This window comes from Lissotriton vulgaris, chromosome 5, assembly GCF_964263255.1.
Source record: "Lissotriton vulgaris chromosome 5, aLisVul1.2, whole genome shotgun sequence".
Lineage (NCBI taxonomy): Eukaryota > Metazoa > Chordata > Amphibia > Caudata > Salamandridae > Lissotriton > Lissotriton vulgaris.
Window position 1 is genome coordinate 1,735,276,050 of NC_141693.1, and position 144,179 is coordinate 1,735,420,228.

Consider the following 144,179-nt stretch of genomic DNA (forward strand, 5'->3'; position numbering starts at 1 on the left):
ACATTAGTGTGAAAGGGATTTGTAAGCTGTTGGCTCCGGTTTGGCAGAATGTGGGAATACCTAGATGTGCAGAGAATTTGGTCAAGAATTGCATGGTGTGTTTGATGCATAAACTTGCTTCAAACAAGGGTTCCCTGTCTACACAAATGAAACAAACCCCTAGGTCAGGGAAATTGCACAATGGAAAAAACAACCTAGGCGGAAGTCTTAAAATGCCTACACAATGGTTACAGGACACAACCAAGAAGGTGGGGGAGGGGGGGGGTTGAAAAGGTTAGGGCCGCAGTTTCCAATAAAAATTATACTAATTGTATATATACTCTAAATAGATTTTATTTTTAGACAAACAGTATAAAACCACATATATTTCAATACAAAGTAAAAATGCAATTCATGAACAAAACAACTTAATAAAAAACACATATAGATTTCTTTTGTAAATTCCAAAAGGTGGTGTGTCAAGTTGAGTGTCAACGCGTTTCGGCGTCCTGCGCCTTTATCAAGACAGAGAAACACTCCCTGAAAATAAAAACACATTTTAGTACATAAATTTAAACCAGGCTTTAGCTAATTCCTGTTACATGTGTCAAGTCATTACATCAAATATAGTACAAATAAAACCTGTGGAAACTGCGCAGGAATTAGGAGGGTTTTTGTCCTGTTATTTCAGGCAATAAAGGCGCCCTAAGGATGAGAGCAACGGTTGATAGTAGCCTCTACTGTGGCATCACGAACCCAATGGTTCGCAAGACAATGATGAACAGAGGTATGCAGTGTACATACTTTACATCAAACATTTTGAGAGTTCATATTAAGATGTATCTAGGTTGATAGAATAGCAAACAGAAGCATGAGAGGCACATAATTTACTTCAAACATACTACTGTAACATGTTGGAGCGGATAAAAGTGATGGAAACATGATACTATATCGTTTATATAGTATCATGTTTCCATCACTTTTATTCAGATTATCACAAGATGAGAATTGCTAGAGGTGTCTTTAGCCAAGAAGACACTGCAGGACAAGAATTGGGTGATTTCTTCAAGGGTTTTCTGCCGTTTTGGGGACCTATGGCTAACAGTAGGAATATTCGTCAGCTTACGAAAGTGGTTGAGTCCACCATAGTTGAGACTGCCGGCGCCCTTGGTAATTTGACTGCTGAGCTCCAGTCGGATAGACTTATGACACTTCAGAATAGAGTTGCCCTAGACGTTATTCTAGCAGATCGAGGGGGAGTTTGAAAGATTGATTCAATCGAGCTGCTGCGTTTTTATTCCGGATAATGCTCCGTCAGTCTTCCAAGCCATTTCCAAATTGCATAAGATCTCCGATTCTGTCCATCTGGACAAAGGGGATTGGTCTTTGATGGGATGGTTATGGGGATTGATATCCACTTGGGGTTGGAAGATTTTGATGGTCATTGGTATGGTCTTAGCGATTCTGTTCATGTTCTGGCTCTGTGTACAGTGTGCTCCGGCTATTTGTGGCCTTTGTGCTACTCTATGCGAACGGAAGCCTGTCCGGAGGGAGATTCATAGTAATAAGATAATGCTACAGCAGCATATCGATGATCTGATGAATATAGATCCGGATTTAGATTAAATTGAGTCTGGGTTTGTTGCCTATGATAGGGCAAAAGGAGGGTCTGTGGTTCCGTGATTCCGAAATGGGTTCGATAGTGCTGAAACCCGATTTATAAAGATCGTCGGAAATGGACGATTTTGGTCTCTACAGACCGCAAATGACGAGTGTAGCGTGTCTGAGTGTTTTCATATGAACCGATATAGGAGAACACTTTGTATTTGAGGATTTAGTTTGAACCCTTGGGTTCCATTTTGTAATGTGGCAGCCATCTTGTATGGTTGCCCTAACATAGGCCCTGTGATTGTGGCCGATCGAGTCCTTGACACGTACGCCTTAGCTGACTTCTGGTTGACCTGGCCGAACTGACTCTTCGCCTGGGGCGAATCCTGCTGAGCCAGTTCCTTGGTTAGCAGCTGCACTGATAAAGATCAAAGAGCAGGACGTGGTCCGACTTTATGGCCCACCATTCCCACTCCTCTATCTCCTTTCCATCTGTTTCTGCCTTTCCTTTACGACATGTTCATCGATCTGAGTTGAAGGTTTTATGATGGGTTTGTCCTGATCGAACAGGAAACTAACATATGTGCGATCGTTTTGGTGGGCTGGACAACGGAAAGTGGGATTAGCTTTGACTGTTGTGATTCGTTACTTTTTGAAATGCTACTTGTTCATTGGTTCATTTTGTATGCACCAAATGTAAATTGTGAAGTTGTCAGAAGCGTAATTTTCGGCATAAAAGACCGAGTTTCGTTCATTGAGGTGGTGCAGTCTCTTTCGAACTACCCGTGTGTACTTCGTAGACCTCTGTCCCTGGTTGCAACCATTAAACTTTGGTCTTTGACATCATCGAGAAGTATCCCGTGTCTCTGTTTGCCAAGACTGGGGAATCCGGGGTCTTTGGGTGTTGCCCTGACACCGCTGGGTTTTTGTATTAGTATTGGTTCCGAGAAAACCCAGTACCTCAACTTGATGAAAATTTCCCATTCCCTTTTCCCATTCTCCGTCATCACAGTCTCCAACATCTCACTCCCATTTCGTCTTGAGTGCAGTAAGGGTTTTGGATGGTTCGCAAGATATGAGTAAATAGGGTAAGTGTCACGGGGGTTAGTTACATAAATTAGAATGTCATCTGCATAAAGAGATTTATTTATTTGAAGGTTTTATATAGCACGGACAAGACCCTTGCAGGTATCAGAGCGCCTAATAAGGTAGATATAGAAGAGACTTAGGCATATGTTAAATAACATAAAGATCCACACAAATCAAGCATAGTATAATCACAATATCGAAGATACATAGGTAAGTTCTAAGTAATATATAGTTCCATAAAGATCAACAATAGGAGCGTATAATATACAACATACGTTCTTCTCATGATTCCCCCCAGGTAATGCCTCTCATGAGTGGGTCTTGTCGGACTCACGCCTCCAAAGGCTCTAGGGCAAGAGCAAATATCAACTTGGAGAGTAAGTGCCTTAGTCTGGTCCCCCTACCGAGTGTCAAATTGCAGCACATGATGCCATTAACTTTGACATGGGCTATCCGGTCTTTATATAATAAGCGCATCCAACCCAGAAAGTTGGGTCTAAATCCCATGCGTTCAAGCACTTCAAACATGTTGGTCCATTCCAGGGTGTCGAATGCCATAGAGGTACCTCGTCGTTTCTTGAACCCACCATTTCCCCATACAGCCTGCGCAGGTGGAGGCGTGTTCATCGTTCAGCATGAAGCCGGATTGGTCAGGATGGACCAAGGAGGTAATTGTCAGAATCAACCCGTTCGGGACGCTGTCCGCGCAATGCGTGGGGTCCTGCAGCCTGCTACACTGGACTACAATCCCCATGGGGCAATGGGTGACGTAGCGTGAGAAGTTAATGCGCAAGCCCGGAAATATAAGTCAAACGCAAAGCACAAACTGAGCCGATAATTCTGGTGAGCCGATGTTTTGTGGGAGGTGGTGCTTTGCAGAGAAACCGTGAGTAACGAGTTTGGGTGTTTCCGGCTGGGAACATTCTACGCAGAAGAAACAGTGGAACCGCTGTTTGATCTTGGAGGGTATTCCGGGAGAGACGGACACGGCTGTGTACGTCAGTTTCCTCTCTCGGTAAAACCGTGCCGGAGGATAAGAGTTTGATTCTCCAAGTTATAGAGAAACGCGGCGGCGTTTTTTCTTCTGGATGTTCTTTGTTTGTGTTGGATAAACGAACGTAATCACTTTCAGTATCAGAAGGGTTACGGAACGAACTGAGACTCTTAGTTTCCCTGAGAGACACAAGACTGTGATACAAAAAATGAAGAAAGGTTTAGCGTGTTACCTTGATTGCAAAACGTAACACTTTTGTGTGCTGAACTGAATATTTTATCTTAAAGGTGCCATTAACCTTCAGCTCATTCTCAGTTGATTTTTCATGTTTATTTTCGACAACTTGTTTGTGCTTTCTTTCTGAACTGCAGGAGAGGAAAACAGGGGGGTACCTAGCAAAACAGTGGAACACGATAACCTATGGTCAAACATTGGTATGTGAGGCGTAAGAACCTATCTATGGTGTGTGGTACAATTGTGGTATAATACATGTACATTTGTGTTCTTTCTTTGCCAGATTATAGCCACTGCTAGGACCTTCTATCTCCCTCCTGCATATAAAGCCTTAGAATTTTCCTTTACAGGTAGACTTAACGAGCAGTGGGGGAATAGGGGACTTTTAACCTATAGAGTGTCCTTTGTGTATCCTGGAATAGTTAGGGAGGGGTGTGAAACTAAATCCCTTGTTCTTTATCATTTCAGATCTCCCTCCCCGCTGTCCCCTTCCTTTCCCGCGGTTGCGGAACCCTCCTATTGGTCTGTGATTTCTGCCGGGTCACGGGTGGGTTGCGTGAGCGCGTGTTTGGAACTTTCAACACAGCCCCGAGGAGAAGAGTGTCGGACCTTGACAGTAATCACCTGATGAAGCCTATTTGTGAGAAGCTTGGCAAGGACTTTGATTTCAATGTAGTGGGGGTAAATGGGACGATATGAGCTGCTGCGCTCCAGTGGCTTTCCAACCTTATGTATTACGACTATTGTCGCAAGTCATTGATCCTCAAGGAGCACACGCACCTTCCACATTTACTTTCACATTTTAAGCATCTGAGGTGTCAGTTTGGAGGCGAGACATTTATAGAGTTCAATAGGGAGGCCATTGGGTATATATATATATATATATATATATATATATATATATATATATATATATATATATATATATATATATATATATCCGCTCCAAAGTCCACCTAATGGCAATGCACACTTGCGGACGGGTGCAGTAATAGGGAAGTGGGTCCCTATAAATGTCAACGCTCCTGTTCCATAAAAGAAACACACTGCTCTCGCCGGGACTCTTGAAGGTGCTTTAATACAAGGACGCGTTTCGACGTTCTGCCTTCCTCAGCTTGTTTCCAAATACAGCGCAACCTGTCATGATGGCTTTTTAAACAGGTGAGTATTCTCCCATTGGATAGTGCAGCTTCAAATCAAAAGAGGACTAAATGTCTCAGAACAAATGTTCTCTTTACCATCCAGATGCATTCTGAGATATCGAGTTCGAGAGTACTTTTCCCCATCCTCTTTGAAGTGTGCCGCTTGTTGGATACATAATCCCGGATAGGGCTGTTAACCATCACCCTCAGGGGGGCCACCTCGTCCAGCCATGGGTCCTCAAAGCACTCGGCGCGGGAGCAGGTCAAATGGCCGGTACTCCCACAGCAGTGATGGCTGTCAACATTAGTCAGCGACGGTGGCTGGAATCCTCATAGGCGGTGCAATTGCCACAAAATGCCCGCTCCAAAGTCCACCTAACAGCAATGCACACTTGCGGACGGGTGCAGTAATAGGGAGGTGGGTCCCTATGAATTTCAACGCTCCTGTTCCATAAAAGAAACACACTGCTCTTGCGGGGACTCTTGAAGGTGCTTTAATACAAGGACGCGTTTCGGCGTTCTGCCTTCCTTAGCTTGTTTCCAAATACAGCGCAACCTGTCATGATGGCTTATTAAACAGGTGAGTATTCTCCCATTGGATAGTGCAGCTTAAAATCAAAAGAGGACTAAATGTCTCAGAACGAATGTTCTCTTTACCATCCAGATGTATTCTGGGATATCGAGTTCGAGAGTACTCTTCCCCATCCTCTTTGAAGTGTGATGCTTGTTGGATACAAATTCCTGTTTAGTGCTGTTAACCATCACCCTCAGGGGGGCCCCCTCGTCCCGCCATGGGGCCTCGAAGCACTCGGCGCGGGAGCCGGTCAAATGGCCAGAACTCCCACAGCAGTGATGGCTGTCAACATTAGTCAGCGACGGTGCCTGGAATCCTCATAGGCGGTGCAATTGCCACAAAATGTCCTCTCCAAAGTCCACCTAACGGCAATGCACACTTGCGGACAGGTGCAATAATAGGGAGGTGGGTCCCTATAGATTTCAACGCTCCTGTTCCATAAAAAAAAAAAATATATATATATATATATATATATATATATATATACTTCACAACTCTTCCGTGGTCAGTAAGAACGGAACAACAATACTCGTAGTCTTCCTTCAAAGTTTATTCATACAGCGAATTTCACGCAGATGAACAGGAGGAATATATATGCATGTATATATATATATTTTTTTTTAACAGCCTTTGCTTGCTGTGGCGTACATTTATTCGGTACTTTTCGAGAAATAAGCATTAAAAAATAGTTTCATCTTGACATGAAGAAGTTACAATATGGAGCTAATGTGTCAGCTGAAATGTGCATTCTCGGTTTGCCTAAACCTTTAGGGTGTTTTGATGAAGTTGCACAAAATTTGGTAGATACTTACCATGTTTAGCTTACTCATGGGGGCCCATTAGGATGTCGGGCCTGGCGGGGGCAATCCGCCCGACATCCTTTCTTGAATTCCCCCTCCAAATTAGAATGGCGGGGGGGACGGCGGGGGACCACTTTTCCGCCCCGGTCGCCTTGCGGCTCAGGAGGAAAAGGATTAATATGGTGGCGGTGTCTTTCAGACACCGCCAGCCATATTACAATGGGCTTCTGGTGATGCCCGTCATCCTAATGAGCCCCATAGTATTTGTAAATTTGTGCAGATTCATGAAGGTGGAGGCAAAGTTAAAAGGGGCGGTGAAAAAAAGTGTTTATTTGCTAGTAACTTAATAACTGTAGTATCATTTGTCAAATTCAAGTGATATTTGGCAGACATCTAGCATATTTACTTTTCAATTGGTAAAACAAATTAAGTACAGATCGACTGGGGCGTGGGGGGTACAACAGGGCGGGGCAAAAATGTTTTGCAAGTATTAATAACTTGGTACTCTTAATAAATCTACAATACATTTTTCAAGCTGTTAGCAAATTACATCCAGTGCAGGAATTTCAAGCTTCAAACAGATCCAACATGAGAGGGCAAAGTTAGATGGGGAAGGGGATTAAAAATTATTTATTTCTTAATAAACCTGGCATAGGTTTGTGATCTTCCCAAAACTTGGCAAACACTTAGCATGTTTAGCTTACTCTCGATAGTTTGAGTTTCATACAAATAAATCAAGGAGGGACGCTTAATGTAGCAGTCCGTTTTTAGGTCTCGTAGCGAAAACACAGCGCGTCAGCGCTGTGTCTCGCTAGAGATCTATTGTTAGCGACTGTGCTTCCCAGGAGACAGTCCCGGCCGCGCGCATTGCCTTGGAGCGGATTTGAAACTGGAACGCGCACTGTGGCCAGGCGCTGTCTCCTGGAAAGATCAAGCACCACACACGCATGCGCATACACACACACACAAGCGCCCATGCACGCACGCACATACATACATACAGAGACACCCCCCCTGACACATACACACACGCGCACGCGCACACACACACACAAGTGCACCGAGGCCCCCCTCCCCCGCCATCACCGTCGCACACATACGTACACACACGAGCATACACGCGCACACACACACACAAGTGCACCAAGCCCCCCCAGCCTTTTGGAACTTACCTGGCCAATGTCGGGGACTCTTCTCTCAGCACGCGGTGCCCAACCTCCTGCTAGCGCGGCCCCGGGGCTCCACACTGCTCACAGGAGCCCCGGGCCGCGAGACACATTGACTCTGCCTGCCTCCTCTTCCGGTCTGGACGTGGCCCCGCCCCCGTCACAGGCGACCGTGCCTGACTTCCAGGGCGGACGCGGCGGGATTCCGGGATGCAACCTGGGAACGGCGGAGGCGATGCCATATCCTGGTAATTTTTATTTATTTATTATTTTTAATTTAATTCAGTCTCCCCTCCCCCGCGTGTACCCCCTCCCTCCGTCATGCCTGCCGTGACTGCTTCCCCACCCCCGGGCGTGCACCCCCTCGCCCTTCATTCTCATTCCTGCCACGACTGCTCCCCTCTGTCACACACTAAAGACGTGCAGCGGTCGGAATTTGCACGTGTGGATGTTCTTGTGGGAAATAATACTTGTTCAAATAATGCAGAAGGTGACATGCTGCTGCTCAGTCTGAACTACCGCGAAATGAAATAAGTTTTACAGCTACTTTACAACGCCAAAGAGAGTGAATGTGTCTGATAGGCTTGTGGATTTGGGCTGCGTTATAGCAGTCAGTGCCTGATTTTTTTTTTTTACATGGAGTGTTCTGTGGCGTGTTTGCTGCACAGTGTGGTTTTTGGCGGTTCGAATCGAAGTGGTGATGCTGTTATAATTTTCAACTTCAGAAGCCCTTTGATTCTTCATTTTTCAGACTGGTGGAATATGTGGGTCATTACTGAATGCCGGATGTTCAGTCTTTTAGTATGTGAGCACGAGCACGTGTCTGTGTGCTTATCTTTAATTATATCTGGCGCTGGAGCTACAGATCAGTTAGTTTGGTTAACAGAAAACACGACCTCAAGGTGTCTTTAGCAGATTAATTAGAACAAGAGGTAACGGGATCCCCAAAGCGTCTGTTTGTCATTCTAATGCAGAAACAATGCCGCCTGCAGTGCAGTGTCGGTCGAGTTTGCGCTATTAATTAAAACTGCAAAAAAACAACTCAAGAGCGGTAGGGTAGGGTCAGCCCAGACGTGTGTCAGACTAGCAGGAGGGCGGAGGGACTTCACAAAAGGGCATTCGGGGAGGAGGGAGGTTTACAAACAGCATAGACCTCGCAGGCAAAGGGTTGGTAACTAAAGTGCAGCAACAGGAAAGCACTGAAGTAAGGCCCTATATTGTTACTGTTTTCAAAGCTTGCCGGGTGCATCGAGGGGTACCGGTATACACGTGCCGTCAAAGAACGGTGGTTTCAAAAAGAAGCATTATCATTTTGTTTTTATGTAGCACACATATCGTTTCTGGGCGCTATATATAAGAGACGGTGCTATTTCTGTAGGTTCGTGTGTGTCCTGATACATTTGTGACACGAGGACCCCCTTCCGTCCTAGGTTGAAGTATTGCTAATTTATTATACATTCATTTATTTACGTCACTGAGTGACACCTCAATGCATGTGTGGAAGAGGAAGACATGAAATTGTATGTAGCTTCTTGCTTCTAAAATTTGCTTGAAGATGCACGATTTGCCCACTCATTTTTCAAAATGTTCTCAAGGTAGACCCCCCCATCTTTAATTATTCGGGCTTATGATCATACACTGAAACTTTACGCCCCACCACTTTACAATCTCACCAGCCACCACTGGTTGGCACGTTCTGTTCCGGGACAGCACGTTTTTTTGTCGCTGTGAGCATATGTGCGCGGGCGTGGATCTGACCACTGGCAGTACCGGCTGAGTCCGGGCACGGGGGCTGCCGCCGGCACAGCGGTCGCCTTGGCTTTGTTCAGCTGTGAGATGCAGCGTGAGCGCCTCCTCGCTCTGTGAGGAACCCCCAGGGGAGCGGAACGCAAGATGCTTATTAGAAACATGTTCACACACGATACAATTCAAACACGCAAATCCATGCCAGCACGTGACTGTATATGCGGGGCCTGGCGTATGTGGATAATACGTATTGTTGGGGCTAAACCAACCAGTTACTGCCGGCAGCACGTGGTCAACTTCCGAGAGGAACTGAGTGTTGAGGAGTGCAGTAAGCACACGTGCACTTAAACGCTGCACCATTTACATTACATTGAATTAATGGACACAGTGACAAGGGTCACATATCTGATTGTGTAGTAAAGTAGGGGTATCTGTGGCAGTAGAGGCGCTACCCAACAAAGTGTCAAACAGCATCCATGTCATCGCTGCGACTTTCGGCCAGTCCTGTTTTTACAGCCTACGACACTAAGCATGCTGGGACTAGTAGTTTTACTCTACGTATACCACGCTATCAGCCCGCGAGTCTCGGAATGTTCATTACAGTTACTTGAAATAAGGAAGACTGAAAGTCATCCCCATTACTCGTGACGTGGGGCCATTTAACAGCCATGACTGCAGCCTAGACACGGGCTGTGCTGAGACTCAGTCGGAGCCTCAGCCGCCAATTCCCACCCTCCCTATGTATTGTTGGGGAGGGCGGTGGGGGTGCTGGTGGGGGCAGGGAGCGAGCGGAGATTCAGCGCTGAGGCATGGGTAAAGAGAGGGCACGGGCGCCGTGAGCGGGGGTATCATTGACATAAGCTTGCACTCTCACAGACTGCGGACACGGAGCCTGATGGCCTGCTGCCGCTGAATCCGGGCCATTATGTCATGGTGTTATAAAGCGATTACCGCCTCCCCAGGGGAAGGGGCGCTCGGGTCATCCAGCCATTCACACGTGTCATGTAAATACAACTCATATTGCATTACAAATGGAAAGGGGCGACCATTCGGTCCCCCCGAACGTATGGCAGAGTACCACGATCCCCCCGGGAAGCCATCATGGGCGGGAGGCGAGTCTCGGCTGGTATGCCCGAAGCGGCGTAGCCGGGGCGCGCCTTTTCCCGCCCTAGAGTGGGTTGGCCTAGACACGGACGCGGCTGGCCACGCCCTTGGGCAGGCAGGGGCGGGTTTATGCCCGCCCTGAAGACGGATAAAAGGAGAAGTAAGACCAGAAGGCATCCTCTTGTTCCTGTGCTCTGAAGCTGCACCTCCTCGCTGCACGTGAGCTCGAGACGGAACGAAGAGCCAATTTTGAGCGTTGTAATCGTTCTTGTTTGTTTTTCAGATACTCTGTCGGAGAATGCCGAAGAAGGCGGGAAAGCGAATGACTACCGACCAGATGCTGCGTGTTCTCATGAAAGAGGTGACCGACCTGAAGAGGCGAATGGATAAAGACGAGGAAGGGGGGCCGAAACGTCCTTTGGCGGGAGCAGCCCCGGGAGGAAAAGGCAAGAGGCCCAGGAGGGGAGCAGCTGGGGGAGACATCCCGGGTCCCAGTACCCCGCTCGAAGCACCCACTCCCGTGCCGGAAGAAGGGAACCCGATTCCCGTAGTGGTCACTCCCGTGTCCGGGGAAGATATGCCGCCCGAACTGGCAGCACAATTAGCAGCGTGGTTGGGTAAAGGTAGCGAGGGCGCCACGGCTGCCGACGCGCAGGTCTTGATGAAGCAACTGCGTGAAACTCGGGAAGCAGCGAAGGTATCCACGCCGGCTGCGGCAGTAGAGAAGTCACAGGGGACTGGTTCAGTCGCAGAGACAGCGTCCGGTTCAGGTAAGCGGCCATTGCCGATTGCGAGGGATGAGTCAGCACCCTCTCGAAGGGAAAAGTTGGGTCAGCATGTCCCTGTAGCTATTAAAGAAAAGATATGGGCAGGGGAGTATGTAAACATCTTCTCGTTGCTTACTGATCATTATGAGATGGAGCATGTTAAGGGCCAGAAAGACCTCATGCATCCGAGTGTTTGGCGCGCAAAGATGGCCGCCTTTAAGGTAAATGAAAACATTGGCAATTGGGGCAAAGCGTGGGGGATATTTACATCGATCTTGGGGGAACGAAGGCCCGAATTGCTACCCGAATTGCCGATTTATCAGTCACGGATCATGGGGTACTCTGTATCACACGAGGGTAATCATTGGTTCTGCTATGATAATCTGTTCAGAAAGGCAAAAGAACACGATAAGAATTTAACTTGGGATTGTTATGATTCTGTGTCCTGGTCCAAAATGGAGGATACTGGTATGTTGAAATTGCCATTGGTAGGGAGTAGCGTTGGCGAACCCTCCCGCCAATATGCGGGGACGCCCTTTCGATCAGGTACGGGTACCGACAGTCACTCGAGGCCTACCGGCAATACAGGTAAAAGGGGGGTCTGTTGGAACTTTAACAGGGGTAAATGTACTAGGCCCCAGGGGTCGTGCAAATTTAGACACGAATGTAGTGGGTGTGGGCAATCATCCCATCCTGAGTCCACGTGCAGAGCCAAAACGGGTGATAACGGGGGTAGAGGAAGCGCCAAACAGGTCTAACATAGTCCGAGGGGCGCCTTTACCTACCCCGATTGATACCTTGGCAATGATTCCCTGGCTCAGCGAATACCCGGATCGTACTTCCGCTGGGGTGTTACGAAACGGTTTTTCATATGGTTTCCGCATCCCAGTGGGGGACTTTCAAGGAATAGAGAAATGTAAAAATCAGATATCGGTCTTGCAGCATACGACCGTGGTACAGGAAAAGATCCGGAAGGAGGTTACTCGAGGTCGAGTCGCCGGTCCGTTTAGTGTACCCCCGGTGGCTAACTTTGTTTGTTCTCCTTTAGGGGTGGTCCCCAAGAAGGACCCGGGGGAGTTTCGGCTGATACATAATTTATCAGCCCCACGTGGTGCTTCCGTAAACGAAGCGATAGACCCGGAAGTGTGTTCGGTGCGGTACGCATCCTTCGATGAGGCCGTAGCCATTTTGAATCGCCTGGGGCCAGGTGCGCTGATGGCAAAATCTGATATCGAGTCAGCGTTCCGGTTGCTCCCGGTACACCCAGACGATCAGCGTCTCCTAGGTTTCATGTTTCAGGGTCATTATTACATGGATAGGTGTATGCCGATGGGGTGCTCGATATCTTGTGCCTATTTCGAGAAATTCAGTAGTTTCCTACAATGGGTCTTCACAAAGAAGACGGGTTTCCAACATGTGATGCATTATCTTGATGATTTTTTGTTCCTGGGGGCAGCCGGGGATCCGGAATGTGGGCAGGCTTTGGCTGCATTTTGTGTCTTAATGAATCAGTTTGGCGTGCCATTGGCACCAGGTAAGACTGTTGGTCCTTCGACTTGCCTCGAGTTTCTGGGGATCGAGTTGGACTCCGGAGAAGGTTGTTTCCGTTTACCAGGTGACAAAGTGTTAAGGTTCAGGTCATCCCTGCAAATGTGTATAAGTGAATCTAAGGTTAAGCTGCATCAATTACAGCAGTTAGTGGGACAGTTGAATTTTGCCCTGAGAGTTATACCAATGGCCCGTCCCTTTTCCCGCTCGATCGCTCAAGCCAAGGTCGGCCTGAAGGAGGGCCATCATCGCACAAGGCTCTCAGCAGAGGTCCGCCAGGACATGCGCATTTGGTTGGCATTTCTGGCGGATTTCAATGGTCGAGTCGTCTGGAGCAAACCGGCCGTGTCCTCTGAGGAGCTGGGGCTGTGGACAGATTCGGCAGGGAGCATAGGTTTTGGTGCCATTTTTGGCACTCGATGGTCTGCACAAAAGTGGCCGGCATGGTGGCATGACAGTGGACTGACAAGTAACATTGCTTTCCTGGAACTTTTCCCCATTTTGGTGGCCCTGAGAACATGGCCCGAAGGGTTCAGAGATCACTCTGTGGTATTCTGGTCTGACAATATGACCGTGGTTGAGTGTATCAATAGCCAGGCAGCACGATGCAAATGGATTTTGAGGCTGCTCAAGGAAATCGTATTACTGTGTATGCAATTGAATGTGCTATTCAAGGCAAGACATGTCCCTGGGGTAATGAACCAGGCGGCTGATGCCCTTTCTCGTTTTCGTATGCAGGCTTTCTGGGGTTTTCTTCCCACAGCGGACCCGGAGCCGGCACCCTTTCCCGAAGCTCTCTGGTCTCTCGGTGCCCCGAAATTCGTAACCTCGTGGGAGAGAGTTTAGCACCCATGGCAAGGAAGGCATATGAAGGGGCGTTCCGGTCCTATTTTGCCTTCTTGGGGACTGCTAGAGAGGAGCTTTGGGGTCAGGAGGAATGGGTAGTGAACTTTCTGATGTCTTTACATCTGGCTGGGAAATCGGTGGCCACGGCCCAGAGGCATCGGGCTGCCATTTCCTTTGTTGCTAGGGCTCATGGGATCCAGGACCCGACAGCGTCTTTCGTTGTACAAAAAGCGCTACGTGGGTGGCAACGCCTTGAGGGTCGCAGAGTAGATGAAAGGCGCCCGATAGGTTTGGATAGGTTGGCCCAGTTATTATCCAGACTCCCTGCAACTTGTTCATCTCAGTTTGAGACAGTGTTATTCCGAGCCGCTTTTACGCTGGCATTTCATGGGGCTATGCGGGTAAGCGAATTAGTGGCAAGGAACAAGCAGGATGTGACGGGAGGGCTGTGCGCAGAGCACGTACAGATCAGAGGGGAGACAATGACTGTCTCGTTTGTGAGGTCCAAGACCGATCAGAGTGGGATGGGTGACTGCATAATCATACGCAGGATTCCCGGGTCCTCCATGTGCCCGGTGAAGTGTTTAGAGGATTATTTAACACGAAGGGTGGAATTATGGGGGGGGACCTTGTTGAGACACGCTGACGCCACCCCACTGACAAGGTTTCAGTTTCAGCGGGTGCTTGCGATGTCGATTACAGCTGCGGGCTTGAACCCGGGCGAGTTTGGGACCCATTCCTTTCGGATAGGGGCTGCTACAGAGGCTACAGCCAGGGGTCTGAATGTGGAACAAGTTAAACGGGTGGGGCGTTGGTCCTCCAATTGTTATAAGAGGTATGTGCGTTTGCACATGTTGTGAAGCTGTAATGATGTACTCACGCTTCTTGTTTGTTTGGTTTTCAGTTACGCAAGCCTACGAGGCGGGGCGGACTATGCAGTCGACCCAACACCGGGCCAGCGGTCAGACATCACCGGCTGTGAAAAGGGAGGTGTGGGTCGTGGGCCACTCATACGTGAGGCGTGCCGCGGACGTATTCAAGACAGGTGACATGATTCACATGGCTGGGGAATACGGGTACAGTGTGTCCTTCTACGGAAGGGGCGGTCTCTGTATTGACCAGTTTCAATCGTTTTTCGAGGGTTTGCTAGGGCGGATGAGGTCACCGCCGTCTGTAGTCATAGTACATCTTGGGGGCAATGATTTGGTCACCACTGGTAGACGACTTCTCCTTGAGGCAATGCTTTCCACTGTAAGTTGGTTAGCAAGGAGAGTTCCAGGGTGCACGATTGCGTGGTCCCATATGATCCCACGAAAAGTGTGGCGGGGGGCTTTTTCTGTTTCAGCTTTGAATCATTCTGTAAGGAAAATTAATAACAAAGTGAGTAGGTTGTTCCGTTCCAGTACACTGCATTCTATTTCGCATGGTTGTATTAATGGGGACAGTATGTATTTGAGGGATGGTGTGCATTTGTCTCGGGTGGGGAATGAGTTACTCATAGGAGACTTCATAGCTTGGCTAAAGACGTTAAAACATGACCTTTAGGTAGAAGTGTTGTGGGGGGTCCGGATAGCCGGTCAACTATCCGGTCCTGTGGCGGTAAGGTCATGATCGGTGAGCACTAATTGGAAGATCCCTATGAGTGGGCGTCACCCATTACGGATGGGAGCGCGCGGGGGAGGTGGCCATTGGCCCCTCAACGGGGAGGCGGTCCCTTCTAAGGATGGGTCGCCGAAAGGAAAGGCGGTCAAGACCCCTTCCTGGGTAGGAGGGGTTACAGCCCCCTCCTGGGGAATTTCCCGGGGCCAGGACGTCTGCGACGGCAGATGTGGTAAGTTGTGTGGGGTTTGGGGGGGGGTCTACGCTACCTTCTAGATACCTCACACGAGTCCTCGTACGACCTTTAAGTGGCGTCGAGTTTTATGGGGGCCCCCGTCAAGTCAAGGGAAATTGGTAAGTTGCACTTGAGGTACGCCTCTGTGCCGCCCCTCACAAGTGAGGGGGATATTTCTGGGTTAGGGATCTTGACACCGGTTACGACCTTGCCGTTGGCCCTTAAACGTTAGGATGTACAATTTCAAAATTTCAAGTAAATGTTTTGTAGGATGTTAGTTCGGCTAGGAGGACCTTTGTATTAGAGAATATGTTAAGGTTAGCCAAACATCGCAATGTGGTTATGAAATTGTACATAATATGAAACTGTTAATTTTGTTTTAATTTTGTTTCATATTTTAATAAATACGGCCGGGAGGGTCACTCCCTCCCGTCTTCCAAAAACTTCAGAATTGTTTCCGGTTTCCCATCCTTGGGGATTTGTGTTGAGAGGGGGTGGCGGGTATCTCAGCCATATGGAAAGGGGCGACCATTCGGTCCCCCCGAACGTATGGCAGAGTACCACGATCCCCCCGGGAAGCCATCTTGGGCGGGAGGCGAGTCTCGGCTGGTATGCCCGAAGCGGCGTAGCCGGGGCGCGCCTTTTCCCGCCCTAGAGTGGGTTGGCCTAGACACGGACGCGGCTGGCCACGCCCTTGGGCAGGCAGGGGCGGGTTTACGCCCGCCCTGAAGACGGATAAAAGGAGAAGTAAGACCAGAAGGCATCCTCTTGTTCCTGTGCTCTGAAGCTGCACCTCCTCGCTGCACGTGAGCTCGAGACGGAACGAAGAGCCAATTTTGACCCACCCACCAGCCCCTGAAGACAGCGATTGGTTTTGAATAAAGTTTGATGTTAATTCTGATTTTTTCGTTTGCAGGTTGTCGTATTATCGTGATGACTTTGAGTATGCAATAAAGAATGGTCGATTGGTGTTATGTTTCGCAAATAAAGTAATTCTGCTTTAGTGTCCCTGAGTAAGCATGCATTTAATAAAGTTGTTGTTGCTACTGTCTTTTAGAATTAGTCATTTGTAATTTAGTTAGCATTGTCGTATTTATTTTGGTCGGGCGGTAAGGTCATGATCGGTGAGCACTAATTGGAAGATCCCTATGAGTGGGCGTCACCCATTACGGATGGGAGCGCGCGGGGGAGGTGGCCATTGGCCCCTCAATGGGGAGGCGGTCCCTTCTAAGGATGGGTCGCCGAAAGGAAAGGAAAGGCGGTCAAGACCCCTTCCTGGGTAGGAGGGGTTACAGCCCCCTCCTGGGGAATTTCCCGGGGCCAGGATGTCTGCGACGGCAGATGTGGTAAGTTGTGTGGGGTTTGGGGGGGGGGTCTACGCTACCTTCTAGATACCTCACACGAGTCCTCGTACGACCTTTAAGTGGCGTCGAGTTTTATGGGGGCCCCCGTCAAGTCAAGGGAAATTGGTAAGTTGCACTTGAGGTACGCCTCTGTGCCGCCCCTCACAAGTGAGGGGGATATTTCTGGGTTAGGGATCTTGACACCGGTTACGACCTTGCCGTTGGCCCTTAAACGTTAGGATGTACAATTTCAAAATTTCAAGTAAATGTTTTGTAGGATGTTAGTTCGGCTAGGAGGACCTTTGTATTAGAGAATATGTTAAGGTTAGCCAAACATCGCAATGTGGTTATGAAATTGTACATAATATGAAACTGTTAATTTTGTTTTAATTTTGTTTCATATTTTAATAAATACGGCCGGGAGGGTCACTCCCTCCCGTCTTCCAAAAACTTCAGAATTGTTTCCGGTTTCCCATCCTTGGGGATTTGTGTTGAGAGGGGGTGGCGGGTATCTCAGCCATATGCTATAGGTGTTACATTTGCAAATGTTATAGCTATTGGCATTGTCATACACAATGCCAATAACTCAAACTTTAATGCTGCGAGACCTATTGCATTGTAAATGCTTGTTCTCACTGTAACTCCCATAGGAATCTTTTCTCTCAGCTACGCAAACAAACCCTGAGCGGAACTGGACCACGAGATTGCATGGTAATTGATGACTCTTGGAACAGAGCGGGAGGGCAGTTTGCAGAATACTGTAATATCCTTAGTATGTCTACTCTGGTAAGGGCTACTAAAGAGGAAGGTCAATCTTTGCAGGAACACAGGGAATATGTAACTTTTTTCTATGTTTCCACTAAGCCTTATAGAACTGGGATGTAGAGCTGCCAATGTAATTTCATAATTATCATGGCTCTCTGTAGAAAGCACTGTTATACCATTACTATGTCTACTCTCCTAGGGCTACCTAGAAATGAAAATAATGTAATGCTTGCAGTCAATGTTCATGGGTATGTGTCTTACCTAATACATCCATCAAAATACAAATGTAATTAAACTGCCCTTGATCCTTCGGAACTGATTACTTCTCTGCTTAAGTGGGCAACACTAATATTCCACGATTGCACCACCATGTAGTAGGTACGTGCTTGAATGCCCGCTTGCATATCTGATATATTATTGCGGGCCTGACGGATTGCATGAAAGATTGTAGGATCATCTGCAGGACAGGTGCAAAGGTTATCCCTCATTTCACTACAAGCAGTGGCAAAAGATAAGAGCACAGAACAAACACTGCCCTTGTAAGGCACAACGCATAGCACTTCCACAGATTAGTGTGGTACTCTAGCCGCAAGTGCTTCAGTGCCTCGTCAGAGGTGAGAAGCAGTATATAAATCCATACTAATATAATAAAGAGAGAGCCCAAAACTTTGAGGCGGGTAATCTCAGGAACCACAGCACCAATCACAACACCCAATACAGCATTGGAAAGGGCAGTTGCAGCAGAAGGACATAGGCTATGCAGACGCCCACCATATACATTTAAAAGGTAAAAGAACCGTGCCAGCAAAGTAGTCCCTTGTGGGCGTGTCTGCGTTGTGCTGTGGGCGTGACAAACGCTGGGGGCGTGTGGTACGTTCCGCCCTTTATGCCATGTCTCATATCGTGTGCTAATCCCACCCTGCTCCCTTTAAATACCCCTGCACCCCATAATCATAACCCACCCTTACTCCTTAAAATACCCCAACACCCTTAAACACTAACCCATCTTAACCCTATAAATATACCCTGTACCCCAAAACCCAAACCTATCCCTAAACCCTAAAAATACCCCTGTACCCCAAAACCCAAACCTAGCCCTGAACCCTATAAATACCCCTGCACCTCAAAACCCAAACCTACCCCATAACCCTAAAAATACCCCTGTACCCCAAACCTAGCCCTGAACCCTAAAAATACCACTGTACCCCAAAACCCAAATGTAAATGTGTAATGTAAATGTGTGTGTCTTGTAAAGCGCACTGCTACCCGGAGGCGTCCTGGTGCTATAGGCCGCTGGGGAACCCGTCCTGGCTTTCCCTGTGAGATTTTCCCTCCTGGGTATCTCCAAGGTGAAACCAGGCATCCCCGGTATTTGTGGGGGGCCGTTGTGGAGATGAGGCAAGCTAATGCCCAGAGTTTCCGAGTGTGATCCGTGGTTAGAGTAGGCACCGATGTGAGAATTATCGAGTCCGCTGACCCTGGTTCACGACCCTGCCGCGTCGGGGATTGAACCCTGGTCCCGGGCCATCCTCTGCTTCTGGGTCTGCCACCTCTACCGGTGAGCCACACCAAACCGAAACCTACCCCTGAACCATAAAATACCCCTGTACCCCAAAACCCAAACCTAGCCCGAACCCTTAAAATACCCCTGTACCCCAAAACCCAAATCTACCCCTGAACCCTAAAAATACCCCTGTACCCCAAAACCCAAACCTAGCCCTGAACCCTAAAAATAACCCTGTACCCCAAAACCAAAACCTACCCCTGGACCCTAAAATACCCCTGTACCCCAAAACCCAAACCTAGCCCTGAACCCTTAAAATACCCCTGTACCCCGAAACCCAAAACTACCCCTGAACCCTGAAAATACCCCTATACCCCAAAACCCAAACCTAGCCCTGAACCCTAAAAATGCCCCTGTACCCCAAAACCCATACCTATCCCTAAACCCTAAAACTACCCCTGTACCCCATAACCCAAAACGATATCTGAACCCTTAAAATACCCAAACACCCGAAAACATATACCTCAGTACCCCAAAACATATACCCCTATACCCATACTTACCTTATCCAAACATTAAAAAAAACATGCTTTTACCATTCATGCATTTACAACGAATTTCGTTGTAAATGTTTGCGTGGTAAAAGCATATGAAATGTAATGCCATGCGTTATAATGGCATTGCGGAGTCATGGTACTTTCGTATTGAAAGTATGCGGAGTGATGGTATGCGGAAAAAAAGTTGCGGTATAATGGGTGTTTACCCTCCCCCGATAAGTACATTGGTGGCACGGCGGCCCACATCTCCACCCATTTGAAAAATGCACAGGTCTCCCTCATTGATGGCCAGCACCGACATACACTTTTAGACACACCTCCCTCCACACGTTCTAGAATTGCGAACGTTAGAGCTGGGGAGCTACGTTTGAATCTCTGCATCAGCTCAACATCCTGTGATTCCAGGCAAATCGCTTTGTCTCCCCGTGCCTACCACAAATGAATGTGTTCTTCTGTAATGTAAATTGTGCTCATGCCATGTTGTCGAGTTTGCGCTATATAATATTGCAAGGAAAAATAAAGTAGGGAAACTTGAGTTCACACACTACTGAACGCGCACTCTTAAGTGCATCAGCAGTGCACTGTGAATTGGAGCGTTTCACAGGCCTATCACAGATAAGAAATGCTATCAAAACGAAATCCTACAAAATAATATACTACTGGCCGGCAGCAATTCATACCCGGACAATGTCGGGACAGGCTGCTAGTGTAATTATATTACAATGCAATAAAGATAATTTACACAATTTAGAACCGTTAGAACTGTACCTCAAACTGTGGGAGCCAGATTACCTTGGGAACTGCAAGATGATGCCCAGAGAACTGTGGGAGCCACCAAGAAGCAAACCTGAGGTAAGATGGAGAACTTAGAGGACTTAGACTACATCACAAGTGTTGATAGACTGTACCACGTGTTGCTTTAAAACAAGAGCATTTTGGCAATGAACTTCTCAATAGTCGCTTTTAAAAGGAACAATTAAAAAGCAATTTAATATTTAGAATGGAAAAACATTATGTTGTGTAGAAAAAAAGGGAACACTGAATATGATTTTTGTCCAAATTCCTTTCTTGGTGGAATTTCCATCCACCCCATCGCTTCTCCCCAAAAGACCCTCGGACGGCACAGAATGTTATTTTTAAGACAACCCCCCAAACCTCCTCCAAAAAGCGTTTATTTCAATTGCAATGTTTTTTTATGGGTAAACAACCTTTACAACGAAACTTTTACAGCGCACTACCATTACGACGCAACTTTTACAACGCAAACCATTACAACGCATTGCGCTGGGGGGTGCTCTAGGATAGGGAATAGGTTTAATGTACTATACAACACCTTCCCTACTATCCACGGGGACTGGAGTGGGAATAGTAAATTAAACTATTCACTATCCAGCGCCCCAAAGCACTATGCGTTGTAAAGGCATGCGTTGTAAAAACCGCGTTGTAAAGGCATGCGTGGTAAAAGCATGCGTTGTAACGTCATACATCCTTTTTTATGACATATTTGTATTGTGTTTGTCTGCATTTCTTGGAGGTAATGTCCCAGGGACCTACTCTAATGTTAAAACTGGCTAACAATATGGGGCATTGTAAATATTAGTTGTCAGCAAACATTAGCTCACTTGTCACTTGCTGGCTCTGGGCAATCTCTGTCAGTCAAAGAGTGACTTGGCATGGGAAGTTTGAAAAAACACCCGGAATAAAATTGTAGGCAGAGGCTCAGTGGTTCAAAGAGGGCTACAATGGGGGAACCAAAGTAATCTACAGAGACAGCTTAAGTTCCTGGGGCCTCATTTATGAGAAGTGACGCATCGCTGCGTGAAAGCAGCGGTGCTTAACTTCTCAATGCGCCCTCCTTGCGACATGATTGATGCGTCATATTTATAATGACGCATCTTGTCGCAAGGAGTTACAGATACGTCTGTATTTCTGACGTATCTGTATGGCGCAAAAGTGACGCATTGCTGGAGTGTGTCACAAAAGTGACGCAACTCCAGTAATGTGTCCTTTCACATGGGGCTTGAAAGGACCTGCGCAGTCTTATGTCTGCTGTGAGGCAGGCGTAAGATATTGATGCATTTGCGTCCTAGAATTGATGCAGTGAAATCTCATAGATTTCACGGCGTCACTTCTACGACCCTTTCTTGCGTTAATACGCCCCCCTTGCATACATTATACCTGGCGCAGGTATAATGTGGTGCAAGGGTTTACAAAGTGACGCATCTACCTAGATGCGTCACTTGGTAAATATGGCGCAACAAGGCACAATTTTTACGCCACTGGTGCGTCTCAAAAAGTGACGCACCGGCGGCGTAAAAGTGACACACAGCCTCATAAATGAGGCCCCTGGTAATCAGCTGCTTGTACTCTCTACTACATCCAGTTGCACAACAGGGGCTTTTGGACATAAAAAACATCCAACAGGAAAAAGTACAAGGGACAGTAATACTTGTTGAATAGAAATACCAGCAGAGACAATTAGATCTGTTTATGAGTTGAGGGAAGCAGAATTCCTGGGTGGAATCCACTCTTCTAAACCATGAGTGAGCTGCATTGTTTCTGGATTTACAAGGTGCGTGAACAATGAACCCGATTTTAATGGCAGTGTCTGGTAAAATAGTCTTAGATTGGCAGTGCATCACAACCCAGACCCGTTCCCTGGCCCCCACTGGCCCCCCACTGGCCCTCAGACAAGGCACGGGCATGCTCCCGCCTACCAGCAAACCTTGTTGCCTTCCCTCCACCAACCTACCCATCCCAATCAGTTGAACCACGCTTCACACCTGTCCCCCAAACACATTTACCAACTGCTCAATGCAAGTGTTAAAAGTGTGCGTGAAAGCACACGGACCCAGGTCCACACAGTTATTATTCTCCATATCCTGGGATCTAACTCGTAATTGCACAGCACTGGCTGGTTGTAACCGCGCGTACATGTAATTAATGGCACGAAGATTGCACACGGCCAGTACAACGCAACTATTTAATGGGGGCCTAAAAGAGGTACCTTGCTGTTCTCCATAGGGGCAGAAAGGAAGCCAAATATAGCATCTGATAAGTGATTAATCTGATTTCAGTGCTTTACAGATTATTTTAATCTTTAAAGTATGTATTATTTCTGCATCATGGGAATTTGTGTCCGATAGCAAACGGCTAGTTTAGCTTCAAACGTTAGTAGCAGAAAAACATGCGGAAACGCTGTTTCCACATGTGATTCTCCGGTTCAAACAAAAGTTGTGGTAATATTGCGACTGCAGGCTGCAGTAATGCAATTGGAAAATCATGCGTGTCTGTAATGCTGCTGTCCTGCTGTGGGTGCGTGGGCTACAGAATTCTTTCCACAAACTTTTTTGACGACTGCTGGAGCCTCGCCACCATCCACAGTGCATCGCATTTCGTCAGCGCGTACCACCCCAGAGCTGATCCATGTGGAAACCTAAGGGTGGGTCTTCGTTATGTATCACGCATTTTTGGAGACACCCATACTTCAGGATCTAAAAATATCCATTTCCAAAATGAAAAGCAAACTCAGTCAAGGATATTTTATATATTTATTAACCCCTTGGATGCTGATGACGGAACCGCTCCGTCATCAGCTGCGGGTGCGCTGTGCTGATGATGGAGCGGTTCCGTCATGGCCCGCTCGGAACGCCTCCGCGGCGCGGATTCCGTGCCTGCTCTGAGCGTTCCATTGAGCGGGGCGGGCCATGACAGAACCGCTCCGTCATGAGCACAGCTCAACCGAGGCTGGTGACGGAGCGTTCCGTCACCAGCATGCGGCTTCCGCGCGGCCGCCCCGCCCCCTTAGCACTGCGGCGGAATAGCCGCCGCAGTGAAGGGGTTAATCTAGTTATTCTTGTTTTTGATATTGTATAGTTTCAACATGTCTCATCTCACATACATTAGGGATAAAGTACCCTCTGTGGTACATTATAAAAACACTTGAAATCACTAGGGAGATCCATGACCATACAGACTAGAGAGGAATGAGGCAAAAGACCGAGTTCCATTTTAAGGACATGGAACTCTGAGGTAGCTTGCAATATCCGTATAATGTATGACAGGGGGTAGTTTATTCCTTAAAATACATGACTACATCATCACCCTTGCCACAAAATGTTCAAGGTCTTGGTGTGTTGCTCTTTCATGTGAAAGAGATAGGAGGTTTGTAAACATGAAGAGTAAAACTAAAATCGTTGGTGCAAAAATGTTAAGTGCACTAAAAAGCAGTTAGAGAGTTATTACAAAAAGATTTTAGAATCAGTTTAAAACTCTGTTGCTCAGAATGTGCAGAAACATGCAGAGATATTTTGTATTTCCTATAACTACCTAAAACATGGAAAACGGAACAAGTTGCCATATCTTCTTTTGCTTATCACTGTTCAGCATCAACAGAGCAGAATTTTTGTCAAACTGCAGCTTTAACTTGATGGCAGTTGGTACTTATAGCTAAGACCATGTTTCTACAGTAAAAACATTTTTTGACTTGCCCATATCTTTGGTGCCATTTGACGAATCTTCACGAACGTTTACAAAAAAGTGACCCAGTGATTTTAGTTGTGCACGGAAAGTTTCTGGGTCACCCGTCTGGGTCAATTCCCATAGAGTCTTTAGACACACCTGCAGCCCGAACCGCTCAACTGAATTGTCCCAAATTTGGCAGAAACGTAGAATTTGTTTTAGAGATCATGAGCAATGTTATTTGGTGCAAATTCACTCAGTAGGTTTGGAGATATTGAAGATAAACCAAAAGTGTACATCTGGGCGGAGCCTAAACACAGTTCTCATGGTAGGATCTGTTTGGCTGCCAATAAATCAACCAGTAAGTGTTGGCAGCCATCTTGGGACCAATATACATTATAGCAACCCAATGAAATGCATTGTACTGAATGGCAGGTTTTGAGGGTACCAACAACAAGAAAAATGTATAAAGGGTGATAACAAATTTTGGTTACAATTTAAATCATTTGTTGATGGTACCAATTACATTTTAGGAATTGTGGTGTGTTCAAAGGTGATTTTACTCGGTGACAAAAGCCTTCTGCTGGGATTTCATGAATATTGTTTGAGAGGAAACTGTTTTGCATGATTTTCCCATATAGGTTATGGAAAGTGCTCCATAAGCTAAAACGAGAGCATATTTTCTGTAAATTCACTTTATCTTTCTCATATGAAAATGAAATCTGAGATTTTCAATAAACCATGCACTTCCAACAGGAGCAGCTTGTTAATTGATTCCCTTGTCTTCTACAGCAGCCTCTAAGAGTGTTTTAAAGAACAACTAAGGTGCTAACAGTATTACTTATGAGAAAAGTATGGCACACCTAAAACCATGTTGATTGAATCAAACTGGTAACATTTAAAACATTTAATTTAGAAAGGAACAAAATGAGGGGGTTCAGTTTGTCATTGAAATTATGGTTAGTGCTGTAGAAAGAAAATTTAGGACACATTTTAAGTGAGTTCTCAAATATCCTCTACTATTTCATTGAAGCATTCTGACATGCAGACTGAAACATGCACTTTCAACACCAACAACAGACTGCCAGTTAACTCCCTGGTAATCAGCAGCTTTACTGCAGTTTTCTAACAAACAACTAGACTGCTAACATTTTGAATTTATGCTAAAAGTGTGGCAGGATCAGGATACTGTAGTAAATGAGGAAATTAGGGAGCTTCATAACAAACAAGTCTCCCAAGATGGCCACCAGAGAAAACAAAATCCAAAATGTAGCACAAATTTCACCTAAGTATAGCCCGATAACAAAAGTGTGCAAAACACGAATTTAAATTAAAAAAAAAAATAGTTTTAGATAGTTCAGACTTGACTAGAAGGTATAGAGGTGCTTTACATGAGCATCGAATACATTACACAATGACATATTGATTTTAGGCATGGGGCGTTTAAGTCAATCGCCCAGAATCACAGGATGTCGAGTGACATCGATACTAGAACCTGTTTCCCTAGTTGCAAAGTCTGCAGCTCTGGCTATAATTCTACATCCTCTAAGTGTAACACATAATCAAATGATCGGCTGAATAAAAAAATAAAAAAAGATAGCAAATTATTTCAAAGTACTTTCTTGCTATTTGAGAACACAGAAAATGTGCCCTCATTTTAGTCCTTTAACACACTAACTGTAATTTCAAGAGAATAAAACCCTTTCATAGAGAAGGGTGCAGTGGCAACAAGTGGACCACTCTGTGCAGGTGGGAGGGCAGTTGCAGCACAACGGACCACAGGTGGGCAGGAGATAGGGTGGCAGGGGCAACAAAATAACCATGCGGTACAGGTAAGAGAGGCTGTGGCAATATATAAGACCATTGAGGGCAGGGGGAAGAGGCAGTGGCAGCACAACCATACATGCCAAAAACCCATTTCAAAAAACACAGTTGATGGACAGAATGTAGAACAATGTCATACATTCACTCCAGTACAAGGATCTGGGCCTAAATCCATCGTTTTTGTACACTCCACACCACCCTGGGTTAGACACTGGCTATATGCAAATCAGCTATGACCCTGTGCCTCATGGGAACAGTCCAGTCCGAACTACCAAGCCATGTCTTTCCCAGACCGGAATCAAGCATTCAAGGACCGGTTTCTGGCTATCAGCCTTCATCAGCCTGGATAGCTTGACTCCAGTGGTGTGGAGAGCCTGGGACTCACGCCTGAGTATACCCAGCACACTCGGGGTGAAAATTGCAAAAAACACAGTTGATGGACAGAATGTAGAACAATGTCATACATTCACCCCAGTACAAGGATCTGGGCCTAAATCCATCGTTTTTTTGCACTCCACACCACCCTGGGTTAGACACTGGCTATATGCAAATCAGCTCTGACTCTGTGCCTCATGGGAACAGTCCAGTCCGAACTACCAAGCCATGTCTTTCCCAGACCGGAATCAAGCATTCAAGGACCGGTTTCTGGCTATCAGCCTTCATCAGGCTGGATAGCTTGACTCCAGTGGCGTGGAGAGCCTGGGACTCACGCCTGAGTATGCCCAGCACACTCGGGGTGAAAATTGCAAAAAACACAGTTGATGGACAGAATGTAGAACAATGTCATACATTCACCCCAGTACAAGGATCTGGGCCTAAATCCATCGTTTCCTTGCACTCCACACCACCCTGGGCTAGACACTGGCTATATGCAAATCAGCTCTGACCCTGTGCCTCATGGGAACAGTCCAGTCCGAACTACCAAGCCATGTCTTTCCCAGACCGGAATCAAGCATTCAAGGACCGGTTTCTGGCTATCAGCCTTCATCAGGCTGGATAGCTTGACTCCAGTGGTGTGGAGAGCCTGGGACTCACGCCTGAGTATGCCCAGCACACTCGGGGTGAAAATTGCAAAAAACACAGTTGATGGACAGAATGTAGAACAATGTCATACATTCACCCCAGTACAAGGATCTGGGCCTAAATCCATCGTTTCCTTGCACTCCACACCACCCTGGGTTAGACACTGGCTATATGCAAATCAGCTCTGACCCTGTGCCTCATGGGAACAGCCAAGTCCGAACTACCAAGCCATGTCTTTCCCAGACCGGAATCAAGCATTCAAGGACCGGTTTCTGGCTATCAGCCTTCATCAGCCTGGATAGCTTGACTCCAGTGGTGTGGAGAGCCTGGGACTCACGCCTGAGTATACCCAGTCCACTCGGGGTGAAAATTGCAAAAAACACAGTTGATGGACAGAATGTAGAACAATGTCATACATTCACCTCAGTACAAGGATCTGGGCCTAAATCCATCGTTGTTTTGCACTCCACACCACCATGGGTTAGACACTGGCTATATGCAAATCAGCTCTGACCCTGTGCCTCATGGGAACAGTCCAGTCCGAACTACCAAGCCATGTCTTTCCCAGACCGGAATCAAGCATTCAAGGACCGGTTTCTGGCTATCAGCCTTCATCAGCCTGGATAGCTTGACTCCAGTGGTGTGGAGAGCCTGGGACTCACGCCTGAGTATACCCAGTCCACTCGGGGTGAAAATTGCAAAAAACACAGTTGAAGGACAGAATGTAGAACAATGTCATACATTCACCGCAGTACAAGGATCTGGGCCTAAATCCATCGTTTTTTTGCACTCCACACCACCCTGGGTTAGACACTGGCTATATGCAAATCAGCTCTGACCCTGTGCCTCATGGGAACAGTCCAGTCCGAACTACCAAGCCATGTCTTTCCCAGACCGGAATCAAGCATTCAAGGACCGGTTTCTGGCTATCAGCCTTCATCAGGCTGGATAGCTTGACTCCAGTGGTGTGGAGAGCCTGGGACTCACGCCTGAGTATGCCCAGCACACTTGGGGTGAAAATTGCAAAAAACACAGTTGATGGACAGAATGTAGAACAATGTCATACATTCACCCCAGTACAAGGATCTGGGCCTAAATCCATCGTTTCCTTGCACTCCACACCACCCTGGGTTAGACACTGGCTATATGCAAATCAGCTCTGACCCTGTGCCTCATGGGAACAGTCCAGTCCGAACTACCAAGCCATGTCTTTCCCAGACCGGAATCAAGCATTCAAGGACCGGTTTCTGGCTATCAGCCTTCATCAGCCTGGATAGCTTGACTCCAGTGGTGTGGAGAGCCTGGGACTCACGCCTGAGTATACCCAGTCCACTCGGGGTGAAAATTGCAAAAAACACAGTTGATGGACAGAATGTAGAACAATGTCATACATTCACCTCAGTACAAGGATCTGGGCCTAAATCCATCGTTGTTTTGCACTCCACACCACCCTGGGTTAGACACTGGCTATATGCAAATCAGCTCTGACCCTGTGCCTCATGGGAACAGTCCAGTCCGAACTACCAAGCCATGTCTTTCCCAGACCGGAATCAAGCATTCAAGGACCGGTTTCTGGCTATCAGCCTTCATCAGCCTGGATAGCTTGACTCCAGTGGTGTGGAGAGCCTGGGACTCACGCCTGAGTATACCCAGCCCACTCGGGTGAAAATTGCAAAAAACACAGTTGATGGACAGAATGTAGAACAATGTCATACATTCACCCCAGTACAATGATCTGGGCCTAAATCCATCGTTTTTTTGCACTCCATACCACCCTGGGTTAGACACTGGCTATATGCAAATCAGCTCTGACCCTGTGCCTCATGGGAACAGTCCAGTCCGAACTACCAAGCCATGTCTTTCCCAGACCGGAATCAAGCATTCAAGGACCGGTTTCTGGCTATCAGCCTTCATCAGCCTGGATAGCTTGACTCCAGTGGTGTGGAGAGCCTGGGACTCACGCCTGAGTATACCCAGCACACTCGGGGTGAAAATTGCAAAAAACACAGTTGATGGACAGAATGTAGAACAATGTCATACATTCACCCCAGTACAAGGATCTGGGCCTAAATCCATCGTTTTTTTGCACTCCACACCACCCTGGGCTAGACACTGGCTATATGCAAATCAGCTCTGACCCTGTGCCTCATGGGAACAGTCCAGTCCGAACTACCAAGCCATGTCTTTCTCAGACCGGAATCAAGCATTCAAGGACTGGGTTCTGGCTATCAGCCTTCATCAGCCTGGATAGCTTGACTCCAGTGGTGTGGAGAGCCTGGGACTCACGCCTGAGTATACCCAGCACACTCGGGGTGAAAATGGGAAAAAACACAGTTGATGGACAGAATGTAGAACAATGTCATACATTCACCCCAGTACAAGGATCTGGGCCCAAATCCATCGTTTTTTTGCATTCCACACCACCCTGGGTTAGACACTGGCTATATGCAAATCAGCTCTGACCCTGTGCCTCATGGGAACAGTCCAGTCCGAACTACCAAGCCATGTCTTTCCCAGACCGGAATCAAGCATTCAAGGACCGGTTTCTGGCTATCAGCCTTGATCAGCCTGGATAGCTTGACTCCAGTGGTGTGGAGAGCCTGGGACTCACGTCTAACCCAGGGTGGTGTGGAGTGCAAAAAAACAATGGATTTAGGCCCAGATCCTTGTACTGGGGTGAATGTATGACATTGTTCTACATTCTGTCCATCAACTGTGTTTTTTGCAATTTTCACCCCGAGTGTGCTGGGTATACTCAGACGTGAGCCCCAGGCTCTCCACACCACTGGAGTCAAGCTATCCAGGCTGATGAAGGCTGATAGCCAGAAACCGGTCCTTGGATGCTTGATTCCGGTCTGGGAAAGACATGGCTTGGTAGTTCGGACTGGACTGTTCCCATGAGGCACAGGGTCAGAGCTGATTTGCATATAGCCAGTGTCTAACCCAATGTGGTGTGGAGTGCAAAAAACGATGGATTTAGGCCCAGATCCTTGTACTGGGGTGAATGTATGACATTGTTCTACATTCTGTCCAGCAACTGTGTTTTTTGCAATTTTCACCCCGAGTGTGCTTGGTATACTCAGACGTGAGTCCCAGGCTCTCCACACCACTGTAGTCAAGCTATCCAGGCTGATGACGGCTGATAGCCAGAAACCGGTCCTTGAATGCTTGATTCCGGTCTGGGAAAGACATGGCTTGGTAGTTCGGACTGGACTGTTCCCATGAGGCACAGGGTCAGAGCTGATTTGAATATAGCCAGTGTCTAACCCAGGGTGGTGTGGAGTGCAAAAAAACGATGGATTTAGGCCCAGATCCTTGTACTGGGGTGAATGTATGACATTGTTCTACATTCTGTTCATCAACTGTGTTTTTTGCAATTTTCACCCCGAGTGTGATGGGTATACTCAGACGTGAGTCCCAGGCTCTCCACACCACTGGAGTCAAGCTATCCAGGCTGCTAAAGGCTGATAGCCAGAAACCGGTCCTTGGATGCTTGGTTCCGGTCTGGGAAAGACATGGCTTGGTAGTTCGGACTGGACTGTTCCCATGAGGCACAGGGTCAGAGCTGATTTGCATATAGCCAGTGTCTAACCCAGGGTGGTGTGGAGTGCAGAAAAACAATGGATTTAGGCCCAGATCCTTGTACTGGGGTGAATGTATGACATTGTTCTACATTCTGTCCATCAACTGTGTTTTTTGCAATTTTCACCCCGAGTGTGCTGGGTATACTCAGACGTGAGTCCCAGGCTCTCCACACCACTGGAGTCAAGCTATCCAGGCTGATCACGGCTGATAGCCAGAAACCGGTCCTTGGATGCTTGATTCTGGTCTGGGAAAGACATGGCTTGGTAGTTCGGACTGGACTGTTCCCATGAGGCACAAGGTCAGAGCTGATTTGCATATAGCCAGTGTCTAACCAAGGGTGGTGTGGAGTGCAAAAAAACGATGGATTTAGGCCCAGATCCTTGTACTGGGGTGAATGTATGACATTGTTCTACATTCTGTCCATCAACTGTGTTTTTTGCAATTTTCACCCCGAGTGTGCTGGGTATACTCAGACGTGAGTCCCAGGCTCTCCACACCACTGGAGTTAAGCTATCCAGGCTGCTAAAGTCTGATAGCCAGAAACCGGTCCTTGGATGCTTGATTCCGGTCTGGGAAAGACATGGCTTGGTAGTTCGGACTGGACTGTTCCCATGAGGCACAGGGTCAGAGCTGATTTGCATATAGCCAGTGTCTAACCCAGGGTGGTGTGGAGTACAAAAAAACTATGGATTTAGGCCCAGATCCTTGTACTGGGGTGAATGTATGACATTGTTCTACATTCTGTCCATCAACTGTGTTTTTTGCAATTTTCACCCCGAGTGTGCTGGGAATACTCAGACGTGAGTCCCAGGCTCTCCACACCACTGGAGTCAAGCTATCCAGGCTGATGAAGCCTGATAGCCAGAAACCGGTCCTTGGATGCTTGATTCCGGTCTGGGAAAGACATGGCTTGGTAGTTCGGACTGGACTGTTCCCATGAGGCACAGGGTCAGAGCTCATTTGCATATAGCCAGTGTCTAACCCAGGGTGGTGTAGAGTGCAAAAAAACGATGGATTTAGGCCCAGATCCTTGTACTGGGGTGAATGTATGACATTGTTCTACATTCTGTCCATCAACTGTGTTTTTTGAAAAAAAAACATTTCAGGCAGGAGATTCTCAATGTTTTTTGCCCAAAAGGGCTTTATTTTAACTGTCTCCTCCCTAGAATCTTTTATTTTTCAATGTAAGTCAATGGGGAAAATCACTTCCCCAGGTGTTTTTTTTTCAAAATTTCCCTCTTACCAAGCTCAAAATGTTGGCCAGTAAGGCACATTGGATGATGAAGGGCAGGAGGAACGGGGTAGGGACATGGACTCGATAAGAGAAGGCAGGAGGGGGATGGGCAGGGGCACCAAAATTACCTTTAAGGGCAGGCGCAGGGGTTGTAGCAGCACAACACGCTACACAGGGCAAGCAGGACGGCAGTGCAGCTCAACGGACTATGAAAAGCAATAGTGAGGGAACAGGACACAAGAGCGGACCAGGCAAGGCAGGAGTGAACGGATAAGGGTCTGGAAAACTAAGAGCAGGTGGCAAGGGGGCAGGGAAGGGGCAGCGAGAGGACCACGGAGGGCAGGTGGGATGGGCACTGGACGCACACTACACCATGGAGGACAACAGAGAGACTATAATGGCATACATTTAGTCAACAGAGAAAAAGTGAGGGGCAGCAAGCTGACCACATAGGACAGGTCCGAGAGGCTGTGGCAGCACAGAAGACCATGTATGGCAAGTGGAAGGGTTAGTGGCAGCACAACAGCCATGGTGGGCAAGAAGCACAGCCATGCACAAAGGACCTTGGAGGACCGAAAGGAGTGGTATGGGCAGGACACAGACAAAAGAGAAAAGGGGCTTCACAACAGATCATGCAGGGCAGACAAGAGGAGCAGTGGCAGCCCAACAGAGAAATGGAAGGCAAAAGGGAGTGGCAGCAAAATGGATCATGGAGGATAGATGAGAGGAGATAGGGACATGGAACTTGGACAGGGAGAATGGACATGGCAAGGACAGACGGCAGCCATCTGACCATGCAAGGCAGGTGGAAGGAGCACTCATCAGAGCACTCAGAGTAGATAGGAGGGTTCCAGGTCCATGGAATATGGTGGGCAGAAAGGAGGGAGCATGGGCATTCACACAGACTTTGGAGGACAAGGGGAAGGAGAGTAGGGGCAGCAAGGTAAGCACAGACACGAAGTCAGAGTGCAATGGAGGGCAACAGAGGGTAGGGGGAGTTGGCAGGAACATCAAGCTAAATGGAGACCAGTGGCAGCACATTGGACCATGCAGGGCAGGAGGGAAGGGGCTGGTGCATGGACTCAACAATGGTGGATAAGGAGATGGTGCTGCTAACTAATCTGTTCAGGGCAGGCGGGAAGGGCAGTGGCAGAACAATGGCCATACACTGCTGTAATGAAGGAGCAGGGCCATGGACTTGGACAATTAATAGAAAGGAGGAAGGGGCAGTAGCAGCAAGCTTGGGTAGGGCAGCACAATGCTAGGCCAAGCCCTGAGTGCAAACGCCCCCGCACTGGGCATTGTGATGGGCAGCTACTTAATGTTAAAAAAAGCCTTAAAAATTCCCGGAAAAAAACCAAAGGTGACAGGAAGGTTACAGTTATAGTTACGAAACAGAATTAAAAAAAAACTTAGAAATTCACTGAAGAAAACAAAGGTCACAGGGATGTTATAATTAGGCTCAGATTTCACTCGTACAAAACGAGACATTTGTCGTTATAGTTACCTGAGCTAACTATAACTTATACCACTGCAGTGTACTGCTTATGACCTCACATATTACATCACTCATGACATTGTCAGCGACATCATAGATGACATCTCAAATGGCATCACTGATGACATCTTCTATAGAACCCCTAACACACCAACTCAACCCCCTATACAGCCTCTCATTTACTCACTCAAACACCCAAACAACCACTCACATGCCCATTCACAGGCGCATATAAGTACTTACACAAATTCTCACTCTTCCATAGAGCAACTCACACCCCGACTCACTCATTCAGCCACTCACACAACCATTCACTCACCCATAAGCCACTCATACAATCATTCATTCACCCATTCAGCCACTCCCATAGCCACACATGCATCCATACAGCTACTTACACACAGACTTATTCACCTACATAGCCACTCATACACCCACTCACTCACCCATACAGCCTCTCAACAGTCACCCACTCAACCATGCAAGCACTCACACACACTCACATACTCACACAACCACTTACATACCCTTTCACACATCCATACAAGCACTCCCATATCTGCTCACTCACCCATACAGCCATTCACAAAGACAATCACTCTCCAATACAGCCACACACACACCAACTCACTTAACCAAACACCCACTCAAACAGCCACCCACAGTACCATACACCCACTTGCACACCCAGTCACTCACTCATACAACCATTCAGACACTCAATCATTCACCCATACAGTCACTCACATACCAACTAACCCACCCATACAGCCACTCACACAGCCAATCAAACACACATACAGCCACTCACACATCCACTTACACACCCATGCAACCACTTACACAGCCACTCACCTACCCAAAAAGCAACTCACACACCCACTTATACACCCATACAGCCACTCACATACCCACAAAACCACTCACACACCCATACAACCAGTCATACAACCAGTCACACACAGACAGAGCTAGTTAAAAACCATCTCACTCACCCATTTAGCCACTCATGCATGCACTCACCCACCCATACAGCCTCTCAGACACCCACTGACACATTGATACAGTCACGCAGGCAATCAGATCACATATGTTAGAAATTGAATCACTCATTAGTAGTACACCTAGCATACTAATCTAACTTTTGCAGTGGGTTAGTATATATGTTTAACACTCAGAAACTCTTAGAAAACACTTACAGTTACTTGATATCATCAGTGATGTAATTTGAGATGTCATCATTGATGTCATCGACTGTGTCATGAGTGATGTAGTATGTGAGTTCATAAGCAGTGCATTGCGGGCCATACGGTATAGTTAGCTCAGGTGGATGCAACTGCTGACTTTCAATGGTTGTGTACGAGTTAAATCAGAACCTAACTATAACAGCTCTGTAACGTTTGTTTTTTTCAGTGAGTTTCTGAGTTTTGAAAAAAATCTATTTCGTAACTAGAACGTCCCTGTAACTTTTTTTTATATATATCCATTCCCTCGATATATTTGGTGAACTTGTGACCACTGAACTTAAAATTTAAATCTGCAAAGTCACAAAAGAAATACAATTATCAACAACATGCATTAACAGATTGACCAAAAAATTGCAAAAGAACAAGCAAATTATTGTTAGAAATCTGACAAGGGAGGGAATATTGTCATTTGGCCTCGCAATGAATATATGAAGGTGGCACATCAACAATTGGAGGACGCAAACTGCTATAAAAGATGCATCATGCAACTAGTTTGTATATCATGGAACAAATATTATTCTAAACTCAATGCATAGCGAAGTGCAGGTTTGCTGAGTATGGATGAACTAAAATTCTTTAAAAAGAACATTCGGTGATGCCTGTCATATATTTTATCCCAAAGTTGCATAAAACATCATACCCCCCTGGCAGACCAATATTCGCAGCAAGAGGAGAATTGTTTGAAAATACATCTAAATATATAGACTTCTTTTTTTTCAAGATTTTGTCAAAAACCTACCTTCCTTTGTACAGGATTCAAGACATTTTATGAGACTACTAAAAACCTATAAATGGGACTCAAGTTATTCATTGATGTGTCTTGACGTAATATCAATCTACACCAGCATCCATCATAAGGATGGAATCAGGCCAATAGAACATTATTTGAACTTTAGACCACTACACTTGGCCCACTATAACAAAATGTTGATTGCAATGATCTTGTATTGCCTTAATAACAACTACTTTTTGTTTTCAAACCGGGTATTTCAACAAATAAGAGTAGTAGCTATGGGTGCTTGCTTTTCCCCTAGCTACTCATGCCTCCACATGGGCTGGTGGGAGGAGATGGTTTTAAACAGAGAGCACAAGGCAGCTGTAGATAGCCATGTGAAAGTTTGGTTACGCTATATTGTTGACTTATTCGTAATCTGGCAAGACACAGAAGAATCAGACAGCAAATTTGTAAGCAACATCAATCAAAATAGTGTTAACCTTCACTTTACTGCCACCATCAGCAGCACAAGCGTATACTTTCTTGATGTGGAGGTTTACATCAAAGATCAAAATATTGAAACCAAACTTTACTGTAAACCAACTGCTGGCAATAGTTTGTTGCATGCAGCAAGCCATCATCCATGGCATTTCATCCATAGTATGCCATATGGAGAGATGCTGAGGATGCTACGCACAGGCAGTACCGAATTTGTTCTTGCAGAGGCACAGCAACTGAGTAAAATAAGATTTTTGGAGTGGGTTACGATGAAAAAACTGTAAATATAGCTATCTCAAAGGCCAACAGGTTGGACAGAAATTAGTTATTCGCTAAAAAAATCCCCAACAGCGCTAGCCATTCCAATGTAACTGACACTGAAACCTGACTCATTTTAACATACAGTAAAGAACAAAATACTTTGCGAAAGATCATTAATAGGAACTGACCAGTGGTCAAAAGTGATACCATAATTGGGAAACTGTTGCCCAAACATCCCATCAATACATTCAAAAAATCCAAGTCCGTGAGAGATTTATTGGTCAGCAGTAGTCCAGAGATTTTAAAATCGTCCAATTGGCTTACTACCCATAGGGGGGTTGTAAAGTGCAACACTTGCATGGCCTGTAAATATGGGGCAAATAGAACATCTTACAAAACCCCTTTCTCAGAGGATCCTGTCAAATTTACAAAATTACTTACATGGCACACGGAATTTGTGGTATACGTGCTAGAGTGCTCTTGTGGGTTGCAGTATGTGGGCAGTATCAAGTTACAGGCCCACAAGTGTGTACTGCAACACATGAGAGCGATTACCATCAATGACCAGGCATATCCTATTGCACATCATTTCAAAGAAATTCATGCTAGTGACTTAAACAATCTTACCTATTTCATAATGTACTCCAATACAATGTCAAGGAGAGGGGGAAACATAGAGGCGAAATTCAGATGCCTTGAAACACAATATATTGTGGAACTAGACACCAAGACCCCTAATGGACATAATTCTAGTGGGGATTTTTATATGTTGTTATAATGAATATGTTAGATAACCATAACTTCCTCACTTGATACCAGTGCAACATCCCCGATTTTCCTCCACCATCCTGATTTATTATCATCTTTTCAGCATGCTGTAGAAAGCATTTAAGCTTGAATTAATTTACTATGATATTTTAATTCAATATTTTATTTTAGTTATTTATATTTTAGGAACATGGGTTGTTGCAGGGTAGCACACTTTTTTTACATTTCACTTAGCACTTTAGACCAGTATAGAAGAGAATACTATAAATGACATATTTGTTTCACAAATGTATTCTTTGTGCTACCATAACCATCTTATAAGCATTGGGTCATGTTAAAGAAAATGGTAATCACATGATATGCATGAAACTGTATTATACAGATATTATAAAATGTGTTTACCATAAGAACATGTGACTTTACAACATTACGTTTTGACAACAGTTTTTAAATATTTTTATAACAAATTTTTATGTATTTTACATACATTTGGTATTATATGTATTTGTCAACATTAACCCATTATGTATTTATTGCTGATTTTGCACAGTCTTATTCAAGACATAGGTAACGACTGATGTATTTCTTCTATGTCTATACTGCACTTTATCACGTGTAATGACACCTTGCACTTTAAAACAAGTAATGTGACTCCCAGAGTGCGTCATGTGATCAAGGTCGTGTCAGGCCGAAACACGTCATGGCGATTATGGTGACTGAGCAATATACAACAACAAAAAATAAAAGCGCAAAAAATTGGGTTTGCTTCTGTCTGTTCCTGTGGAAGGGAAGTCGCAGAGAATGGTGGAGAGAAATACATATATATATATATATGTAACTAGCACGACTCAAGTAAACAATTTGGCGCAAACACTGGACAATGGCTTATCTGTTATTAATCTGACTGATACAAATTTCACTGATTTAGAAATCAGCATCTTGTCTAAAGGACTGTCGTACAGCCCCCCCAGCAGCCCCCCCAGCAGCTTCAATTACGTGGACACCAGAATAGACCTTTTTAAATTCACACGGAAATTGAAGCTCAAAAAACATTTTGCCAATAATAAATCTCGCAACGTTGGTAAAAAATCGGGGGCTGAAGACACTACCTTGGGATTAGTGGTGAATGATGTCCCTTTAATGCAGGATCTGGCAGCTCTACGAGCAGAAGCCCCAAACTCTCAGAATACTCAAGGGCAGGTTAACATTCAAACTGGTGGCCTAAGCAATCTCAAGCCCCGTTCCACGTTCACCCCTGTCACCTCTCACGACAACATAGACATAGTTCAGGATGCTGTTGTAAAACAGGTGAAGGCATTACATGTTAAAACTCTGAAATCTAACTATGGTAAATATCATGGCAGCAATGAATATCAAAAATTGGTCAAAAAAATAAAAGCGGATGGAAATATGATAGTCAGGCAATCTGACAAGGGGGGCAACATCGTGCTTTGGCCCAGAGCACTATATCTGGAAGAAGCCTACCTCCAGCTAAACGATCTGGAATGCTATAGACACTGTGACATAAATGCACTTAGGAAAGTGCAAACAGATTTTCATTCTCTCTTGATGGGATGGCGTTCCAGTGGACTCATTAGTATGGATGAGCTAAAATGCCTTAAAAATGATCATCCCATCACCATCACCCCTGTGCTGTACCTGATCCCTAAGGTACATAAAAATGCGATCAAGCCGCCAGGTAGATCCATCATATCGGCGTGCGGGGGTTTGCTAGAGAAAGCCACTACCTACATTGACTTGTTCCTCCAAGAGCATGTGTTGGCGCTGCCATCATATATTCAGGACTCTAGTGATCTGATGAGGAAATTGAATGATTTCAAGTGGTGTAATGATTACTGGTTAATTACCCTTGACGTGTCATCACTATACACAAGCATAGTACATGCAGATGGGTTAAGGGCTACAGAGTTCTTTCTGGGCAAGCGACCAATAGAACTATTTGAACATAATAAGATGCTGCTCTCCATGATCAGTTTCTGTTTGCATCACAATTATTTCATGTTTCTGAATCGCTATTACCAACAGGTCAGAGGGGTTGCCATGGGGGCCTGTTTCTCTCCTAGTTATGCCTGTCTGCATATGGGGTACTGGGAGAGACAGGTCCTCAATGGTATTCACCTAGACATCTGTACTCGTCATATCATTCGATGGTACAGATACATCGATGATATTTTAATGATATGGCGAGGTACCTATGAGGAAGCTGCCAGTTTCATTGATGTTTTGAACATTAACTCATTTAATCTGTCCTTCACATCCCATATCAGTCAGGAAGTAGCACATTTCCTTGATGTTACTCTGGAGGTCAGTCAGGGCAAGCTGGAAACCAAGCTTTATAGGAAGCCTACCGCGGGCAATACTATATTGCATGCTGAAAGCCACCACCCCCCGCATCTGATTCGAAGCATTCCCTACGGGGAGATACTTAGAATCCGGCGGGTCTGCAGCACAGAATCTCATTGCACAGTGGCACAAGCAGCTAGCAAACAAAGGTTTCTTGCTAGGGGCTATGGTGAAAATCTGATTGATACAGCTATCAGGAAAGCCAATGCCCTATCCCGTACTGAGGCACTGACCCATAAGAAATCCCAGAGAACTACCGCAGCCAGCAGTGAACAACCAGTTAGACTTATCTGGACCTATAACAGCCAACACGGGGCACTGAGAAAAATCGTTAACCAACACTGGTATCTGATTAAATTGGATCCAGTTATAGGAGAACATATGCCCAATAGGCCCGCGATCACCTTCAGAAAGGCGTTTTCGTTGCAAGATGCTCTGGTTAAATCCAGCCCGGAGGTGATCCCACCCAAAAACTGGCTAGCTGCCAGCCGCGGGTTCAGAAAGTGTTCTAGCTGCAAGGCATGCTCCCAAGGGCTCAACAAGACCGAGTTCTTGACAGCATTCTCTACAGTGCCCCGCAGAATCACCAAGCAGCTAACCTGCAAGTCGGAGCATGTGGTCTACGTGCTGGAGTGCCCTTGTGGCCTGCAATATATTGGTAGTACCAAATTGCAGGTTCACAAAAGGGTGCTCCAGCACATCAGAGCAATCAATACAAATGATGCCACATACCCTGTAGCCAGGCATTTTAAGGAGTTCCACAACAATAACAGTGGGCTCCTTAGATATTATGCCATTGATGCTATAGGTCCGCTCAGGAGGGGAGGTAACCGAGATGGGATCTTAAGGGCTCTTGAGACCAGATACATCTTGGAGATGGACAGCAAAAGCCCCAATGGTCTGAACTCCACGGAGGACTTTTATACATGTCTATAGTTTTATCCATCTCTTTAGCCTCGATAAGTACCCCCTCTCCCTGTGCTCTATGTTGCTGGTTTTTGCGTTTATATCTTCTGCCATCTTTTGAGTCTTATAGGTGTGAGTAGATTAAATATTACTATCCAAGAGAAGAAAGTCTAGGATATTTAATCAGCCACCCTATAATCTATTGCAATAGATCCTCAGCAGGTGTGATTAACTGTATCTTAAAATTTCAACTTCAGTAAGAACTGTTTTTTAATTTTCACTTGTTTATTAGGGTGTTTGTAACAACGGTATTTGTTCATGTGGTAACAGCAACCCTAGCTGGGCATCAGAAAATGCTGTAAGGCATGTACTAAATCGGGCCTTGTTTTATCCGTTCATCAACTACCAGTCAATTGAACAAATTGATTATGGGTAATAGTACACAAGATGTTAATTGTATATAGTTGTATATATATGACATTTTTGTATATATTTTACAAGGAAGTTTGAGGACTTTCAGTCTGTACATTAGGCGCTATTTGATACATGGCATTTATGCAGTTATCACAAAATAGCCACACCATATACAGTATTGCGGCTGCAACATTGCACAGATTGTAAATATATGACATTTTATAATTTTATGAAATCTTATAAGTATATGATGTACTTTAGGAATACCTAGAATGTCCTCTATTTAAGCTTCGTAATCATTATCGGATAATCTAACTGTATTTAAACATGTATTATTAAGACGTGGCCCAGTATTGCCTACCTTGCCTGTTTTGCACTTGCAAATGATTGTTTTTACAAATGTGTTGAATATTGCCACTAATTAAGTTGCAACCAATCAATGTCACCGTTGTTACTGCACTAGCACTTTAAATACACGCAACTCTTTCAGTGCGTCATGTGACCAAGGCCTCTGTGCAGGCCGAAACGTTATCCTGGCGTGGTGTACTGGAAAATAAAAACTCACCTGCACTCTGGGTCTTCCGTGTTCTTACTCGTTTGATGGCTGAGGATTGATAGCCTGTCGTGGTAGCGGGAACACAAGTGTGGATATATATATATATATATATATATGTATATATATATATATATATATATTTACCTACTGGCGGTCGCCAGTAGGTATATATAGTTAGGATTTTTTCCCTATGGGATTTCTGAAAATTCTATGTCTAATAACTTTGGCGTTTGTGGACGGAATCGGCTGAAATTTTCTGGAAAATGGCACATTTTGTTTCTGAGCAGCTCCTGAAAATTTGGGGGGGGTCGTCAAGGGGGGGCCGAGAAAAAAGGGGGGTCCCAAAACGCGTTTTTCCCATGTTAATTTCCATAGGGCGGTTGGCCTCACTTTTAGCTCGAACGGCTGAATGGATTTCCACGAAACTTGGCAAAATTGTAGGGACTGTTAGCCCGATGTGCCTTTGCTAGGTCTCAATATATGTGCTTTAGTGGATTTTGAGAAATTAACGTTTAAATCAAGATATATATCTGTAACAGCGCTCCGGGCAGCGATCCGGTTAGCGAACTTTTCGCGTATCGGAACTTTGCGATGCGAAGCTGATTGGCCCTCCGGTGTCTGTCAACATTCTAAACAGTCCGGAGCGGCCGCCATCTTGTCTCTCGGTAGGATCGAGAGACAAGAGGAGGCCAAAACAAAGGGGGAAATTACCATAAGGGGGCATAGTAGATTCTCGTTGACCCTCTAGGTTTTATGTGGAGGTTTTAAAAGGGCCCAGGAGGGTCAAAAAAAAAAAATTTTTTTTTTTTTTGCGTGATAAGCGCCAAGTTCGCGAACCGGAAAGCGTTCTGGGCAGCGTACTATAAGGATAAAAGAATGATAGACTTTTCTAATACTGTATGTTAATTATATGTTGTTTTTGTTCGTTTTTTTTTATTTATTTATTTTTTTTGATTATAAAAAAATTTATGGGTCAGAATTTTCATAGTTCATTAAAACTTCCAGCATTACATCATCTGGAATCTCCTCAAACATGCATGTTTCTATGTCTTGTAAGCTTTCAATAAATTGTTCATCAAAAGATTCATCCATAAAATCTTCATCCATATTTTCTTCAGGTAAAAAATCTCTTCTGTTGTAATGTCGAAGGAAACATTGATTTTTTCGTGCTCCCCTTCCATTTTTTTGCTGTAAATTGCATAAAAAAAATAATTATATTAGAAGAGTTAGGGCACTGTTGGGTTTAAGTTCAGACATGTAGTTCTGTTTTTTTAACAGTGAAGTTAAAGTAAGTAAATTCATAATTATAGCAGAGAAGTGTAAGTCAATCAATAAATATAACAGAGGAGCTTATCTGTATCTATAACTATAGCAGGGGGACAGTAAATAATTATCAAAAAACGTTTTTATAAATTAATTTAAAGTGCCACTTACAAAATTATCAATTTACTTTACAGGGAGGTGAAAAGGCTCTTGAAATGTAGTTCAGGAAGTAGCAGTGAAAATGGCTGTGTTTCCTTTTCTTCCTTTATATATATTCAGGTATATAACCAATCAAATGTCAGGTAATAAAAATTGAAAATGAAAGTAAAATTTTCATTGGTTGTCAATTCCAATACTTTAGATGTGTTTTGTGAAGTAATTTACCTCAGGGTATTTAGATAGGTCTACAGGCTAAATGGCTAAATGAAATTTCAATCAAATTTGTGAGAATGAAAGGGATTGTTATGTAGTATGAGCTAATCTATATTTGGTGAGAGTGTCTCTAGTCGTTTTTCTGTAAATTACTTTCCCACCTTTTTTTAGGACCGCTTTCTGCAAAGCGGCCCGGTTAGCGAACCTTAAGCGTCACGGGAGTCCACCATTTTGTGTTTCGGTCGGTTTAAGATACAAGATGGAGGGCAAATAATGTTTAGAATGGGTAGAAGGGGTCATGGTAGACTTATCTTGACCCCCTAGGTTTTCCGAGGGTGGCTGAGGAGGCTTATATGTGCGGAGAAAAAACATTTTTTTTAAAAATTCCGCGAGGTTAGCTTTCGGTTAGCGAACCGGGTAGCGCCCCGGGGAGCGTATTTTGTGGAAAATTAGTGAAAAAAGTTAGAAAAAAAGAATAATTGTGAGTGATCAGATGAAGGGTAGCTCTGAGAAGAGCTTTTGGGTTTATGGTACATTTAGGTACTTATAAGTAGGTACCAATGCACAGTCTTAAATTCAGAATGAAAATTCTGTTGCCCTCATCTGAGAAGTAAACTCCATCTCCTCTGTAGATATCTTGCATGTAGTAACGCAAGTTATTGTTGTATAGGGAGCCCATTCCATGGTCTCTCATGAAAGCTGAAACAGATTTGTTTACATGCTTCCTCGCTTTCTCAATTTGTGGAGAAAATTGGTTGGACCACCTCCATTTCTGTCTTTGGCATATATTGGAATATACCAAGGCAGTTTGAGGAAAAAGTGCCATTAATTGCTCAAAGGTGTCCTTTAAAAGCATTTCCAGACCTACCCCTGCCAAAGTGCCCAAATCATTACCTCCACAGTGCACTATTAACAGGTCAGGTTTTGGCAAATGCATAAAGGTTTTCACCAATGGTATCAATTGGTGACATTTTAATCCTCTTTGGCCCAACCACTTAATTTCCACATCTTGTAAATTGAGGTTGTGTAAATTTCTGTTCTCAGCATACCTTTGAGCCCAGTGGATGTAACTATGTCCAACAATCCAGACGTTAAACATGGTGGGAGAAGGTTGGGCTGCAGTCAGATGAAGTGTGGTAATGAAAGGGCAGTTGAAACAGTAGGAGTTTGTAAAGAAAAAAAACTGTGGATTTCCAATGCTAATGATTCATTAGCAGTGATTGGTGCATTTCCATTTCTGAAAACAGAAAGTTAGGGTGCATGGATGTGTTCTTCGAAAGATGTAATTTTAATGGTCAAGGAAGAAACTTTTAATGAAAGATTGCACTGCATACGCAGGTGCACTGAGAGTTCAGAGTTCAATTGAAACATTGTTGTGTGAACTTGCAAACATGAGAGGTCTTCCAGGAGGTGGTTGCTATGGAAAAAAGGCAGAGAGGGCAGAGGGGGGAAGGGTTTTGATTTGAAAAAAGTGAGGGAAGAGTTATGATTGGCTAATATGAGAGATATGTGAAATGAATATCTGTATTTCTGTGCTTTCAATAGCTGCAGCCTCTGGAGTGCATCCTTTTTCTTCTGCTGAAGACAATTTGGTGTATTTCTGAGACTGTTTTCAAAACTCAAAAAGTATTTGCTAAGGTGAGAAAAGATTTATTTATTTTAGATAGAGAATAGTATGAATTAAGGAGAAAATGATGAAGAAAGCTGTGTTTTTAAACTGTGGCTTTGTCTGTAGTGATATAGAAATAGATTTTGTTACTTTGAGAAATTGTAATTGCATATTCGGTGTAGCATTCTGGAATACAGTAATACAAGTTATTGTTGTATATGAAGCCCATTCCATGGTCTTTTATGTAAGCTGAAACAGATATGTTGTTTTTAAAAACTATTTTTGAAATCAATTACATTTCTGGATATGTACTGCTAGAGCTTCATAGGTTGTTTTGGGTGATATTTATAAGGCATTTGAGTGTCTTTGATGTTATTTTTTCCTTTTTAAATGGAAAGCATTCCTCATGGGGCAAGTGTCTTGTAAATACGCTCCCACCTGCGCTTGGCAAATTTAGATTTTGATTATGGGAGTTACATAGCCATGTTAATAATGTCGAAAAAATGGTGCTAGGGCATTCCAGAAAACGCTTTCATGTGTCTCAAGGACATTTTCAGTCATTTCCTCTTGAATGCAGGTATACAATTGATTTATATGCTGTGTTTAAAAACGATTCTTTTCTATGATGTTCTTTTTTCCTTTTTAAATGGAAAGCGTTCCTCATGGGGCCCTGAGCACTTCTTAGTCATGTTATTTAATGGGAGGTGGATAACATGGCTTAGAGCATTTGCAGGATAATGCATGAATATCGCGGACTTTTCAGCGATATTCATGCATTGCGGCCGTTTTTTTTCGCATTTGCGAGCAGTTCTTAGCCATGTTATCCAATGGGAGGTGGATAATATGGCTAAGAGCATTTGCTGGATAATGCATGAATATCGCTGACTTTTCAGCGATATATATTCATGCATTGCGGCCGTTTTTTATGGCATTTGCGATAAACCTTGCTAAGGAGAAAATGATGAAGAAAGCTGTGTTTTTAAACTGTGGCTTTGTCTGTAGTGATATAGAAATAGATTTTGTTACTTTGAAAAATTGTAATTGCATATTCGGTGTAGCATTCTGGCATGCAGTAACACAAGTTATTGTTGTATATGAAGCCCATTCCATGGTCTCTTATGTAAGCTGAAACAGATATGTTGTTTTTAAAAACCATTTTTGAAATCAATTACATTTCTAGATATGTACTGGTAGAGCTTCATAGGTTGTTTTGGGTCATATTTATAAGGCATTTGAGTGTCTTTGATGTTATTTTTTCCTTTTTAAATGGAAAGCGTTCCTCATGGGGCAAGTGTCTTGTAAATACGCTCCCACCTGCGCTTGGCAAATTTAGATTTTGATTATGGGAGTTACATAGCCATGTTAATAATGTCCAAAAAATGGTGCTAGGGCATTCCAGAAAACGCTTTCATGTGTCTCAAGGACATTTTCAGTCATTTCCTCTTGAATGCAGGTATACAATTGATTTATATGTTGTGTTTAAAAACGATTCTTTTCTATGATGTTATTTTTTCCTTTTTAAATGGAAAGCGTTCCTCATGGGGCCCTGAGCAGTTCTTAGCCATGTTATCCAATGGGAGGTGGATAACATGGCTAAGAGCATTTGCTGGATAATGCATGAATATCGCTGACTTTTCAGCGATATTCATGCATTGCGGCCGTTTTTTATCGCATTTGCGATAAACCTTGCTAATAGCAAGGTTTATCTGCGATAAAAATCGCCGATGTTCGGCGATAATTTTTGTCTCTAAACAAGTTATCGCTAGTTTTTGGTAATATGCCCCCGGGTTTTTGTTTGCAGGAATCGGGAGGCGGGAGAGTAGCACTGAAATCAGTAGTCTCACGCCTGAATCGGGTGGGTTGGCATGTCTGGATTCTCTACAGCTGGGGCCATAAACTACATCCGCAGGGCTAGGTGATAGCCTGGGACCGGCCTGGCATGTAAAATGGCTGCCGTGCACAACAAAATTGTGGCATTGTAAAAAAGGCAAGATGGCGCAGACAATGTTTATCAATAAGGATTCATTTATAACAAAATATTTTATCGCACTGACAAATTGGTGGTCAACACTTCCTGATTTCCTTCGAATCGAACGTTAACAGACGTCACGCAGCAAAAAAAAAAAAAAGCTCACGCACAGCCGCTGGAACACATGTATCAACATATATGAGCCTCCTCAGCCACCCTCAGAAAATATAAGGGATTAGGATACGTCTCCCGCACCCGCTTATACCTAGTAATTTAATTAAAACGAAGCACAAAATGGCGAATTCCCGTTTCGCCAGCAGTTTGCGGCCCAGTTCGGTGTTTGGGAAGCGCTTCTACCGTGAAAAATATATATTTTTTATTTTCCCCACGGGACCCTTTAAAAACCCCAACAACATTCCTAGGGGGTCAACAGGGGTATACCTTGCCCCCTTTCATTAAATTCCCCCTTCGTTTTTCACCTCTTCTTCTCTCTCGATCCTACCGAGAGATAAGATGGCGGCCGCTCCGGACTGTTTACAATGTTGACAGACACCGGGGAGCCAATCAGCTTCGCATCGCAAAGTTCCGTTTTGCAGGTGGGAGCGTATTTACAAGAAACTTGCACCATGAAGAACGCTTTCCATTTAAAAAGGAAAAATAACATCATACACACTCATATGCCTTATAAATATGACCCAAAACAACCTAAGAAGCTTTAGCAGTACATATCCAGAAATGTAATTGATTTCAAATAATGACTTACTTCATTGGTAGGCCTTCACATGTATTATCTCCTTTGTTTTGTTAAGTGAAAATCTTATCTGCAACCATGTGTTGGCCTCACCTTAAATAAACAAAACAGGCGATGGACTGAATGAGGATCAATGACACATTCACCCCAGTCCAAAGATCTGGGCCTAAACAAACCTTTAGATAGGCCACACCTTATCGTCATCCTGAATTTATCATTTAAAATATTAGGGAGAGATTTATGATTGTTTTATGCATGTTTTGTAGCACTGTGTGTCATTTTTGTGATGCAATGCTGGTGCAAAAGATTTGCTATGTTAAATAATAAGTAGGGCATTAAGTTTTTTATGACTGTTATTCATTTACTGTTTGGTAATAGTGGTTATTAACATTTTTTGTTATATTTTTCCACAGATTCAACTGCAGATTTTTTCCTATTTTGAAAAATGCCTACGAAAAATAGAATTAGAAAGGCTAGAAAACGTCAAAGACAGCAGGATGATGTTTCATTGCAGCAGTCCTCTTCCCCAAATACTTATCAAAACACCAAGAAAGCTCCGGGTAAGAGCACAAAATCATTCTTAAAAAATATTTTTAGTAAAAAAAGTATTTATCGCAACAATGTTTCAGTTCAGAAAAAGAAGAGTAATTTAAATGGAAAGGAAAGACACATCAAAAATGTTACTGGTAGAGGAAGAGATTACTCTGTGCATGATAGTAGAAGGAAAGAACAGTTTAGGGACATTCGAAAACGAATTTTCCGTGACAGGATAATAGTTAATTTATTAAAAAATATTAAGAAATGCAAACAGAAAGTGGCATTTTATAAGAAGAAGAAAAATGTAGAGAAAATTATTGATCATGCTTTCGAAATTAAGCGAAAGTTGTTTATTTTGGTAATCAATAGAATTAGGAAACTAAGCAAGGTCATTTCTGATTTCAAAACAAACAGTAGATGGAAGAGAGTAGTAAATCGTAGTAACTTTTGTGAAGTTTTTTCCGGAGAATGGATGCATAGTTCAAGTTGCGAGGCATTTTTTAATGAGGAGAGTTATTTTCAGGATAATGATTTGGTGTTTGCAGTTGACACCAGTGGTAGAGCTTATGAAGTGAAGGATGGTTGTCCTGTTGAAAAAGAAAAACTTGTGACAACAGAGACAGAAGAGGCGGTAAGAGATGAGGTTTTAGGAAGACGTCCTAAGGGTCCTGTGTACATTTGGAAGTGTAGTTCTATTTGCAGTGTGCGACAGGTTTCCATCAATTTGCTTTGTGATTTTATACGGACATTTAATAAGAAAAGTTTGAAGCAGAAAATGAAGTTGTTGCAAGATTTAGATCCTTGCAGAGTGAGACAAATGACAGGTTTGCGTGGTCATTCACTGGCTTGTCTTTCCAGGAGAGTATGCCAGAGTGTTTTTCATCATTTCAGGATGCTAGCAGTGCATCATAATAAAGTGAGAAAATTAGTGAGGATGTTGTATTTTGCTAAGAGTCCAGCAATTATGCTTAAACAATTATGTGCTGCTCTTTTGCATGGTTCTGAAATAGATGTGAAGAATATTTGTGAAGAAATTGAGTTTTGTTACTTTAGTAGTAAAGATGAGAATGTTCAAATTGACCCTGAAGTAGAGGGTAATGTTGAAGATAATGTACAGGTTTCCAGTACAGATAATTTTCAGAAGGAAATTGCCACGTTTCAGATCAAATCAAGTGAGAGGCCTAATTTCACTTGTGTATGTTGTCGACGCACTTATTATAAGAATCAGACTAAGGTAGTGGGTTTATATGCAAAAAGTGAAAGGGAAAATAATAGTGAATGGAAGGATTTTGCCACATACTTGATGGTAGAAAATTATTTTGATTTGGGATCGGATCAACGTGTGTGTACTTATTGTTGTAATAAATTAAACCAAAACCAGATGCCTGCTAGGGCAGTTCATAATAATCTGGAATTGGTTGAGATTCCTTCTGAATTGAAGGATTTAAATACTTATGAATCTATTTTGATTCAAAGTATCCATCCCTTTCAGGCTATTGTAAGAATGGAGCCAAAGACAGGGAAGTTGCCTCCAGCAGATTTACAGAGAGGATTAAAGGGAAGAGTTGTTTATTTGCCTCTAGATTTGAACAAAAACATTAACACAATTGGAGTAGAAAAAGTGGAAGAGGAACCTCTGGTTATCTTGGTTAATGGTGTTCCGACAAAGAATAAGAAAATATGGCAAGATTTAGTGGATGTTAGGAAAGTCAAAAAGGCAACAGTGTATTTGAAGAAAAATAATAAGTACTATAAGAATGTATATGTTGCAGAAGAGGAAGTAAGTGAAGAAGAGGACAGCGATTTGTGTGCTGGCCAAATTGAGAAAGTAGAGGCCTCTAAAAGTGAAGAAATATATGAACATTATAGTGTTCATCCTTTGCATTCCAAGGAAGTCATGGGGAATGCTATTGAGGTGTTTCAGATGAAACAAGCCAAAGGGAGTCCCATTAGTGTTTGGGAGGAAAGTTTGGAAGCTCTGTGTTTCCCACAGCTATTTCCTACAGGTCGAGGAGGACGATATGATGAGCGACCTGTTCAAATTCCTGCTTCAGAATACCGGACTTTACGATTGTATGCAGAAGATGCTAGGTTTCGACAATGCATTCCCTATTTGTTTCATCTCCTGTTTGAAAGCGATCTGTCTGGACTGTCATATGCAGTGAACCACATCTTAAAAAGTGGTATACAGATGCGAAATATCTCGGCAAGGGACTTTATGCATAAAGTCAATGTCCAAGACAGTATTTTGGATTCTCACTTAATTAATCTCATGGCGTGTCAGCGTGGTACTAATGAGTACTGGTACCGTCGTCATGGTGATTTAAAATGTATGCTGAGGAACTTAGGAACTCCGACATGGTTCCTCACTCTGAGCTGTGCCGAGTATGGCTGGGAAGACTTACTTGAATTTCTACGAGAGGCAAATGGAAATATTGAAAACATTGAATTCAAGACACCTGGAGAACTGTGTTCTTTGGATCCTGTGAATGTATGCAGGTACTTCAATCATAGATTTGAAGCTATGATGTCTTTCATCACAAAAAAGAAGAATCCACCTCTTGGAGAGGTGTTGGATTTCTTCTGGAGAAAGGAGTACCAAGCAAGAGGTGCTCCTCATATACATATGTTGTTGTGGATCAAGGATGCACCTAAATTTGGAACAGATCCGGATGACTTAGTGATGAATTTCATAGAACAGTATTCTACGTGTGCTGTTCCAAACGCAACGGAGAAGAAAAGCCTAAGAGAACAAGTTCTACGTTTCCAAAGCCATCGTTGTGGAAAGTACTGTCGTCGTAAATTCAGAAACAAGGACAAGTTCTACACCAAATGTCGTTTCAACTTTCCACGACCGGTGATTTCTAAAGGAAAAGTGAACAGTTTGATGTCTTCACTGCGACATAATGTGACAAGGAAATCACCCAAAATTACATACAATTTGAAAAGGAACGAAGAGTCCAAGTACATCAACGACTACAACCCAGTGATTTTGTCCATGTGGAATGCTAACATGGATATACAGTTTGTGGGTGACAACTGTATGGCTGTGGCTCGGTATGTGACATCTTACATCACCAAAAAAGAAAAGACAGAACTCAAGGATATGTGGGAGGACATTTCCCATGAAAAGAGCCTCAGCAAGAAGTTGTACAGTTTTAGTCTGAAGATGTTGTCGCATCGAGAAATCGGAGCTTACGAATGTTCAGATCGATTGTCTTCAGCAAGTCTCTATGCCAAATCCAGGAGTATTGTTTGGGCGAGTCTTGGTCTTGCTGCAACGCGAAATCGGGTTCTAAAACCTGTCCGGGAAATTGAATATTTGGCAGAAAAGGAACCAAACAGTACCGACATTTTGAAGACCAACATGTTGGATACATATTATCCAAATCGAAGCAGTCACCTTGAGAATGTTTGTCTATATGAGGTTTTACAAAATTATATATTCAAGAGGAACATTAAAGAAGATATTGAGAAAGGAGTGTATGCTGTAATTGGAAGTGAGGGATGCCTGGTCAAGCAAAGAAAATGCCAATTAGTAAACCATCGAAAATTGAGTGGCGAATCTCCAGAAAAAAAGGAGTTTTTCTATTTAGCACTTTTGCAACTTTTCAAGCCTTGGCGTGCAGAAGAGGAACTGCTTGGAGATTTCCTCTGTTACGAAGACTCTTTCACTGCTGCTAAGGAGACCATAGAATGTCCTGCTTTTCCCAAATATCAAGAAATGCTAACTTTGGAAATTGAGCAGGAAGCAACGATTGCAGCCGAGATTGCCAGAGACAGTTCTCAGGACAGTCAGAGTTCTGTTTCATTGAGTCAAGATCCACTTGGAGGACCTATTATCGAAAATGAAGCTGCCACTGCTATGAATGAAGTGGAAAGAGCCATGGCACATGCTCATGAGGATTCAGTTAACTTAGAAGACTTGGAAAAACAACTCAACGTTGAGCAGAGGAAAATATATGATGAAGTTACCAAGCAAATTGAGCATGGATTAAGTCATGAGAAGAAAGAGTGCTCATGTACATCGTTGAAGCCTGTCCGACTGTATGTGAGTGGAGAAGCGGGAACTGGAAAAAGTTTCCTCATTAAAGCAATTTCATGCTATCTGCAGGAAAGGACTGAGTCATCGCTGTCTTGTGTTGTCACCGCTCCTACTGGACTTGCAGCACATAACATTAAAGGTATTACTTTGCATCGTCTACTGATGCTGCCGGTGGAGCATGACAACAAATTACAATACCACAAGTTATCTGGGGATGCTTGCTGTGAAGTTTCAAGAGTCTTGAGGAAAATGAAACTACTTATCATTGACGAAGTAAGCATGGTTTCCAATGTCATGCTTGCCTTTGTGCATTTGAGAATGCAAGAAGTACTTAAAACTGAATATGATGTGTTATTTGGTGGCAAACACATCATTGTTTTCGGAGATCTTCTGCAGCTGACACCAGTAAAAGGACAACCTGTGTTCAAAATACTCACGCATGAAGATACCAGGAAGTGCCTAGGGAGCATTGGCAACGTCAATATATGGTTAAACTTCAATTATGCTGAACTGCATGAAAATATGCGTCAGGCAAAAGATGAAGATTACAAGAATATTCTACAAGATATTAGAATTGGAAAAGTGACCGAGCATGGAAAAGAAGCTTTAAATGCACGATTACTTTCAAATTTATATCCCGAACAAGAGATTGTGGCTGAGAATATTTTTCAGAAAATTACTGAGAAGAAATCCGGAATATGTTTGATGCCAACTCTTGCAGAATGTGCCATCTTCAACAACAAAATGTTGAATTTAGAAAAGCAAGAGATTGTGAAACTTGAAGCTATTGACAAAATAGAGCATATGGGATCAACAATTATTTTGTCTGAGAATTTGAAATCAAAATTGGATTCATTAGAGAAGACTATATCTAAAACAGCGGGTTTTGAAAAGACTTTGAATGTGTGTTTAAATTGCCGAATCATTTTGAGAAGGAATTTACATGTTGAAAGAGGTCTGGTAAATGGATCAATGGGTAATGTTGTTGATTTTGAGAAGTACAGAAATAGAGATGGAATAGAATTTTTAAAAACTAAATTTGATGGCATTGAGGAAGTACAGCTAATTGGTCGTTGTTCTGCTAGGTTTTTGCTTGTTAAAGACTTATATGTTCGCCGTAAACAGTTTCCTGTTTGCTTGGCATATGCGGTAACAATCCATAAATCGCAAGGTTTAAGTGTAGATAGTGCATTGGTGAATATTGGCAGTTCTGTGTTCAAGGAGGGTATGGCATATGTGGCATTGTCACGAGTTAGAACTTTATCAGGATTGTACTTGATTGACTGTGATGTCACAAACATTTGTGCGGATCTAGATTGTGTTAAGGAATACAATAGGTTAAGAAGAGAGTATGCGCCACATTTGCCTCAATATCCTTTGTTTGAGAAACGTGTGGTAGGCCGGAAACGTAGAAATATCAGTAATAGTAGGGAGGTTGTTGCAAAAAGACTAAAAGTCAATGAACCGAAAATTGTTAGCAGAAAGAAAGTGGATTCTGTTGAAGATGTTGTCGGTTTTCAATTTGAAAACAGTTCTGGTGTCAACTGCTATGCAAATGTAGTGGTTAATGTTCTCTTTTCACTAGAGAGTTTAAAAGAACAGATTCTGTTGAATTCAGAACAAATTTTATGCTGTTTGTTGAATTCTGTTTTCGAGAAATGTAGCACTGATCGAACAAAAGTAGAAAGTGTGTCTGAAGTTCGTTATCTGTTAGATGAATGTTCAGGTCAAACAGACTTCTCTGAAAATAATCAGCAAGATTGTCAGGAGTTTTTAATGTATATGCTTGATGTATTGCAAGATGAGGGTGTAGATGTAGATCACTTGTTTGGGCTTTCTTATCAATGGCAGCATGACTGCGAGAATTGTAGTGTATCAAGTACTACTAGTGTAGACTCAGAAAGATTTATATATTTAACTTTGCCAGACAGTAAATCAGTCTCCTTTAATAAGCTAGTAAATGCAGCGGATCACAACATGGAGTGTAGCCAATGTAAATCTGAAATGATGTCAACATTACTTATACGTAGATATGGACAGTATGTCATTTTAATGATCCAACGATGTAGGCCTGATGGATCAAAATTGTCAACTTTAATAAAAAATGTTGTGGCTTCTCAGCTTTCAATATCAGGAAGGACTTTTGTAACTGTAGCAATTATCTATCACGATGGTCCTTCAACAACATCAGGACATTATACAGCTTATTTAAAGTCTCGAAACGGCTGGTCATTCTGCAATGATTCCGTTGTAACTTTCAAAAAAAAATTGCAGTTTGACCTTAAAAATTCTTACCTGGTGTTTTTAAAACCAAAATTTTAATGAAAGAATCTCGGGATTTCCTGTGAAGAATTGCAAAAGGTTCATGAAGTAGAGGGAATGTAAGTCTGCAATGCTGTCTAGATTATTGGTCCAAAACTTTTAATTATAATGTCATTTTAAAAATCCAACTATATAAACCTGATGCAAGTAAGTCTGCTTCATAGTAAGCAGTATCAGTGTCATAGGAAAAGGAGAACATGAGTGACAAAGAAGGGTAAGATATTAGTAGTCCAGGATTGTGAAAATAATCTTAAATGTATTCTTTTTGAAAGTTGCGAAAATAGAAAATGTCGGGATTTGATTGGAAGAATTACAAGAGTTGCGAATCGCGGCAACATGATTTGGCCTAGTGGAAACATGTGATAGAATGAGAGAAGTCTTTTCTTGTATGTAACATATTTTTCGAATCGATGGAGGTTTTCTTTCAGAAAGTGGCGGGTTGAAAATATTTATAGCACAACAGAGTGGACGCTGTTCATAGGAGATCCTTCGACGTCATTGAAAGTAAGTTAATTTTAAGGAGTTTTTAATTCAGATTTCTTAGGTTGTATGGGTTTTTTAAACACAATCATTTTGATTGTGTTTTTTTTTTTCCCCGCTGTTACATGATGAATACCTTCAAGTCACTGATTTAAGTGAAATTTGATACATTCTGAGAACAGCAAAAATAAACCATTTAACATGTATAATTAATGTTCTGCTTTTTGTACTTATGATATACATTTAGAAATATGAGGTAGATATGGAGAAACTGAGTCTTCTGTAAGTGTCAATTTTAATGCTAACAGTGCTGTACTTCTGGGTACTGTTTTTTTTAAAAAAAGGAATAGGCCTCACCTCAAAGAAAGCTCTTGAAAGCACACATCTTATTTGCATCCTGAAACACTCATTTAAAATATTAGACACAATTTTATGATGGCTTTACATCTTTTTTGCGCTGCTATTGCATCACTATTGTGAGACATCAGCAGTGCAAAAGTAGTACCATGTTCCAAAATAGGTCTCAGTTCATCAGCATGAAGATACTGTTTGTTTAAAATATATATCTTTAGGATTGTGTAGGGGACGTAGAGAAGCAGAGGCTTCTGTAAATGTCAAAGTTGTTGCAAAACTGTTTCTTCTTGAACCTTTTCCCTTTTCTTTTCTAATTTTTAAATACATGTTGTAATATTTTTGGAAATGTTTGTTCTCTCTTTTACAGATTGAAAGTATGAAAAAATATTTAAAAAAGGTAACAAGAATTATAAGGTAAATGTTTTCTACTCTTTTTACCCGCAATGCACTGCTGATGATGTCACTGACCATGTCATGAATGATGTAATAAGAGGACATGACTTACTTCATTGGTAGGCCTTCACATGCTTTATCTGCTCTGTATTCTTCAACAAGTGTAAAATTGATCTGTAACCCTGAGTAGGTCTCACCTTAAACAGACCTCAGGAGACATCACACCTTATCGTCATCCTGAATTAATAAATAGATCTATTAAACAGTATCTCTGGTTTACTCCCTATAGCTGTCTTTCTTTTTACATTACTCTCTGTTTACTTCCCTTATACTAACTCTTCTTTTTTTTAAAAAAAATATTTTTTTGGCTCGCTTCAAGTTCGCGAACCGGGCAGCGAACTGGAAAGCGAACCAAAAGAAATAGAGCTTACCAGAGTGCTAAACATTCTAGCAATTTTATTTGAAAGGGGAGGTAGTTCTGAAAAGAACTTTTTTTTATGTTTTTGTTGTTTTATTTTTTTTTGTTTTTCTGAACATTTTTTGTTTTTTTGTATTTTTGCACAGTTTTATAATTTTTTTTGTTTTTGATGGAGGGGAAACAACAAAAAACAGGCATTGAAAAAAGCCCAACAGGAGCAAAAAAAAAATTACTGTTTGGGTGGGTTAGGGCAATTGTGATTCTCGTAAGCAATGTTCATTAAGTTTACGCTCATGTTCCCACATGAAAGCAATGCCCCACAATACAAGCAGGTTAGCTTCATGTGTTTGAAGTTCTTTTGAATATTTGGCACGGTTTCCTGTGCCTCTCCTCCAGTCAGAGAGATATGCAAGGTTGACCTGGCCCCTGGAGTTGTTGAGGGATTATCCTGCAGGTCACGCAACTCTGCACGGCTGTAGTTGAGAGGATGCCACCTGGTCATATGGCGATGCATGGTATAGTTTCCCATGCTATATTTTTTTTCAGTGCCTCTTGATAGCCTTTTTTTACAGATAAGACAGGTGGCATATTTTGCGTTGACTTTCTTCTCCCCTCGAGGGATTGAAAAAAACTGCCAGATAAAACTAGTTTTCCGACGGGAAACACGGGGCAACTCCTGTATGAACTCTAGTTCTTCTCTCTCCTCTTCTTCAAGTTCATCCTCTTCCTCCTCCTCTGTGTTGGCAATGAACCGAGATGATGGTCCTCTCTTCTCATGAGGAGGTGAAGGTGGTGGTGGGGGTGCACCAGCTGAAGCAAGTACAGAAGCCATTGCTCAATTATAGTTAATTGGTCTTTCTCTCACCAAGATGAAAGTCAGAGTGAGGAAAGAAGGAGGGGTTTTCATCATTTGGAAAAAGCAAAAGTTCTGAACCAATGAAAAGTGTTATTTTTAGGTCACATGACCTAGTCATACATCATTTGGAAACCAAAAGTGAAATGAACCAATGAAAAGTTTCATAAACAAGTCACATGACCTGTTCCGCTTACGTTACGCGGTGCGCGCCGCGTCCCGCATCGTTTCCGGTTCGCGGTCGGGAGCACTTTCTGGTGCGCTAACGCGGCGCGTCATAAGACGCATTACGCGTCAACGTGATACGTCGCGCTTCCGCGACGCGTCACAGTTCCGCTAACGAAACGTTTACCGGTTTGCGTACTAGATCGCTGCATCAAGATGAGCTAACTGAAAGCTTCCCGGTTCGCTTACCGAAAACGAAGAAAAAAAATATTTAAAAAAAAATTATCAATAAACATCTAAAATATATTTTGGGTTTTAAAGAAGAATACATTTTACAGCTACAGATGTTAGCTTTTAAAAAACCAATGAAATTCACAGAAAAAACCATAGGTTATAGACCATATATAGTTAGGAATTTGCATTTACAAAACCTTGAAAATTCAATGAAAAAACCATTGGTTATAGAACATATATAGTTAGGAATTTGCATTTACAAAACCTTATTTTACTCGCATAAAACCATTGAAATTCCATATATAGTTAGATGTGCTAACTATATATCGCGCACCCGCAATCCACTGCTGATGATGTCACATATTACATCATTCATGACATGGTTAGTGACATCACAGATGACATCACTGATGACATCATCCAGTGACTGTATGTTTCTGTAAAGTTAAAATATGTCTTACATATTGAAGAATGAGTGGATGTATAAGTGTCTGGATGAAGGATTTAGTAGGTGCATGACTGATTGTATGAGGGAGTGATTAAATGTGTCTCACTGAGTGCATGGGTTAGTGATTAAACTGTATTAATTTGTGCATCATTATATCTGTTGTTCTGTAAACTGCTGCATGTGTTGATCAGTAGCTATATGAATAACTATATGGGTTATTGATTGGTTGCTCAAGTATTTGTATGGGAGACTGAGTATGTGTGTGGGTGGCTGGGAGGTGTGTGACTCTGTGCATAGATGTGTAAGCAGTTGATTCACTAGGTGTATGAGTTCAAGAGTGCATGTGGAAACAGCTATATGGGCGGTTGACTGTGTGCATGAGTGTATTGGTGAGTGAATGGATATCTCAGTGCTACATGTCAAAGTAAGTACATATGTAAAACACAGTACATGTGAGAGTTAACATATATAAATAACTGTGCATAAGAGCCAGTGAATGTGTGAGTGGCTGTATGGATCATTGTGAACATGTATCAGGGATTGTATAAGAGAGTAAAGTAAATATGTGTTAGTATATGTTTGAATAAGTAAGGTGTGTATAACTGTATAGTTGAGAAAATGGAGGTGTGATTGATTTTTGGCATAACTGACTAGGTGTGTGAGTAACTCCATGGATGAGTGACAGTCTGTGACTGTCTGTTTACACTGATTGTATCTAAGGTTATATTAGAGTCTGAAGAGGTTCATGGTATTATCACATGAATGATATCATCAGTGATGTGATCAGTCATGTCAAATGAGATGTTATCAGTGATTTTATCAGTGATGTCATTTGAGATGTCATCAGTGATGTCACTAACCATGTCATGAATGATGTAATATGTGACATCATCAGCAGTGGATTGCGGGTGCGCGATATATAGTTAGCACATCTAACTATATATGGAATTTCAATGGTTTTATGCGAGTAAAATAAGGTTTTGTAAATGCAAATTCCTAACTATATATGTTCTATAACCAATGGTTTTTTCATTGAATTTTCAAGGTTTTGTAAATGCAAATTCCTAACTATATATGGTCTATAACCTATGGTTTGTTCTGTGAATATATATATATATATATATATATATATATATATATATATATATATATGTGCATATTACATATACATATATACATATAAAACCTACTGGTGGGCACCACTAGGTAGTTATAGTTAGGACCTGGTTTCCATAGGAAACGCATTTTTTGATTATTTGACTTGCCTATAACTTTGACGTTGTTAGACCAATCTTCATGAAATGTTCCCAAAAAAGTGTCAAAGTAGGTTCTGTGTGTCATGGAAAGTGTGGGGGTGATCCATGCAGTGGGGACCAAGAAATAGGGGTAAAAAATAAGGGTGCATTTGTAATGTTAATTCCCATAGGAACGCATTGTCGGACCTGCAGCCCTAACCACTGGACGGAATTACACCAAATTTGGCAAAAGGTAGATGTTGTTATGCAGATTATACCTTTTGTTATTTGGTGCATATCCTTTCAGATGTTTTTGAGAAATTTAAGAAGAAAACGATATAAATATCTCTGGTCGCTAAACCTTCTCAAAAAATGACGAGCTCGTATAGGGAAATGCACCACTCTGATTGGCTGCCAACACTTCAACCAGAAAGTGTTGGCAGTCATTTTGGGACTCTGTTGCATAAAGTCACCCTCCAAAATGTGAAAATAAAGAAAAGGGGGCAGAGTAGGAATATTCTGGGACCCTGCCATGGCATAAAAACCTTTGTTTGTAAAAATGTTTTTGCAAAATTGTGATATTTGTGAATTTGCCTCAAATTTTTTTTTTTTATAATTTCTTTTTATTGTTGCATCAGAAGTATCACAAATGTAAAAAATTTTGCACAGGTAGAGCGTCAACATTCCGCCCTGGCCGCCAGTCATGCAACTTTTCTTTTGTTACTGAATGTCATACCCTTCATTAGAACTCTTTGCTTTTGAACTAGCAACATAAGGAAAATATAATGAACCAAAATAATCCCCTAAACAGCAGCCCACCAACCCCCTCTCCCTCTTCCCTCTTCCTGGTCCCCTCTCCCCTCCGCTTTGGAGCACCCGTCAATTCCACATACAGGAACTGGGCATTAAAGTACACGTACATCAAGCATGGATCCCCAACGTGCATACTATCTCGTCTAGGGGCTCCTTGACCTCATGGAACTATTCCGCAATGTCTCATTCTAGTCCATGGTATTGTCTCCACTTGGCCCATACTTTCCGAAATTTTGTGGGGCAACCTCTGGCTTTATAAGTCACTCTCTCCGCCGCCATGTACAGATCCAGCCCTCTCCGCCATTCCTCCAAATCTGGTTTTTCAGACGCCCCCCAGCGTCGTGCAATGTCCCTTTTCGCCACCACTAAAGCCAATAGCAGAAAGATAATCAAGGGGCGGGTTAGGTCTACTTCTGTAGTCATGCTCAGCAGCGCCAATCTAGGGTCCCGTGGTATGTCCACCCCCAGTGCCTCCTCTAGTTCCAGGAATACACCTTCCCAGTATTCTTGAATGACTGCACATCCCCAGATTGTATGGAAGAAATCGCCAGTTTGCTGATGACATCTAAGGCATGCCGTGTCGATAATCCTACCAATTTTAAAAAGTCTCACCCTGTCAAAGTAGGATCTATGGAGTACCTTAAATTGTATGAGACGGAGTCTTGACTTTATCGCCACCTCACGAGGGTGCATGAGGGCGAGCTCCCAGTCCAGATCCTCCATGCCTCCCACGTCTGCCTCCCACTTGTCTCGTAGGACCTGTAGGTCTCCTAGCATATTGTTGGTCAGAGTTTTATACGTTAGGGATATTGCCCCCCTGTATCTGTTCCTGCAGCAATCTACCCTCTAGTGGCGCGTATTCTGGGATGTCTGTAAGTGCAATGTTTGTGCCCTCCATGCGGGCTTCAGTTGAACGTATTTGTAGTACTGGGTGTTGAGTAGGCCAAATTTATCCTTGAGCGCCTGAAAGGTTTTCAATTCCCCCCTTGCTATCACGTCTCCCACTGTGGAAATGCCAATGTCATCCCACCTTCTAAAGCCTTTCAGCTTATTAAGCTCCCCTAGCCACTTGCAGCACCATAGTGGTGTCTGTCGAGTGGGCCTCTTGTCCCAACCCATTCTTTTTGTCGCTCTATGCCACGCCGTTAACGTAATCCTGGTGGCAGGAAGGAGCTGCTGACCCACCGTCTCTCCATAGAGGTAGGGCAGTATAGCCTTGCTTGACCATTTAGATCTCTCTAGTGCATAGGTAGGGTGATCGGCAGCCGCATGCAGCCACTCGTTAATTGGGGCGAGGTGTTCCGCCCAGTAGTACGCCTCTAGGTTAGGAAGCGAAATCCCCCACTGTATTGGTGTCGCTGCAGTGTGGAAAGAGCCACTCTTGACTGTTTCCCCAGCCACAGGAAGGTGCGCAGGTCCGCATGGATTTTATTCAAGGTCGTAGTCGGCAGAGGATAATATTCGTTCGGGAGAGCATAGAGAAACTTAGGCAATAGGACCATTTTATATAGTGCGGCGCGACCCAATATGGTGAGTGGGAGCTGTCTCCACCTGTCCATCTCTGTCGTCGCTTCTACCATTATTCGGGCTATGTTGTTAGTGAAAGAGCGTTCCCTATCTAACGTTATGAATATTCCCAGGCATTGAAAGCCATCCTTAGTGTGAATAAGTAGCTCTGGTAGGCACTCCCTCCGCTCATTGCCATATGGATCATAGAGGACCGATTTGTGCCAATTTATCGTGTGTCCCGCCCTCGCCCCGAAGTCGCCTAGCTCTCTGAACAGTGCTGGGATTGTCTTGTCTGGGTCCGTCACGAACAATAGTACGTCGTCGGCATACAGGGATATTTTTTCCTGTGTTGCGTCCGAGTCTCCCCACATAAAGCCTCTGATTTCCTGATTATGCCTAATCCGTATCGCCAAGATTTCAATTGTAAGGGTAAATAGAAGGGGGGACAGAGGGCAGCCCTGGCGTGTTCCCCTTCCAATTGGAAATTCGCGGGAGATCCTTCCATTGACCCGCACTCGCGCTCTCGGGTCTGAATACAGGAGCTGAACCCATTTCAAGTACTTGGGTCCAAACCCAAACCGTCGGAGGGTCTCCATCAGGAAAGGCCAGTGGACTGCGTCGAATACCTTCTCCGCATCCAGGGAGAGGAACCAGTGGGGTTCACTTCTCACACGGACCTCCTGTAGCCAATTATGGGTGCGGCGGAGATTTAATTTGGTCGCCCTGTCCGGAAGGAAGCCGGATTGGTCCATATGTACCAGCTCTGTAATGACCTGTCTCAGACGCCTAGCTAGGACAGTGGCCAGAATTTTCGTCTCTATATTTAGGAGGGAAATTGGGCGGTAGGAGGAACAGTCGTCCCTAGGCTTTCCCTCTTTGTAGATTGGGACAATAGTGGCCAAGGCTAAATCTGGCGGGAGACTCCCCGTTCGGGACGATTCTGTGAATAAGGTCCTCATATGTCTCTGCAACAAATCCGCAGTTCGTTTAAAGAATTCCGCCGGGAAATCGTTGGGCCCCGGAGTTTTCCCCGGTTTCAGCCCTGTTACGGCTTCCGATATTTCCTCTAGCATCAAGTCCGCCTCCAGGGCTACACTGGCCTCTGTAGACAAGGTCGGCACCTCCATGTCACACAAGTAGCGTTGGGCGTCCTCACTGTCACCCAGGTCCCTGGCCCTATAGAAGTCCTCATAGTAGGTCGCAAAGGCGTCCGCTATGGCCACATCCGTGTTCACCCGCCTGTTCCCTGCTAACGTGATCTGATCCACCCACCGTGCCGCTCGTTCCCTCCTGCTCAACCAGGCTAAAAGTTTGCCGGACTTGTCACCTACATCATATAACCGGTGTAGTGTTGCCAGTGCCTGAGTGCGTGCCTCGTCCGTGACTAGTTCCCTGTATTGTCTCTGTGTGTCTAGCAGTTTCCTGAGGCGCGCCTCTCCCTTCTGCTGATGGTATTCTGCTTCTAGATTCAGGATGGTCACCTCTTCACTCGCTATCTTGCCCTGACGTTTCCGCCTAGTGTCCCCTAGCCTACTCTGAATGCGGTCTCTCAGGACTGGTTTCATTGCTAATTTGCCTCAAATTTTGTTTTACAAAAAGCAAGCGCGTGCACCCGCGCTTGCTTTTTGTTAAAAAAAATGTGATTTCATAAATAATAACCAGGTGGGTCAGGTCCTGGGGGCATATCATAAATATAGGAGGGGGTGCACGGGACACTTTTTATTATGTATGCCGGAGGGCCCATTTGGCCCGCCCACAGCCACAGCCCCGAGGACCGCAACTTCCTCAGGGCTAATTACAGTCAAATAGGGGGGCCTCGCGGACCATCCCTACCCCAGCGACCACCACCTCCTCTGGGTTAATTACCATAATATGGAGAGTCTCACAGATCCCCCATGCACTGGGGACCACCAACTCCCCAGGGCTTTGTATATTTGGTTTGGAGGGCCTCACCCTCCCCGGACCCCCACCTCCCCTGGGCCAAATTCTAAAATGGGAGGGGGCCACAAGGCCCCTCCTCCTGGGCCATACTCGGCCCTGGGGAAGGGAGTGCGGCAGGATGGCCCACCTTCTGGAGCCCAAGATGGCCCTGAGGACCGCCACCCCGGGACCGGCTCCAGCAATGTCCTGGTGTGCCCACCCCCGGGACATTGTAGTTTGCTACAGCTTGGCAGGAGCACCACACCCGCCAAGCCATAGCAAACGTAGCGCTGCTTTCAGCAAGCTAAAGCAGAAAATGTTCTTGCTTGCTGAAAGTAGAGGATGTCTGTTTCCCTGCCTGCTGTCAAGCAAGCAGGTAAACAGACACATTGCTTTGAGATCATGGGAGCTGCATGTCAGCAGCTCTCTGTGGCTCAAAGCAATGCCGGCTCCCGCAGGAGACGGGGAGCCAGCAGGGACTGCGGGGGCCTTTAGGCTCCATCTTTAGTCCGAAACCTGAAAAATCTGGGTACCCTAGGTGGAACCAGGGCACCCAGTACTGAGGCCAGGCCCCGGGGATGGGGTCCCCAGGCCATAATCGGTCCCCTTTCCATTATTTAAAAAGAAAACAATGGAAGGTCAGGCCCTGGGGGATGTCATCTCCGGCTCACAATTGGCCCAGGGAAGGAGGACTATGAGGCCCCCCTCCCCTAGAAGAAAAAGCATATAATAAAGCCCAGCAACTTACCGGGTGCCTCGTCCCCTTCCTCCACTACTCTGCAAATGCTCCTCCAAAGCCACCTTGGCTGCTGACAGTCCTTAGGGACCAACAGGAACTCCTGTTACCTCCAGTAACCTCCACACAGTGGGATTGCTGAGAGGTGGTCACAGGCCATGCCCACATTCTCCACTGCTCTGCAAACGTGCCTCTTTGTGCACTGCTGGTGGGGGGATGACTTCCTCTTGCCTTCTGAGGGCCTCAGTACGAAAATGGACTTCTTATCCCACCCAGCAGTGTGGCATGAGGAGCGTTTGCAGAGTAATGGAGAAAGGGGGCAGTCCTTTTCCGCTGCGGTCTTGTGGTACTTTTGCAGTGGTGAGTCACGTTGACCCAAGTGTCGGTCCTCACCTACTATGGTTTGTGTGCCGATGGACACCAGGGACTAGAGCCTCTAGCCAAAGGGAGTTTCGTGGAGACTGATTGAAGGCTGGAAGGTCTCCAGAGTTTCTTAGAGGCCTTGCATGGTTTCTGGAAGGACAGGAGAACCAGTTTTCGAACCAGCTGCAGGTGGTGGGGTTCTTGCTGAGTTCAGTCTGCAGCAGTTCAGTTCCTTGTCTGGCAGCAGTCTTCTTCCAACTTCTTCATTGGTCCATCGAAGCTGAGGGAAAAGGTTCAGGAAAGCCACTAAATACTTAATTTAATGGTGTTACTGAGGTTGGGGGGCAGTAGCCAATGGTTACTGTCCCCTAGGATGACTACATCTCCCTTTGATGAGAGGGGTATATCCATATCCTTATTGGCCTAATTCTCCAAACCAAGATGGAGAATTTTGCGGAGAGGGTTTCACCTCAGCTCCAGGATGCCCTAGGGGGTGTTCAAGGTCAAGGTGGACACTCCTACTTTGTTTCCTAATTTTCCCACGGGTTCTGCCACCAAAAAGTGTGGCGAGGACAGGGGAGCGGGTATCTCCACTAGTTGGAGCTGTCCAAATCGGCATAACACAAGGGGAGAACCTTTGTGGCTCACCGCCAAGTGTTATTGTTCCTGCTAGGTGGAGGCGAGAAGCACCTGCATCCAGAGCAGGATTTGTTTCTGACCTCCGAGAGCACAAAGGCTCTCACCCCATGAGGTAAGAAACCTGTCTGGTGGTGGCTGGCTGGCAGGGATCGGTCAGCCAATACATTAGTAGTTGGTCATTTTCAGGGGGAATCTCTAATCTGCCCTCTGAGTACACTTTATAAAAAATCCAAAACTGGCATCAGTGTTAGTTTATTATGCTGAGAAGTTTGGGACCAAACTTCCCAGTCTTTATTAAAGCCTCATGGAACTGTGGATTTCGTATTGACAAATTCCCAGCCCATGTACTTAAAATGGCTTCACTGCGCTTACAGTGTCTAAGAAAGTACTCAGACACTGTAGGGGTCACTTACCTATGCCACAGGCAGTGGTGGGTAATCATGGCACCCAGGTATGTGTGCCTTGTCGACTCTTGTAGTTTAACTACATCAAAACACAAAGCCTACAATGGCGTGCATATGTGCTTGGTGTGGGGTCCTTTAGGGTGGCATAGTACTACATGCTGCAGGCCTAAGGGACCCTCTCTGGTGACAAGGCCCTTGGTACCACTGGTTCCGTTTACAAGGGACTTATATGTGGGCCAGAGTTGTGACAATTGTGGGAGAAATGGTACATGGATGGGGAAAGAACACAGGCCCTTGAAACCTGATTGGCAGGTACCCAGGGCACACTCAGTCAAAGTGCATCAGAAATCTGGTAAAAAGTGTGGGGGGTTACTGCAACAGAACCCCTCTTTCCTACATTAATTGACTAGCGAACTTCTTTTTGCTTTCTGCAATGATCATATTTTTGTATACTCAATGAGGTTTCAACCTGGAATCTTGCCTCATGCAGATTTGTTTATTAGACCTGGACTAAGTCCTATGAAAAATCATTATGCCTCACAAAGACTCACAAGGTCCGGATTTTGCACATCAGTCCTCTTAACTAATTAGTGAATCAACAGTGTTAAAGAGGTATTCTTTTAAAAATTGACATTGGACTGTGACTGAATATTTTTTCATGAATTATGATAGATTAATATTGTGTCTGGTATTTCTTTCACATAAGGGTTGATCAGTTGAGTGACTCTGAGTCTCACATTGTTCTATTCATACTTTCCAATGCTCATAGAGTTTCCAAAATAATGAAGGGGTTCAACTGTGAGACCTGGCATGTCACCTGCTTTCCTGTCCATCCCATTCTTTTTAGCCCCATCTTACAGGACATGGTGCCTCTGCAAGGTCTCATTTAATTCCTCTCACCACCCCCATGTCTCCAGATACTTCTCATCACTCAGTTGTTCTCCCTGCAACACTAGGAATCCATCCACTTGGATCCATTTTCAAGCGACAAGATGTCCCATGCATCATGAGCCTGGCATCCTACAGCTCGGAAGAAGTCTAGTTTTGGTGGTCAACAGGAAAGGAAACTTCACATTGATGAAGTTAGACAAAATTATTAAACACAAAAGGAGAGGGATAAGGAGCAGTATTAAGCTCCAGCAGCCATGCCCCTTAGTAAAGATCAACAGCAAGGTATGGCAGGTGAAAGGGGGACAAGTCACATGGTCAAAATCAATAGAATTCGAAAAAACGGCTGATAGAATTCGAATTCTATTGATTTTGACTATGTGACTTGTCCCCCTTTCACCTACATAGCCGAATTACATTCCCTTTTGGGTTTTCTTAGACACAAACTGAGTTTAGTACGCCATCTCTACTTGCATTGTCTTTTTTCATGATTATTATTCTTTGTCTCCTCGCTACAACCCGTCGTTACATTCTATTGTATATTTACTTGCATATACAAGTGTTGTTTCATCTCCCCCAATCATCACGGTGGTCACATTATATATATTTAATTTTTTTTTTTTAGGTGTTTTTTTCACTAGATATATGTCACTGTTTTCCTATGAGGGTCTCCACGTTTTCCCAACACACCGCTCCCCATTCCCAATGTACCTTTATTTTATTTCTGTAGACATTGTCGTCTAACACTTTCACTTCTTTGTCCTTCCCCTGCCCTGATGAGTCCCAGCCGCTACACGCTGTGACGAAACACGTGTCGGCTTTATTATTTATCGCGAACAAATTTTACTTGGATGTACTGACCATTCATTATGCCATTAAAATCCTTGATATCAAACCAGACGAATCTTTTTTTGAATCTTATTTGACACCATTGCTTAATTAAGGTCCCCACCAGGGTGCCACCCAGTTTTATCGTGTGCACAGGACTCCTTTTGTATACTTTGGAACAGGAGCTACGTCTCCCTACCTTTGCTGGGGCTGGTTTTACGTTGGGTTTGTTCCCCTGACCTGAATGTACCGAACTTTTACGTTTGTAGCTACAATCTTAATCTAAGGAACACACTGAGCGCCAGGACTTCCTTACACCTATTCAAACCCATTCTCCCACGTTGAATAGGCTGCGCAAGTCCCTGGATCAGGAGGTGTGTAGTTGCCTTCATGCAGAGTGCCTGCGTCCTACCCTAGAGAGTAAGGTCGCAATCACACCCAAAATAGATCCAAAGATGTCCAACTTTTTGACAAAATTTGTAAAGGACCCCAAGAAAGGCATAGATCGCTCCTGGAGAGCGTGCCAAAATAAGCTCTTGTACACAGCGGGGCCTCTGGCAACATTTTTATATATGGCGAAGGACGCCAAGGCCTCAGGCACTCTAATTTCCCCGGACACACTCTCAAGTTGGGCCCAGAGAGCAATTATTTTTCTGGTAAATGCTAATGTGGCAATTTCGACTGAGAGGCGCAGGTCCATACTCATTAAAATTGACCCCAAGCTAGGGGAGCCAGCAACTTCTGAGGCAGGCCCAATTGCGGAGAGAAATCTCTTCGGAGTTCCCTTTGTCAAGGAACTTGGCAAGTTCATCAATACATTCAACCCATTAGATAAGGCCCAAACGTCAATCAAAAGCATCTTTACCCCACGTGTTTTGGCGCAGCCGGTCATGGCAGGGGGTGCTCGGCCAGCAGACCCTACAATAGAGCCTCCTATAAACAAGGCGAGTCCCACAGAGGGCAATATCAAGACCCCGACAAGTTTGGAAACTTCTACCCGACGAGGGGTTTCTCCAGCCGCGGTGGTGGCAGTGGCAGAGGCGATGGTGGATACAACAATCAGAGAGGTGAGAGTTCAGAATGCGAGGGATGTGAGGTTGGGGGGCAGACTTCAATGTTTTCTTCACAATTGGTCTTTGCTTACCTCCAACGCTTGGGTTTTGCAAACTGTCAGTGGGTTCTAAATAGAGTTCTTAGGCCTACCCAAGCAATCCCTTCGTCCCCGGCCTATAGCCTTTATTCAGACTCAGAGGGTGCTAATAGACAACAAAATCCTAGGCTTACTGCAAAAAGAAGCCATTGCTCTCTCCACTATTTACCCGCGGGAGTTCCTCAGCACCATCTTCTTGGTAGAAAAGCAGGATGAGGGCTATCGCCCGTGATGAATCTCAAGGAATTCAACGGGTGGCTCACTTACCGCCATTTCAAAATGGAATGTATTCACCTCCTACGGGATCTACTTCAGGAAGGGGACTGGATGGTCCGCCTGGATCTGAAGGATGCCTACCTTAAGATCCCGATTTTGGCCCCACACAGGCGCTTTCTTCAGTTTCAGTGGGACTCTCAGATTTATGAGTTCACCTCCCTTCCTTTTGGGCTGTCCTCCGCTCCGTGGTGCTTTACCAAGGTGATGAAACCGGTGGTGGAGCTCCTCCGGGCGGAGGGCATCCGGTTGATAATTTATCTGGACGACGTGCTCATCATGAGCAAATGTCCGAGGAAGCTGGTGGTCTACCTACAAAAGGCGGTGTCTCTCTTGGAGTCGCTAGGGTTTGTTATCAACGAGGCCAAATCAGATCTTCTTCCTTCACAGAGAATGCAGTTTCTGAACTTTATGATAGACTCGGTGGCGGTCACCTTATCCCTACCCTCCCGGAAATTATCCAAGATCAGACACAAGCTAAAGCGCACTCTGGCAAGGCCGACAATTTTACTATGACACTTAGCCAGGGTGGTAGGCTTTCTGTCGTCATCAATTCAGGCAATATTCCCGGGTCCTCTGCACCACAGGGCCCTTCAACGTCTCAAAAATGTTCACTTGCGCAGGGGTCTCACCTACTTTGAAGGCATTCCTCTCACAGAGGTGGATCGAACACATGGAGGCATAGAATGGCCGGGCGATATTCGGTTCCTAGCCAGATCTAGAAGATGGTCATCTTCCAAAAAGACCCTTCACATCAACTGCTTGGAGTTGATTACGGGTTCGTTTGCAGTGAGGTGTTGGACAAAGGACAAGGTCCAAAGCTGTGTTCTTCTCAAGATGGACAATATGGCAGCAGTACGCTACATCAACCATCTCGGCAGGACTCGATCCAAGGCATTATCCAATCTAGCCCGCGATCTTTGGGAGTATTGCCTATCCAACCAGATATCCCTGTCAGCGGAGCATCTTCCAGGGTCGTCCAACCAGGTGGCACATTGGTGCTCTCGTCACTGAAAGGACACCAGCCTTTGGCAGCTTCGTCCCAATGTTTTCAGGGAAATCCAAGCCCGATGGGGTACATTCTTAGTGGATCTCTTTGCCTCTCTGCTAGACACCCAACTGAAGCGTTACTACAGTTGGAGACCGTATCCGAAGGCATTGTCAGTGGATACTTTCCTTCAGGACTGGCGCAAGGAATGGGGTTACACGTTTCCCCCCTTTGCGATGATCATGAGGTTATCCACCCAGGTGAGGAGACAACAGGCGGATCTGGTGGTGATTACCCCGGTATGGAGATCGCAAGCCTGGTTTCCAGTTCTGATGGAACTTTCCTGGGATTTTCCAATCCCTCTACCCCTAAGTCCCGATCTCCTCAAGGATCCTCAGAGGAATCCTCACCGCCTTCTGACCACAGGCAGTCTACGTCTGATGGCTTGGCGGGTTACAGGCAACGCTGGAAAGTCCCGGGCCTTTCGGAAGATGCTGTCAGGTTGCTTGCTAAATCCTGGGCTGACAGCACCAATAAGAGATATCGATCAGCCTGGTCACAGTGAAGCAGTTAGTGTCTGCGACAACAAGTTGATCTGATGGGGGCGAACATTGTCCACGTCCTGAACTTCTTAGCCTCCTTGGTGAAGGACAGATTGGATTATAGGTCAATTAATACCTTTCGCTCAGCGATCTTGGCGGGCCACGTTCCATTGGTTAACCGCCTGATCGGGGAACATACTTTGGTCTGTAAACTATTGAGGGGTATCAGGGTATCGGTCCCGCCGGAGCCCCGTTACTCGGTTTTATGGGATGTGAACAAAGTTCTGAACCTGTTTCGATCGTGGCCATCTAACAAATATTTATCAAGGAAACAAATGTCGGCTAAACTCGCAATGTTGCTGTGTTTAATATCTTGCCCAAGAGTTTTGGATGTGAGAGCTTTGGATCTCACGGGCCGGGTTTTCACTCCGGATGGAGTTACCTTCCACATTTCTAGGCGTACTAAGTGCAATTCCCATTCGGTATCCTATCCTGCATTTCTGGACGTCCCTAAGCTGTGTGTGGTTAGAGCGCTCAAGGCTTATGAGGTTGCAACAATAGATATACGCCCACAGGGCGTCAAACAATTGTTTATTGCTCTTACAAAGCTACACTGGGCAGTTTCGTCCCCACCATTGCGAGATGGGTCCGCTGGGTAATGCAGGAAGCGGGTGTAGATATCTCTTGCTTTGGAGCTCATTCTGTTAAGGGGTGCAATGGCATCCAAGGCTTTTTCTTTGGGAACACGGCTCGAAGACATTCTCAATGCTCGGACTCGACCTTTAAGAGATTTTACTTCAAACCAGTGGTGTCACTAGCTTCTTTGGTGGTGCACAAGCTTTAAACTAGCCTAATCAGAACCCTCTGCTCCTGACATAGAATTTCCTAGCTAATGTCAAGAAAGTTTTAATTCTATTAAGGAGGCGGAGGCGAGGATTAGCCCACCCGGTCTTCATTCGAACCCTCCCAGAATTCTGCGTTTGTATCGTAAGTAAATTCTTTGCAAGAACAGTACTTTGCACTGTTGATGGTGATATTGTTACGCTTTGCCAGTGAACAAGTTAAGTAATGTTATGTGGTTTCATATGAATTATTCCCCATGAGCTTACTGGATTTCTTTATACCCTAGGTTCGGATACTGGTAAACAGGAATGATTTGAAGACGGCCATGAAACGGTCGCAGGAAGAAAGAGGATGATAGAGCGCCCACAGAGGAAGATATGAGGCGTCTTGCATGGGATTGGCTGATGCTGTTTGGGACATTTTCATTTTTCATTTTCCCTGTGCTCATGGGAAATGTGGTTTTATATGTAAATCATGATCCTTTGAAAGGCTGCTGGAGTACAATAAACGGAGAAAGTGACAGCCCAATCCTCGCCTTTGCCTCCTTAATAGAATTGAAACTTTCCTGCACGTTAGCCAGGAAATTTTGCATTACACACATGATACTCATGCAACAGGTTCTGACTGAACCCTGAATCCTCGTTTCAGTTTTAAAACCATATACATTTTGAATATCTCTAAGCAATTTTAAGAACATAAATATCCTTTTAGAAAGTACAAAAATCCCAGATTACACCACAGCACTACTAATAGACCATCACAAAGCAGAAGAACACAGCACACATCAGCATATCACTACAGCTGTAAACCACAAAAACACAAAAAAAGCACAACCACAACCAGTGCTACAAATGGGCCGGTACTGTCAAGTACGGAGTACAGGCACTTTTTTATTTTGAGAGGGAGAGTACTGGCACTCCACAAGAGAAATGTATACTTTTAATTGGAGAGTACCTGTAACAAGCAGGAACCAGCGGCATAGCTAGGGGGGTGCGGTGGAGGCGGTCTGCCCCAGGCGGCACTATTTTGAGGGCGGCAGCCATGGCACTGGCCCGTTGCAGCGACCTTTACCATTTATTTGAGGTCACTACTGTCAGTGAGTGTCCTCGAATAAATGTTAAAGGCCGCCGCAACGGGCCAATGCCGCAGCCGCCGTTCAGCAGTGCGTCACGTGACTTCCTGCTGCTGCCCTATGCGTAATGCGAGTGCGAGGAGGAAGTTGTGGCAGCAATGAGTGCACCTCACACCGAGAAATCATTTAAAAAAATGTGTTCAGACCGGACCCACCCGAGCCAACCCCAAGGATGTCAGTGGCCTGCATTCAGTTTCTGGTGAGGCCCTACCAGACCTGTACAAGACTTCCAAGAAACTAGATTATAGGAATAGTTAAAAAGAAAAACGAGAGGTGAGAATGTTTAAATCAGTCTAGGCTAATAGTAATTACTTTAGGTGCGTTGCTTTATATATTAGCTCCTCTATACCGAAGGGACACTCTGTAAAAAAGTAAATCTTGGCACTTCCTTCAAATGGATAGTGTGAACCTTTTATTGGGAGCACATGCAAACCGTGGACATATTTGTCGGTTATTGGATATTGTTAGTGATAAAACTATTTGAAGCAATGGTTTTGATTTTGCTTCCCCCATTGTTGCTTCTTTTGGATCTACTGCAAAATGTGCTTATCTCGTTTCTTTTGTTTTTGTTCTGAAAAATAAGCAAACATAATTGAACTCTAAAAATACAATGTGCAGGACATGCTTCATTCTCTTCTGGGAGACTTTAATCACATATTTCGGCAAACACAGTAGCTGATTGCATAAGGAGCGCTGTGAGGTAGCAGTCGCTGATTCGCTTGTCAACTTGAAAGGCCCACATTCGAGGCTGCATTCATAGGTGATCACTAGATTGGACATATGAATAAGATTTTAGAAATAATTACGCTCCATATTTTCTAAGACGTAAACATATCTCCATTCCAGGCTTTTTGCGAGCGCAGTGGCGTGCACAAAGAGCACATAGTCTGTTTTTTTTTAACTAAACATTATTAGTATTAAACCTTGGCAAATGCACATGTATCTTTCCACACTTTTAATTTTCGTTCCTATTTGTCCTTATTTATCACTTTGATTCATATTACTGTTGTAAGAGTTCCCAACCACTCCCCCAGGTTAGGAATAGAAGAGACTGGATACTTTTGTAAAGAGGAACACCCCATCTGTGAACACCGCATGTCTCTTGGGCCGGTCCACCCCTACAATCTGGGATTTTGTTGAGCAAGTGCTGTCAGTCGTCTCAGAAGAAGCCAGAGTCATAATCTCCCAACCTATTGTGCCAGCTTTGATACTGAACCTGAAATTATTCATGCCTGGGCGGCATGGTTTGCCCCTGGAGTCAGTGGGGCCACGAGGCGGCTGTGCCGTGCCATATTGATGCTCGCCTAGAGTGAGGTAATTGTATCTCTCTCTCTGCAAGTTTTTAATTAAAGATGTGCTTGTCTGTTAAAACTAGCAGCACCTAGTACCTTCAGCTGCCTGCTCTACATGTAGTATTGCAGTCACTCACAGACGGTGTCTGACTCCATTCGGACCTCATGCCAAGTTAGCTGAAGATTTTTAAACACTTTTTATTTATTTTAATTGTAAGGTCAGATGAAACACTAATAATTGTGTTGATTATCGTAGATGACACTTTCGTCTACCACGTTCTTGCAAAGATATGAGAGAAACACATCTTTATCTTCCAGTCCGGTCAGAAATACATGACTTGAAGCATTGTCTTTAACGGAGCCTGTCTTAAACTTTAACCACAACTTAGCGCTTATAGGTGAACAAACAAAAAGATAGTTAGAAAACTCTATTTGCTCAGCTCACATGATTCATGGTCCCTTACTTAAACCCATAGCATGTTATCAATTTATTTTTGTTAACCCCTTCCCCTTTTTACCAATCTCTCCACAGCAATACACAAGTCCACGTTCCTTTTTTTAAAACTCTTTTTATTGGATTTTATATAACAAAAAGACAATACAACACATAAGAGAACCCCCAACCCCCCCACAGCCCTCTAATCGGGCAGATTAAATGTGGAACAAAAAGAAATTCAAGAACTTATAGATAATATTAATACATAAAATTGAATATTTAAATTAACAGATAAATCATCAAGATACAAATAAACATTAAGATAGATGGGTATACATTACAACTAGATATTTTTGACAATATTATTGTTAAATGAATGTCTAAAGTTCAGACCATTCTATTAAAGGAGACCAAATTTTTAAACCTTTTATTCTACGTTTCCTACCTTTAGTTTTATATATTGCCATTTCTAAATTAAAAATTGCTAACAGTCTAGAGAACCACTGTTGATATGAGGGAGCGATAGGATCTAGCCAAGCCAATGCTATACAGATTCTTAAAACGGCCATCAAGATAAAAATCAGTTCGTGACCAGCATTCAGATTAGTATAATTTACTACGCCTAATAGAATTGTTTGATCAGATAACTTAACCACCGTTTTTAGGATTAATGAGAGGAAATGTTCAATTTTTGATTTGAGAGAAGTTAAAGCAGGACAAGATGAAAAGATATGTATACCATCCGCATCTTGTAAGTTACAACGAAAGCAACATGTTCCTCTCCCATTACCCCATTTGGCAATTCTGTCTGGAGTATAATACATGAAAAAGCATATTTTATAAAATTGTGTTTGTAATTTGGTTGACATGAGTACAGTTTGTGAAAGCTCATTTACATACTCAAATTCATCAGCTGAAATTATAAATTTCTTTTGCCATTTCTGAATAATCTTCTGTCTATCATCAGGTAAATATGTAAGTAATAATTGGTAAAAACCCCCAATCCGTATTTTTTCCTGATAATGGCTAAGAGTTTCAGCTATAATGTTTTTAGGCATGGTGTCTTCTCTCTTCATTCGTCGTAATAGAAAATCTCTAATTTGGAGATATTTAAAAAAATCTCTCCATTCGAGATGATAATTGTCTTTCAAAAATTCAAAAGAATATATCCCTTCTGCAGAGAAGAAGCAACCTATATTAGTAATTCCAGCTGTGATCCATCTATCAATATAAGAGTCTTTGAATATGTCTGGTAAGAGAGGATTATTTTGTATGGGAGTATAGACAGATAACAGTCCCAGACCGATTATTTTCCTCACAGATTTCCAAACTTTAAACACGGCTAAGAGTGTTTTTAGTTTTATTTTTTTGTGATAGCTATCAAAGAGATATCTCCAAAGATAGCCGATACTTCTATCATCTAATATTATTTGATGAATAGTCGGTGCATCTTTATCCCGAGATATCCCTGTTCCATCAAGAAGAAAAAAAAAAAAAAAAGCTCTTGATTATATAGCAAGACTGTTGTCCAATAATATAACCTAAGGTTTGGAAGACTTAACCCTCCTCTTTCTTTAGGAAGTGTGAGAAGTTTATAGGCCCGGCGGGGCTGCGTATATGCCCAAATAAAATCCGTAAAGATACGTTCCATTATTTTAAACCATTGATCTGAGATTTCCAGATTAATCGCTCTAAATAAATACAGGAGTTTTGGAAAGTAGACCATTTTTAAGGCATTTGTCTGTCCTATCAAAGAAAGATGTAGATTATTGATACAGCGAAGGTCTTTTTGTATTATATTTGAGACAGGTTTGAGATTGAGATCGACTAGATTCTCTAGTTCAGAAGTTATTGTGACCCCTAGGTAAGTGGCTGAATTTGTTATACGTGAATCTATCATAGCACATTTGTTGTTAATAATTATTTGAGTTTTCCCTCAATTCAAAGCGTATCCTGAAATAATGCCAAATAATAGTGCCTCCTGTTCGATAATTGGCATAGCCAAATTTGGGTTAGCAGTGACAATAGCAATATCGTCTGCGTAGGCAAGAATTTTTGTTGAGTATTTATTTGTCCGAATGGGAGTTATAGTACTAATATTTTGTAGTCTCCTAATAAAGGGATCAATATAGAGAGCGAACAACAGCGGGGAGCAGGGGCATCCCTGCCGTGTTCCTCTCGAGATTTTTAATACTTTAGAATTCTCTCCATTAACCATCACCATCGCCTCTGGATTAATATAAAGTTTTTGTATTGCCTGTATAAATATATGTTTGAAGCCAACCCTGGTCATTGCCTGCCACAAGAATGGCCAGGAGACCCTATCAAAGGCTTTCTCGGCATCAAGTAAAATAAGTGCCATCGGGTCTCCTGCCACCTGGGTGAAGTCAAACAAGCTAATTACTCTTCGTGTGTGGTCGGTAGTATCTCTCCCAGGGATAAAGCCGTGCTGAACTTTGGATGTAACTTTATGAATTATTGACGAGATACGATTGGCGAGTAGTTTGGAGTAAATTTTAGAGTCTACATTTATTAAGGTGATGGGCCGATAGGAGCCCATCTGATCGGGAGGTTTGTTTTTCTTAGGGAATATCACAATTTTAGCCGTAGACCATGATTTGGGAGGTTGCCCTCCTCCAAATAAATGTAAGCATAGGTTCAACAAGATTCCTTGAAGTTGATCCAAAAATGTTATGTAAAATTCAAGTGGAATGGCATCTACTCCAGTTGCCTTCCCACGAGAAAGATCTTTCACAGTTTTTCTGATTTCCTCGATGTCAGGGGCCTTTTCCAAAATTAGCTGGTCTTCGGTGTTAAGTTTATCACAGGTATCTATATCTAGATATTCAGCGATTTTTGCTTGATCTACTTCTCCCTCTCCTGTATAAGGAGCACTGTAAAATTGCCAAAATGCTTCTCGGATCTTCTCTGAGTCAGTTACTCTACCAATTATTGGGTCTTGAATTTCCCGTATTAAATTTTGTGTAGTCTGCTGTCTCATCCGAATTGCTAATTGCTGGCCAACCGATTCATTAATCTCATATATTTTTTTTTTCTGGATGAGCAGTAGCTTTTTTAATATATTTGTAATTGATGCCTTAGCTATTGCAACCTGAGTTTGTGAATTACTAATCTCTTCTGTAATAGAAGAGTTTCTTGTTACTCTTATAAGCTCTTCCTCCAACCTCATTAGAGTTTCTTGTGAGGATCTTAGTAGTTCTCTTGCACATTTGTTGCTCCATAGCGAATATTGTATAGTTTCATCCCTAATACCTGCTTTTAGAGCGTCCCAGACAAAGTTAACCGTTGTACTGCCGTTATTAACCAACAAAAAGCTTGAAATCCAAGTCCACGTTCCTATTAAATTCTACAATTATTGGCAGTGCGCCACAGTACTCCACAGTTGTGTTATGCCATGATGTTAGTATCAGCCCTGGGCTAACAAACAGTTACTGGTATATATTCACTTCATCTTTACCTCAAATGCCAATCTGCACGGTAAGCACCTCACCTCCCGGGTAAACTTTCTGCAAAACCGCCTAGACAGATTTGAAGAATAGACAGTAATGAACGCCGTATTGCTGAGCTTGAAGATGGCATGGGTGAGCAACCCAAAACCCTGCAACTGATTGAGAAGCAAGAATGAGCCTTAGAAGCTGATTTGGACTGTGGAATGTCAGAAGACCTTTAAAGACCTGAAAAGAGCACTATATGATGCACCTGAGTGTGGTTCTTCCTTACATTATGCCAAATAAAGGAGTTTGAACAGTCCTGGCTCAAATTGACATTAAGGGAAAAGTTTGTCCAGTGCCTTTCATTAGACATAGACTATTTTCTAGGAAACAGAATTAGGTGACCATTCAACAAGACTGCTTTGGATACAGAAGTCATTAACCACCACTCCTTACGCACCACCAACAGGAATCTATTCCTTTACTGTCTGGTTACACTCATCTGTAGTGACTGAATTAATCAATAAAATATCATAATGCAAACAAGTGCATTTCCTACCAATTACTTTAACTTGGATTTATATTTAAACATACAGTGTGCCTTTATTATATATGCTCTTACCCTCGTCCCCCTCATGTGGCCTGGTACTGCTCCAACTGCAGAACTCAAGTTGGTCTAGTGATCAGGTGCATTGGACTCACCTGTAGTATCCTGAAGGTGCTGCCAGGGGAATTGTGGTCAAACCCAGTGTGGTGGACCGGTCTGCAGACATTGCTGAGGTCATGGACGGGGCAGATAGGGGACAAGGATCGTGCACAGGCTGTGATGTTATGAGTGAGATGTCACAAACAGGGTAGGTAGAACTGATGCAAGTTTTGGGTCTCCTTCTGCTTTTCCTTCAGCGGCGTAGCTAGGTGGGGGCAGTCCGCCCCAGGCAGCACTATTTTGGGGACGGGGCTGTCTAGACCTGGACTGTGTCATGTATGTGCAAGTAACTTGCATGATCGAGGTAACTATTAGCGGCGATACTACGTGTCTCTCGGACCTCTTTCAGGTGCTCGCCGTCCTTTTTTCCCAGCACCCCCTCAGAACCCCCCCACGGGGGCGGCAATCTGAAGGATAGCCCCGGGCGCCACAAGCTCTAGCAACACCTCTGGCAGGTACTCTGTTACAGAGTACCTGCACTTCTATTTTTCCATTTCAAGTACTGACCACAACACAATAACAAGACAAAACAACATTCTCACCTAAAGTTCGAAGGCACAGACATGCTCAAATAATCTTGTAATCTTTTCCCACTACCTCTATTTTCCTGGCACGGTGATAAAACGCGTATGCCTAAAAGACATGGCACTATTAAGAGGAAATACATTTTTCAAATAATGCCCTCAGTGTTTCAACATTTATAATCGAAACTCACATGTTTTAACAAAAATGTGTTTGCGCTGTTTCATTTTGGTCTGTCACTGGAACAGTGAAGGGCTCGACAAAGTCTTTAAAGCTGCCCGCTGTGCAATTCTATACTTCAAAACACGAGCTTTCCTTGAACTTGTGAAAGAGGCCGTGAAGTTATCAGCATTTTCTTTCAAAACAAGCGTGGTACCCTACAGGGCATGGCGACTTGCCTCACCTGTTCTGTAAAACGACCCGCCCCAATGTAGGAGGAAGTTTTGGGATACAAAAACAGTCGTGCCGCACTGCTGGCGTAGTACGGCACATAATGAATTGCGCGCGGCCTTTGATGGTGAGTCTGTGCGCCACTTCCGCACTTAGAAACTGAACCATTTTAATAAATCTATAGCCCCTATTCCATAGCCCCGTTACCAGGACACAAGTCCTATCAAAAGAAGTGGTGAGACTGATAGTATGCAAATGACCTTGTGACGTCACGTGCTAAACGTGTCAAGGGGTCCGATATTAACACCGGGACATGTTCAGCATATTTCTGTGGGGCCCAACTTCTTGGCAGGGGGGACGGCGTCCACCCTGTGAAAAGAGTGGGGGGACGCCGTCCACCTGCGTGGACCCCCAACTCGAGCCCTGCCCGTTACACGACACCCCCTCTCCTCCCTGCTCCCACTGCTCACTTTTCTGAGTGCATGTGCCAATTTAATAAAAGTGTCAACTGTTTTCAAAGTCTTCTGTATCTTGCACATAGAAAGAGATAAAAGGCTTTGGAAGCGGTGAACATTTTTAGTGAATAAGTACTGGGCCGAGTAAGGAAGAATAGGAGCAAAGACAATTACTGGTAAATTACCGGCAAATTATCCAAGCAATAGTGCGTAGGCATAAGTAGTACCATAGCTCTGGAATCGGGGCCGTACCGCCTTAGACACAAATGGGTCCGGCAGCAGCACGTGTGCAGAAAACCGCACTCTCATTAAAAGCAAAATAAACCATTACCAAGCGTGATTACATCATCATGCAGCATCCAAGAGCGAGATTTTCTGTGTACAAAAGTTAAGACACATAGAAATGGAACAATTTCATATCGTATGAGTAGCTAAACGAATGTAAATCTATTGCATTCATAGGACTGGTAAGGTAAAAGAAATGCAATACTCATAGCCTTGGTGCCATAGGGATGTGCAGCATACATAAATTGGAGTGGGAAGAAGACTCTCGAGCAGCAGTAAAGCAAAACTATATTATTTTAGGCATAAACTAGAGAAGGAAAGAATTAGACAAGAAAAACAATTCGCCATTTTTTGAAACGTCACAGCCTGAAGCTCAACCATAGTGATCACTTACAAATTCGAACCCTCAGGAAAATCAGAAATAGGTTGGTCCGATTAAGCCATCATCATAAATCACCTATTAGCCGCACCATGATGACATTCTACATTTCTGAAATGGTGCAATAGGAGCTTATTTGTATGAACAAGCATTTGCAATGCAATAGGTCTCGCATCAGGAAAGTTTGAGCTATTGGTATTGTAAATGACACATTTTTTATGTTTGTGTTGGTTTTGAAAATAGCGAAATTAATAGCTTTGTCATTTACAATGCCAATAGTTATAACTTTCACAAATGTGACACCTTTGCATGTGTAATGCAATATGTGTTGTATTTACGTGATTTAGATGTATTGATATTACAAATAAAAATGGCTTTTAATTTTTTTTAATAATTAATACTTAAATAAAAGTTACTGTAATATATAATGGCAATAGCTTAAACTTTTGTAAATACCTTTTGTGAAGATTATGTTCAGTGTATTTTATTGTGACGAAAATCCAAGAAAGGAGTGAAATATTAACATCTTTTTGTGACATTTGTAATAAAGCTTGAAACATTGAGAGAACATATTTGAACCAGTTGTTGTTGAATGGTTGCACAGATTGATGCTGTGGTGGCGCTGAGTGATGTTGTGGTGGCGAAGAGTGATGCTGTGGCATTCAGTGATGCTGTGGTAGTGCATAGTGATGTTGTGGTGCACCTGAGTGATGCTGTGGTAGTGCTGAGTGATGCTGTGGTGATGCGATAGAGTGAGTGCGATAGATAGATAGAGGGAGGGTGATAGATAGATAGATGGATAGATAGATAGATAGATAGATAGATAGATAGATAGATAGATAGATAGATAGATAGATAGATAGATAGATAGATAGATAGATAGATAGATAGATAGATAGAGGGCGATAGATAGATAGATAGATAGATAGATAGATAGATAGATAGATAGATAGATAGATAGATAGATAGATAGATAGATAGATAGATAGATAGATAGATAGATAGATAGATAGATAGATAGATAGAGTGAGGGCGATAGATAGATAGACAGATACAGTGATGGCGATAGATAGAGTGAGGACGATAGCTAGATAGAGTGAGGGTGGTAGATAGCGTGAGTGCAATAGATAGGGTGAGGGCGATAGATAGAGTGAGGGCGATAGATAGATAGAGTGAGGGCGATAGAGTAAGGGCGATAGATAGATAGAGTTGCTATGTTTTGTTATGCTATGTGTTGTGTTTTGTTATGCTATGCTGTTTTATTTTGCTATCCTATACTTTGTTTTGTTATGCTATGCTATGTTTTGTTTTGCTATCCTATGCTTTGTTTTGTTATGCTATGCTATGCTATGTTTTGTTATGCTATGCTATGCTTTGTTATGCTATGCTCTGTTTTGTTGTGTTTTGCTATGCTATGCTATGCTTTGTTATGCTATGCTATGTTTGTTATGCTATGCTATGTTTTTGATGTTTTATTATGCAATGCTTTGTTTTGCTATGCTATGTTTTGTTATGCTATGTTTTGTTATGCTATGCTTTGTTATGCTATGATTTGTTATGCTATGCTATGCTTTGTTATGCTATGCTGTGCTTTGTTTTGTTATGCTATGCTATGTTTTGTTGTGTTTTGCTATGCTATGATATGTTGTGTTTTGTTATACTATGCTTTGCTATGCTATGCTATGTTTTGTTGTGTTTTGCTATGTTTTGTTATGCTATGCTTTGTTATGTTATGCTGTTATGTTATGCTATGCTTTGCTATGCTGTTTTGTTATACTATGCTATGTTTTGTTTTGCTATGCTTTGTTATGTTATGCTATGCTTTGTTTTGTTATGCTATGCTTTGTTATGATATGCTATGTTTTGTTTTGTTACGCTATGTTTTGTTGTGTATTGTTATGCTATGCTATGCTTTGTTGTGTTTTGCTATGCTATGTTTTGTTATGCTATGCTATGTTTTGCTGTGTTTTGCTATGTTATGCTATGTTTTGCTGTGTTTTGCTATGTTATGCTTTGTTATGCTATGTTTTGTTATGCTAAGCATATGCTATGTTTTGTTGTGCTTCATTATGCTATGCAGTGATGTATGCATGCAAATAAAAAACAACACTCTAGACAATTAATGGACTAATATGGTAATTTGAGTTTAGTGGTTTGTTGCCTGTGTTTCGACTTCTATATGAAGTCAGATCATCGCCAGGACAGGGATCACAGCACTCAAGCTATAACTGAATAGGAAAGGTAGTGGTTATTGTGAATATCAAAATAGAGGTTTGTCAGCATTAAGAATTGTATTTTGTAAGATAGAAGAATAACTTGCAGTAGGCCAGAAGGTCCCCAGTGCGGGATACTCATGATCACTGGTTCTCACTGAGTTGGAGTGAACTGTAGAAACAATGTGCATTGGCATCAGATGTAATTCTTGGCTTAAGGGACACTAGTGGCAAAATGCTGGTATACTAGGGGACCCTATGGCAAAAGACGTATACACTGGAAGTAATTACTGGCATATGGGACACCTGTGGCAAAATTCTGGCACTGGCAGAAGGAACCCAATTTGTGGAATAAAGGGGCACTCTTGGGAAGAGAGAGGTGCTGGCATACTAGGTGAAATTCTTGGGATAAGAAGTACCCAGAGTAGCAAGCATTTGCAATGCAATAGGTCTCGCATTAGGAATGTTTGAGCTATTGGTATTGTAAATGACAATTTTTTTATTTATGTGGTGGTTTTGAAAATAGCGAAATTAATAGCTTTGTCATTTACAATGCCAATACTGTTAACGTTTGCAAATGTGACACCTATAGCAATTGTAATGCAACATGTTTTGTATTTACGTGACTTAGATGTATTGATATTACAAATAAAAATGGCTTTTCCTTTTTTTAAATAATTAATACTTAAATAGAAGTTATTGTAATTTATAATGGCAATAGCTTAAACGTTTGCAAATAACTTTTGTGAAGATTATGTTCAGTGTATTTTTGTGACATTTGTATTAAAGCGTGAAACATTGAGAGAACATATTGAACCAGTTGTTGTTGAATGGTTGCACAGATTGATGCTGTGGTGGCGCTGAGTGATGTTGTGGTGGCGACGAGTGATGCTGTGGCGTTCAGTGATGCTGTGGTAGCACATAATGATGTTGTGGTGCCCCTGGGTGATGCTGTGGTGGTGCTGAGTGATGCTGTGGTGATGCGATAGATAGAGTGAGTGCGATAGATAGAGTGAGGGAGGGCAATAAATAGAGTGAGGGAGGGCGATAGATAGAGTGAGGGAGGGCGATAGATAGAGTGAGGGAGGGCGATAGATAGATAGAATGAGAGCTGTAGATAGATAGAGTGAGGGCAATAGATAGATAGAGTGAGGGCGATAGATAGATAGAGTGAGTGCGATAGCTAGATAGAGTGAGGGCAATATATAGAGTGAGGGCGATAGATAGATATAGTGAGGGCGATAGATAGATAGAGTAAGGGCGATAGATAGATAGAGTGAGGGTGATAGATAGATAGAGTGAGGGCTAAAGATAGAGTGAGGGCGATAGATAGAGTAAGGGCGATAGATAGAGTGAGGGTGATAGATAGATAGAGTAAGGGCGATAGATAGATAGAGTGAGGGCGATAGATAGATAGAGTGAGGGCGATAGATAGAGTGAGGGCAATGGATAGAGTAAGGGCGATAGATAGAGTGAGGGCGATATAGAGAGTGAGGGCGATAGATAGAGAGTGAGGGCGATAGATAGAGAGTGAGGGCGATAGATAGTGAGGCAATAGATAGATAGTGAGGGCAATAGAAAGATAGAGTGAGGGTGATCGATAGATAGAGTGAGGGGGATAGATAGATAGAGTGAGGGCGATAGATAGAGTGAGGGCAATAGATAGATAGAGTGAGGACGATAGATAGAGTGAGGGCGATAGATAGATAGTGAGGGCGATAGATAGATAGAGTGAGGGCGATAGGTAGATAGAGTGAGGGGGATAGATAGATAGAGTGAGGGCGATAGATTGATAGAGTGAGGGCGATAGATAGATAGAGTGAGGGTGATAGATGTACCCTGAGTCTGAAACCTTCCTTACACCTACTTTGCAGCCTCGCGTTACAGAGGGTCTGAAACATGTAAGTTAGGTATCAGGTAGGGCATACATGTGGCCCGGAGCCCGCTGCCTTTCAGTTGGATAAGGCCAGGAGTTTTTCACAACAGCCCACAAACTTCTGGTTACATATTACGGGAAGGAAAATGGCCCAGGGACACCGTAAACAATAAGCCTGCACTGATTTTTAGACGGTGCGCGTGAAGGTCCCAAATAAAGTTTTACTCTACCTAAATAATCCTGGGGACAAGTACTTCCTATGGGTAAATTGTGTCCACCAGTAATGACTAATTTGTAAATAAAAAAAGTATCTAGGGCCGATGTCACGCACTTCTTTCACTGGAGTGGCCAACTTCCACCACTCTCGCTGCAACAACTAGAGGGCGTCGCACCAACAAATGACCAGGTCTGACCAGTGACGAAAGTGCCACACTCTTAATGCAGCTTGCAGCGCTCCTGAGGACTGAATAGTCCTGAAGCCAATAGGTCTGACAATGCAACATGGTGACAAGCGTCCGGGTTTGCCCGGGGCAGTCCGGATTTTTTACAATCTGTCATGCAGATTTTGGGAAATATAACCCCTGGCCCTGTTATTAAAGAGGGTTGACTGAAAACAGTGGGCGGTGACTTTTTATGTTTTCGAAAGCAGGGGTAATTCTGGTCAACCTACAATGCAAGAGCAGTTGTCTATGTCAATGTTAATGTTTTTTAACGGTCTTTGAGCGTAAAGGGGCGGGGGGGTGCATCACCAGCAGCAGTGGGGGAAGTGGTGATGTAGCAGGGGCAGTCTGAACTGGGAGCATGATCCGCAGCCGTCGAGCTGGGAGGTAAAGTGACAGGGCGACGACAACCGGCATATCGAATTAGATATACACTTCTATACAATCACATACAGACACTTTTACAAAGACACGTAAAGCCAACTTACCAAATAACGCACCCATGCACAGATAGAGGCAGTGTGGCTCAGTATCAGAATTAAGAGTGTTTATTTTATAGACCTTAGAAGGCTTAAGGGCAGAGTCGGCACTGCGAGGAGCCAAGAATGTGACTGACTGGTTAGGTAGATAGGAGAAGCGTTCACCCTCATTGGTCGCCGAGATGTCTCATTGGTATCATATTAGAGTGTGACTTTTAGCGACAAATCAATGCGCTGTAACTCTCCAACACCACCCCTTTACCTCTCTCGGGAGGATAAGAGCCTGATCAGATCTGCTTGGAGTTCATTTTCTGACTTTCATGTATTGCATACTTCTCTGCAATGAGGACATTAGTCATTGAGCTATCTTGCAAGGCTGCATTGGTTCTAGCACGGCTTTGTCCAGTTAAGAGGGAGACAGAAGGAGAACGGCAGAGACAGCCTGAGTAAGCATGGGCGAATTTGCGAATTGGCAATTCGCAAATTTGCGGATTTGTGAATTGGCAATGCACAAAATTCGCGAATTCGCGCGAATTTGTGGATTTTTTTATTTTCGCGTGTTCGCGAGGCGCTTTGCGTGTTCGCGGGTGTTCGCGAGGCGTTTTGCAATTTCGCTGGGGTTTTTTTTGCCTGCTTAATCACTGCCACCCTCTCGTTTTTTATGCTCATCTGCCCTCTGTACCACTTGTTTCTGTGCCCTTCTGCCCTCTGCCCCACTAATTTTTTGTCCCCTTCTGCCCTTTGTCCCACTTTTGTGCCCTTCTGCCCTCAGCCCCACTTAGGATGGCGCCGGCAAGCTGCCAGCGCCATTCTAAAATGGCTAGAAATAGCTTCAACAGGAAGCACTAATAGATAAAGTAAAGCAGGCGCTCCAGTTGAAGGTCAAATTAAGTTACACAATCATTAATCACCCCAAGTTTGGGGTGATTATTGATTGTGTAACTGAATTTGAGCAGCACCTGCTTCACTTTATCTATTAGAGCTTCCTGTTGAAGCTGACTTTTGTAACTATTTTAGAATGGCTCTGGCAGCTTGCCGGCGCCATTCTAAAAGAGTTACAAAAGTCCGCTTGAACTTTTGACCCAATCCCTTCCGTTCGCGGATTTTCGTTCGCGGATTTTGTGAGAAATTCGCGAATCTCGCGGATTGCGAATTTACCGAAAATTTGCGAAATCCGCGAGCGGAACGGAAGTTCCGCTCATGCTTAAGCCTGAGAGTGTAAGAGTGAGAGGCATAGAGGAAGACAGAAAAAAAGAGGAGCGCAAGAAAAACAAACAAAATGAAGAAAGTAACGGGACAGAAAGAGCGAAGCAGACAGTGTGAGAAAGAGAGAACTTGCGGGGGACAGAGGATTCAACAACAGACAGCGAAAGAACGGGGAGTGGGAAAGCAACAGAGGCATTGCGAAAGGCAGAGAAAACAATTTGAACCTGGGTGCGATGTCAGGCCCCGGTTGAAGCTGAGCAGAGGAAAGGCAGTGCTGGGAGGGGGGCTGGGCAACCATGCCAGCATTCCGATTCACGAGCAGATGGTCCTGTTTATGACCTGCGGAGCTCGTGAAGTGGCTGGTGGCAAATGGAATCAAAGCGGCCGGTCGCTTTGATGTTCTTGGCTTGTCTTGCTTTGTCGGAGGGGTAGGGGGAGCGAATTCCTGTGCACGAGCCTGGCTCACATGAACTGTACGCGATCCGATCCGCAGTGGGTAGACTTTTTAGGTCTGCTTACTATAAATCTCGCCTACCATCCCTTCGGGATGGAATAGACGAGACCTAAAAATGCTGGCACAGTCGAGGGAGTTTTTTGGCACATGGAACAGCCGTAGAACAATGCTGGAGAAGGTCCTTGGCATTAGGGAGACAAAATGCTGCCATTGACTCACTAGACATAATGTTTGACATGGATCAACCATGGTATATGTGCAGTCAATGGCAAAATGCTGGCACTGTCATATTGCATGTAGTCCTTGGCATAAGGAAGCATTCAAGACAAAATGCTAGCCCTGACGTACTAGAGGCAATTGTTGACGTGTGGGTAGCACATGGAATATCGAGGTAGTAAATTTTGGGACTGTCATATTGTATGTAACTATTGGCATAAGGGGACACCGATGGTATGAGGGAGATCATCCATGGCAAAATGCTGGTCAAGACACCATTGAAGTAATTGACAAATGGGGCCTACTGCATATTTTGAAATAAATTGGGTCAACCCCTGGGGAGCGTGAGGCTTTACTGACATGGGGCACCATGAAAGCCAGTAACTATTTAATGGGTGCTCTTTCTGAGCCTAACGGTTTTGAGCAAATGTAGGTGAAAATTGTTCTGTATAAATTCAGCACAGTTTGTGGGATTCGTTCACATTTTTTCAAAGCATTCGTGTGAATAGGTTGGAGGGGGGAGGTGACAAACCTTTCCCAACCCCTCTTACGAGAGCAATTTGGGCTTGCTGGCATGACTAGGCGGAGTTCAGGGCAAGTACCAAGTCCCACCACTTCCAAAGCTCCAGCGGCCGCTGGTAGCAGGATCACAGAGCAGAAAGGTTAGCTCTGACCATTAACAAATGTGAATATGTAGCAGAATAAAGCATACAATTTAGCCATCCACAGATGATTGCTTTAGCCTTTGCTGCCCGCAAGGGTTTACGAGATGGTATAAACATGGTAGCTTTTCGTGATGTTTGACAAATTACCATTGAGTTAATGCACATTTTGTTAATTTACTGGTATTCTTCCAACGAACTGCAGTATTAACAGGGCAGGGCAGGGTGCTCAGCAAAGCTGTTTAAGGACTCCGCGCGATGTACTTTATCGCATTAATTTGTTTGTGTAAAAAACTGCATTACCAAATCATATACCGCATAACAATGTTTCTTAGGAGTTACCGAGATGGTAATGCGTGCTTTCTTCACAGGAGCCATGAGTTTTCGCTAAGAACGGCTCCCGCTGATGCTGTTCCATCTCAGCAGTATACCCCCGCCGCCACCACCCACTCGAACACTTTGTCACGAATTCTAGCTGCATCTGAATAAGAGAGGTTGAGGAATGAAAGGACCATTAATCTCACACAAAAGAAAAGACTTTGCACGAAAGCAGCACACCAGCACGAAAGCAGCACATCATTCATCGCAGGCAGGGAAACCGCCACTGCAATAGGAATGTATTTTAAGCACCAGCTCCAAAACCATAGAGCAAACGCACAAATCACCAACATCGGTCATGAACCACAAGGTAAAATGTAAGCATTGTGCTAAATAATTTTGTCCTCGTGAGAAAAAAAAACACACGAAAAAAAATAACTAAGGCTAAATGCAGAAAATGCTCCCACTCTTGTGGGTTCCTAGATGCATTAAAGTCGATTGTCACAGAAAACGTATTTTAGGTGCAACACGCCTGCTTTTGGCACAAAGGGATATTCGTTTCGAAGGAGCACATGAAAATGCAGCTGCCTCCATTTGGAAAGAGAGCATGCCCTGGCATCTGACATAGCTAAAAATAGCACTCTCGGTCTGCACCGTGCCCTACATGAGCAAATCATCCAGTTACATTTCGGCTTTAATTCCGCGGCTCACAGTGGAATCTGGTTGTAGGTTTGGTTAAATTCGGCTTCGTAGCACAAGATGATTATAAAGCGTTAAGCTGCATTGTCAGAACAAGCTCTCGGCATTGCGTGGCGGGGGGGCGAGGAAGCGGCCTCCTTTGAAGTCTGATGGGGGGGCGGGGAGCGGATTCCTTTGAAGTCTGATGCTGAGGCTCAGGACAAATGGTGTGCGATGTGGCCTGCGATGTGCACGCGCCTGGCTCACATGAACTGTACCTAATCTGCAGGTTGGGTAGACTTTTGAAAGCCTTACTATCATCTCGACAAACAAGCAGTGCAAAAGCAATGCTGTAGTCGAGACCTAAAAATGAGGGCAAGATTTTTTGTAGGAGCCTGCTGGCGCTTGCTTTCCTAACCATCAAAAGTGACACTTGCTTACTTCTCATCCACTGCATTAATTATATTGCTTATATTGTCTTACCCTCCACGGCTGTTAAGCTGGACCCTGTCAAAGTTTCTGACATCAAAAACCCACCCGTGTCCTCAGTGGGGATCAGACTGGACAGTTTCATGGGCTCTGTCAAACAGTTTTGCCAGTTTGTTCAAAGCACTTAAATCTTGAAAACATTAGAGCCTGACCACCTCTACACAACCAAGCAAAAATTCACATCACTTGGTCCTTATGCCAACAAATAAACAGACTTGTTAAATCATCAATACTCTCATATCCACTAATGGCCAGAAACAGATCCAAAAACACTCACTTTGTGAAGTGGGTCCTGTCCAATTTAATCCTCCTGGAATTCTTTCTTTTTGAACTACCTTATTAATGGATTTCTGCCTGGAGTGAGTCTCACTACTAGAGTCTCACTCGCAGTGACCTCAATTATAATAGATTGAGAGTGCTAACCACCAAGACCTGCCTTTTAAGATAAGGTCCGCATCTGCGTAGCTAGGGTAAGAGGCTCTGGATTTTCACACGCATATGGGTGGAGCATGTGAGACTACCAGCTAACTCAGTCTGGTATCTACGCACAGGTAGCCTGTCACAGAATGGACCCTTCATTGACTGGTGCGGACTTGGGCAACTTTGCCCAGAGTAACAGTTTCAACATAATTAGGCCTTAAAATGAGAATGACACACTAATACAATGATAAATTGGGAAACTGAATGCAGATTCAATATTCATCTCTACATATTTGCACTTCTATGGCACTTCAAGATTTATCATTATTTTCTGGCTGAGCTCCTAATTAGATTTGGCCCTTGGGATCACCATGTGGTGTCAAGTTAATTACTCTGCTGGTCTGCTGGAGGGTCAAAGGTCATCCCACACAGTAAGGCCATTTGCCAGTAATTAGCCACTCCTGGGAGAGGAGAGAGTGGCGAAGGAATCTGCATGTGCTAATTGCTTTCATACTGAACCAGGCCAAGGACCGCACAACTTCTCAGTAATAAAGGTAGCCATCCTTCTGGAGCCAGCAACAGGAAAGGCTTTTAGAGGGAAGGGATCAGGCTGATTTGACAGTTAAAGATGGGGTTTGGGCTCTCAGAGAATGTCTTTCAAGAACCCACTTGTCTGCACCATTTTGTTAATTCAGAAAATGCTGTGTAGGAGTATTGGGGCAGGGGTTGAGTGGCGATGTGTCACCCTAGGATTAGGCAGATATGCATACCTTCTGGAATTTTTCACCCCATTTAAAACCCCGCCAAAGGAAAGACTTTTGAGAACAGCTTAGACCTAGGTGAAGAGACACCAAGGGAATGCCCAGCTGCAAGAAAGGATGCACCTGACCCCTACTGAAAGGATGGATTCAAGAACTTCTGACTTCTGTTGGCAACCAGGGGCTAAATGTGTTAATCTGGGACCAGTGGCACTGACCCCCTTACACTGTCTGGGGAGCACTGGAGGGAAGGATCTGCTTGGGGGCCTTGGAGGGTTCCCCTGGATATTCTGTGCACTGGCCCTGCAGGAGTGTGACCTCCAGAAGGAGGAAGTCCATGACTTCCACCACCCCAGGCGCTCTGCTAGTAGTCAAAGGAGGCTGTGGGATGTTGCGGGTGCATGCAGGGAGGACACTCAGACTTGAGGACTCTGAGTTGCTGCTGAGGAAAACCTTGGTCCCAGGTGACGTCCCAGGTGCCCTGACAAGAGACAGGTCCTGTGTGTGGAGGAAGAGCATTAAAAATCAGGCTCCCCAAGATTTGCAAAATTTAAAGGGCAGGGGGTCTGAGGAAACCACTCCTGGCGGTGAGAGAGCACTACCAGCAGCGCAGCACAACTTTCCTGTGCAGGGAATCATTACAGGCATTAATTCATGTTATTGTAAGACTGTACTATGCATAGTAATTTTATATTTCTGCTTTTAATAATGTGATGACACCCTGTAGTAGCTAGTAGGCCTGTCTTTTGATACCAACATCCCATTATATTGTGTGTAGTATATATGGATGGTAGTGTGGTTATAGTGTTCAGGGCTCAATAGGGTTGTGATCTATTAGGAGGGTGTCAGCATAGGTATTTTCACCAGCCATTATGTATATATTTGAAAATGAATGTGCAGTACTGAGTAGTGTGTGAATAATAAAGTACCTTTCCTTTTTACAAGTAACAGGCACTGACTGGGCAATGGTTTATTGGGTGTTGTTTGCTGTTTACCTCCAGCCTATGGTACTAGCCCACCTCTCCTTCCCTGAGTAGACCTTGCACTTCTCTGCCTAGCTACCCTGAGAGAGTGCTGCAAAGGGGCATCTGGTTTCCAGTCAACGTAGGATTTGCTGGCTTATTAATTTTATTTGTGAAAGACACACATCCATTGTAACTATTAACCTACTTTCTTACACTCATCATTCTCTGGGCATGCCAGTGCTATGACAAGTAGATCAGAACCCTCAATTAATAGTTATCCCAGATCACATGCTGCTCATGATTTACATGTAGTATGGCCAACTCCATGCGTTCCTCATCAACAGAGCAATAGGAGAAAACATACCAACATCAAATATACAAAATACCATATACACCGAGCACGCCAAACACCGCTGATTACTTCTCGTAACAGCGTCGCCCTAGAACACTACAAGGGGCCCACAATGCAGGAGTCTGATAACCATATTGTCCGATTGTGAATCCTTCATAGCACAAAACAGTCACAAAACAAGAAGACAGAAAGTATTTCACCTACTCTGGTTCCAGAGAAAGAGTGAACCAGCTACATGTTCAATGCCAGACGCCTGTCTCCTAATAAATCAGTAGAAGAGGCCTTCCCGTCCAACCCACTCATATTAAGTGAAAGCGACATTCGTTGCACCATTCGCCATACAGAAGTGTGTGCCTGTTCTCCCATGATTTTTGCACTTGCATAGTGGTTTACAGCTGCATGCTTTTTCAAATCTAGCCTAGATGTGTGCCTAATTAATGTCAGTTTGAACTGGCTTATGTCATTTACACCAGGCACATTGAAGATCAAAAACTGGAGAGAGGTAGATATGTTATACCCATGCTGACAGCACTCCCAAGAACTTACCGAAGCCTATTTTCTTTCAAGAAGAGACGAAGCACACCAAGGACTGCCAGGCAGCATGTTCCTTGATGGTGCCTCAGAGCGTGGTTTAGCAGCTGCAAGGCTTGGACCACTCTGGCATCTCCATGCTCCTGGTCACCCTGATGGGTGTCTCGCAAGCTGCATGGAGCACGCAGCTTGAAGGGCAGCAGCGGGGCAGCAGCTGGACTCTGGTAATGAGTATGGAAGGAAGGATGGCAAACTTAAGATTTGTGGTTCACCAAATGAATGCCATGACTTTCCGGAAAAGGGCATGGACTAGCCTTACAGGCGCCCTTCCCAAGATGGTGCTCTGTCCCAAGAGGTTATTTGAGGTTTCCAGTCCAAGATGAAGTAGAGCTGTTTCCTGTGATGTTAGTCCCTGTTGGAGTCACGTAGAAGGAGGCAAGCGCGAGAGGAAGATGTTGTTCGAATGCATTAGTTCCTTTATTTTTCATCACATTCTTGGCCCTCTTGCTACTATTGTTTACCCTTACCTGAGATTGCCTTCTGGATTTTTTCACTTGAAATTCTTGCTTGACTCTAACTCTCCTACATGTCATTGGGAGTTTGGCGCCGTGCTGGTTTATTCAATATTATTCTCCATTTTCAATCGTGATCTATATGTTTACTGACAAGGTTATTTCGCCTATGTTGATTTTTCTCCTAACTGGGTCCATCTTAAAAAGACAGTTGAGACCATACATGTATCCTTCTCTGCGCACAGTGGCACTTCGAGTACTAGGAGGAGTCGCCTTTCTTTCAGGCACTCAAGAAGGGGACTAAACAGACCTTCTCAGCTTTCAGCCTTTTACAAGATATTATAGAGGTGCCTCCTTCCTACAGTTCTCTCACTGCAGTGACACACATATACCAGAGACCAACTAGCTGATAATGAAACGTGTCTTTAAATAGTGCTTCATGCTGTACACATGTTCCAGAGTAGAACTAGCTGATCATAAAACACTTTTTGAAAGAGTGCTTCATACTGCACTTCTGTGGTTTCCAAGCAATGTATATTGCGGGTGTCACTCAATATAATGGTGCGCAGTCTCTGTCCTAAGAAGGGTGGATGGCTACGTTTGTCTCGCTAGGATTTGAACTTTTGAACTCCCGAACACTACATATCTCAGCTGTGAGCATTTGTCTCACTCAGTCATCGTGCCAGCATCCAAGCTACATTCTTTTTACATTTCAGCTTTTTTCGCATCTGTATATGTAGGGTTTAGAATGACGGGGATCGCATTTCCAGCTCTGACCAGACTCTTGTTTTCTCAGGTAGACATCCTCCCCACCAACCCCACAGTGGAGCTTCCAAGCGGCTCCATGACATGATAAACAGCTACATTCAGGACTGACATTTTTGTCTCCTGCACTGAATGCTGGGACTTACAGCTAATACTGCAAAAATAGTAACCACAAGCACCATGATATATAATGTAAAGGCGTAACCGGACAAATCTTATCCTGATGATACTGCGCCAGGTCCAGATCCATAACTGTGATAACATGTAACGGAACTGGTGCTATGTAAAGCGCTCTAATCGGTTCGAGTTCGCGCTATAGAAAACTCTAAAAATAAATAAATAAATAACGGGCAACAGGCTTCCATCCCTAGCACCCCCCCCCCCCCGTGACTCTTTTTTTTTTATTGGGGGGTGGTTTTGCAGCAGTGCTGCAGTATCCAGCCCACAGTAACAAAAGCAGCAGTGCTTTACACTTGAAACATCAATCAATCAATCATAGTATTTATAAAGCGCACTACATACCCCTGAGGGTCTCAAGGCGCTGGAAGGGGGGTGGAGGGGGCGCTGCTACTGTTCGAAGAGCCAGGTCTTGAGAAGTCTCCTGAAGGTTAGGAGGTCTTCGGTCTGCCGCAGGCGGATGAGGAGGGTTTTCCATGTCTTGGCGGCGAGGTGGGAGAATGATCTGCCGCCGGCGGTCACTCTTTGGATGCGGGGGACGGTGGTGAGAGCGCGGTCTGTGGAGCGAAGCTGGCGGGTGTGGATGTAGAGGCCGAGTTGGTTGTTGAGGTACGCTGGTCCGGTGTTGTGGAGGGCCTTGTGTGCGTGGGTGAGGAGCTTGAAGGTTATCCTCTTGTTGATGGGGAGCCAGTGCAGGTCTCTCAGGTGGGGTGTGATGTGGCTGTGGCGAGGGATGTTGAGGATCAAGCGGGCCGAGGCGTTCTGGATGCGTTGGAGCCGTTTCAGGAGTTTGGCCGGGGCTCCTGCGTAATGTGCATTGCCGTAGTCCAGTCTAATGCTGACAAGTGCCTGGGTGACCGTCCTCGTTTTGGTGGGATCCACTTGAAGATCTTGCGAAGCATGCAGAGGGTTTTGAAGCAGGAGGAGGAGACGGTCTTGACCTGCTTCGTCATGGAGAGGGTGGAGTCGAGGATGACCCCTTTGTTGCGTGCCTGGTCAGTGGGTGTAAGGGGTACCCCTTGTGCAGTCGGCCACCAGGAGTTGTCCCAGGCCGAGGGGGTGGGTCCAGGGATGAGGACCTCCGTCTTGTCCGAGTTCAGCTTCAGTTGGCTGTTTCTCATCCAGTCGGCGATGGCCTGCATTCCTTCGTGGAGGTTGGTTTTGGTGGTGTGGGGGTCTTTGGTGAGGGAGAGGATCAGTTGCGTGGCATCGGCATAGGAGATGATGTTGAGGTTGTGTCGTCTTGCTACGTGGGCGAGCGGTGCCATGTAGACGTTGAACAGCGTTGGACTGAGAGATGAGCCTTGGGGGACGCCGCAGATGCTCTAGGTGGCTTGGGAGCAGAAGGGAGGGGAGGCGGACACTCTGAGTTCTGCCGCAAAGCAAGGAGGTGGTCAAGTCCAAGGCCTTCTCTTGGATTCCGGCGTCATGGAGGCGTGTTCTTAGTGTGCGGTGGCAGACTGTGTCGAAGGCAGCTGACATGCCCAGGAGGATGAGGGCCGTGGTTTCTCCGTTGTCAAGCAGGGCCCTGATGTCGTCGGTGGCGGTGATGAGGGCAGTTTCGGTGCTGTGGTTGCTGCGGAACCTGGACTGGGACGGGTCCAGGATGACGTTTTCCTCGAGGAAGCTGGTCAGTTGTTTGTTAATGGCCTTTTCGATGATCTTCGCCGGGAACGGTGGCAGGGAAATGGGTCGGAAGTTCTTGAGGTCCTTGGGGTCCGCCTTGGGAAACATCCCTCCCCCCAGCGGGCTGGTGGAACAAAAATTGCCATGGCTACTTTGGGTTCCCAGGCCATCACAGGCCAGTTCACAAGCTTCTTGGAAATGAACATGTGAGAGTTTGGTCCTCATCTTTAGCATCAGTGACTGAAACAACCGCAAATGCATTGGGTAGGCACCCCTAGCGAACTTCAAAGGCCCAATAAAGAGAGATCTCTAGTTGTTGCATGTGAGTTGTGAGAAGTTCAAACAATTAAAAAAAAATATTCTGCTGTTTGAAGTATTTCTTTACATATTATAAATCAAGAACTGCAAGAATGTAATGACAAACACAGGTCTGTGTGATCAGTGTGAGCCACTAGGCAGGGGTCTCCGGCCTTTTCTTTCATATGAGCTACTTATGTTAAGAAAAAGTCACCCTGAGCTACTAACAAATATTGTTGTTGTAATAGTGACCACATCAGACAAGATAACATTAGTGGACGTTTTGTACAAGATTACCGTTACCAAGGGCCTCAGTGCATCACTAGTATTGTCAAAAATGCCTCATCATGGGTAACACATAGCAACCATAGATGCAATGCCCTTATCACCAACGTAAAACGTTTAGCAATGTCTTCCTAATGCAGAATAATTTATTACTGAAATATCGGCTTTGAATATTTTTCTGAAATTCTAATATTTTCTACAAATATCGGCCTATGAGTTCTGAGAAAAGACATTTTAAAATATTGTATACATATCTTAGTTAAACCAAGCAAAATCTTCTATTTTAATTGGCTGGGCAGAACAGAGGGGAGCTACTTATTAGCAGCTGGAGAGCTACCAGTAGCTCACAAGCTACTGGTTTTAGTAGCCTGCACTAGGGTGACCACATCATTCATAAAGCACATTGTCTCCAGTCCTCTACTCTTCATGTATAAATCATTGTTTCAGGTGTGTAAGTCCAATTAGTTGAATGGAAACAAAACAATACTACAACACCCAGAATGCATTAGGCGATCACATGAAAGTTAAGGACTGGAAACAGTGTCCATAATGATCTAAATGGAGGTGCTAAGCTTACGAGCCACACATGTCTTATGTGGAATAACTTGATTCCCCTTTGTTGGTGAATCCAGAAACTATGCAGTTTCCATTATTTGCTATTACTGAGTTCAGATATGTATATAGCAAAGACCCAGCAAAATAGTCAGAAGAGTTTTTTTTACAGGTAATAACAAAATAGAATAAACTATTCACAAAATCAGAGTGAAAGCAGGAGAGGTAAACGGGGTACGGTGAACATTATTCGCCAAGCGTCAGGGGTACTTTGAACAGGCAGGTTTTTATACACTTTCTGAAAACTTGAAGATTCACATTGTGTCCAAGTTCTCAAGACTCTGGGAGCTTGGCATAAGAGAGTCTGATTGAGATGGTTTGATCTTGGTCATTGTGTTGGGAGGATGGACTTGCTTCAGGTGTCTCCCTCTCCTCCACTGGTGTAAGGATAATGAAATGAAATGAATGAGACTTATATAGCGCACGACTTACCCTGGGGCATCTCAGCGCTTGCTTAGGGAACCCGTCCTGGTATTCCCCTGTGAGATAACCCTGGCAGGGTATCCACAAGGTGAAAGCCAGGCATCCCACTGCGAGGGGCCGTTGTGGAGATTAAGCAAGCTATTGCCCAGAGTGTGAACCCGTGAGGCGAGAAGGCACCGGAGCGAGAATTAACGAGTCCGTGGAATTTTGAGCCCAACATCCGCCGAGGCGGGGAATTGAACCCTGGTCCCGGGCCGAACTCAAGCTCCAGGTCTGCCGCCTCTAACCCCTGAGCCACACTTCTCCACAAGATAAGGGCAAGACACGGTGAACTGAGAGTGAGACAAGCCATTATAAAGATTATTTGGTGTTGAGTGGGAGCCATTGGAGGTCTCTCTCTGAATCGGGGTGGTATGTTCTGATTTTTGGTTATTTTGACCATGGGTCCTACTGCTTGGTAAATGGGTTTGAGAGGTGCCAAGAGGGTTCTTGTGGGGCAGCTTATAGGGCAGTGCCACTGTCAAGGTTCAAGAAAACGATTGTTGTAATGATGCTTCTAAATCACAGTAATGGATGGTGGGTTGAGTTTTAAGAGTAGGTAGAGGTGGAAGAACATTTTTGTGTAAGTTATTATTTCGGTAAATGTTATTGTTTCTATTATTTAATAGATTCTATGTATTATTTCTAGATTGTTAAGTTACTTAATTGTATTGTTGTCATTAATTATGTTTGTCCCTTCAGCTCACGAATCACTTTAACGCAATGCATATCTATGCACGCGGCGGTTAAGCTGTCACATTATAGGAAAACAGTAATGTGTTTGCATACAACTGTGATTCTGGTCCTGTCTGTAGGGCACCACATGAACCACAGGAAAAATGTAAGTTCAAGGATTGGTATTGCAGGATACCTACCACCTGACAAAAAGAATTTTGGTAGAAACGCTTCAAGAACGCAGCACATGATTAGCAGCCTGTCAACGTATAACCAACAAACACTGCTTTACCTCTGAAGGAATGTACCCTCATGCCCTTAGGTTCTTTTTGAGTTCGCAGCGGAGCAATGGGTGACATAATATGTTTTTTGTAACTAACAGAGCCAGCAAGCATTAGAAAATAGTCAGAGAGTTTTATGAACATCTCACTAGCTTTAGCATAAAATTGACAACTTTTTCCAGAGTCCCAGGCAGTATCTGGATAAAGTTTAGGAAATGTAACAACAATAAATACCTCCTTACTCAGATGGAGTTCTGAAGCCAATCTGAGGCAAACACTCTTTGTTTAGTACACAATACTTTATGACACATTTCTTTATGACTATGAAGTACTCCTCATGGGGCTTGCCGCCATGGGCAGTGGATACAAGCGATTTACAATTTTCAGGTCAAGGGGCTTCTACTTATAGAATCAAATGGGGACATTGTGAAGTGCCTTCAGAGCACCAGGTTGAGATACCAGTTACTGAAGCATGGACAGGGACTCGTCAAGTAAAAGTAGCTTTTATCATGCAATGGAGAGTCTTGTGTGTCAGGTGATGGTGAGTCAGTTCATTTTTTTAAAGACAACTTTGGAGGATGCCAGAAACTCATCTGTCACATGAGCATTTTGAGTTGTATACAAAAACCATAAATCAACGAATAAATAAATTAGTCTTGTAATGTTACAGGATAGCTGAATAAATATGTTTGAAAACACCCCTGCTGATTTTCAAAATACTGGAGTAAGATACTTTTGCCTTGAGAGTGGGTGGTTTGAGCTCATAACCTGTGCACTAGTTTATGTTCATGCGTTCTGCAGAAACAAAATACAGGAAATCTGCACAGAATTATGACAGTAACAGGTTATGCAGCCTGTGTTATGTAAGAGAACTGTTCAATGAGCGACTGGGTTGGGTCTCAGTATAACCAGCTTCCAAGGATTTAAAGTGTCTTGGTAATGGGAGAGAGGACCTGATGCCAGCATAACCAGTATTCGGGGAGCAAGAACCCTGAGCAGACGAGAGAGAGAACAGACAGCCAGTGCAATCAAAACCCAAGGAGGGCAGGAGGACCACCTACCAGACCAAACAATATCGTAGGCAGACTGACGGTGTAGGCCATGTGACTGGAGTAAAGAACAGAGGTAGACTTCACATATGCAAACACTGGGTTGGGAATGATATTTGAGGCCTGGCCCCTGGGGATGAAGAGCACGCCCTATTGGAGGCCATATTATCAGCCTGAAAGTAACGCGTCTTGCATATCTGTATAGGAAAGGGCCAATGTTTGCATTCGTGGCATTTTGATGTACACGTTTTAAAGAGGGGTTCGGGTTTAGAATTATAACATAGGAATATTTTCGCTCGGCCATGCTGATTGTTTGAAGGAAACCGGATGTTGCTGTCTGCAAAGATATCACATTATCATGCGTATATACTGATTGTTTCTTTGGAAAAACTTTAAATGTGCTCTCCTGACTCGCTGTTAAATTAACAAGGGATTGGAGATGCTTGGAAATAGAGGTTGAAGGCATATAAAGATGTTACAACCCTGGTGTTAGAAGAAGTTGTGAAATGAGTATAACCATTTTTGGGATTGTAATTAGCCCTGAAGAAGCCCTCAACTTCTTGCCTTGAAACACGTTGTTGACAATCATTGTGCATTTTGTGAATACTGAATTGAACACAACTGGAAAGCAATTAAACATTTCTGGTGTACAATGCAAACAGGATTACAAAATTATATAGAATACTAAATTAGAGGTTTGTTTTTAATTGATGAATTTAAAACATAGAAAATATTTTTACTTTTGTACAAAAAAATGCAAATGATTTTGTGATTGTAAAATAGACTCCCGTCGCATAGTGTAGCATCCTTGCAATGCAACTTTGCATGTAATAGTTCTTACCATGAAGCTGAACGTGAAGTTCCTAACCTGCTCACTGACATCCCTAAAGGGCATATACAGTACTGCAGAAAGATTTGGCGAATCAGTATTGGTGTACTAATGGTACTAAAGGTTATTCAGCTACAAACTTTGCACCTACGGATCCAAATAACCTGAGACTCTGGGATGCTTCATGAATAGGAATGTGAGGGACATCTTCCTTTGCAAGTGCTGTGCGTGCACTGTGTATATGCTGGTCTCCTGGGCTTTATTTTGACTGCACCTCTTCCTTCACCCAGCCCCAATCCTGGAAGTCAAGCCCTGCAAATTCCAGGCACACAGAAGAAAAGTAGAGCAGCCGAAAATAAATGCAGCGACTGTCAGGTTGGGCATCAAAGGAAAGCTATATTTGGAGTTCAGTGGCCTCTCGCCTCTTTGGGCCTCGGTGCTACTGCACCTGCTGCAATAATGATAGCTAGTTCTTTACTTCTAATGTTTTTCCTACTTCTGGCTAGGAAAATACTATATTGTAATTGCATGTATATAGCGCTTAATCCAATACTAACCCTGACGAGGCGTCGAAGCGCTTTACGCCGGGCAGCACGCTACTCTGGAACCCAAGTATCAAAATTAATTATCTGTATTTTTACTATCGTTTTTTCTTTTTTTAGCTGCATCCGTTTAATAGAATACGTGCATCCACTCTAAAATTGGAAACGATGCGTCACGTGTAATAAAAAACGTGTATAAATGAATTAATGAAGATAAATAGAAATGCGGCCACAGCGTGATGTTGAACTCACAACCAAGCGTGATGGTTGCAGAGTTGTTTATCCCGCAGGTCGTGTTTACGCCATACGTGCGCCTGGTGGTGTTTTCAAGAGGGGCGCGCGCGGGAGGGGGGCAGCGCACAGCCCTGTCAAGCAAACCCTCCCCACTGAGACTTGTTGCTGAGTGGCAGACAAATAACAGATTGTGTGGCCCAGGTGAGAGCTTCTGCGGGAGCGGCAGAGCTCGAAAACAGCGGCGGCAGGAGACTGCAGCCTCTCAGGACAACGGGAACCCCCGCGGCACCTGGGCCGGGCCTCAGGTGGGGCCGGATTGAATTACAGCCCTCCATGCCTGTGGAGTATGCGCGGCTGTTTGCTCCGAGCACGCATCTGTCACAACACCTGAGTGAGCTGTTGCCCCACAGGGGATGGGTGAGAGGTGCTTGTGTGTGTGGGAGGGGTGGGTGGCAGTCTTCTTTCTGCCCTGGAAAAAGAAGCGTGCGCGGTGAGCTCGCGCAAAGGCAGGGCAGGGGCCTTCCATTGTGCCATGCGAGGCCCAACATATGGGACCATGTGGGACGCGCGCAGTGCACCCTGAGCCGATGCACAAATGGCGCCCGGTCTCTGAGCAACAGGCAGTTATCTGGAAAGAAATGCTCAGAGGAGCTGCCTCTTTCCTCCACAGTCTTGTAACAAGAGACAAAGGGACAGGCTGGTGGCAGGTGCGGCCACACCATGCAGCTTTAGCAAGAAGAAAAGATTTGCTGCAATAAAGGTTATTCTGGTTTTTGCTGTGATCAGTTTCCAAGCTGTGTTTAAATACTAATCTTTACATGCGAGGTAAATTTATTTAAGTAGTTGCACCTTTTAGCAACAGGGGAACTTATCTACTAGCGCCACAATTGCTGTCCTTCCTGTAAATGGAGGTCAGTGTTAGGTTATGTGGGGTTTTGGTACCTGAATGTGAAGCAGGAAACTGTCTGTCTTGAACACTGCTTAGTTTGCCCAGGAAACACACGCACTAGCAAAGCCAAAAGTTCTCGCCTATACACGAGCTATTGGCTTTGTCAATGTGTTTTTGTCATGTTGTACAGCAGTGTGGGTGCTATTCAGCATGTCTAAAAGTTAGTGGAATGCAGTACCCTAGAGTAGAGTGTCATAGACTGGATTTGTTGGAGTGGAGTGTCACAGAGTGGAGTAGGGGGTTAGAATATCGTAGAGCTGAGTAGAGGGGAGTAAAGTTCAGTGATGCAGTAGCAGAGAGGGTCATGGAGTGCAGGTCATATATTGGAGTGGCATAAAGTGGAGTATAGTCGGGTGGAATTGGGTGGAGTGGGTTGGAGGGGATTGAGGTACAGGGATGAATAGGACTGGAGTCGATTGGGGGATTGGCTTGGGGTAGAGTGGGTTGGATTGCAAGAAGTGGAGTGGGGTGGGGTGGATTGGAGTGTGTGGACTTGATGGGGTGGATTGGACTAGAGTGGGGTGGATTAGATGGGTATGAGGAGGGTGGGCTGGTGTGATAGGACTGGATTGAGGTGGATTGGATTAGAGTAGTTTGGTCTGGAGGGGGTGAATTAGAGTGGAGTGGTGCAGGGTGGATTAGATTGGACTGGAGTGAGGTGGATTAGAGTGGACCAGATGGGGTGGACTGAACTGGAGTGGGGTGGACTGGATTGGAGTGGCCAATTGTTTTGGATTGGTGTGTGGCCAATTGTTTTGGATTGGAGTGGGGCAGACTGGAGGGAGGCAAACTGAAGTGGGCAGATTGTTTTGGATTGTAGTGGGGCCACTGGAGTGGGCAGATTGGAGTGGGGCGAATTTGTGAGGGGTGGGTTGGGAGGATTGGAGTGTGGTGGGTTGGAATGAAATTGGGTTAGGACAAGTGGTTTGGATTGGAGTGGGTGGATTGTATTGGTCTGGGGTGGATTAGATTGAGTGGAGTGCTGTGGTGTGGGGTAAAATGGGTGGGTGGGAGTGGATTGCAGTGGGGCAGATTGGAGTTGAGTGGATTGGGGTATACTGCACAGTTATGTGATAGAGCATCATTGTTAGAAATGGGGATCTCTGGTTGGCTAAGGCTGGCGCCAAAGCCAGGCAGAGACCACCAATCTAGTAAGGGAAAGGGAGTTACACGCCAAAGATAACCCCTGCTCACCCCCTTGGTAGCTTGACATGAGCAGTCAGGCTTATCTCGGTGGCGATGTATAAGCATTTGCGCAACATACACAGCAACAACATACTAGGCACACCACCAAAGGAACTCCACACAAGGTTATATATAAAAATAGCCTTTGTATTATCATATAACACATTAGATGGTAATCACACAATATACACTGTGCCAGTTGGCACTGGGCAATATTTACAGGGGATTATTTACACATGACAGGGTCACGTGGGCCACTGTCAGAATCATCACTTGGTAAAAATAGTAAAAGTAAGAACATATCAAAAACGTAGACCACAACAAGTAATTACTGGTAAACTCTATACTCAGCAATCTATACCTGCAGTATACATCAGCAGCAGCCTCTCTTGGACATGGACAGCCAGCGCCGGGACGCCCCTTGGCTGGGGCAGCCGTGCGCTATATAAACACATATAACATTAACATTAACATTAACATTACCATTAACATTAACATTGTCCTGTAACATAAATCATATTAAGCACAGTATCACATCAGGCGAGAAATCTATTCTGTGCCAACCTCATAAGCCTAAACATAGTAGACCATAACCTCCTAAACATAACTCACATTAGGAAATAAACTTACTAATATGAACCGCAGTAGGGAATAAACCATACCTAAACCACAGTAGAAAATAAGAATAAAACATAACACAGTAAGTAATATCTCATAATCATAAAATCACATCTAGAAGCATAAATCATGGTGCGTAAATCATACTACATACATTACATTTCTTAGTATCCTATAATCACACTATGGCCTGGCGCCCTATAAACCTAATAGTCCCCCTGGCCAACTGGCCATCCACAAGGGGCTCAAATGCCCTATGTCCAAAAGTCAGGGCGCGCTGCCAATGCAACAGGAGTCAGGGGTGCGCAATTGCACAAACCTAAACATTGCAGCTGGCTCTAAGTGCTGGGCAGCTGTGAAGGAAAGTACTGGGGCAGAAGAGTGCATCTCACTCCCAGTGTAGAAGACATGTCCCCAAATAAAAAAAACCTAAACGGTGCAGCTGCCCACTACTTGCTGGGCAGCTGGGAAAGTTAAAATGAGGCATGCGCTCTCAATGGCCCTTAAAACAAATGTGCACACCGTTGCATCTGCCCTTTGTCTGGCGTGGCAGCTGTGAGAAAATAGCCAACACGGAAGAGCACAGGCACCACTGGCCCTTGGGACCCCCACTGGGTCCTCAAAATGAATAGCCCTTCGATGGAGCGCACTGGCGCTTTAAATCAACATATGCCCACGATGGAGCCACTGGCGCTAAAAATATACATGCCCCCAAAACGTGGCAGATTCCCTCTAGTAAGCGGGGCTGCTGTAACTGGGAATAGTAGTACACAAATAAGGGGTCCCAGTACAGAACCGTTTGGAAAGAAAGTTAAATTAAAGAAAAAAGTTGTTGAAGAAAAAGTACATAAAGCTTTGATTCATTGTTATTTAATCACAATAAATCTGAACATGGAATTTACACACATTTATTTAATCATAAATTGTTTGTTCAAAAGTGACAGAAATAAGTGCACCAGGGAGGGTGGAGAGGGGAAGGTGGGGTCAGTGCAAGGTAGGTGTGTGGGTTACTGGGATTTTGGAGAAGAGTGACGGTCAGTGTGACCTAATTCCCTAGATATATACAGCTGTGTTGGCTTAGAAGTACAGCCACACTCATAACATAAATGTTTATGCAATTTCATCACAAGCCATTATTGAAACAACCATTGTAAATAAATCGGCACTGTGGTCAAATGCTGGCACATAGGATGATCGTCAATGTTTCGACCCCAAAGGTTCTAGGTAGCAATGTGACCTTAGGAGGGGGTCTTCTTTAGGACATGGGGGATGAGGAGGGGGCCGGGAACCGTGATTGTCAGTTTCACGGTGAAGGACTGCATGGTATCAATGGGCACATAGGCTCCAAATACGAGATGAGACGACTCAATTGAGTCTTGGACTCCTGAGCGTAACAATCTCAATGAGTTAGTGATGCGGGTGCCACCAGGAACAGGACGGAAAACAACGTGATCTGGAAATCTTGGTCAGTATCGGTGTCAATCTCCCTAATGAATGGGGAGCGGCCTGAAGAGATTGAAGATAAAGCCGTCTGTGTTGGCTTAGCACGTGGACGCCACCCCACGCTGGATGCGTGCTAACTGGGAATAGGGCCTGGCACCACGGTGCCCTCTGGCCCCCACGGGACCTTTAAAATAACTTTGCCCCAGGTTGGACCCATCCAGGCTCTGTGAACAACAATGTGCCCCCCTTCGTTGGAGCGACCCCCTATCAGGCGGGGGCCGCTCAGGATCTGTGCCCCCAACAGGCACCACACGGAGAGCCAACACTTACCAGCTCTCTCCTTCATGCAGCCGGACTCTTCTCCTGGCGGCAGGCACTGTGGCTGCACACGGGGCTCCCTCTTCACCACGGGAGCCCTGTCCGGCATCGCCGGCCTCTCCCCTTCACCCGGGCCCCCCCTGGGACCCGGATCTTTTAGATGGAGCCTGCGAGGCTCCGGACGGCGAGCGGGACTTCCTTTCCTCAAGCGCAAGTCCCGCCCCACTCCAGGCATCGAGCTGCCTGACTTCTGGTTGTGCCGCGACTCAGGCCGCAGCAGTGTTATTTCTTCGGGCACAATGAGGGGTAGGCTCCCTCTTTACTAACAATATAAAGCGGGGTGGGCACCCACTCAATCAATAAAAGCAAAGTCGCGGGGTGGGCACCCGCACAATAATTAAATTGAAAGTGATTAGATAGGGTGGGCACCTGCTCAATAAAATAAAAATAAGCGGGGTGGGCACCCGCAAAACAATGATAAATGCGGGGTGGGCACCCGCCGCTGCAGGCGTCATGGGGGAATCCCTCTGGTGGAGGTTCCTTCCCAAAGGGGGCTGCAGCTCAGCACTGCGCAGCCCCCAGGCTCTCTCTCTCCTGAGGAAAAGCAAATAAAAAGTGTGCCCAGTGCACAGAAAGGCTGAATAAAGTCTTGGTAGAGTCCTGGAGATCCTGGAGGAGGAAAAGCAGCAATAGGGTTCAAAATGAGAGGGTCTTCCAGGTTCAAGGGCAAGGCAGGGCCCAGGGAGGCAACCCCCCCGGGCCCCAGCAGCAGCACGCCCCGCAGGGTCAGGATCCAAAGCAGAACATCTTCATGGGGTCACAGCCCCTATATTTATACTACTAAATCCTTTGTGTGACAGCATAGGGCTGGAGGATACCAGTCAGAACTGGTATAGGGGAGCTTTGGAGCACTTTGTTTTGCTCAGGTCCTCTCTTCTTTGTCAGGTGGGGGCTCTGTGCTCAGACGCACCGCAGTAGGTAAAGCCAGCATTGTGGAGGGTAGGCACAATACTATTCAGGTCCCAGGTGCAACTCCTCCCTCCCATCTACATGCAGATCTCCCTATCACCACTGGGCAGACCCATCCTGGCTCCTGGAGCCACCTACATCAACCAGCACCTGTCACTACTCACAAGCCATACATGCAATTCACATCATGCAGGCAGATACACAGCACACATAAATGCCAACTTCTAAAAGTGGCATTTCTAAAATAACCACAATAAATCTGCACACCCTATTGCGCAGCATTTATTCACACGAGCTCGCACATACTAAACCTGACCCTGCACTCCCCTTATACCAGGAAATACCATGGGCACACATATCCCCAAAGCATTCCTATGGTAGAGCAGGCCAATCTCACCACAAGCACTAAGAGAGCGCACACACTTTACACTGAGCCTCAGTGCTAAAGTGCGCAGAGGCCCAAAATCACTACCACCATGTCAGAACGTAATGCAAAAAGTTCAGGGGTAAACCTGCCAAAAAGGGCCATGTCCAACAATCATTTAAAAAAATGACACATAAGAAAGAAACAATGTTGCTTTGCAATATTTAGAACCAGATAATCCTCATCTTTTGTCAAACAAGCCCACGAGCATGAAATCAAAAGAAAAAATGAGTGCAAAGAGAGAAAAGAAGATTTAGCAAAATAAAATAGTTAAATATAAAAAATAAATCTTTGCAATTTTGTTTGTCCTGTTGGGCACATTTTTGCCAGTCACACACCTTCTGTTTGCAGGAGACTAGGAGTTCAAAAGAATGAAATAGAACCTCAAACACGTCGGGAGCAGAGGACGGGCACTGAATTAAGTTGAATAAATCAGTGCTCGGTCCCTGCTCCCCTGAGAGGAGTAGAAATTATGCTAGGCCTGCAGTGATGAGTTATTTATTTATTTATTTATTATGCAATTTGTAACGCGCAAACTAAACCCGAAGGTGTCAAGGCGCCTATCCAAAAAATCTAAAATGCTATGAGTTACGAGGCTGTAAAGAAGCGTGCCACGCAAGCCAATAAATGGTAAGCAATGGGTGGGCTCCAAGCCCTTATTTGCTAACAACAGTGTCTCACAAGCGAGACGCATGCCCTAGCACAGCTCTTGCAAGCTCAACCTCAAGAACCAGTGCAAGAGCCTGAAAGTTTTTCTTAGGATCCCATAGCTGTTCTTGCCAATATCAGTGCTGCCAAATACCACGCCTACATAGTCTTGATTCCATCTGTTTCCTACACGTTCTTTTTCATCCTTGCTTTCTCACTGTTTTCCTGTCTTTCTGTCCATCCTTCCTCTTTTCTACCTTTCTCTTTCTTGCTATTAGTCAAAATTTGATGATGAAAAAGAAGTCTTCGTCCCCTAAAACCAGAAAGCACTCAGTGGCACATAGTCTTACGCTTTAAGCATTGGTCTTGTAATATCTTGCTTTTAAACACTTTTTCATTTTGACCCAAACCATTAATATGCACTATTTTTTTTCTCTCTTCTATCTCTGAATGTTGTGGTCCCATTTCAACTATAACGAATGTCCTAAACACAGAAAATATTATTGTATCCATGCGCTTCCAGATCACTATTTTGACTTTTGCGACCAAATCCTACACATGGACCTTGCCCCAGGAATAACCAGGACTTCTTTCTTTAACAATTCCTACATTACTTGTGTCTCGAAGGACCCCACAGGAAAAAGCACATTATTCAGAAGCTATCACAACTGCATTTGACTACTAAACGATTGTTGCTTAGGACTTAAAAATTACCCAGGCCTATAAGCCAACAGGGGCTGTACCTTTTTGAGCCAACCATTGGAGAAAATATCGAAGAATAAAGAATTTAGGGGCATATTATCGCCGCATTAGCAGGACTTTTTCCCGCTAATGCGGCAATAATTTCATCACCCTATTACCAAGCTGTCGCTAACACCAGTTAGCGACAGCTTGTAGGTGATAGCGGGCATTTAGGGGCCCACCTTGCATGTCAGCGATAATTATCGCTAATGACATGCAAAGTGGGCTTGCCAAGATGTTAGCGACTAAAAACCGTCGCTAACATCGCTATCTCCGATTACCAACTTTTGGAAATATTCGCGCTAAGCGCGAATATCTCCAAAAGCTAACGCTTGCCCTGAGCAGTTCTTAGCCATGTTATCCAATGGTAGGTGGATAACATGGCTAAGAGCATTAGCTCGGTAATGCATGAATATCGCTGGCTTTTCAGCGATATTCATGAATTTCGGCCAATTTTTATCACTTAGGAGATAAACCTTGATAATAGCAAGGCTCCTAAGCGATAAAAATCAGTGAAGCACGGCGATAAAATTATTGCCGCTAACCAAGCATAGCAATAATTATCGCTTATGCTTGGTAATATGCTCCTTAAACCTCTTTCTATGTAATCCTCGTTTAGCTATAAGAAATACTTATGCATTGTTTTACGAATATAATCATGTAAACCCTTGTTTGCTAATGTTCAGAATACTGCAAAATACAGCAATATGTTGTGTATGGAGCTTTACCTACAACATGAGAATGCTTAAGGAAGTGTCTTTGTATTAATTAGACATTACAGTAGAGTCCCTAGGTCCAGGCACCCCATTTGACTTAAACATATAATGTAAAAGTTAAGTGTTGAAGTCTAATTGACTTGATTACTCGACTACCTTGGCTTGTGTAGTTTCACAGTTTTCCTACGTTTATGCATCTGTATAGATTTATTACCCCCAAAACTGCAATATTTCCTCTTAAGCAGTAGTTTTGTGCTGAAAACGATGTGCCATTTTCTTGTGAGTTAATTTTAAATGTACTTCCCTCATAACAATAAAAATGGGTGGATTTCGGCAATATTTTCTTCCAACAACTTATAATAGGCACTGACATCCTGAATTTTCAGGTGAAAATCCACATGCAGAGAACTCCACGTGGCATATGACTTGTAATCATAGCACTTGTAAGAATTACAGGAAATTGGCAGAAGATAAACGTAATTTATTTGCATAGCCCCTGTAAATACCTTTTGGCCTCAGCAACATAAAAATACTGTTCAGCAGCGTTAGTAGGTATGGATGTGCGAATATGTCAAATTTAATACCACAAGATTTCTAAAGTGTTTTTCAAAACTTTGCAAACATTCAATCAATCAGTGAACTTGTAAAGCGTGCTACTTACCCGTGAGGGTCTCAAGGCCCTGGGGGGGGGGGGCATGGGGGGAGTGCTGCTACTAGGCGAAGGTCTTGAGGAGCCTTCTGAAGGTGAGCAGGTCTTGGGTCTGCCGTAGTTGGGTGGGGAGGGTGTTCCAGGTCTTGGCAGGAGAAGGATCTGCCGCCGGAGGTCGTTCGTTGGATGCGCAGGACGGTGACTAGGGCGAGGCTGGTGGAGCGGAGCTGGCGGGTGAGGGTGTAGAAGTTGACTCTGTTGTTTAGGTATGCTGGTCCGGTGTTGTGGAGTGCTTTGTGTGCGTGGGTGAGGAGTTTGAAGGTGATTTTCTTGTTGACTGGGAGCCAGTGCAGGTCTCTTAGGTGGGAGGTGATGTGGCTGCGGCGGGGGACGTTGAGGATCAGTCGGGCTGAGGCGTTCTGGATGCGTTGTAGTCGTTGCAGGTGTTTGGTCGGGATACCTGCGTAGAGTGTGTTGCCGTAGTCCAGCCTGCTGCTGACGAGGGCTTGGGTAACTGTTCTTCTTGTTCCGGTCGGGATCCTCTTGTAGATCCTGTGGAGCATGCAAAAGGTGTTGTAGCAGGAGGAGGAGATGGCGTTCACCTGCTTCGACATGGAGAGGGAGGAGTTGAGGATGAATCCTAGGTTGCGTGCGTGGCTATGGTTGTTGGAGCTGCTCCCAGTGCGGTCGGCCACCAGGAGTCGTCCCACGCAGAGAGGGTGGGACCTAGGATGAGGACTTTCGACTTGTCCGAGTTCAGTTTCAGACGGCTGCTCCTCATCCACTCGGCGACGGCCTTCATTCCCTTGTGGAGGTTGGTTTTGGTGGTGTGCGGGTCCTTGGTGAGGGAGAGGATGAGCTGCGTGTCGTCAGCGTAGGAGATGATGTTCAAGATGATGTTCAAGTTGGGTTGGGGGCCATTTGTGCGAGGGGGGCCATGTAGACATTGAAGAGGGTCGGGCTGAGGGATGAGCCCTGGGGGACGCCGCGGATGCTGTCGGTGGTTGCGGATAGGAAGGGCAAGAGGCGAACTCTCTGGGTTCTGCCAGTGAGGAAGAACATGGTCCAGTCCAGTGCCTTTTTCTGGATTCCGGCTCCTTGGAGGCGTGTTCTTAGTGTGCGGTGGCAGACAATGTCGAAGGCGCCTGACAGGTCCAGGAGGATGAGGGCTGAAGTTTCGCCATTGTCTAGCTGGCGCCTGATGTCGTCTGTGCGGCAACAAGGGCATTCTCGGTGCTGTGGTTGCATCTGAATCCGGACTGGGATGGATCTGGGATGTTGTTGTCCTCGAGGTGGCGGGTCAGCTGCATGTAGCAGGTCCCTGAGCTCGACGGCTTGTTTGCGGGCGGAACGGGTGTTGAGGAGTATGCAGTGGAGGTGGTTTGGTGTCCTTGATGTTTTGGTGGTTCTGTCGCATGTGAAGTTGCAGGTGTGGCAGGAGAAGGGTCCGAGGGTGCGTTTCGGGGTGGCCTGGAATCAGCGGTGGTCTCGGGTGTTGAGAGCAAGGAGAGTGTTGGTGTCGTATCGGAGTCTGGTGTTGTGGCGTGTGTGGCATCCATGGGTTCTGGTGCTGGGCGCGGTCCAGGCGCGGACGGGCGCAGCGCGCCAGCGGTGCACTTGCTGCGCGCATCCGCTGCGCATCCTGGCAGCGACAGGCATTAAAGGCGGGGAGGGAGGGAGGAGCAGCTGGGAGGCGGGAGCAGGAAGGCGAAGGGGTGTGGCCGCGGGGTCAGCGGCGGGAAGAGAGCGGGCACAGAAGACAGACGGGAGTGGAGAGGAACAGTACTGGGCTACAGAGGGAGAAGAATACAGCAATAGGGGCACAAAATACAAATGCATAAGAAAGACAAAAAATGAAAGGCAGACCAGACTCGGCACAACGGTCTAGGGACACACGGGTCTGGAACCCAGGCAGGAGCGGTAGCAGCGGGGCGAGCGCGCACAGATGGTGCTGTTCGGCATTGGGGGCGTCCGACCAGGCTTGCAAGCAGGGTCAGGGGCCACCAACTCTGTCGGGCAGTGACCGGTTAATAAGGCGGGGAGGGAGGGAGGAGCAGCTGGGAGGCGGGAGCGGGGCGGCGAGGGGGTGTGGCCGCGGGGTCAGCGGCAGGAAGAGAGCGGGCACAGAAGACTGACGGGGGTGGGGTGGGAACAGTACCGGGCTACAGAGGGAGAAGAATACAGCAATGGGGCACAAAATACAAACCCACAAGAAAGACAAAAAATGAAAGGCACACCAGATTCGTCACAACGGTCTAGGGGCACACGGGTCTGGAACCCAGGCAGGAGCGTTAGCAGCGGGGCAAGCGCGCACAGCTGGTGCTGCTCGGCAGTGGGGGTGCGACCTGGCCTGCAAGCAGGGTCAGGGGACACAAACTTTAAAGCCACCACACAAATTGCAACGTTTACAAATTAAGATTTTTTTTGTGCAATAGTATGTTTTCCAGAAAAAATCAGCAACAAATTCCTTTTCATTGCAGAATTTACCAACGAAAATACTTTTTGCAGGAACATTATTCTGCAAGTGAAGTTTACAAAACTTAAGAACTTTCTCAAAATGCAGAATCAGTTAACATTACAAAATCTTTGAGAATAAATTTAAAGTTTGCTGCACCTTTGCAGCTGTTGGTATAGGAATCTAAGCAGGAAATCCAAACTGGCTAATTTAACCCCTCTACCCCAAAACTCAATATCCAGAGCACATTTCAGAAATACCTAGATTTCCATCATGCCCATTTTGTATTCATTTGACTTTATCTCAAGAATTGATGCATGCAGGTACACAATTAAACATCTTGATATGTTACAGTTATGTTGTTGGCTCTGGGTATCACCTGATTTAGGACAGCCCACAAATATTATATATTCCTGGAAACAAGAGGGTATGCTGGATGAAATTATGTATTACTTTTGCAAATTGGCCATCCAGCAAACAATTACAGATGGACATTTCACCAATTACTATTTTTTTCCTACTTATATGCATTCTTTTTTTATTACAATGAATGGTTTAATTGGGAAAACAATACGTAATCTATATAAATAACCAATCCTTAATTCTGAATTGTGTCTATTTTTCAAACATGTATAGATTTCCAAGTTCACCCATGGGTTTCACACGTGTTTCCACCACAAACTAAAAATAGATTAAAAAAAAAAAACGTAAGAAAAATGGACTAACTTCGAAAAATGTAAAACTGTGGAAAAAACATGTTTTTTGCCAATCTGTGTGCTCCTGAATTCTGGGAAGATGTTTATGTTCGCACAAACCTTTTGTTGGTTTGATGTTCATTTCTACCCTGGCTCTTCCAGCGCCTGTGACACTTTCTATGCTGGCTTATCACCCCTTCTCGGAAGGACGGCCCTTTAAAGTCTAGTCAATAGATGAAACTGCGAGCCTCTCCAGCTGTCCACGGCCAACTGAGGTCGAGACGTCAAAGGCGGCGCGAGGCTGACTCACCCCGCCCTCTGCTGCCTCTGGCTGCTGCCGGCTCCTCTGCAGGTAGGGCTGGCTCCCCGCTGCGGCGCGCCGCTTTGAAGTGCCTGTTCTGCCCTGGGCACTCTCAGGATGCACGAGTCTGTGGCAATGTGAGAATCCAGAGCAGGGAGTGCCTGGACCCACCTGTCCCCACCCAAACCTCCCAGAGAACTACTGCCGAGAGAGAGCTAGGCCCCTCTTCAGACGCACTCAGAGCGATGAAAGGGGAGACGCCTCGACTGCGTCCCTGCACACGACACAGAGTGGCCCTGCTGAATTTATGGGATTTAGAGCCTGCCACGATTACATCCGGGCCTTAGAACAGGCCCGAACGTTAGTTTTGTCTAGGCACTTGAGTGGTGTATTCTGAAAGTTTTGCTAAATACGAATCCTTTGGCGGAGTTTTTTTTTCCTGAAGTGTCAGGAATATAGGAAATTATCTGACAGTAAAAGTATGTCTTAGAACACTCTAGCTCCAAGAATAGTTTACTTCCATATTTATCTGGGTGACTCGCCAGGCGCTATATGCCACCCGCGAGGCTGCTTCAGGCCACAAGCAAATGCTTTGCAAACTTGCAGTGATTTGTACGTGCACCACAGTATGCTGTGGTGCACACGACCAAAGAGGGTCGTGCAAACCATTGGCCGACTATCCTAGTCGGCGCAGTGCAGACTGGTCTCCAAGCAGGTGGCGGGAGATGGAGGTGAAGGCCTGAAGGAAGATGGTCTAAAGGTTTAAAATAAACTTCAGTATCAACAGACGTGCATTAAGACTCTCCTAGAAACACATCTCTTCTTCACTCAAATTGCAAAGACAATGTTTGTTGAACACTTGCTTTTTAAGTGGCCTGGCTCAGTGGCACAACGTTTTCGATTGCGTTTCAGGCTTTATTCATGCTGAATAATGAAGGAAGCAGAGTATGCCTCAGCCAGGAACACATATACAATGATACAAGATCTAATATATTAAGAAATATCTGTAAGGCCTAGATATGAATATAGGGAGAACCTTTACAGACCCAAAAGGAGTGAATAAACCGCTGGCTTCCTTACTGGCAATATTCACTACTCTCATTCTCTCTTCTTCCTCCCAGTAGTCACGCTATAAGAAAGACAGCCAGCACCATTTGCAAGCTTAGCTGAAGCTATTACAAGAGTCGATGTATTTTCCTATCACAGCACAGGCTCTCCTCCTTCAGTGGCCCTGTGAGAGTGGTCCTGTTTTCCATTTAGCATATGTCATTCCAAGCTTTAAGCAGGAATATGGACAAACCATGATCAGAAGGGGCTGAGGAACTTCTATACCAAGACGAAGAAGAAAGAATTTTGTCAAACCGGATTAGGAGTAAGTGATTTGGTCATTTCCTCCAGCCCTTAACTCATCCCATTTCTCACACTAAGAGGAAATAACAAAACAGCATATCTTCATCTCGATGCATCATAACGAAGAATAAAACACACCATTAGACTGAGGCAAGGCAATACTGAACAACTCTATGCTCCATCCAACCTCATCAGAAGTACCGTTAATCGTCAACCGAGGGCAACAGTTCATTGACTCTGGTGCAGAAGCCACCGGGGCTTCGCTCGCCACATGCAACCTCTAATGTGAGCTGAATGTGGCCTGAACCACCCTGGTAGCGTCTCTAGAAATAGCAGCATAGTGACTCCACCTTGGATGCCATCAGGCAGGCTACTGTTAAGTGTCCGTGAACCTGCCCTGAAGGTACAAGCCATCATTGTCCACATGCCAGCAAAATGACATTACATGCCCTTCTACGATGAGGTCAAGCAAAATCCTCTGATACGGGTGCCCATGTTGAAGACTTGAAGATTGGTGTCCATTCTATGGACCAAGGCACACAAAGAAAACAGGTTGAAAGTTGGTCAGACTATGCTTTAGGAGGGTTCCCATGGAAGTGGATTCTGTATAGGCACAGAGATAAACAACAGCTATTTCTGGAATGTATTAAGTGATGATTTGTAAGGTGTGCCTCTCCTGAAAAGGAAGACTTCACTCCTCATTGGCCAGGGCTAGGGGGGCCCTTTTCCTACGAACTGTGTCTGATGGGCGGGTGGTGACTCGGGATGGGACACTTCCTCAACGCGTGCTGCTGTGCTATGTGATGTCTTTGATGATCTTGGATTTTGTTATTACGTGTAGGGTGGAGGGTATCTTATGGCCGGGGAGTCCGGGAGACCTAGAATTTGGCCCTCCTCGGGTATTACAAACTTCTCTTTCTTTTCCTCCTTTCCTTTGTCTCTATATTTCGGGTTCTTTATTGGGCGACAGACACACTGCCGGGGGGGGGCGTAGGCCGTAGCCTCTGCATGAGTGTAGGGTGGGGGGGGGATTTAGTTTTCTCCATTTAGTTTCTATGGGCCTTCATTTTTTTCTATTTACCTGCGCTTTTCTTAACTTATTTCTGTTCTGGGTCCGCGATAGGGGTTAGTAGGGAGTGGTTGGCGATGTACATGGTGCGCAAATGCTAGCTGACGATCCTGTTGTTTCTACTTTGAACCGCCATACTGCCTGGGGGGTGTTAGCTTCCACTGTTGGTTTCACGCGATGATGTTGCCTGCTCATGTTGTGAAGCTACTGTACGGACTCAGTTCTCCTTGGTTACTATTCTTCACTGTTTTATATTTAGAACAAAAAAAAATTAAAAATTAACCTTCAATGCTCCTGCTTCTCGGTGACACGGTTCTATTCAGTGTAACGTTAATTGATTGTCGTTTTGTAACGTGGTGCCACTGAGAAACTGTATTGATCGCACTTGTGCTCCAAAAGTATCGTGGCCGGCCTGATGGTTGTGGGCCCGTATTTGTTCTTTTCTTCATGCACAATAAAGGTTTACAAAAATTAAAAAAAAAAAAAAGTAGACATCCTTACTCAAAGTAAAAGTTGTGAATCGATTTAGAATGGATGGGGAAAGTACACCAGCACCTTTACTAGAACCAAGAAAGTAGGGGTGGGTATGAGCGATCACTCCGACATTGAGCATCAAGCATCTGTCTGATACTAGTCACGCAGGAAAGTGAAGAGTATTTATTTGTGAAAATATATTTATTAAGAATTGCAAAACCCCAAACTGCTGCAAAGACGAGGGCGAGAAAACAGGAGAACAGAATCATCAGCGTAAACCCATGATGGAAGAGATGAGTAGACGCATGATGGAAGAGATGAGTAGACCCATGATGGAAGAGGTGAATAGACCCATGATGGAAGAAATGAGTAGACTAATGATGGAAGAGATGAGTAGACCCATGATGGAAGAGGTGAATAGACCCATGATGGAAGAAATGAGTAGACTAACGATGGAATAGATGAGTAGACCCATGATGGTAGAGATGAGTAGACTAATGATGGAATAGATGAGCAGACTAATGATGGTAGAGATGAGTAGACTAATGATGGAAGAGATGAGTAGAGCCATGATGGAAGAGATGAGTAGACCCATGATGGAAGAGATGAGTAGACTAATGATGGAAGAGATGAGTTTTCAAAGGTCTTCTAAACATGTAGTCATGTTCAAGTTGGAAGGAAGGTGGGAGAGAGTTTCAGAGAGCCTTGGGTATGTAGGGATATTTTTTCTTTTATGTAAGGAAAGAAGACTGTTTTGGGGGGAATAAGGTATGAACACTTTGGCTAAATAGCCCATCGTAAGGTTACTGATTTCATTATGGGTCATTCCGCAAACTTGAAGTCAACTTGGTCCGTAATGGGGGGTTGCAGGGGTGATTGCTTCTCTAGTTATACAGCCACCCTGCAAAGATTTGGGCCCTAGCGGCAGAAAATCTTGCAACTGCACCCATACACTGACTCCTAGTTTCCAGCATAGGAAGCAGGGCACCAGTGGCATAATGCAAAATGGTAGGCTCCTCTGCAGAATGTGATGAGGGGTCGCTGAGTCTCCCCTACTGCATTGATAATCATTGACCTTAGCCTTTAATGGGTTCGGGGCACCTGAAAGATGGGTGACTCCCTGCACTGCAGAAGTTTCAGGGGCTTGTGTTACACACCTGCAGACAACAAGAGTGGAGAAGTGTGGCTCAATGGTTAGAGCGGCAGACCCTGATGCAGAGGTCTGGCCCGGGACCAGGGTTCAATTCCCCGCCTCGGCGGGTCTTGGGCTCAAAATTCCACAGACCTGATAATTCTCGCCTCGGGGCCTATTCCAATCATGGAGTCCCACTCTGCAACTCTGGGCAATAGCTTGCTTAATCTCAACAACGGCCCCCACAACGCTAAGGATGCCTGGCCTCCACCTTGGGGGTGCCCAGGAGTGGACGCCTCACAGGGAAAGCCAGAATGGGTTCCACAGCGGTATTTGTACAAACGCCTTGAGACCCTTGTGGGTGAGTAGTGCGCTATACAAGTATCAATTTATATTTCCAAGAGGAGAGTGGCCGGGGTTGTCAAGCTCCTTCCTACTATTCATTTAGAGACAATGACAACCCTTGATGTAGAGAGCAGTGATGTGGTGTCTGTCCCCTTTAATGTGACTGAGCATAGGCACTGTTGTGGCCGCATCAACCCTGTCTCTGAAAAGGTGCAGGGGGCGGGGCACCTTCACAGCTAGTTTATGGCTAAAGATTGGTCTGCACTCTATTTACATTTTGATTGATGCGTTCAGACCTTATGGAGGTGAGAATATATCTCACAGAGAATGTAGACAGTTTCTGGATGGCTGTTACGTGGTGCAAGTGTACCTGGACTAAAAAACAATACCAGCGGGACCTAAAGAGTCATACAGTCACATTGCATAGAATGGTTAATTTATTTCTCATAAGAAAATATTGCTGTGCGGAGAAATTGTTTCATACAATTATTACATGTGAGTTAGCTCTCATTTTATTGACCTTAGAAGGATAAAAGGCTGAGTAAATCATGCCAAGATATGAACTTGTGATTTGCAGATCACAAGTAGTGGGCATTTAACCCACTGAGCTTTTGAGTGGCTTATATGAAGAGTTTCAATGCTAGGATCAACAAATAGATAACATGAAGAGAAATTAACTGATATGTATAGACATATCTATACCTACGTGACAAGAGTGCCTTGTGTGAATACACTAAATAGAGAGAGAGATAACCCAGCAACACATGTAGTGCCAAACACATTTTTTTTGCAATAAATTAAAAAAACAAATTTCCCTTAAACCCTAAAGTCTAATTGAGATGTGGCATTGCTTCTTGTGGAGGTACATCAAACACTCAAAAGGTGATGGGAGAAATACTATGTTATAGCTACCCAACAGGCCTCCCAGCGCTAGGAACATGTTTGCCACAAGAATCAGTGCACATCCGGGTGATTGACAGAAAAAGAAAGGTTTTCAAGTGTTTCCTAAAATTAAGTTCTGACTTGTTCATTCTGAGTTCCACTAAGAGGGCATTCCAAAGTTTGGGGGCTAAGCAGGCAAAGGAGCACCTCCCACTCCTCCCCTTCCTGATCCTAGGGATCAACAACAGCCTTTGATCCACGGAACACAATGATCTCCTGGGAATATAGGGATTCAACAGTCGCCGTATAAGCTGCGGACCTTCCATATGCATAGCACAATGCTTACAATACTTGTAACCACTGCCAATCACTGGGGTAGCATTTCAACTGTATGAAACTGGGCTTTGTTGCAGTAACCCCCCCACTTTCTGTCTGTTTTTTTAACACAACTTTGACTGAAGTGTACTGGGTCCCTGCTAACCAGGTTTGCAGTACCAGTGTACTTTCCCTAAAATCTGTACAATTGTTCCCCAATTTGGCAAAACCTTTAACACATTTAGTACCCTGTGCATGTCCCTAGTAAATGGCACCCTGGTACCTAGGGCCTGGGGTACTAAAGAGTAGTCCCTAAGGGCTGCAGCACAAATTGTGCCACCCTAACAGACCCATCACCAAGCACTTGCAAGACTTCTGCATTGCAGGCTGCTTGACTTGGTGCAGACAAAAGTGGAAACGTGACATGCCACACATCCCTATGTGCCATGTTCAATACCACTGCATGTCCGATTTGTAAGTCACCCCTTCAGCAGGACTAAGGCAGGGTGCCGAGTATCACATGTGAGTTCATACCTTCATGAACCGATATGTCCCTGTGCTGGTCAGTCCTAATACTACCAGTACAAGGGCCCTGGCAAACCTTTTTAAAACATGTGCTCGATAACCCTGGGAGTAGTTCGCGAAGTAGCGCTACGAGTAGTTACACGAAGTGCACTTCGCACTAAGCGAGCTACGCGTAGCACTATGCGAACTGCTTAGTGCGCTGTGCGCGATGATTGCACAGTGCCGGATGCTAGTCCGCACTGTGCAATCATTGAAAACGGCATCTTGCACAGAGCGAGCTGTCTTTTACTGCCGCTCAAGTAGATTTTTACTCGAGCGGCAGCTTTCTCAACGCGGACTGGTAGTTTCTTATTGCGAGTGGTCGCGAGCATACTCGACCACTCGCAATGAGAAACCTGACCTCCTCATGTTGAGAATCTTGCCGGGAGGTTTATTTTCCACGCTCGCGATCGGCAACTTGATGCTGTTGATCGCGAACGAGGAAAAAGTTTTGTGTCATTTTGCTTGCTTGCTGTCGCCAACTTGACGTTTAAGGACCGCGAGCAAGCAAAAATGACCGCTGCACTACGCTACGGTAAGCTACACGTGTTTGCACTGTACTACATGCCGTTTGCGTATTGCAAAGTAGCGCAAACTTCGCAAACTACGCAAGCGTAGCGTAGTGCTTTGCCCAGGGTTAGTGCTGGACACTGGTGAAAATAAATTCCTCAGTTACATGAGGGCTTCACTGAAAATAGGGATGTTTGGTATCAAACATCTCATGTTGATACCCACACTGATGTCAGTGGTGGATGTACCAAAATATGTACGCAGAGGGCACCATACTACCCACCAATAGAGTAGTTTGGGTTTGCATAGCAAACCACTGTTCACTTATAAGGGATCCCCTGGGCTCTTTACACGGTATATCAACTTTTTGATATGACACATAAAGAGCCAGCTTCCTACACACGCCTATTGCTCCTTTGCCCACTATGTCACCACAGTTTAGACCCAGCCATGCGCAAATCAGTCTTCAACCTGCTCCAATAAAAACAGTCCTGCCTGAACCGGAACATAAACAACCCAGGAACAGTTTCGCCCTGATTGGGGCTCTTCAGTCCAATATAGCTTAGTTCTAATGGCACAGTAAGCATGGCCGAATCCGGCTCAGACTGCCATCTTTTCTACACACACCTCTGCATCTGATACACCCCTAATATTTCTTATAGCCATATTCTACAGAATTCCAATAATCTGACTTCTTGGTTTAAAACAATTTCCAGGAAGCAGTACTTAGGGCCTGATTTAGATATTGACATACAGGTTACTCTGTCACAACGGTGACAGATATCCCTTCCGTCGAAAATATAAATCCTATTGGATATCATGATATTTATATTTTGGCGGATAGGATAACCGTCACTGTTGTGACGGAGTAACCTGTCCGCCAACATCTAAATGAGGCCCATAGTTCCAATCTGTCTGTATGGCAAGGAGTTCTTCCTCAAAATCACTGCCACTTGCCCTAGTAATTGCATCGCCAAAGAAAGTTATTACACTTCCATCTACATCTGTTTGGAACCTGACAGAAGGGTGAAGATCCTTTCAAAAAAATGACTGATAATATGATACACAATGAAAACATAGAGGTAACTTAACTAATATATCGTGCAAGCCTGTGCAGCACGCAAAGTTAGGCATTTTCCCCGTGACATTGGCCACTGAAACACGAAGGAGAAAGAATAATTAGGGTGTACTATACCACACGGGCGAGAGACTGATTCCTTGTGAAGACATTGGACTAGAAGCTCCCTTTTACACCATTTATGAATTTGACAGTTTTGGAATACACAACCCTGATGAAGTCCTAAGGGGCAAAACATATTGGCTGGGCTGATTGGAAAAAGTTTCTTTGAAATCAGTTGGACTCTGAACTCATACACAAGACTCCTGAAAATTGAATTTCATCAAACTATCCATATTTGATATGTTTTGGGACATTATAATGCTTGAACCTTGGCTGGAAATAGAGTTAAAAAAATCTTTGTGAGACAGTTAATGCTTATTTTCAATTGCCATGTTTGCGGTTTAATATGTAGGGCTTCTAAGCGGTGGGGCCATGAAAAGTAGAGCGTATGAATATTTAAGATATCAATATTTATTTATTTATTTATTTATTTATAGAGCTCAACATTGATCCCTAGGGATATCATGGCGCTAAGCAGAGCACATCATAAGTGAGTAGTTCTTAGGAGAGGGTCCCTAGTACCTGGTCTGGTCTTAGGAAACAGATGCGTTTTTAGTTTTTTCCTAAATGCCAGATAGTAGTAAGCCAGCCGAAGTTCTAGTGGAAGTTTGTTCCATAGTGTTGCCACAAGATGAGAGAAGGAGCCACCCCCTACTCTGGACTTCCTGATACGTTTGGTTTTTGCCTGTGCCTGGTGGCGCGACCTCAGGTTCTGTGTGAGTGCGTAGAATTCAACTATGTCTTGAAGAATTACGGGTCCCAAATGATGTAAGACCTTGTGAGCATGACTCATCGGTTTGAATTTGACCCTTTGTCTCACTGGGAGCTAATGAAGTATCCTCATGCATTCAGATGCTGAGCTGTATTTGCTCTTATTGCATACCAATTTGGCAGCCGCATTCTGGACTAGCTGCAATCGAGTGAAGAGATAGTCCCCCATGCCCTCCAAAAGAGCATTCCTGTAGTGCAGCCTGCTTATGAGCAGGGCTTGGACAGTGGTTCTCCTACACTCAATTGGGATCCATTGAAAGAGTCTTTTTAGCAGTTTTAGTGTCATAAAACGTTTCGCACAGAGAGCACGTACATGGTCCTGCATAGTGAGAGCACTGTCAACAAGATTACCCAGATTTTTTGCAACTTGTTTGGGGGCAGGGGCATTGCAATAACGATGCACAAGTGCGACTTTAGGGCCTACACTGCTGGTGCTCATTTTTGTGCAGCAAGCAAAGTTGCTTAGCTGTATTGAGTGACAGCAAGAGAGCATGACAGCGCCCTATTTAGTAAGATAAAGTGCTGATTTCTTCCTTGGTGCTGGTGCACAAAAAGGCCTCCTCGTGCCACACAAGCACATTTGCAAAGCAGTACAAAAGTGCCTGCGTCATATCTGGCATAGAGTTTGTACAGGAAAGGTACCATTCTGGTACAAAATACTTTAAGACAATTTTTTAACTTTTCTGACTTTGGATGTCTGCTGTACAGTGCAGGATTTAACACGTCCCTCAAAAAGGAGCTATTTTTTGGTAAAAGCCCTGACTACCATTATTAGTAGATAGGGTTTTGCATTGAGATCAATGTTTGGTTGCATGGGATCGCCCATGTACCACTCATGGGACATCCTCTTGTTTCAAAGCACAACAAAGCTGTGCATAACCAGTTTTGTGTTACTTTAGGGCTACTTTCCAGCACATATGAAGTTTTGCGCTGGAAATAAATCACAGATCAACACTTTGCACTTGTTTGTTCCACTTTTGCAATGCAAACCCGGTGTAAAGTGTTAGTAAATCTGTCCTTGCGTTCTTTCTGAATACTTGGATAACAGTTGATATTATGACCAAGTCGATCAACCTAGGAAGGATGGAAGGTAGAGTTGATCATGCCACAGGCAAAGCAGTGACCTACATGCCTCTGGGTGGCTTCTCAGCCCACTGAACAACCTTACCAGCAGCTCAATCTCCACGCTACATATTGATGGATCACAATTATTTTCCTAGACCCTCCCACAGGAGAAAACGTAGCTCCTGAACTATTACCTCTAGCACATATATTGACACCAGTGTTTTGACATAATTGTTTTATCCCCAAGAGTGGACAAAAATAGTTGCTACTGGCTTTAAAAGCCATCTTCACATGACATGCTGGTGACTCTACAAATCTTCTGTGTACAACATTATGGGGGTCATTGTGATGGCTGACAGACTTCAATCTCTCCACCATCGACCCGGGGATGGGAACTGTCCACCTATGAGGCGGCGGTTCCACACATGTAATTACGATGGGACCGCCGCCATGGCGGTCGCAACTGCAATATTTAACATTGCAGTGGGTGCTGCTACCTGCAGCACCCGCCGCAATGTTAAAAATGCACCATGAACATTTCCCTGCACTACGTGGCAGGCACCATGCGGTGCCTGCCACATTGAGCAGGGAAATGTAGGGGAGCACCATAGGTGCCCCCCAAGTGGAAGTTCAAAGTGCCCGGGGGTAAGGAGGGGTCCCGCTATGGGCCCCAAAAGTCCATCCCCACCAGCCTTTCCATGGTGGTTGAACCGCCATGGAAAGGCTGGCAGGGATACTGCATCCTAATGAGGCAGGCGGAGCCAGCTAAGCACCGCCACCATTCTAGGGATGCGGGCGGTCCGACAGGCAATTGAAACGATTGCAATTGAAACGATTGCAATCCGACAGGCAATTGAAACGATTGAAACATAACAACAGCACACCATCACAATCTGGCGGGTGGAAAATGGCCGCACAATGGCGGTGAACCTGCCACTGGTAGTCTGCTGGTGGCGGGTTCACCGGCCTCGTGATCAGCCCCTATATTTGGATTATCTGTAATTTAGATAATCCCTACATATGAAATTGACCTGTGTATCGATTGCTTTTAAATTGAAACGCTCAGTGAAACAAAATGTTGTTGTAGTAACAGATATGTAGCCTAGACACTGGAATATCTTTCAATTTTTATTTGATATTATGCTTAAATATTGTTCTTGTGTAATAATCTTTTTTGTTAATTTGACCATTATTATTTATGTATACTTGCATCCAAAATATTGCTACTTTTAGTTTTAAAATGAATAGTTAGAGCAGACTATAATTGCCTTTGTATTAATGAATAGCTAAATTCACTTGTTATCCCATCAATCTCATGAATACTTTTTCATTACAATGACCGTACTGTATTCCTCTACATACTATTTTTGTTATCAAATGTAAATACTTTTATAATTATAGATAGAAATTCACCTGATTACATCCTCATACATATATTTTCCGTGTATCACATTTCCAACAATGTCTTAGTAGTTAATCAAGCCTAATTGAATCATTATTTTCTAATATGAGCCGTTAACCAATCAGTAGTTTCTCAGTATTCAAAATGTGATCAATGTTTCCGAAACCTTTTAATCATGCTTCTAACACACACAGTGTGCTTATCTACTTTTATACTGAGGGAATGTAATTATATCGACTATTATGCTGTGGATTTTGGGGAAATAATGTGCATGAATAATTCTAAATGTTTTTTGTACCATGACTCACTAATATATTAACTGGATCATTTAATACTAATTAATAACAGATTTTGCTAATTTGTACAAATACCTATTCAATGTGTGAGCATACCAGTGAATCCAAATTCGTAAGATTTTTTTGCAGATATAAAAAAATAATGTGTGAAAAAAGGCATAGCAGACTCCCTATTGATATTAAGTATTTATAGGAATGTTACATGTACCTGATTGCATAAACAGTCATTCATTTTAAGACTTTAGGACTAACTTAAAGTTTGTTGGATTGTACTTTGTTGATCTGGATGGCGGAGGATATTACCTTTACCATCCTGATGGACTAACATCAGATACATTTAGAGATGATCAGTGGCCTAGCAGTCATCTCTGTACCATGAAGGGAACGGCTGAGAGTTCCCTTCAGGTGGGCAGCCGACATCAGTTTTGATGGCCGTCCACCAAACTTGTAAAATACTTTTGCTTTTCAAAAACAAACTACCAAAGGGAGAGTTTGTTCTTTTAAAGGAAAAAAACAAATGATTCCCACACCTTGGATTTTGATCCAAGGTGTGGAGGGTCATTATTGCGTTTTGTCTGTCCGTCACCACTAGGATTTTCCTGTCAGAATTGGACAGAAAAAAGAACATTACACCGTCCATCCTACATAAGCGGTCATGATAAAGCCCTTCCTCCACCTGCCCCTACTCTACCGCCCACCGTTGCCTTCATTGAAGGACATAAATGAGGCGGGCGGACTGAGAGTTTGGTGCACAGGTTACTCAGTCGCATTAGCAAAGAGGTACCCTGTCCACCAAATGCTAAATCAAACTCTTTGTATAAATATTTTCACTGGGTGTAACACAAATAGTTAATAGAAACGTGTCACTGAACTAATTCGCCAATTAAAGTTTGCTGTTACTGAATAATGTACAGAGGAAGGTGAAGAATGTGGCTCATGCATCTCTCCATTGCAGTGCATCACTATATATGAGTGAGTTAGTTTCTTGTAATAACCATAACTGCTGAATTTCAGCATTTGTTTGTTTAAACTGTTAAGTTTAAAGTGAAATTTTTACCTAACTATAATATCACATTAACCTTTGGTTTCCAAGTGTATTCTGAGTTTAAAAAAAATGCAAAGTAAGTTATTATCACCATAACTAACTATAACGCCACTTTAACCTTAGTATTTTTCATTGAATCTTTAAGGTTTTAAAAAAAATGTAAAGTAACATTTTATTATCATACGTTAACTATGCCAACCCCGACTGCACATGACATTTGGCCATGAGCAGCCTGGGATTGACTACAGGACCTGGCCTGCAGTCACACCCTGTACCCTGCCCAACTCCCCCTTTGGGTGTCCAGCCTGTGCTGCTGGTAATGGGCAGCATGGTGTTGGTAGCAGGGTCTACCGCCTACACGTGGTTAATTCACCACAGTCACTCATGCCCCCTCTTCTTAAATATATTTTTCAAGAGGTGCCATGGGATCATGGTAACCACCAGTATTTTTAAAAATGTGTCCCTGGGGGATAGGGGTGGGAGGATGGCTCTTGGGGACCCTCAGTACAACTTCTAGGGGTTCAGGGTACCCTTACCCTATTCCCTACTATTTTTACAATTTTCTGGACACAGGGATTGAGTCCCCATGACCTGATCATCTTGCCGCCGGCCAGCATGAGGTCCCACAAGACTCATGGAAGCCTACAGAAACAATATGGCCTAATGAAGAGGACCTCTAGGCCAATCAGATTGCTCTATTAGTTAAAGTAGCAGGGTCTCTGAACTCCGGCTAGAGTCCCAGGAACCCAACCGTTCAGATATACATACATTGTGAACCTTAATATCTAAAATCAATTGATTGGATTTATTCCAAATCACATAAAGCACGTGGTAAAGATCTAGTTTTCTGCCAAATTTGGTGTAATTCTGTTTAGTCTGTTTAGTCGTTTAGTCTGTAACACTGTTCAGAAATCTTTATGGAAATTTCATGGGGATGTTGCATTTTGGGAAACCCCTGTTTTTCTTGATCCCCCCACCCCCGGCAAATCCCCCCACTATGTGTGTGTGTGTATATATAATATATATATATATATGACAACAGATTCTCTCCGAGGCAAGATTAGAGTCGCACTCTTTACAGTGACACATTCATTTATTGAACTTCTAGTGCTGGCATATCCTGACGCGTTTCTGTCAATCATTTGACTTTTATCAAAGGACGGCCATATATCATAAAATCTGTATATATATATATATAGTATCCAAAGAACCGCACTCGTGGAAACCAAAAGATTGCAGTGCTCACACCAAAAGTTTAATCACACTTGTTGACAGACGCGTTTCAGCAATACGCCTTCCTCAGTGTCAGTTACATTCATTAATTGATGGGTGAAGGACGTATGGGGACACTGTACATATTAAACACTAGAGTACTTGCCAATACATGGCAGGATGGACTTTGGAAACGTTCACCAGGGGCCTTATCTTAGAGCACCCCGCATCACCCCGGATGTGGATACACGGGGTTCCATGCCGATCCACGGCTTGATTTAATTTGTTTCCTTAGTGGGTAATATGCACCTTACTGTGAACTGTATTAACATGTTCCAAGATGGCGCGCCCGTTAGACTGAGGTAGTCCATCTATCATGTTGATGATTGTGTTGACGCTATATCCCAGGCAGGTCCTCACAGTGTAACTGACACTGAGGAAGGCGTATTGCTGAAACGCGTCTGTCAACAAGTGTGATTAAACTTTTGGTGTGAGCACTGCAATCTTTTGGTTTCCACGAGTGCGGTTCTTTGGATATCACATTTCCGAGGCTGAGCTGAATACTATTGCGGGTACCCATTACCGCAAACTGCACCCGCTCGCGAGTGCCCTGACTCTTCAGTGGGACAGGGAGCACCATATATATATATATATATATCTATATATATACATATATAGATATATATATATATATATATATCTATATATATATATATATATGGATTATCTCCTATGCTCGAGTGCAAGCTCTCTTATTACTGTTGAGACGCGTCGTTTGAGATGTATATATCCAAATATATATATATAGATATATAGATATAGATATATAGATATATAGATAGATATATATACAGATATGTATCAATCAATCAGGATGTATAAACCTTGCAGATCCCAGAAGGCTCATTCAAGCAGCCAGGTCTTGAAGGCCCTTTGGAATTTCAGAAAGGAGGTGATGGTCCGGAGCTGCATAGGGATGCTGTTCTAGGTCTTTGTTGCGATGTAGGAGAAGGAGCATCCTCCACTTCTGTATTGGTAGATGTGGAAAATGGTGGCAAGTGATAGGGAGGTGGAGCGTAATCTTTTCAATAGTTGGTGGAAGTTCAAGCGGTAGCTAATGAAGGCGGGTCCTTGCTTGTGAAGAGTGTGCGTGGGTCAGCAGCTTGAGCTGGCATCTCTTTCGTATGGGGAGCCAGTGGAGTTGCCTGAGGTGGAGTGTGATGTTGTTTCATCGGGGGAACATCAAGGATGAGTCTGACTGCGGTGTTCTGTATGGTTTGAAGTCCCTGCTGGGGGTGTTGCGATTCCTATGCTGAGAGCGTTGCCGTAGCCTTTGTCATGGTGCAGGGGTAGCCACCTGAAGATCTTACGTAGCCTGCGCAGAGTGAGGAAGCTGGTGGATGAGACGGTGTTGATCTGTGATTTCATGGTGAACTTGGTATCAATGATGATTCCGATGTTTCTGGCGTGGTTGGATGGGGTGGGTTCGGGTTCTAGGTCTGATGGCCACCAGGTTTTGTTCCATGGGTTGCTGTTATATATACAAATATGTATATATATATATACACACACACACACAAGAAAGAAGTAACTGAAACAAATGAACTCACCAAAGAACAAAAATATATTTCCATTTAAATGTTTCGGCTTCCACCTTCCTAAGTTAGTACAAGATTATTTGCTCAGTGACTGTACAGCGGAGACTGATGGATTTCTGGATGCAATGATTTTAAATGGTACAACCAGAGGTTTTATCTGGAGTTCAGTAGTTCTTTCTTAAAAACATGTTCCAGATTAAAATGATTGGCTACAGGCTGGTCAAGTGTCATATTAATTACTGCTGCGTTCTGATTCCTGAATTGTGTACAGAGGTCATTTATTGTTTGACCTACATGTTGTTTTTAACAGCTTTGGCATTGGCAATGAAATAAATCAATCAGTGGTATTAACCTGTGATCCAAGGATCTCTTGTGGTCCGCCAAGCCAGGAGATCTTCAATTGCATAGAAAATAAATACTATTAACAGATTATTAAAGTGTATATAAATAAAGAAGCTAAATGTAAATTGAACATTTGAAAACATTCTGTAACTGTGAAGAAATTTGAAATAGGAGGATAAAAATTAAGTTGGTATCTTCTGATTGGCTTGTGGGAGCAGTGTAAGTGCATCAAACAGAATATAGTATGGACAATAGGTGGCCTCAATTGAATTTATAAAAGCTCTAACCTTCATATTTAAATAAAAATGTTCTATTTTTTATTTGTGAATTAAATCAAATATTTCACCATTTGTGTATTTATTTGATAAATGCTTGTTTCTCTATTTTAATGCGTTGTTTTGCGGTTCAAATCATCAAAACTGCTTAAGTCAGGCTCCTCGGCTTTCAGTTATAATTCTGTAGATGTCCCCGGTTTCCAATAATGATTTAGTGGAGGTCCACAGGTTTCAGTAATGATTAATGGGGTCCACTTAACTTCTTTGCCGCTGCGGACATTCCACAGCGGTCTGGACGAATCTGACGCGTATGCAGATCGGACGGCCACCGGCCGTCCTCCACTCTTCCGACCGTGATGTCTTATGGCCGGGGGGTCGTCTGACGCATGGAAGTGGTTAATTCAAAATGCTAAGAACCACTGACATAAATAATGCATGTTGATTAACAGAACTTGTTACTGATGACGTTTGTAAAAGATATTCATTCACATGATACACCTTTTAGAACCACAACAATGAATCCCTACATTTGGTAGCTGTTGCTTGAGTTCAGTTCTAACAATAAGGGGCACATTAGGATGGCGGGAGGACATCCTGTTGTAAAATGGGACCGCCTGCCATAAGGGCGGGGTCCCGTGGGTGCCATTAGGATGCGCCCGCCACAGTGGCGGGCACATCCTGCATTCCTAACATTGTGGCGGGCGGTGCACTCAGCTCCGCCTGCCACAATGCCAGGAAGGCATGTTGTGCACTTCAATGCACAACATAGAAGGCACCGCACCGTGCCTGCCATTTTGTGCATGGAACTGCAGGGGGGTACCATAGGTACACCCCATGTGCACCCTCACCCCCCAGAGTCCCAGGGGGCCTGCAACGGGCCCCCACAAGCAATTCCCACATGCCTTTTCATGGCGGCTTTGAAAGGCATGCTTCCGCCCACATAGTAATATGGCTGGCGGTGTCTAACAGACACCACCACCTTATAAACTGCTTTTCCGCCCGGTGGGCAATCGGGCGGATTGCCAACCGGCGGATGGTCTTCCTGTCCACCGGGCCCGCCCGCCATGGTAATGTGGCGGGGTAAATTGGTAGCAGACGGAGGGTTTTGGCGGGCAGACTGACACCGCCATACGGGCTGTGGCGATCCGCCCGTTATCCTAATGTGCCCCTAAGAGTCTATACATTTGGAGCCCTGCAATAAGCAATAACTAGCGGGTTTGGAAAAACATTTTGTCGTTTTTTGCAGGTGGATAAAAGGGAAATGCTTTTTTAAAATCCAGCCGTGTAGTCACTGGGCAAACAAACGTGCACTACCTGAGGAAGGCAGAAGCCAAAACATTGTTTGGAAATATATTTGTGTTCCTTGATCTCTTGGTGAGTCTATCTGTTTGAGTCACACACACACATACACACACACACACACACACACACACATACACACACACACACTATGAAAGGTTAAAGAGACATTATACTTAGGAAATGTAATAATATCTTACATTATGTTAAAAAAAACGTAGAAAATCACTGGAAAAAACAATGCTTAAAAAGATGATATAGTTAAGTGAAAGTGTCAGTTAAACAAAACATTTTAAACTACCAAAACCATTGAAATTCACAAGCTATAGTTATCTTAAGTAACTAGAACTCATGCCCTAGAAATAACTATAACTCGCAACCCTCGCTTTACACAGTGTTGTTATCAATATGTAATTTCAGATGTCATTAGGAATGTTATTAATCCAGTCACTGAACATGTCATGAGTGATGTAATATCTGAGGGCACAAGCGGTGCAATGTGAGCGTTTTACAAAATTGTTGTCAACGTTTCAGGCATAATGTCTGAGTTAAATTATTCATTCTATAGGTCTAATTTCAGTTTTTATCATGTTTTTACCTACCTTGGAATTATATTTTGCTCCATTTAGTGGTCCACCTGGTATAATCGGGCATCTCTTTATAGACCTTGAATTCATCAAGTTGTACATCCTTACGCTAGTTGCACCCCCAACTACAAGTGCTGTATTCAAGAAGTTACACTAGTGGCTTGTTTGGTGCAAAGCAGCGACTATTGATCAGGTAAGCTTTTAATTTTTAAATTTCTATATTGGTCTAAGATGCTGTCCATGGTCCTATATATCTAAATCATAGGCCACAATGTGTCGACATTACATCAAGTGAGAAGTTTATGTTGAAAACATGAAAGAAACACAAGAATACATACCTTGCTCCAAACACTTGGGCCTATAAAAAGATGTGCCTGGAATATTTCTTTCTATAAATACCTCACAGTGTATTAACGGACACTTAACCTATGTGCATACACCCAAACTAAAACACTTAAAAAGGACTGTCATGTTTTGTTTGGTTATCGCCCCTATGAATTTTGCACTTTGTGATAGAGTGAGCAATGGCTGCATTGTTGAAAAAGAACTCAGATAATAAATCTGTAATACATCTCTAAGAAACAATTGGTTTGTTTACAAGAGGTAACCAAGTACGAAAAAATATCCTTGGCGTTGCTTAGGGAGAATGGGAATTACATCTAAATATTTGACGTAAAGAAATGTCAGTGTTAATTACAAATAATGATACATTCATTAATGTGTCTAGTTGAATGCCGTTTGGCTTCATTTTTCCCATAGGGAACCACCCTTTTTTTTTTATTACATCCTACTTTCTTAGCACTTCAATATTTCCATTACATAAAAACTTAAATCTTTCTTGTATGTGATATGGCAGCCAAGGTAACATACTAATGCATTTATGTGGCCACTGCTGCATGAAGCAGACTCAACATGCGAATACATTCAAACAGTCTGGCCACCCTTCATGGCCTGAACTATAGGCTTACTGCTGCGACATCTCCAAGCTTCCCACAGGCAGAACATGGCATGCCAGTCACAGGGGTTAGAAGCTCCGTCTAAGGCAATGTGCTTATATCGTGAGGCACTGAAATGCATTTTTGAACACTTATTAAACTCCACTGCGGGGGTAGGAGCTTGGTCGGTAAAGGGTTGTGCTTGCTGCAACCATATGATTGTATTTATTGTATGTACTAGCTTTTAAAACCATTTATTTTTTGTATTTATGTACTTGTCAATTTTAAAGCTACATTTTAAAATTATGTATTACCTATTATATGCATTATTGAATTTTACATTTCTATGGATTGTGCTCTTGTACCTTCTGTTTTTTGTTCATAATTGATAATAATGAAATTATTTAAAAAATAAATAAGCATATGTGGGAAGTGTTTTGGTGTCAAGCGCGAGTGGCCAGAGAAGAGCTTTTTTCTTGTCTTGGTGCACACAACGGTGTAATGTGGAAACATATCAGTTGGTAAGCCATGCATAGACCAATATTTAGAATTAGCTGACAGCAATACTTTGCTCTGCATGTCAAATAACTTTGTTTTTTCAATCTACTTCCTTTGATGTATTCCATATCCTTGAAGACTTGTGGGACAAATTTTATCTGTATTTATCCATATTTATTTTGGGTTTTGTGAAAACATGCAGCTGTAACTTGCATGTTTCCACATTTATTTAACCAATAAATTAGCACTCATGGTTGCCAGGTTTCAGGTATATGAACTCACTTATGTGAGAATATGCAAATTTCATTATCAACCTTGTGCATATCTACTGCTGTTAAAGACTATTTTTTAACCCCCTTACCTATCAATCCACAAATCTACTTGCCTGGCAGTCATGGTAGAGAGTATTTAGAATCACTCAAAAAGCAACCCAATTTCTGTTTTCATCCACATTTAAAAATAAATACAGACAAGAAAATAAATGGTTTTGTGCCTGTATTTATCTGTAAAAATCAGTAAAAACAGAAAATAGGGAGCCTTATTTATAGTACAGTCAACTAACTCCAACACGAATATTATAAGAAGTCCAGTTTTTATTATAGCGTCTGATGAGGTCGGGTGCCGCACTGGTGGATTATATTAATATTAACATCCTCCAGGAAGGCTGGTATATGTGACAGATCTCTTCGTGTGTTTACTGCCTGCCCTCATTTATGCAGAGTGCAGACAGACAGTGTTGACCTGATAGTATAAGCATTCCCTGTGGGGGCACCAGTTTGCTAAGGTAGCAGCCTACCAGGCAATAGGTGCTTTATGTGGTGACCTGTTCCCAGGACACCCCCACGCCGCACGGCTCACCTGCTGTAGCGCGTCCTTGCCTGGTACCTCTAGCTGCTGCTCGTCCTCTCCCCGCTACTGCCCTCATGATCCCCGTTGTGCCCTTGCTGCCTTGTGTTCTTGTCACCTTCGTGTCTTATCACTCTCCCTCTCCTGTGACTGCTTCCTGGTCGTGATTCCGCTGTGCCCTTTGCTGCCTTTTGTGTTCTTGCTACTTCGTGTTTTTAGAAGAAGCAAAACCTGCTGCACACTTATAAAAAAGTTCAAGCACAAAAGATGTCTCAATGGACATAAAGTTCAATTATGAACTAGGAATAAAGGGTACCTCTTAAGAGACCTATATTGCTTTTACCAAAGGAATATATCCAAAAAACATTTACATGTGAAGGATGCTAAAGACAGAAGCCAAGACATATAGATATTACTAAAACATATTTTTATTTATCTTTTTTTTGGCTTTTGATTTAAGCTATTACTTTATAGAGATTTGTGCATCTGTACATTTTATTTTGTCACATAACATCACTGACAGAAATTCGTAAATATTCATTATACATTTTATGGATTTCAAACAGTGCAATTAAATAAAGTGCAATTAGGAAAATGTGGTGCCCCTAACAATATAGTATCTTACTAGCATACATACACTCTCACATACCAGTCATACATCTACATTCATTTAAAAATACATGGAAACATATAAACAGAACTTAACAGAATAAGACAGTAACCCGAAGGTACAGTTGGTGGTTCACTGTTGGAACATACATTTGAAAATTCCACCAATTAATCATTGATCTGTGTGTTGTTGACCAATCTTTGATTCATTGTCCAGGTCTTATTTGGATGTACGGCCTACGTACGTTTCGGTGATAGTGTATTTTTGGATCACCTTCCTCAGGGCCAGGAAAATTAAACAACAAAAAAAACTAACATGTATACTCGATCAATATATAAAGGTTAAAAAAGCTGGGGCAGTGCGATTTTTTCTTTTCTATTTTTAGTCACATATGTACAGATGGGATGTACATGTACAAAGGCGGAGGTTCTTTTACCCTCTTACTGCTACAGGTAGGATAATGTCTGCTAAACAAAGTAGGTCGATATTATAAAGTGATCCAGGAGTTGGTTGTGGGGTAAGGAACTCCGTATATTTGTAGATAGAACGGTGTACTTTTTTTTAGTAGTGTTATTTCATCATGTGGTTCTGGACATTTGGCTTTAAACATTCAGATGCCAGAATTTAATAGAGAAGATTGACCTCTTCACCTTTGGTGTTTAGAAAGTCACTGCAGCAAAGGGTCCCAGGCGTGTCTGCACAGCGTACGTTTTGGAAAATGTCCTAGTTTGCGTGTTTCAAACGTGAGAAGTGTAGAAAATTCTACAGCAAAACGTCCCTGAGATGGTCATCAGTATATCAGATGGACAGTCCACGTGGAAATGGTGTGAAGAAGAAGGCAAGGGAAAATAATAAAGCGCAAAAATGTAAATGAAACGGCCTTTCTGACCTATCAATCAAAATCACGTAAACAATAGTTAAGTCTTCGGTAAGGTTAGAATTATCAAATAAGTGGGGCACAGGTGAATTAATCAGGCAGGAGGCCTGAATACAACTGGACCTATTGGACTTCTCGCGTTTAAAACATGCAAACTAGGACATTTTCCAAAACTTCATCACCTGAAGAACGCAAAACTGAGATATATTACTTAATATAGGTGAGTCACACAATAACCCATTTCTTGCTCAACAAGGTTCTAAAAACAAGAACACTCAACCCTATCCCAGCAAATTTTTAACCCTTGATGACCAATTGTCTTCACAGAATCTTCCCCGCGCACCCGTTGGAGAAGAGCACTTTGAAACTACAAGGCATTTTAGAACCTGGTCTTGAGCGGAGCCGGGTCGGAATTATCACCGGCACCGCGGTGAAAGTCTATATTTTTTCTCTGTCTCCACGTTGTATTTATTGTGCCCCCAACGGGACGCATTTCAACTAAGTGTGACCTCCTATACCTTTATCGGTAGAACTTTTTTCTTATTGTTTTCTTTTGTCTCTTTTCGCCCCTTTCCCCTTTTGTGGCATTACAGACCTGTGGTTATATATCTATTTCCTACAGGTAGGATGCACATTTCCCATCTAACCCCTAGGCCTGGTTTGACCTTTCATCCGCTCCCGGATATCATCACCCACACTTCATTCAGGATTTCCATGGCCTTTATCTTCACTCCCCCATGCGTCACGTTAATATGCTTATTTTCCTTATGTTTAGTTTATAACTATTCCAGACTTCACAAATGTATAGTCGCCGTCGACCCACTTCCCTCCTTGCATTTACCATTTTTGAACTCACAGATATTTGGGTTGGTGTTGTGCATCCACTCATGTGTTACTGTTTAAACATGTTCACCAGTCACCCACCTATCACTTTCACCTTTACGGTCACCATTTGAATTCATGTCATGTGAAGAATACTGTGTATTCCATCCAGTATTTTGTATCCTCCCCAGCCCTGAGGAGTCGCAGAAACTGTGTTTTCTGGCGACTAAACACGTGTCGGCTGGCTTTTCGATGAACAATAAATAAAAAAAGATTAACCGAAGCACTGATGCTCCAATCCTCCGTCTGTGATAATTGAACTTTATGTCCATTGAGACATCTTTTGTGCTTGAACTTTTTTATAAGTGTGCAGCAGGTTTTGCTTCTTCTGTATACAGTGTGCTCACCAAGCACACTTTGAGGGGTTTCAGGGAATCACCCCTTACCTGCATGCACCTTCTGCTTCACTGCGTTCTCCTGCGCGTCAACCAGAGCAGTGCGCCTAGCATTTCCCTTACAACTAAAACCCTGTTTGTTGTTGTCGTATACTTCGTGTTTTTAGCACTCTCCCTCTCCCGTGATTAGCTTCCTGGTTCTTGTGCCCCCACCCGTTCCCGCAACCGTTTCCCGCCGCCGATCCCTCGCAGCCCCGACCCCTTTTCTCCTCGGAACCCCATTGGCCGCCCCGCTTCCGCCTCCCAGCTGCTCCTCCCTCCCACTTCGCCTCATATGGAGCCCGTGCGAACGCGCAGTGGGCGCGCTGATTGTGCGCCGAAGGCGCGCCAAAGGCAAGCCCGTCTGCGCCAGTCCATGCCTGGACCGCGCCCAGCGCCAGGACCCCTGGACCTCGAGTATGCCAGCGCACCCAACGAACTTACGACGACGCCTCCCGCCACGCACTCAATGCCAGCCGGAACCCCGCCTGCTACCGAGCCACCCCGAAACGCACCCACGGACCCTTCACCTGCCAAGCCTGCAAATTCACCTGCCTCCGCACTTGCACAGCACCCACCAAGCCAAGCTCCAGCAACAACTACCTCAAGTGCATTCTGCTCAACACCCGCTCCGTTCACAGACACGCCGTCGAACTCTGGAACCTCCTCGACACAACATCACCAGACGTCGCCTTCCTCACAGAAACATGGATGAGCGCCTCCTCAACCCCCGACATCGCCATAGCCATCCCGGAAGGCTAGAAGATCACCCGGAGGGACCGCGTCAACCAAACCGGAGGAGGCATCGCCATCGTCCATAAAAACACCATCCGCATCACGACCAACTCCGACGACACCCTGACCACCGCCGAGCACCTTCATTTCCAGATTCACACCGACCCCAAGACCACCCTCAGAGGCACCCTCATCTACTGACCCCCAGGACCACGCACACAATTCAGTGAAGCCATCGTAGACTTCATCAGTCCGCACGCCCTCATCTCCTCAGACTACATCTCAACTTCCACCTGGAGAACAACAAGGACTGCAACACCGCCGCTCTGCTGGATAACCTCATCAACCTTGGACTCAAGCAGCTGGTGAACACCCCCACCCCTATGCCGGACACACGCTGGATCCCATCTTCTCCTCCAGCAACCACATCTCCTTCAGCCACTCCACCTGACTACACTGGACAGACCACAGCTGCGTCCACTTCAACTTCAGGAGATCCACAACCTTACCACCACCCGCAACAGGTTCCCCGCAGAAGCTGGAGCAAGATCACCACCGACCAGCTCACCACCTCCCTCAGCCAGAACCCCCCGCCAACACGACGGACCCCAACGAAGCAGCCCGCAACCTCACACAGTGGCTGACCAACTGCGCCGACAAAATCGCACCAATGAAGAACCCTCCCAACAGACCCGACAACAGAAAAGCCTCCTGGTTCACCAATGACCTCAAAAACTCCAAGAAAATCTGTTGCACCCTCGAGAAAGCCTGGCGCCACGGCCAGACAGCAGAGAACATGACAGCCCTCAAGAACGCCACCCGCAAACACCACCAACTGATCCGCACCACCAAGAAGGCAACATTCACAGAACGACTGGACAACAACACCCACAACAGCAAGGAACTCTTCAGCATTGTGAAAGAGCTCTCCAACCCCAGCGCCTGCAACAACGACATCATACCCTCCCAAGACCTCTGCGACTCACTCACCTCATTCTTCCACCGCAAGATCGCCGACATACACAACAGCTTTGGCGCACTGACCACGCACCCAATCACCGAACCAGTGACCCAGACCACCACCCTCTGCACTTGGACCCCCATCAGCACCGAAGACACCTCCCGCCTGATGAACACCTTCCACACAGGCTTCCCTACCGACCCCTGCCCACACCACATCTTCAACAAAGCCAACGCATCATCGCACCCCAACTCCGGAACATCATCAACAGCTCCTTCGCATCCGCCACCTTCCCGGACAGTTGGAAACATGCCGAGCTGAGCACCCTTCTGAAGAAACCCACCGCGGACCACACGGACCTGAAGAACTTCCACCCCATCTCGCTCCTCCCCTTTCCAGCCAAAGTTATAGAGAAGGCCGTCAACAGATAGCTCTCTGCCTTCCACAAGACCAACGGATCCCTCGACCCCTCACAGTCAGGCTTCCGGGCAAACCACAGCACCGGGACCGCCCTCATCGCAGCTACCGACGACATCAGGTCCCTGCTCGACAACGGGGAAACTGCAGCCCTCATCATCCTGGACCTCTCAGCAGCCTTCAACACCGTATGCCACCGCACCCTGATTCAGCACCTAAGCAACACCGGATTCAGAGGAGGGGCCCTGGACTGGATCATCTCGTTCCTCGACGGAAGAACCCAGAGTGTATGACTCCCCCTGTCCGATCCGCGGCCTCCAAAAGTCATCTGCGGCGTTCCGCAAGGATCCTCACTCATCCCCACCCTCTTCAGCGTCTACATGAGCCCCCTCGCAGCCATCGCACGCCAACACAACCTCAACATCATCTCCTACGCCGACGACACCCAGCTGATCCTCTCCCTCACCAACGACCCAGCCACCGCCAGAGCCAGCCTCCAGGAAGGGATGAAAGACGTCGCGGAATGGATGAAGAACAGCCTCCTGAAACTGAACTCAGAAAAGACGGAAGTCCTCATCCTCGGACCATCCCCCTCCGCCTGGGACGACTCCTGATGGCACCGCACGCAAGCCAACAGACCACGCTCGCAACCTGGGCTTCATCCTGGACTCCTCCCTCACGATGGCCAAACAAGTCAATGCCGTCTCGTCATCCTACTTCAACACCCTGCGCATGCTCCGAAGGATCTTCCGATGGATCCCCACCGAAACCAGGAAGACGGTCACCCAGGCCCTCGTCACCAGCCGCCTGGTCTATGGGAACATCCTCTACGCTGGAACCAAAGCCAAATGACAGAAAAGACTCAAGCGCATTCAAAACACCTCAGCTCGACTCATCCTGGACATCCCTCGCCACAGCCACATCTCTGCTCACCTGAAAGACCTGCACTGGCTCCCCATCAACAAAAGGATCACGTTCAGACTCCTCACCCACGCTCACAAGGCTCTCCACGACACAGGCCCGAAGTACCTCAACAGTCGCCTCACATTCTACACAGCTAACCACCAGCTCCGATCCGCCAGCCTCGCCCTCGCCACCACCCCACGGATCTGCAAAGCCACCGTTGGAGGAAGATCCTTCTCCTACCTGGCAGCCATGACATGGAACACCCTCCCCACACACCTACGGCTGACCATGGACCATCTCTCCTTCAGGAAACAACTCAAGACCTGGCTGTTCGAGCAGTAGCGACCCACCACCCCCCTCAGCGCCTTGAGACCCTTACGGGTGAGTAGCGCGCTTTACAAATTCTGCTGATTGATTGATTTATGTGGAGCACCTGTAGAGTATAGTTGTTATCCAACTAGCACTGTTTTACAGTCAGCTTTTGTAGAGACCAAATATGGCATTGCAATGGCTTTTGACACTCTTGAGCAGTGTTCTGTTGTGATCACAAATGCTGTTTGGTTTTGTTTTCAGAGTCCCTAGTTGGCCTGGATCTCTATCCCAAGTATTTCCAGGTTTTTATGTACCTCCTAGATATTCCTGTATAATTTGCACCTTGGCTGGCAAGGAGGTCCATAGCTTTGCCACCTGTCCTGAGAATGAGTTTCCACCAATGGTCTTTTTCTTCTAGAAAGGAACAGGGGTGTTGAGGTTGTAGTCTTGAGCACAATGTCCAGTTCTGCCTATGACTGGAATTTCATTTGTTGGTGCCACAGCCATATCCCTTGGATAGCTCAGTAGACGTATTCTGCTTTCATCTAGAGCATGGATGTCCAAAGTCAATCCAAGAAGGCTATATTGTTGGCAGAATATCTGGATAACGCCTTGAAAATAAGTACCATTTAAATTAGTTGTATGTTCATTTATTTTATGCGGATTTCCAGAAACTCTGACATGTATCTTGCACTTCGAGACCTCCATGGGACGCCTGTGCTCTGGGCCACCCATGTCGACGCTCAAGCAAGTGTTCTACTTGCCTTTCTGGCACTTTAGCACTGTCCTATGGGCCAGAATGAAAGGGCCAGAGGGTGTTTTATTTGGTACTGTGAACCGAGACCCAACGAATAAAACAGGCAACATACTGGCCCTTTCAAGTGAGCCCATCTGGCAGTGCCAGACTGCTCGAAAAGCTAGTTCAACACTGGGCAACGTCTGCCCTTACTAGCTACTTATCCTCATGCCAGTTCTACCCATGATCTGCATTCTTGTTAATTTTATTTCAGGTTTTTCCTGGGAGTCAGTGATTGTCTCCTGTAATTAATTCGTTCTAGGTCTGGCTGCTACGAGAGAGCAACATGGAACGAAGTCATATCTCTAGACAGGTGAAGAGTCAGTCGAGGCATTAGGAAAGAGGCTCAGGTCTGCCTAGGTAAGACTGACATGTCGAAAATGTGTGGCACTTGGCACCTATCCAAGAGATAGCTAAGAGTTTATCTTAAATATGAAACTTATTCACTATATACAGTAAGCATGCAGTAACCATACAAAAGCGCGGAAGGATTCTTATATGGTATGCAGGAAAGAAGTGCACATCCTTGCAAAGCATTGTTACGTTACTGTACGATAATGCTGTTGAACAATCAATAGTATTGTTGTTGCACATCGCTCTCGAGTGCTCATTTTATCAACTTGGTAAGGATGAAAGTTAGTTCGCGCTGCAGGGATTCTTCAATTACGCACCAGAGGACATATTAACACAATAAGGGACCTAATTACAAATGGATTTTGTGGTCTCAAAACCTGGGATTTGGGTGGACCCCCAAAAAACGTATGTTTATTGATTGAACTGAATTGGAAATAATGGGCTTGTCTCACGAAAAATGTCATAAATCAATACTGGAGATGTATGTCTATGTGAAGATGGGAATTTACTATATTTTAGTATTCATCAATACTTGCAATAGTACACCTGGAAAGCTGTTCTAGGCATAGATTTCCATGTGTACTACTGGGAATGTCAGCTGACACTTCTCTCAGGACCTATTTCCGCTGTGCCGAGTTCTCCATAGCAGATACCTCCGCTAAGGAGAATAGAGCCCCCTGTGCAAATGCACACCTTTTGCTACCACATAGTGAAAGCCCCTTACCTAAACCTCCACCAAATCGTGTTGGATTTTGGAAATGCCTACATACAAGTTTGTCGGTGTACCCACACTTCCAAGGAAACCCATACCTTGAAATATCTAGTCCCCACTGCTGAGTGGAATTTAAAAGGGCTGATTTCTGCCCACTTGTGGTGGAGATGTACACACAAGCAAAACCATTTACGCTTGTCAGGAATCCTTTCGTATATTCTTGGCAGTCATAATAAAGGGAAATTCAGTTATGAACTTATGTTTACGACTAAATTGACCTTTGTGAATTGGACCTATATCTTATGGCCAACTTACATGAAGTACTTTACCATTGACCTGATCTTCATAAGGAATAATCTTGAACAACAGGAGAGCAATGCCTTTGCCATTAAATTCTCACTATTAACTAACAGTTGAAATCATTTATTGCTACCTCTGTGCCGAGAGTAGTGTCACAAACTTACCAAAGATTAAATTCAAAGAGGGAAGAACCACTCCTTGCCCTGTCGTCCAGCATGTTCCTGAATGCTGTGCTCAGACCGCTCTTGCATCTACACAAGAACAGCCACTCTGAGGGGTGTTCCACGAGTTGCACTGAGTTGTAGTTAAAGAATCAGGCTTTCAAAGGTGACAGAGGGTCTCTGGAATCCAGAGAGGAGCAACTTTGGAACTTACTTCATTTACAAAACAAAAGCAATCACTTTCTAAAAAGGGGCATGAGCAAGTCTTATCAGGAGGCCTCCCCAATACGATGGTCTGTCCACAGCATGTTGTACTGAACTGAAGTAGTATCTTCTCTTGTGATGTCAGTACCTGTTTGAGTCATGTATAAGGTGTTAACCATGAGATAAAGATGCATCATAATACATTTTGTTCCTTATTTGTTTGTCCCATATATTTTCGGTATGATCTTCTTCTGGATTCTATACCTGGAATTCCTGTTTGGCTCTTCTGACATTCCTAATCTCAGTGGGGCTTTGGTGCATTTGCTGATTTCTCCAGCATAAATCTTCATCTTCAATCAAGAGTTACAATATTGAAAAGGGGTTTTCCCCTTAGAAAAGTTTTCCTTCCAACTGGGATCTTGTTACGATGATGCCTGACACCTTTCAAATAAACTATACTGTGCAGGATGGCATCATGTTACTAGGAAAAGTCCTTTCCTTGGGCAATCACGAAGGGAACTCAACATACCTTCTCAGCATCTAGTTCTTGACACATCGTATCATTGCCTAAAATCAATTTCTGAAACAGAAATGGAGCCAAATACCAATTCTGAGATTATATCACCAGTTGGAGACAGAAATAGCTACTTTTTGGAATACTGTAATGAATGGGTTAAAAATTTAACAAGGTTCCTTAACACCATTGATGTACTTTCCAACTAGAAGAATGAAACCTGAATTGATCTTTTGCTCACACCAGAGTTGGCGCAGGCAGTACAATACAGGTACTACACAGCATGTAAACTGTTATCCAGTTATATGGCTGCAGACAGATTAGTATGTCTGCAGCATGCCCGCTTGTTGCAAATTTTATTTCTGAACCAAAAGAAAGCTCATTTCACAAAAAATATTCTAGAAATGGCATACCCACAAAAATATATTTAGCATTTTTCAGTGTTTTTATCCCTGTAGCATTTTATTCATTTATCATGCTTACCTGAAAGCGACGCGATAACCTTGCCACATCTTTGTTAGTAAAATAAGATCAAATGTCAGAGAAATCCTCAATGCTGATAACCAAGATCTGCAACTTGTAATGAAACGCTAATACGTATAAAACAATCAACTAACAACTATACACCACAAACATCATCATAGATTCTAAACAGGCAATGATTTTGACCATACTTAAAATTTACCCAAACACTGCAATTCAAGGGTGTGCTACTGTCACTTTAACCAGAGCATATGCAGGTGCCTACCTGTGCAACAGTAGGACAAGCACTGGACTTCAGAGGTGCAAAATGTACTATTCCCCATCCAGGCTACACAGCAGTGGGGAAAGTGTTGGCTTTGGAAGGGCTTAATGTACTATTTCCACTCCAACAGCTCAACAGTAGGGAAAGTGTTGGACTTTGATGAGGTAAAATTTACTATTGACACTCCAATCCGTGCAACATTAGAGAAAGCACTGGACTTCGGACGGGTGACATTTACTATTCCCACTGTAAATAACGCAACAGTAGGGAGAGTGTTAAACTTCGGAGCAGTTGAATTTACTATTCTCATTTGAAACAGGCAGCAGTAGGGAAAGCATTGGATTTCAGAGGGGTAAGATTTACTATTCCCACTACAATCAGCGCATCAATAGGGAAAGTGTTGGACTTTGGAGGAGTAAGATTTACAATTCATACTCCAGTTTGTGCAACAGTAGGGAAAGCATTGGGTTTCAGAGGGGTAAGATTTACTATTCCCACTACAATCAGTGCATCAATAGGGAAAGTGTTGGACTTTGAAGGAGTAAGATTTACAATTCACACTCCAGTTTGTGCATCAGTAGGGAAAGTGTTGGATTTTGACGGGGTGAAATGTACTATTACCACTCCAGTCTCTGTAAAAGTTGGGAAAGTGGTTTATTTCAGAGGGGCGAAACGTACTACACCCACTCCAAACAGTGTAACAGTAAGGAAACTGTTGCACTTAGAAGGGATAAAATGTACCATTTCCACTCCAGACTGTGCAACAGTAGTGAAATTGTTGGATTTCGGAGGGGTAAAACTTACTATTCCCACTACAGTCAGTGCAACATGAGTGGCGAAGTTTTGTACTTTAGAGTGGTAAAATGTACTATTCCCACTCCAGTCTCGTTAAAAGTAGGGAAAGCATTGGATTTCAGAGGGGTTACATTTACTAGTTCCCCCTCTAAACAGTGCAACAGTAAAGGAAGTGTTTGACTTTGGAGGGGTAAAATTTACTATTCCCACTACAGTCTGTGAAACAGTAGGGAAAGCGTTAGATTTCAGAGCAGTGAAGTTCAATATTTCCTCTCCAGTCAGGGCAACAATAGGGAAAGTGTTGGACTTTGCAGGGGTAAAGTTTACTATTTACACTCCAATCTCTGCAACAGTATGGAAAGCGCTTGATTTCGGAGGGGTGAAATTTACTACTCCCACTCCAAACAGTGTATCAGTAAGGAAAATGTTGGACTTTGAAGGGGTAAAATGTATTAATCTCATTCCAGTCTGTGCAGCAATTGGGAAAGCATTGGTTTTTGGAGGGGTGAAATTTACTAATCCGACTCCAGCCAGTGCAACAGTAGGGAAAGCGTTGGACTTTGGAGGGGAAACATGTACTATTCTCCCTTAGTCTCAGCAACAGTAGAGAAAGCGTTGGATTTCAGAGAGGTGAAATTTAGTATTCCCAATCCAAACACTAGGGAAACTGTTGAACTGCAAAAAGGGTTCATTTTCAACCTCCTACTGCAGTCTAAGCAAGAGTAGGGAAAATATTTCACTTCAAACCCATTACATGTATGAGTAACCCATGAATGTGGAAAAAATATTTAACTGTTAATAAAAAAGAAAAAATCTTCATAACTATATATATATATCCATACTAATATAATAAAGAGAGAGCCCAAACCTTTGAGGCGGGTAATCTCAGGAACCACTGCACCAATCACAATACCCAATACAGCGTTGGAAAGGGCAGTTGCAGCAGGAGGAATAAGCTATGCAGACGCCCTCCATATACATTTAAAAGGTAAAAGAACCGTGTCTGCGTTGTGCTGTGGGCGTGTGCTGGGGGCGTGACAAATGCTGGGGGCGTGTGGTACGTTCCGCCCTTCATGCCATGTCTCATATCGTGTGCTAATCCCACCCTGCTCCCTTTAAATACCCCTGCATCCCATAATCATAACCCACCCTTAACCCGTTGCATGCTCATGACGGAGCCGCCCCGTCATGAGCCGCGGTTGCGCTGTGGTCATGACGGAGCGGTTCCGTCATGGCCCTGCCGCCGCGCCTGCGCGGCGCTGATTTCGCGCCTGCGCGGCGTGTTCTATTGAGCGGGCGGGGCCATGACGGAACCACTCCGTCATGAGCACAGCGCAACCGCGGCTCGTGACGGAGCCGCTCCGTCACGAGCATGCGAGCGCTGCTCGCCCCCCCCCCCAAGCCCTGCGGCGGAATTGCCGCCACAGCGAAGGGGCTAAAATACCCCAACACCCTTAAACACTAACCCATCTTAACCCTATAAATATACTCTGTACCCCAAAACACAAACCTATCCCTAAACCCTAAAAATACCCCTGTACCCCAAAACCCAAACCTAGCCCTGAACCCTAGAAATACCCCTGTAACTCAAAATCCAAACTTACCCCTGAACCCTAAAAATACCCCTGTACCCCAAAACTCAAACCTAGCCCTGAACCCTAAAAATACCAC